The sequence below is a fragment of the Salvelinus fontinalis genome, chromosome 37, assembly GCF_029448725.1.
Source record: "Salvelinus fontinalis isolate EN_2023a chromosome 37, ASM2944872v1, whole genome shotgun sequence".
NCBI lineage: Eukaryota > Metazoa > Chordata > Actinopteri > Salmoniformes > Salmonidae > Salvelinus > Salvelinus fontinalis.
In genome coordinates this window covers 14,396,966-14,541,144 of record NC_074701.1, presented here as the reverse complement: position 1 = coordinate 14,541,144, position 144,179 = coordinate 14,396,966, and the positions used below count along the sequence as shown (strand labels likewise).

General features: G+C 42.8%; 2 protein-coding genes, 1 long non-coding RNA gene and 1 other non-coding gene across 4 annotated transcripts; 2 read left to right on the top strand and 2 right to left on the bottom strand.

Annotated features, from left to right (window-relative positions):
• Window positions 1-71,905: 71,905 nt before the first annotated feature.
• hcar1-3 (hydroxycarboxylic acid receptor 1-3) lies at window positions 71,906-77,825 on the bottom strand. The gene is made up of 2 exons (XM_055902053.1): window positions 77,683-77,825; window positions 71,906-77,129 (listed from the first exon to the last, which is right to left on the bottom strand). Exon 2 carries the CDS (start codon window positions 77,029-77,031, stop codon window positions 76,024-76,026), a length of 1,008 nt encoding a protein of 335 aa, XP_055758028.1. The 5' UTR covers window positions 77,032-77,129; window positions 77,683-77,825; the 3' UTR covers window positions 71,906-76,023.
• A 3,809-nt stretch (window positions 77,826-81,634) lies between these two features.
• LOC129836198 (transmembrane protein 229B-like) lies at window positions 81,635-91,925 on the top strand. The gene is made up of 2 exons (XM_055902052.1): window positions 81,635-81,893; window positions 90,649-91,925. The coding sequence occupies exons 1-2, from the start codon at window positions 81,842-81,844 to the stop codon at window positions 91,131-91,133; spliced, it is 537 nt and encodes a 178-aa protein (XP_055758027.1). The 5' UTR covers window positions 81,635-81,841; the 3' UTR covers window positions 91,134-91,925.
• An 11,102-nt stretch (window positions 91,926-103,027) lies between these two features.
• trnai-uau (transfer RNA isoleucine (anticodon UAU)) lies at window positions 103,028-103,121 on the top strand. The gene is made up of 2 exons: window positions 103,028-103,065; window positions 103,086-103,121. It is a non-coding gene; the product is annotated as a tRNA-Ile (tRNA).
• Window positions 103,122-103,993: 872 nt separating this feature from the next.
• LOC129836197 (uncharacterized) lies at window positions 103,994-106,556 on the bottom strand. Its single transcript, XR_008756624.1, has 2 exons — window positions 106,252-106,556; window positions 103,994-105,769 (listed from the first exon to the last, which is right to left on the bottom strand). It is a non-coding gene; the product is annotated as an uncharacterized LOC129836197 (long non-coding RNA).
• Window positions 106,557-144,179: the final 37,623 nt, after the last annotated feature.

Sequence of the window (144,179 nt, the reverse complement as noted above, 5' to 3'; positions counted from 1 at the left end):
GGTTTTTCTTTATTTGTACTATTTTGATTCCATATGTGTTATTTCATAGTTTTGATGTCTTCACTATTATTCTACAATGTAGAAAATAGTAAAAAAAATAAAGAAAAACCCTGGAATGAGTAGGAGTTTGCAAACTTTTGACTGTACTGTATGTATGTACATATGTATGTATAATGTGTTTGTATATGTATTCAGGACAAAAGGTTACTTGCTTTGCCACATTTTACAGTATTACTTTAGTGCCTTTTTGCAAACAGGATGCATGTTCTGGAATATTTGTATGCTGTACAGGCTTCCTTCTTTTCATTCTGTTAATTAGGTTAGTATTGTGGAATAACTACAATGTTGTTGATCTATCCTCAGCTTTCTCCTATCAAGCCATTAAACTCTATTACTGTTTTAAAGTCACATTTGGCCTCATGGTGAAATTCCTGAGCGGTTTCCTCTGACAACTGAGTTAGGAAGAGCACCTGTATCTTTGTAGTGACTGGGTGTATTGATACACCATCCAAAGTGTAATTATTAACTGCACCATGCTCAAAGGGATATTCAGTGTCTGCTTTTCTTATTTTGACCCATTTACCAATAGGTGCCCTTCTTTGCGTGGCATTGGAAAACCTCCCTGGTCTTTGTGGTTGAATCTGTGGTTGAAATTCACTGCTCGACTGAGGAACCTTACATATAATTGTACTGTATGTATGGGGTACAGAGATCATGTAGTCATTCAAAAATCATGTTAAACACTATTATTGCACACAGTCTGTCCTCGCAACTTATTATGTGACTTGTTAAGCACATTTTGACTTTAGTCAACGGGTGTGAATTCTTTCTGAATGCTGTGTACTGTAGTCAGGTGTTGCTGATGGGTTATTAACAGTTTCGGGCAGGTGCAGGTGAACAAACAGCTGGCCCGCTCACCATTAATGTGTACATTCAACTGGTAAAGGTTAATTTTGATACATAAACAATTAGAACGTTAGAGTGTGGTGGCAGGCCTCGTATACTATTCAGCCTACTTGTAATTATGCAATCCTAAAGTGCTATGCCTTCTTCTGACCTTTTAAAAACATTTCAAATTACAACAAATGTTACGATCGATTTTGATCATGAAATCTTTAAGATTTGAATGTCTATTTCAGATTCTGTAACATCCATAATGGTCATTTTCCTCTAAAGTAATGATGGAAATTACAATCTTTTACACATTTTCATTTTTGTGTTCAGCCAAGCCTTTCCTTCGAAATGGCTATCCATGATTTGAGTTAAGACTTACAAACACAGACTTTTGCTAATATGTTCAGTTTCTCAAAAAAAGCCTGTCCATTTCATGTAACATCCGTAATTCTTCTTATTTCCTTCATGTCTCCACTTTCTTGAGTTAACTTCCCCAAGGGGTACAATTGACACATACATGAAAAGTTTAATTTATATTGTGTGTGTCCATTCTGTGAGACATTCAAGTTGTGATTTTGTGTGCAAATGTCCGTAATGTCCATAATGCTGGAATTGCCCAATTACAGCGCTCATCATCATTGTAGATCATTGATTGGGCTCTGAAGCCTGGAAGTGTTCAACTCCTACACACTCTTAAGCTAGCAGACATATTGTAATTGGATATGGCACACGCTACTCATTGCTTCTCGCTCATACCACAGGCCTGTTTGAAAGGCCATTCTCCCAGGGACAGATCACGTTATGTTGCTGATAATCCCGGCTTCATGTTTTGACATGAAGCACAACTCTTCAGCGCATGTAGTTTTTATGTCTCGGATGAATAACTTGGGCTTAGGGGGAGATGGAGTTTGTTAGTATGGGAGTGTGAAGGTACAGTATATAGAGACTGACACACTGCTGAATTGTCTCTTAAACTTTAATGATGGCTTTGATTTGTGGCCGCTGGAGCATCTCACCATCCAAACTCGACACATTAGTAACCAGGCAAGGGGCAACCGGGCGTGAAATTACACCAGCATTCTATGGGGACTAAAGTAAACTGTGTGTGGGGCACTTCACCCAAACCCCCTTTGCTACTACCCACAGGTGCCATCTACCGATTTGACCCCCCTTTGACCTTGGTTAGCCCTGCAGCCGACAGTCAGCATTCCAATTCTTAAGTAGCCTATTATTTTGGCAATTCCACGCCAGTTTGGCCCGAAGATAACGGTGACGTTTTAGATCTTCCTCAAATGAAGTCCATAGAAACATCCTTTGGGGGAACATACATTTGAAATCTGTATCCAAAATAATTATTGAGAAATAATCAATTACATTTGGGCCATTCTTGACATTTCGTCCAACCTAGGCCTAGATGCTGCAAAGCCAGCCCTGGTGTCAACCCTTAAAGTGTGCTCTGTAATATGAGTAGGGTTGACTTTACTTTAATATTTATTTCCATACATTTATGTATCATTAAAAGTATAAACACACAGCCTTGGAGACATAGCTTTGTGCTGTGGAGACCTTCTCTTTTATTCTCCACCATGACCTTTCTCCGTCATTTTTTTTTTTTTTTTTTTTTACCGTTATTTTACCAGGTAAGTTGACTGAGAACACATTCTCATTTGCAGCAACGACCTGGGGAATAGTTACAGGGGAGAGGAGGGGGATGAATGAGCCAATTGTAAACTGGGGATTATTAGGTGACCATGATGGTTTGAGGGCCAGATTGGGAATTTAGCCAGGACACCGGGGTTAACACCCCTACTCTTACGATAAGTGCCATGGGATCTTTAATGACCTCAGAGAGTCAGGACACCCGTTTAACGTCCCATCCGAAAGACAGCACCCTACACAGGGCAGTGTCCCCAATCACTACCCTGGGGCATTGGGATATTTTTTAGACCAGAGGAAAGAGTGCCTCCTACTGGCCCTCCAACACCACTTCCAGCAGCATCTGGTCTCCCATCCAGGGACTGACCAGGACCAACCCTGCTTAGCTTCAGAAGCAAGCCTGCAGTGGTATGCAGGGTGGTATGCTGCTGGCTTTCAAGGACTTGTATTCTCTGTGTGTACTCATTAACTTTATACGGTCTGTAAGAAAAAAAAAACAGACATTCTAGTCTGTGCCTTTTCTCTCTCTCTTCTTCGGTGTCCCTCCGCTCTCATATGACAACTCAGGCACTTATCAAAGAAAAGTAAACCAGAGCGTGTAACCTGTTTGGACGAGATGTACAGTATAGAATATTCACCGTTCTTAATCACCTTGACCTCCGCCAGAGAAGCACATCATATAGATGGTATGAATATATAGCCTGTGAGTTGTCTACGTAAGCTAGCCTTGGAACAAAACCAGTGACCTTACAGGCCCTTTCAGGGTGAGCTCCAGTTCCCTGCCAGCTTTTACTCATTATTCACTGGGTAATGAGCACCACGGATGAGTAGGGGAGGGAGAACACACTGGGAAGTTATTAGGCTGTGATAATAATAACTCAGCTCCTTGTCATTAAAAAGGAGTCTGTAAGAGCCGGGCTCCCTGATCAACAGTGATGTAGGCCGACTCCTCAATCCAATGGCCTCATTGTTTTGCTTCACTATCATCCTCTCTGCTCGGCCTCAGCACCCCCGCTTTCTCTGTCCTCATTTGTAATTCAAATCGCTCTTGGGTTTTTGGAAATTGGACAGCGGTCACCCAAAAAAGTCCCCGTTCTCTTCTAACCGAAATGTAATGTTGTGATGCTAAAAGGTGACCATGTGGGCTGCCCCTTCTGTTTCATCGTTTCACTTTGCTTCAAAACGCTGTGACGGGGGTAGGCTGGTGTGGGAGGCTGTTGAATTGTAATGTCGTCTTCACATTTCAAGTATCAGATCTGCTGTGATAGAGTGACCGGTTTTGGGTTTAGCTGTGTCTGCTTGTTGTTTCATGGACATTTAGGAGGTGACTTGGTTGGGCTGTTTGAGGTGTGTACCTGTGACTTTTTTTCCTGTTGATCTTTTCATAATTTCCTGTGACCACTTTACTCCTTTCTCGTTTCATTTCAACACTTTCCCTGACACTCTAGTCCTGATGGCCCATTTAAATTAAAAGCCCATGATACTGAAACCTCACTATGTCATTCCTCGGTCCTTGCTACAGAGAGTGTGTAATTATACTGAACAAAAATACAAATGCAACATGCAGCATTCAAAGATTTTACTGAGTTACAGTTCATAGAAGGAAATCAGTCAATTTAAATAAGTTCATTAGGCCCTAATCTATGGATTTCATATGACTGGGCAGGGGGCTTAGGCCCACCCACTGGGAGCCCGTTCCACCCCCTGGGGAGCTAGGCCCAGCCAATCATAATTCGTTTTTCCCAGCTAAAGAGCTGTATTACAGACAGAAATACTTCTCAGCACCCACCCTCCCCTTCATCAGACAATCCCGCAGGTGAAGAAGCTGGATGTGGAGGTCCTGGGCTGGCATGGTTACACGTGGTCTGCGGTTGTGAGGCCCTTTGGATGTGCTGCCAGATTCTCTAAAATGATGTTGGAGGCGGCTTATGGTAGAGAAATAAACATAAAATTCTCTGGCAACAGCGCTGTTGGACATTCCTACATTCAGCACGCTAATTGCACGCTCCCTCAAAACTTGAGACGTGTGGCATTGTGTTGTGTGAAAAAACTGCACATTTTAAAGGGCCTTTTGTCCCCAGCACAAGGTGCACCTGTGTAATTATTATGCTGTTTAATCAACTTATTGATATGCCACACCTGTCAGGTGGATGGATTATCTTGGCAAAGGAGAAATTCTCACTAACTGGGATGTAAACGGGGGGACCAGGGTTCAATTCCCACGGGGGGACCAGGATGAACATGTATGAACTTTCCAATTTGTAAGTCGCTCTGGATAAGAGCGTCTGCTAAATGACTTAAATGTAAATGTAAATGTAAACTAATTTGTGCACAACATTTGTGAGAAATAAGCTTTTTGTGCGTATGGAACATTTCTGCGATCTTTTATTTTAGCTCATGAAACATGATACCAAAACTTTGCATGTTGTGTTTATATATTTTTGTTCAGAATATTATAGGGGAAGTGACATTTGACCTTTTGATTACCTTTCAAGCAATTGTATGATTGTGAGCATGCACACTGTGGCCTTTTCAACTATCCAGATATTTGACTATGCTTTTGTCAATGATAAGCATGACATCATGTTGTTTCGACCTGTTTGCAGTTTAGAGAAAAAATGCAATCAGTGTGAAGAAAAGATCCCATCTCCTTCCCTCTTCAGAAAAGCTCTGCTCTCTTTGTCTGTGTAAGAACCATAGAATGAGCCACGGCAGTGATAGGACAAAAGGAGTCTCAGTTGGAGAGATGATACTGTCAATGCCACATGGCAGGCAGACTTACAGCTCCAGGGATGCTTAGGTCAGAGGAGCATGTCTAGAGACCAGGCTCTACAGGCCTCCTCAGGACACCTGAATAACTATGAAAGACTTTCAGACCATATTGCCAAATCCACTTTGAGATAAGTGAAAGACAGATGATGATGAAATGGAGAAAAGGCAAAGCATGATGATGACCCCGAATGGTACGAAAGCCCTGAAGCCCAAGGCAAAAAACGAAGCAAACATATTTTTGGAATTATCGTGTTTGAATTACTTGGTAACTTGTTCAAACGACGTAATATCTAATTTGAACAACTTTTTGTTGTCGCCTTCGGCTTCAGGGCGTCCGTATAATGCATCAATCACACATCCTCTTCCTCCCCTCAATCAAAGAAGAGGGACGTGAGTGAGTAATTCTTAACACCATTAACAGAGCAGCAGAGTTCCCACTGACTATCGGCATTGAGGGTTGTACCTGCGTGTACTTTTACTCCTTCTTGATTGAATTAACGTTTGTGCGGACGAACCATTCGGCGCAAGCACACACACAGCCTCATGTACTTCAAGAAGAAATGTGCCAACGCAAAGAGGCACCCGCTGTTCAGTGTAAGATATTTTTCCCCCTCTTAGCTATACATCGAACTACACTCATAGCCTGAGGATGTTTTAAACTCTATGCTCCAGTCTGTTTGTGAGGCAGCAGGTTAGGAACACGCCTGGGAAGAGGAAGTGTCTTCAGTGCAATTGGCTTCATTAACTTTACCTCTGATAGATCATAACCCACAGTCTCTTAACATGTGGATGGAATAGACTGTGTGTGTGTGTGTACACACACACACACTACACATCAGGAAATTGATCTTTCCCATACACACGTGGGATATGGTAAATCCCGTACATATCTGTTGTGATTCAACACACAGTTGAATTCTTTGGATCTCTGCTGGAATCGTCACCCCCACTGAGTGCTTTACAGAAGTGTTGTTGAGCAGGGAGACAGATCTGGAGCCCTGTGGGGTGTGTATATGCACCTCTGTGCGAGAAGGCTTCCAGGAAGATGATGCTTTTTAATGGATCATAAACTTCCCACTAATTGAGAAACACCGAGTCAGAACAGAAGTTCAGTTTGGGAAAGGAACAGACAACAATGATGTGACCCACAGCATATTTGGTGCAACTTTGGTGATTGTTCAGTTTCGATTTGTTGTGAAAGCAGAGAGGAGCAAGTGGGTGATTAGCGATGGGCGAGACGCCATTCGCCGGTCCTCTCTGATTGCGTTTGAAGTGCAATCGCTTTACCAGGTGAACGCGAGGAAGAGGAAATGAAGGATCAAAGCGCCTTCAAGTGGTGTGGGGAGAGTTGATGTAGGTATAATGGGGGCAGAGCAACAGAGGTTGCGGTGTCAGACGTAGTCCCAGTAATGATGTGATCTTGGCATTAGTGTCCATATTCCTCTTTGGTATAAATGTTATTTTTGGCAGGAGGATTATGATTTTACATTATAACAGGTTACCTGTGTTTTATATACACATGTTTTATACACAGTTTATTAGGTACACCACCGTGTTCACAAAAATGGTTCACTCCTACAGACAGTGAGTCACTTGGCCGTGGCTTGCTATATAAAGCAGGCATCGAGGCATTCAGTTACTGTTCGATTGAACATTGAAATGGGCAAAACGAGTGACCTAAGTGGTTTTCAACATGGTATGATCGTCGGTGCCAGGCGCGCCTTTTCCAGTATCTCAGATACAGCCGGCCTCCTGGGCTTTTGAAGCACGACAGTGTCTAGGGTTTACCGAGAATGGTGCGAAAAACATCCAACCAGCGGCAGTCCTGTGGATGAAAACAACTCGTTGAAAACAACTCGATGAGAGGTCGAAGGAGAATGGCAAGAATCATGTAAGCTAACACGCAGACCACAAACAAAAAAGGCAAATAACGGCTCAGTACAACAGTGGTGAGCAGAACGGTATCTCGGAACGCACAACTCGTCAGTCCTTGTCACGGATGGGCTGTTGCAGCAGACGACCACACGGGGTTCCACTCCTATCAGATAAAAACAATAAGCGGCTCCAGTGGTCTCTCGATCGCCAACACTGGACAATTGAAGAGTGGAAAAACATTGCCTGGTCTGACAAATCTGGTTCCTTTTGTGTCATACTGATGACAGAGTCAGGGTTTGGCGTAAGCAGCATCAGTCCATGGCCCCGTCCTGCCTTGTGTCAACAGTACAGGCTGGTGGTGGTGGGTTAAGTGTATGGTTAATGTTTTCCTGGACCTTGATTCCAATTGAGCAACATGTCCTTTTTTATTTTGTATGTTTAACCTTTAATAAACTAGGCAAGACAGTTAAGAACACATTATTATTTACAATGATGGCCTACCCGGCAACACTGGGTCAATTGTGCGCCACCGTGTGGGACTCCCAATCACGGCCGGTTGTGATACAGCCTGGAATCTAACCAGGGTCTGTACTGACACCTCTAGCACTGAGATGCAGTGCCTTAGACCGCTGCGGCACTCGAGCCCATGCTTCCATGCCCCAAAGAATTCAGGCTGTTCCGGAGGCAAAGGGGGTCCGACCCGGTACTAAACTGGCCGCTGAGTATATAATTCCACACTGAGGTTAGATTAATACTGTGAAATTGTGAAAATTATGATATTGCCCATTTAGTGTAAGAGCTGTTTGAAAAGACTGCCTGAAATTTCTGCCTATTTTAATCTGCCTGGCAGTAAATTAGTTAATAGACCAATATGAAAGAGTTCCAAACCTCTCTGCCAATAACAGCTAGTTTTCCCCTCCAGACCACTCGACAGTCAAGCAAAATTCTTGCTTGATTAACTGATCTTTGCTAAGAAGCTATTTTTGACCATTTTAATTTAAAATAATCATAGTAAGGTACTTACAGTGCCTTGCAAAGGTATTCATCCCCCTTGGCGTTTTTCCTGTTTTGTTGCATTACAACCTGTAATTTAAATGGATTTTTATTTGGATTTCATGTAATGGACATACACAAAATAGTCCAAATTGTTGAAGGGAAATGAAAAAAAGTACTTGTTTAAATAATAATTTAACAAAAAAAAGGAAAAGTGGCACATGCATATGTTTTCAACCCCTTTACTATGAGGCCCCTAAATAAGATCTGGTGCAACCAATTACTTTCAGAAGTCACATAATTTGTTAAATAAAGTCCACCTGTGTGCAATGTAAGTGTCACATGATCTCATATATATATAACAGAAAAGCTTCCATCCCTCTCGCTCGAACCAGGGACCCTCTGCACACATCAACAACAGCCACCCTCGAAGCATCGTTACCCATCACGCCACAAAAGCCGCAGCCCTTGCAGAGCAAGGGGAACAACTACTTCAAGGTCTCAGAGCAAGTGACGTCACCGATTGAAACGCTATTAGCGCGCACCTCCGCTAACTAGCTAGCCATTTCACATCGGATATATATATATATATATATATATATATATATATACATACATACACACAGTGGGGAGAACAAGTATTTGAGACACTGCCGATTTTGCAGGTTTTCCTACTTACAAAGCATGTAGAGGTCTGTAATTTTTATCATAGGTACACTTCAACTGTGAGAGACGCAAACCTGGTCAAGAACTACAGGAAACGTATGATCTCTGTAATTGCAAACAACGGTTTCTGTACCAAATGTTAAGTTCTGCTTTTCTGGTGTATCAAATACTTATGTCATGCAATAAAATACAAATTAATTACTTAAAAATCATACAATGTGATTTTCTGGATTTTTGTTTTAGATTCTGTCTCTCACAGTGTACCTATGATAAAAAATTACAGACCTCTACATGCTTTGTAAGTAGGAAAACCTGCAAAATCGGCAGTGTCTCAAATACTTGTTCTCCCCACTGTACTAACAGTCATCACCATGCTCTGGACACTACGCTGACAGACACAGCAAACCTTTTTGCCACAGCTCCCATTGATGTGCCATCCTGGATGAACTGCACTACATGAGCCACTTGTGTGGGTTGTAGACTCCGTCTCATGCTACCACTAGAGTGAAAGCACCGCCAGCATTCAAAAGTGACCAAAACATCAGCCAGGAAGCATAGGAACTGAGAAGTGGTCACCACCTGCAGAACCATTCCTTTATTGGGGGTGTCTTGCTAATTGCCTATAATTTCCACATTTTGTCTATTCCATTTGCACAACAGCATGTGAAATTTATTGTCAATCAGTGTTGCTTCCTAAGTGGACAGTTTGATTTCACAGAAGTGTGATTGACTTGGAGTTACATTGTGTTGTTTAAGTGTTCCCTTTATTTCTTTGAGCAGTACACACACACACACACACACACACACACACACACACACACACACACACACCTGTTCTGAAAGGCCCTAGAGTCTGCAACACCATTAAGCAAGGGACACAACCAAGCAAGCGGCACCATGAAAACCAAGGAGCTCTCCAAGCAGGTCAGCGACAAAATTGTGGAGAAGTACAAATCAGGATTGGGCTATAAAAAAATATCTGATACTTTGAGCATCCCACGGAGCACCATTGAATCCATGATTAAAAAGTGGAAATAATATGGCACCACAACAAACCTGCCAAGAGAGGGCCGCCCACCAAAACTCATGGACCAGGCAAGGAGGGCAGTAATCAGAGAGGCAAGAAAGAGACCAAATATAACCCTGAAGGATCTGCAAAGCTCCACAGCGGAGATTGGAGTGTCCATAGGATCACTTTAAGCCGTACACTCCACAGAGCTGGGCGTTATGGAAGAGTGGCCAGAAAAAAGCCATTGTTAGAAAAATAAGCAAACACGTTTGGTGTTCGCCAAAAGGCATGTGGGAGACTCCCCATTCATATGGAAGAAGATACTCTGGTCAGATGAGACTAAAATGTAGCTTTTTGGCCATCAAGGAAAACACTATGTCTGGCGCAAACCCAACACCTCTCATCACCCTGAGAACACCATCCCCACAGTGAAGCATGTTGGTGGCAGCATCATGCTGTGGGGATGTTTTGAGGCGGCAGGGACTGGTTAACTGGTCAGAATTGAAGGAATGATGGATGGCGCAAAATACAGGGAAATTCTTGAGGAAAACCTGTTTGTCTTTGAGAGATTTGAGAATGGGACGGAAGTTCACCTTCCAGCAGGACAATGACCCTAAGCATATTGCTAAAGCAACACTCAAGTGGTTTAAGGGGAAACATTTAAATATCTTGGAATGACCTAGTCAAAGCCCAGACCTAAATCCAATTGAGAATCTGTGGTATGACTTAAAGATTGCTGTACACCAGCAGAACCCATCCAACTTGAAGGAGCTGGAGCAGTTTTGCCTTGAAGAATGGGCAAAAATCCCAGTGGCTAGATGTGACAAGTTTATAGAGACGTACCCCAAGAGACTTGCAGCTGTAATTGCTGCAAAAGGTGGCTCTACAAAGTATAGACTTTGGGAGGGGTGAATAGTTATGCACGCTCAAGTTCTGTTTTTTTGTCTTTGTTTGTTTCACAAGAAAATATATTTTGCATCTTCAAAGTGGTAGGCATGTTGTGTAAATCAAATGATACAACCCCCCCCCCCCCCCCCCCCCCCCCCCATTTTAATTTGAATTCCAGGTTGTAGGGCAACAAAATAGGAAAAATGCCAAGGGGGTGAATACTTTCACAAGCCACTGCAATTGTTACCCAGAAATGATTTGATATTGAGATGAAAACGGCTGCATACGACCATTAACCCCTAGATCAGACCTACAATTCAGACATGGCAATCTTTATGTGACTTGATCACGTGAACTGTAACTGTTTCTAATCAAGGTGAAAAGAGTGCCATAAACTGGTGGTGGTCTCGAAAGAGGTAACGTTTTACATATAGGTACAACTGTCCCAGCATCCTGGTTAGAAGACGGGAAATGCCAGCTGGAGACAGCTACACAGTTTACTGTATAACCAAACTTAAGACCGACACACACCGAACTGCAAAGAGGAAGTAGCTGGAAGTGAAAGTGGTTTTCTATAATATAACAGTAATGGGAATTTATGTGACCATGTGTATGTGACAAATAACATTTGATTTTATTTGATATATTACACAACAGTACTAACAGTGAAGGCTAAACATAATGTAGCACAGACTTACAGTAATAGCACTGCTATGTGACGGTAGTAGCAGTTATGTATCAATGTGATAATAGATTAGCACATAGTGGCTAGTAACACTGGGCTAATAAGTAGGATGTAGCACACAATAAACACACTATGTACATTAGCAGTGAGCTAGCATAGTATACAATATATACATTAGCAGTAGCATAACACAGTAAGCTTTACAGTATGAACAGGGCCTGCTAGCAGGCTACAGCATTAGTGGTTGGCTAGGCTAGTCCGTAGCAGTAGGCAATAGCATACATTAGAAGTCATAGACAATAACTGTAGAATAGCATGCTAGGCTATTATGTCAAGGGCTGTGGATTGTCATACAGTGTAAACATCATAGTTAGCGGCTAGCAAGGCTTATAGTTAGCGGTAGAATGCTAGGATGCAGGATAAACAAGCGGCCATATTAGCGTAGTGTTAGCTAGTTGTCTTTCCTGTCCTTGTATCCATGATAATTGTGTTGTTTAGAGAAATTTAGTGAAATTGTCGAGGTTACCTAGCCAGCTTCACTTTCAACAACGTAGCCACTGCTAGCCAGGCTACTTCACCAGCCAGCAGTACTATATCATTTTAGTCAATAAGATCTTGTATTTTATTCTTATTTTTTGCAACGTAAGCTTAACTTTCTGAACATTCGAGACGTGTAGCCCACTTGTCATTCTAATCTCCTTTGCATTAGCGTAGCCTCTTCTGTAGCCTGTCAACCATGTGTCTGTCTATCCCTGTTCTCTCCTCTCTGCACAGACCATACAAACGCTTCACACCGCGTGGCCGCGCCCACCCTAACCTGGTGGTCCCAGCCCGCACGACCCACGTGGAGTTCCAGGTCTCCGGTAGCCTCTGGAACTGCCGATCTGCGGCCAACAAGGCAGAGCTCATCTCAGCCTATGCGTCCCTCCAGTCCCTCGACTTCCTGGCACTGACGGAAACATGGCTCACCACAGATAACACTGCTACTCCTACTGCTCTCTCTTCGTCTGCCCACGTGTTCTCGCACACCCCGAGACCTTCTGGTCAGCGGGGTGGTGGCACCGGGATCCTCATCTCTCCCAAGTGGTCATTCTCTCTTTCTCCCCTTACCCATCTGTCTATCGCCTCCTTTGAATTCCATGCTGTCACAGTTACCAGCCCTTTCAAGCTTAACATCCTTATCATTTATCGCCCTCCAGGTTCCCTTGGAGAGTTCATCAATGAGCTTGATGCCTTGATAAGCTCCTTTCCTGAGGACGGCTCACCTCTCACAGTTCTGGGTGACTTTAACCTCCCCATGTCTACCTTTGACTCATTCCTCTCTGCCTCCTTCTTTCCACTCCTCTTTTGACCTCACCCTCTCACCTTCCCCCCCTACTCACAAGGCAGGCAATACGCTTGACCTCATCTTTACTAGATGCTGTTCTTCCACTAACCTCATTGCAACTCCCCTCCAAGTCTCCGACCACTACCTTGTATCCTTCTCCCTCTCGCTCTCATCCAACACTTCCCACACTGCCCCTACTCGGATGGTATCGCGCCGTCCCAACCTCCGCTCTCTCTCCCCCGCTACTCTCTCCTCTTCCATCCTATCATCTCTTCCCTCTGCCCAAACCTTCTCCAACCTATCTCCTGATTCTGCCTCCTCAACCCTCCTCTCCTCCCTTTCTGCATCCTTTGACTCTCTATGTCCCCTATCCTCCAGGCCGGCTCGGTCCTCCCCTCCCGCTCCGTGGCTCGACGACTCATTGCGAGCTCACAGAACAGGGCTCCGGGCAGCCGAGCGGAAATGGAGGAAAACTCGCCTCCCTGCGGACCTGGCATCCTTTCACTCCCTCCTCTCTACATTTTCCTCTTCTGTCTCTGCTGCTAAAGCCACTTTCTACCACTCTAAATTCCAAGCATCTGCCTCTAACCCTAGGAAGCTCTTTGCCACCTTCTCCTCCCTCCTGAATCCTCCTCCCCCTCCCCCCCCCCTCCTCCCTCTCTGCAGACGACTTCGTCAACCATTTTGAAAAGAAGGTCGACGACATCCGATCCTCGTTCGCTAAGTCAAACGACACCGCTGGTTCTGCTCACACTGCCCAACCCTGTGCTTTGACCTCTTTCTCCCCTCTCTCTCCAGATGAAATCTCGCGTCTTGTGACGGCCGGCCGCCCAACAACCTGCCCGCTTGACCCTATCCCCTCCTCTCTTCTCCAGACCATTTCCGGAGACCTTCTACCTTACCTCACCTCGCTCATCAACTCATCCTTGACCGCTGGCTACGTCCCTTCCGTCTTCAAGAGAGCGAGAGTTGCACCCCTTCTGAAAAAACCTACACTCGATCCCTCCGATGTCAACAACTACAGACCAGTATCCCTTCTTTCTTTTCTCTCCAAAACTCTTGAACGGGCCGTCCTTGGCCAGCTCTCCTGCTATCTCTCTCAGAATGACCTTCTTGATCCAAATCAGTCAGGTTTCAAGACTAGTCACTCAACTGAGACTGCTCTTCTCTGTATCACGGAGGCGCTCCGCACTGCTAAAGCTAACTCTCTCTCCTCTGCTCTCATCCTTCTAGACCTATCGGCTGCCTTCGATACTGTGAACCATCAGATCCTCCTCTCCACCCTCTCCGAGTTGGGCATCTCCGGCGCGGCCCACGCTTGGATTGCGTCCTACCTGACAGGTCGCTCCTACCAGGTGGCGTGGCGAGAATCTGTCTCCTCACCACGCGCTCTCACCACTGGTGTCCCCCAGGGCTCTGTTCTAGGCCCTCTCCTATTCTCGCTATACACCAAGTCACTTGGCTCTGTCATAACCTCACATGGTCTCTCCTATCATTGCTATGCAGACGACACACAATTAATCTTCTCCTTTCCCCCTTCTGATGACCAGGTGGCGAATCGCATCTCTGCATGTCTGGCAGACATATCAGTGTGGATGACGGATCACCACCTCAAGCTGAACCTCGGCAAGACGGAGCTGCTCTTCCTCCCGGGGAAGGACTGTCCGTTCCATGATCTCGCCATCACGGTTGACAACTCCATTGTGTCCTCCTCCCAGAGCGCTAAGAACCTTGGCGTGATCCTGGACAACACCCTGTCGTTCTCCACCAACATCAAGGCGGTGGCCCGTTCCTGTAGGTTCATGCTCTACAACATCCGCAGAGTACGACCCTGCCTCACACAGGAAGCGGCGCAGGTCCTAATCCAGGCACTTGTCATCTCCCGTCTGGATTACTGCAACTCGCTGCTGGCTGGGCTCCCTGCCTGTGCCATTAAACCCCTACAACTCATCCAGAACGCCGCAGCCCGTCTGGTGTTCAACCTTCCCAAGTTCTCTCACGTCACCCCGCTCCTCCGCTCTCTCCACTGGCTTCCAGTTGAAGCTCGCATCCGCTACAAGACCATGGTGCTTGCCTACGGAGCTGTGAGGGGAACGGCACCTCAGTACCTTCAGGCTCTGATCAGGCCCTACACCCAAACAAGGGCACTGCGTTCATCCACCTCTGGCCTGCTCGCCTCCCTACCACTGAGGAAGTACAGTTCCCGCTCAGCCCAGTCAAAACTGTTCGCTGCTCTGGCCCCCCAATGGTGGAACAAACTCCCTCACGACGCCAGGACAGCGGAGTCAATCACCACCTTCCGGAGACACCTGAAACCCCACCTCTTCAAGGAATACCTAGGATAAAGCAATCCTTCTGCCCCCCCCCCCCCCCCCCCCCCTTAAAAGATCTGATGCACTATTGTAAAGTGGCTGTTCCACTGGATGTCATAAGGTGAATGCACCAATTTGTAAGTCGCTCTGGATAAGAGCGTCTGCTAAATGACTTAAATGTAATGTAAATGTAATATTGGTAGAGGCCTAGATGGGATGACATCATAGGCCGGCCATATACTTTGAGTATACAGTACACAATGAGTAGGTGGCAGCCATCTTGGCCCATAGAAAGTAAAGCGATTTACCTCATGACCTGAACATCTAACGTATCCATGAACTATGCCAAAAGGACAGAATATATACTATGGAAACATTAAGGCTACCTGTGTAATATTAACACTACACATTGCCAACAGATACACATTGGATGTATACTACCGTTCAAAAGTTTGGGGTTACTTAGAAATGTCCTTGTTTTTTAAAGAAAAGCACATTTGACCATTAGAATAACATAAAATTGATCAGAAATACAGTGTAGACATTGTTAACCTGTTGAGGATGGGGGCGCTGTTGAGACTATTTATGCTAATTGGGTAATTTTTGAAACGGCTTCCCACAAAATCCTTGATCGTACAATATGCATATTATTATTATTATTGGATAGAAAACAGTCTATAGTTTCTATAGGAGTTGAAATTTTGTCTCTAAGTGGAACAGAGCCCATTCTACAGCAATTTCCCTGACATGGAGTCAGATTTCAGAAATGTTGGCCACTGTTCTGAAGTCAGTTAAAAGGGCACTGTTATTGCTATGACTATACGGACACTTCTTACGTCTTCCCCTGGATGCCTTTACGTGATGACGATTCCAATGGGGTCGATTGCGCGTTCACAGGCCCTATAAATTAAAAAACCCTGTAGCTAGCAAGTCTTTTCTTGGTGCGTAACGCGCGTGGAGGGCACCGACCCGCTCCTGTTCCAAGCGTTAGTTTAGCCTGTTATATTTCTCCGGTCATCTTTTCACTCGTTATAGGAGTTAAAAACATCATAAGGTAGTTAATTTAAAGTGTTTTATAGCAATTTATATCCGTTTAGTGCGATTTTGGGACATTTATTTTTGAAACGATGTGAATAGCTGGGCACGCTTTTCAGTTCATCCCGAACGCAGTTGGCATTTCCACATGGCAAGAGGACAGCTTTCCACCAAAAGACGATTACTCCCAAGAAAGGATCCTTTGCCCAAGATACTGATGGAAGAACAGCTCAAAGTAGGACATTTTTATTATGATAAATCGTGTTTCTGTCGAAACATTTTAGTGGCTTAGGACGCCATGTTTTTTGACGTAGCTTCGCTTGGCGCAAACTGTATTGAAAAGTAAGGATAAATTAAAAAATGTAATTCCGCAATTGTATTAAGAATTAAATTGTCTATCAATCCCTGTCCACCCTATATTTTTTAGTCACGTTTATGAGTATTTATGTATAAGAGTAGATCACTGTCTAAGTGGCGCAAGGACATTTTCTGACCAGCTGAGCTACATTTCACATTGTCTAACCATGATTTTGGTGGCTAAATATAAACATTTTCGATCAAACTCTATATGGATTGTGTAATATGATGTTACAGGAGTGTCATCGGAAGAATTCTGAGAAGGTTAGTGAAAAAATTAATATCTTTTGGCGATGTTGACTTTTATCGCTCACTTTGGCTAGAATCAATGCTGGGCTGCTATGTGCTATGTGCTATGCTAATATAACGATTTATTGTGTTTTCGCTGTAAGACACTTAGAAAATCTGAAATATTGTCTGTATTCACAGGATCTGTGTCTTTCGATTCGTGTATGCTGTGTATTTTTACGAAATGTTTGATGATTAGTAAGTAGGTAAACACGTTGCTCTAAGTAGTTTTTCTATTCCATTTGTGACGGTGGGTGCAATTGTAACCTATGCCATCTACCTGAAATATGCACTTTTTTCTAACAAAACCTATCCCATACCATAAATATGTTATCAGACTGTCATCTAATGAGTTTTTTTGTTGGTTAGGGGATATAAATATCTTAGTTTAGCCGAATTGGTGATGGCTACTGGTGTTGGTGGACAAATAAAAGATGGTGGATTATGCTAATGTGTTTTTAGGTAATAGATGTACATCTTTACATATTGTGTCTTCCCTGTAAAACATTTTAAAAATCGGACATGTTGACTGGATTCACAAGATCTGTGTCTTTCATTAGCTGTATTGGACTTTAATGTGTGAAAGTTAAATATTTAAAAAAAATATTTTTTTTGAATTTCGCGGCACTGGTTTTTCAGTGGGGGGGGGGGGGGGGTGTGCCGCTAGCGGCACGCTGATCCTAGACAGGTTTAATGTTGTAAATAACTATTGTAGCTGGAAACAGCTGCATTTTAATGGAATACCTATATAGGCGTACAGAGGCCCATTATCAGCAACCATCACTCCTGTGTTCCAATGGCACGTTATGTTAGCTGATCCAAGTATATAATTTTAAAAGGCTTTTGCAATTATGTTAGCACAGCTGAAAACTGTTGTTCTGATTAAAGAAGCAACAAAACTGGCCTTCTTTAGACTAGTTGAGTATCTGGAGCATCATCATTTGTGGGTTCGATTACAGGCTCAAAATGGCCAGAAACAAAGACTTTCTTCTGAAACTCAGTCTATTCTTGTTCTGAGAAATGTAGGCTATTCCATGCGAGAAATTGCCAAGAAACTGAAGATCTCATACAACGCTGTGTACTACACCCTTCACAGAACAGCGCAAACTGGCTCTAACCAGAATAGAAAGAGGAATGGGAGGCCCCAGGGCACAACTGAGCAAAATGACAAGTACATCAGAGTATGTAGTTTGAGAAACAGACGCCTCACAAGTCCTCAACTGGCCGCTTCATTAAATAGTACCCGCAAAACACCAGTCTCAACGTTAAGTGAATAGGCGACTCCGGGATGCTGGCCTTCTAGGCAGAGTTGCAAAGAAAAAGCCATATCTCAGACTGGCCAATAAAAATAAAAGATTAAGATTGTAACGGTCGTCGTAATCCTCCTCCTCGGGCGAGGAGGAGAGGCGAGAAGGATCAGACCAATATGCAGAGTGGAAAGTGGTCATCTTTTAATTCACGTAGACTGAACACTTAATATACAAAACAACAAACGTGACAAAACCGCAAACAGTCCCGTGTGGTACGAACACAGACACGAGATACAAACACCCACAAAACACACGTGAAACCCAGTAAGTAAGTAAGTATGATTCTCAATCAGGAACAACGATTGACAGCTGTCTCTGACTGAGAATCATACCCGGCCGAACACAAACATCCCAACATAGAAAATAACACATAGACAACCCACCCCAACTCACGACCTGACCAACTAAATAAATACAAGAAAAAGGAAAAACAGGTCAGGAACGTGACAAAGATAGTCAAAAGAACACAGACACTGGACAGAGAAACTCTACCAAGAAGGCTAGTATCCCAGAGTCACCTCTTCACTGTTGACGTTGAGTCTGGTGTTTTGCGGGTACTATTTAATGAAGCTGCCATTTGAGGACAGCATTGGAGGCAGCTTATGATAGAGAAAAGAACGTTCAATTCTCTAGCAACAGCTCTGGTGGACATTCCTGCAGTCAGCATGCCAATTGCACACTCCCTCTAAACTTGAGACAGCTCATGAAAACATGGAACCAACACTTTATATGTTGCATTTACAGTGTAGCATTCACCTGGTCAGTCTATGTCATGGAAAGCGCAGGTGTTCCTAATGTTTTGTACACTCAGTGTATAACAGCAATGCTGCAGCCAATCATTTTCTATATATTGAGATCCTTTGCTTTACCGTTACAATTTCTACATTTTTTTCTATTTTTATTAACCCCTCCACCACCACCCCTCTGAGGACAAATATCTTAGATTTTTTACAGCTTTTTTGCTACATATACATACATGTTACATATACATTGTACATATACATTTTACATACATGATACTTTTATATAAAGCAGTCACATAATAATACATTTACAAAACAAAGTCTTTAATCCCAACCCTCAGCCACTCTCAGCCCATCCCACCTATCACCATAGACCACCCTTGTTTGGTTTCCATGTGCCCTATATTTTTCAAATGTGCTGTGATGTTTTACAAAATGTTTGAATCTTTCTAATCGTATTTTATCCACAGATTGTGAGCTAAAGATGAAAACCTTTCCTATAAGTATTAATATATTATTTGACTGACTATGGCTTTCCAAAATCGCCCAAAACACTGCTATTTGTAAAGTTCATTTTAATTGCATGTTGTAATTTTTTAACCATTCCTGAACCTGTGACCAGAAACAAGCTACATAGGGGCAATACCAATAATACATTATATATTGATTCTATCTCTTTGCAGCAAAATCTACAGAGCTGAGATTGTTGTATGCTCCATATATATATAGCACTCTATTGGTGGCAAGAATTTTATATAATATTTTAAATTGAAAAACTAAGGGTTGAATCAAGTGTATTTCTGTGTTCCAGTTCATAAACCATATGCCATGGAATTGGTACATCAAAAAGCTCCTCCCATTTATTTTGCACCTTGTTTGGTGCAGCTGTCAACATTTTTGTCCTCAAATGAACTGGTATATTTTTCTATTTATGCCAGTTCCTTTCAGCCAATGTAATGGGTGCGTGTTGGTGGCAGGGAAGTCAGGAGCAGGAGAATGAACTTGGTATAAATGGAGTAGTTTAATAAGTGCTCATAAAAACTCCAAAAACCAAAATATACAAACAATTATACAAGTGGGTACAAAACCCGTCGCACACCGACACATGACTTGCACAAAACATACAATCAAACAATCTCCGACAAGGACATGAGGGGAAACAGAGAGTTAAATACACATAATGTAATTGATGGGATTGGAACCATGTGTGAAGGAAGACAAAACCAATGGATCAGTGATGGCTAGAAGGTCGGTGACGTCGACCGACGAACACCGCCCGAACAAGGAGAGGGACCGACTTTGGTGGAAGTCGTGACAGCCAATTTGTATCTTTAATATACAATTGAAGTTGGAAGTTTTACATATACCTTAGCCAAATACATTTAATCTCAGTTTCACAATTCCTGACATTTAATCCTTGTAAAAATTCCCTGTCTTAGGTCAGTTAGGATCACCACTTTATTTTAAGAATGTGAAATGTCAGAATAATCGTAGAGAGAATGATTTATTTCAGCTTTTATTTCTTTCATCACATTCCCAGTGGGTCAGAAGTTTACATACACTCAGTTAGCATTTGGTAGCATTGGCTTTAAATTGTTTAAATTGGGTCAAACATTTCGGGTAGCTTTCCACAATAAGTTGGGTGAATTTTGGCCCATTCCTCCTGACAGAGCTGGTGTAACTGAGTCAGGTTTGTAGGCCTCCTTGCTCGCACACGCTTTTTCAGTTCTGCCCACAAATGTTCCATAGGATTGAGGTCAGGGCTTTGTGATGACCACTCCAATACCTTGACTTTGTTGTCCTTCAGCCATTTTGCCACAACTTCGGAAGTATGCTTGGGTTCATTGTCCATTTGGAAGACCCATTTGCGACCAAGCTTTAACTTCCTAACTGGTGTCTTGAGATGTTGCTTCAATATATCCACATAATTTTCCTGCCTTATGATGCCATCTATTTTGTGAAGTGCACCAGCCCCTCCTGCAGCAAAGCACCCCCACAACATGATTCTGTCACACCCGTGCTTCACGGTTTGGATGGTATTCTTCGGCTTGCAAGCCTCCCCCTTTCCTCAAAACATAACGATGGTCATTATGGCCAAACAGTTCTATTTTTGTTTCATCAGACCAGAGGACATTTCTCCAAAAAGTATGATCTTTGTCCCCATGTGCAGTTGCAAACCGTAGTTTGGCTTTTCTAAGGTGGTTTTGGAGCAGTGTCTTCCTAGCTGAGCGGTCTTTCAGGTTATGTCGATATAGGATTCGTTTTACTGTGGATATAGATACCCTTTGTACCTTTTTCCTCCAGCATCTTCACAAGGTCCTTTGCTGCTGTTCTGGGATTGATTTGCACTTTTGCACCAAAGTACGTTTATCTCTAGGAGACAGAACGCGTATATTTGCTCCCCAACTAGCTCTCCCTGTCTCATGTCCAACTTAGATGTTTATCCATGTTGCTCAAACATCAAAGTCTTTAGGCTTCATTTTAGGGATTAACTCTGAAATCATAAGGCTAGACATTAACTCCAAATGATTAAGGTAAGTGTTAAGGATTGTCATAGGCTTAAAACAAAAATCTAAAATTGACTTTCTATTGCTGGATTCAAACTTGCAACCTTTGGAATCAGAGGCAGGTGCTTACGCCCATCTGCCATCCCCGTCCACAACACCTTAGTAAACAGAGACCTTCTTGAAGGTTAACAAGCTCACTGTTGCCGCTAGTGGCATGTTTCCACATCATCTCCCAACGTCCTCAGACATTGATTGATGTCGAATACTGACTTGTATCACGGGTGACCTGACTGTTGCTCACATATCAGCTAAAAATAGAATGTCATAATATTTGGAGGGGAAAAAGCACATGGCTATCTGTTTTAGCCCAGAATAACATTGTCACTTCTAAAAATATATATATTTTGGGGGGATTCTATAAGGCTACAATGTTTGATTTATTCTTTGAACAGTCGCTGAGATTATGTTTGGTTATCAAAGAAAAAATAGGCTGCTTATTTAATGCAAAACTAAACCAAGACAGCAATCTTGAAGTTGTAGTGATTTTGAAGTTGAAGTTGATTAGCTTGCCACATCGGTTGCACCTACGTTTCATCCCTGCTATGTTCCGCTGACGTGAACACAGCTACCTTGAATCATGTGGAGTTGCACAGCACTTGGTGTTACATGGCAATGAAACACTATCACATGTACGGCTTAAATACACACATGAACCCCAACAAAGTTCACTTTCATGGTCATTTGAAACTAACACACGGTTAGTCTGAGGAGGGGGTTGGTAGCCTCCACAGTAAAGGTCACCAAGTTTATGTCCCAGCCAGAGAGAGTGATCAGTGAGGGTTTAATTATTAAAGTTAGAGGGTTTTGTAAACAAGGCCTTATCGAATGTATAGTATCTTAGTTAGTTGTATAGTATAGTATCTTAGTTGGCCATATTCTCTCATTTGTCAAAGCTGAAACCATATCAAGTGCTGTCTATTACCACATAAAACAGTCTGATAAATGCACAATATACAATTTCAACCATTCATCACACTTTACCACAAAATGGTTCAATCTTACCACAAGTCAAACTCAAATGTCAGAATTGCCCCAGCAAATTCAAGCATTTTCACCTGAAATATAATAAATAAATATATATAATCAAATATATAGGCCTGTTTTGAACATCTCTGGCAATCACCAGTATCATTATTCTCCAACAGCTGTTGACTACACTAAATGGGCACATGAAGTGCATGGTGTTTGTCTGTTCATGCAACATGGCACGACTGATTGTTTGGCAAAGGCTAGAGGCAATCAAACACAGCTTGAAGTAAAACATCAGAGAAGAAGGAACCCACTTGTCAGAGAAGCTCCAGTGAGTGCATTTGCAGGGAGTGCCTATTCTCATACTGCTGAACACTTGAACTGGACTGACCACCTGCACCGACTCTTCACACACACGGCAGGTTGCCTAGCGGTTAGAGCGCTGGGCCAGTAACCAAAACGGCGCTGGTTCAAATACCCGAGCCGACACGGTGAAAAGTCTGTCGATGTGCCCTTGAGCAAGGCACTTAAAACTAATTTGCGCCAAGGGGGCCTTACTACTATGGCTGACCCATCTCCACAGAGGAACTCTAGAGCTCTGTCTGATTGACCATTGGGTTCTTAGTCACCTCCCTGACCAAGACCCTTCTCCTCTAATTGTTCAGTTTGGACGGGCAGCCAGCTCTAGGAAGAGTCTTGGTGTCACACCCTGATCTGTTTCACCTGTCTTTGTGATTGTCTCCACCCCACTCAAACTGTCATCCATTATCCCCTGTGTTCTCTGTTTGTCGTTTGTCTTGTTTGTCAAGTCACCCAGCGTTTTTTGTATCAGTGCCTGCTTTACCTCCAGTCTCTTTTCTCATCCTCCTGGTTTTGAGCCTTGCCTGTCCTTCCCCTGAGCCTGCCTGCCGTCCTGTACCTTTGCCCCACCTCTGGATTACCGAACTCTGCCTGACCTGACCCTGAGCCTGCCTGCCGTCCTGTACCTTTGCCCCTGTTGCTCTAATAAACATTGCTACTTCGACAAGGTCTGCATCTGGGTCTTACCTTGATTCCTGATACTTGGTGGTTCCAAACTTCTTCCATTTAAGAATGATGGATGCCACTGTGTTCTTGGGGACCTTCAATGCTGTAGACATTTTTTGGTACCCATCCCCAGAACTGTGCCTCAACACAATCCTGTCTTGGAGCTCTACAGGGAATTCCTTAGACTTCATGGTTTGGTTTTTGCTCTGACATGCACTGTCAATTGTGGGACCTTATATAGACAGGTGCCTTTACAAGTCATGTCCAATCAATTGAATTTACCACAGGTGGACTCCAATCAAGTTGTACAAACATCTCAAGAATGATCAATGGAAACAGGATGCACCTGAGCTGAATTTCGAGTCTCATAGCAAAGGGTAAGTTATTTCTGTTCTTCTACAAACCTGTTTCACTTCCTCATTATTGGGTATTGTTTGTAGATTGCTGAAGATTTTTTATTTTTTTATCCATTTTAGAATAAGGCTGTAACGTAACAAAATGTTGAAAGGGGGAAGGGGTCTTCCCTACTTTCCGAATACACTGTACTGTACTATCATAAGAGACAGAGATAGCATCCTGGATATGTTTACAAATGTCCCTGTGTCCTCTCTCTTTCTTTGTGTATCTTTGCTCCAGATAACACACAGACCGTCATGTGTTATACTTTTCTTTTATGTAGTTCTTCCTCCCGCCAGGTAGACATTAGCTCTCCTTTTAGTGTTCAAGTGTGGAATGTCTGTGACTCCATGACTAAGATAAATGGAGATTGGCAGCCTTATCGCTCCTGAAAAACGTTGATGAAAACATGTCTGGATGTCTGCCTGGTTCTGACGCCACCTGTGCAAAAGGAGAAATAGGGAGCAGGTGGGGAGCATATTTTGAAGAGGACACAACAGAATTGTCATGTATGGTGAAGACTGGAGCACAGTATCTCCTCTTGTGCTCTAGCCAATTATACACATCGCAGCAGGTATGACAATCGATTGGAGATATTTTTAAACCGCGATCAAAAAGGTTGACTTATAAAGGATGCCTTGATCTTTCTGTCTGCACTGAGCCTCATCCTGTGGCTTTTCTCAGGTCGTGTCAGCCAGGTTCGTTGTTGTTGGTTATTGTTAGAGAGCAGGTGCAATCTGATGCTGGTCTTATCTCCATGGCCATGCCTGAGGGATAACCGTAACTAAACACAAAACCTGTCTCCATGCCCGATCTCAACACATCAGGTAATGTGTGTATAGGCTCCAAGGCTGGCCCATGGCCTGAATTTGCCCCTTGTCAGTGTGTGTGTGTGCATGTGCCTCACCCACACTGTGTGGTAAATACCAGTAAGACAGTCTGACCATGCCAACGCGGCCAAGCTAAGAGGACAGTGATTATCTTTTGTACTACTGGCTCAGATGGTTCTGAGGAATAGCTGGAGAGATTGCATCTCATTCACCACCTGTCCCCGTATAACTCCCATATGCCACATCAACAAAGAATCATCTGTTTGTTATACAAAAGTAGAGAGATGTCTCTCTCTCCCCATGCAAACCCTCCATTGACAATAAGTGTCACAAAGTGCAGTAGCTACATAATTGTAATCGTTAATATCAATGGGTAACTGAAGTATCTGCCAGTATGGAGGGTGTGAGAGAGGAGACTTGGCATCCAGACACTGCTGAGTCCCGTCCTCTCTGTGTACTCTGTCTCTGTCTGCCAGTGCGTGCTGGGTAATAGAGTTAAACAGCCTGTTTACAGCCAGAGTGTAGACAAACATGCTGGGTTTGCTCAGCAATTACTGACATTTAGGAACCATTCTCCCACTGGTCATCAGTTTACAGCTGAAGGCTGTGCTGCTGTTGTGGAAGTTTATTATTCTGCTGTTCAATGTCCATTCAACCCCATCAACTGTATCTCTTAGCCTAGGCAGATCTAACGTCCACTATTGTCTAGGCTTAATGTGCATTCCCTGTAATATACTCGTGTGCCCCATGTACCATGGACCAGGGAAAATATGCTTACTTTCTTGATGAAACACAATTTTCCACCACCATTTTCAAATTTTGGAACAACTTAAAATGTTGCACATCGCATTCAGCCAAGGGTTGGATCAGCTACCTACGGAGGAGCGGCTACTATGGAGGAACTGAGAAAGTCGAAGAAAGCAAGGGTCCCTGATGAATAGCTCCTGGCCTGTCTGACAGACTGACTTTCTCCCTGGCTATAGGCTACTGTACCATCAAGCCATACTGACTTTTCCAAACTGCCTCAACTCCTTTTCCTGGCAAATATCCGAAGCTGACTAGAGACACCATTTGTTTTCTATCTTTAAATTATTGATCATTGATAATGAGGTATTTTATTTACAAGAGGACCCCACTGGAAATATGTTTTAAAATGTTTTTGTGTTATCCACAATGATTTTTAAATGCATTGGGCCAATTGCAACCACTGATGGCCACAATATTATCGCCGGCTGATCTCTCGTTAAACCATCAATCAGAACATTTTAATCTTGCTAGTTGAGCAGACTAAGGGCGATTTGTCTATTTCACAATCATTCTGTACAACTGAAATAAAGTATTTCCTAGGTTACCACGGAAAATCTGTACTCTGGTCATTTATCCAACAAGTTTTATGAATGGAAAACGAATGTTGATGGTGTACCATACTGTTATCATGCATGCTGACTGCAGGAATGTCCATCAGAGCTGTTGACAGAGAATTTAATGTTCATTTTTCTACCATAAACCGCCTCCAACGTCATAAAAAAAAAAAATGGATCTTACTTTTACTCCTCAATTTCATGATAACGATCTTGTCTCATTGCTGCAACTCAGGTGAGGCGACGGTTGAGTCATGCGTCCTCCAAAACATGACCCGCCAAACTGCGCTTCTTAACACCCGCTCCGCTTAACCCAGATGCCAGCTGCACCAATGTGTCGGAGGAAACACCGTTCAACTGACGACCGAAGTCAGCCTGCCGGCACCCGGCCCGCCACAATGAGCGCAATGAGCCAAGTAAAGCCCCCCCCCGGGATCGAACCCCAGGCTGTAGTGACGCCGCAACACTGCGATGCAGCGCCATTCGGGAGGCTCCAAGTTTGTTTTAGAGAATTTGCCAGTACGTCCAACCGGGCCTCACAACCGTAGACCATGTGTATGTCATTGTGTGTTGCTAATGTCGACATAGTGAACAGAGTGCCCCATGGTGGCAGTAGGGTTATGGTATGGGCAGGAATGAGCTATGGACAACAAACACAATTGCATGTTATCGACGGCAATTAGAATGCACAGAAATACCGTGACGAATCCTGAGGACCATTGTGAAGCGCATTTCTTTTTAAAGGTATCTGTTACCAACACGTACATATCTGTATTCTCAGTCATGTGAAATCCATAGATTAGGGCCTAATTAATTTATTTAAATTGACTGATTTCCTTATATTAACTGTAACTCAGTAAAATCTTTGAAATTGTTACATGTTTTTATATTTTTGTTCAGCATATAATCTATATATTTTTTTTCAAATGACATTTGAGGTTAATATTTTGACATTTAAGGTGAAATGTTTGAATAAAATATATGCCTACTTCAATATTCGTATACCCAAATAAGTATTTTTCATTGATCAGCCTTGGTTTCCAATATTCCTGATAGGTCGATATTTCATAGTAGAGAATCTAGACCAGCTGTCTGGTATCATAATTACTTGACATGGCAACAAAGAGAGATCAAGTGATTTTCTGTTTTATCCTTGAGGGTTTTTCGTTGCAATCAAGCCATAGCCCCCAGGTGTATGTAATCTCCCATTAGTAGCGTTTTAAGAAATAACCTTTTTTTACAAGATCTAATGTGTTATATTCTCCTACATTAATTTCACATTTCCACAAACTTCAAAGTGTTTCCTTTCAAATGGTATCAAGAGTATGCATATCCTTGTTTCAGGTCCTGAACTACAGACAGTTAGATTTGGGAATGTCATTTTAGGCAAAAAATTTAAAAAAAAGGGTCAGATCCTTAAGAGTTTCTGCCTGTTGGTTGCAATCAAGCCATTATATACACATGTGTGGTTAAATTGTGTTTTTATTTATTTATTGTCAAATTATATCATATAATGTGAAGAAAGGAAAATAGTGCATTCTGTTGGAGGAATATAGAACTTGATCAAATGCTGCTGTCATAGAATTTAGAATACTAGAATGAACAGGAACCTTCTTATGATGGGATGAAGGTCAGCCATTTTGTTCAGGGAGCTGGTCAACCATGGTTTGCCAGTGCTGTGACAAGATATTGTGCAAAACAATTCATTTGGAAAAAGGTATGTGCATGTTTCTTAGCTACCTAGCCAAACAGTTTTAGAGGAATGACTCAATCGAACTGCCAATATGCCAAAATTCCATTCAAACAATGCAGTCAATCCCCAGCCATACACTAGCTGAAATCAGTTGATGATAGGACTTAGACAAGTTGTAAATGCAGCAAGTACTGATATTGTATCATATAATAGCACTCACAGCTTCACAAAAAAATAAAAATATAGACATTTGTGGCCTATTTACATATATTTGAGGCTATTTGTACAGAAAAAGTTCTATAAAACCTGTATGAATTGTATTTATAATTGACTACATAAGGTTGACAGTTTTATGACAACATTTTTGATATCACATGCTTTACTTTTTATTTTCCTATGTAAATCAAATTAGGATTATGACTCTACTGCCATTAATTCCAATTAAACTGGTTTGGATTTCTCCCTGACCAATATAGATGTGATGATGAGGTAAATGGAACGCAGACCGTGGGGAACAGAAGAAGGATCCCGGATTGGCTCACATTCAACAAATCTGATCTAACAAAGTTGATATTCCTCAAATTCTTCATGATTGATGTGTTGTAACAGGACCACAATGTAATAAAGTCCGATTTCGATATATTTGACTGTTTTCGCTGCATAACATTTAAAAGTAGTCATTTTTCAGGTTTAAAAGAAGTGACAGCTAAATGCTAACTCCCGTTTGTATAAGCTGGTAGCATAGCTAGCATACAGAAATTGGTGGTAGTCAGTCATTTTTAATTAATGCAGTTGATTGGTAATGACGACATGAACATACACTGAGTGTTCAAAACATTAGGAACACCTTCCCAATCTTGAGTTGCACCCCCTTTTGCCCTCAGAACAGCCTCATTTTGTCAGGGCATGGACTCTACAAGGTGTCGAAAGCGTTCCATAGGGATGCTGGACCATGTTGACTCCAATGCTTCCCACAGTTGCGTCAAGTTGGCTGGATTTTTTGGCGTTTGCGGACCATTCTTGATACACACAGGAAACTGTTGAGCATGAAAAACCTAGCAGTGTTGCAGTTCTCGACACACTCGAACCGATTTGCCTGGCAGCTACTAAATTGCACACATACACAATCCATGTCTCAATGCTTAAAAATCTTTCTTTAACCTGTCTCCTCCCTTTCATCTACACTGATTGAAGTGGATTTAACAAGTGACATCAATAAGGGATCATAGCTTTCACCTGGATTCACCTGGTCAGTCTAATAATAATAATCACAGTGGTTGTAGAGGGTGCAACAAGTCAGCACCTCAGGAGTAAATGTCAGTTGCTTTTCATAGCCTATCATTCAGAGTTAGAGACAGCAGGTGCGGTAGAGAGAGAGTCGAAAACAGCAGGACCGGGACAAGGTAGCATGTCCGGTGAACAGGTCAGGGTTCCATAGCCGCAGGCAGAACAGTTGAAACTGGAGCAGCAGCATGACCAGGTGGACTAGGGACAGCAAGGAGTCATCAGTCCAGGTAGTCCTGAGGCAAGGTCCCAGGGCTCAGGTCCTCTGGGAGGGGAGGGAGATGGAGAGAGAGAATTAGAGGGAGCTTTCCTAAATTCACACAGGACACTGGATAAGACAGGAGAAATACTCCAGATATAACAGACTGACCCTATCCCAGACACAAACTATTGCAGCATAAATACTGGAGGCTGAGACATTAGAGATTCGGGAGACACCATGGCCCCGTCCGACAGTACCCCCGGACAGGGCTAACCAAGCAGAATATACACGGGAAACTGTTGAGTGTGAAAAACCCAGACGGGTTGCAGCTTTTGACATACTCAAACCGGTGCACCTGGCATCTACTACCATACCGCGTTCAAAGGCAATACAGAATTTTGTCTTGGCACTACATCCTCTGAATGGCGCACATACACAATCCATGTCTCAATTTTCTTCAGGCTTAAAAAATCCTTCTTTAACCTGTCTCCTTCCCTTCATCTACTGATTGAAGTGGATTTAACAAGTGGCATCAATAAGGGATCATAGCTTTCACCTGGATTCACCCAGTCAGCCTATGTCATGGAAAGAGCAAGTGTTCTTAATGTTTTGTACAGTCACAGTATAAAAGGTGAATGCAGACAAGAAAAAGGTAAACATGGGGCTGCTGGAAAGGGGATCATATTAACATTGCCCCAATTGTTTTTACAGGCAACATACAGTGAATCCTATGTGAAAGGTGCACTAGATACATCTGTCTACCTCCATCTACCTCTGATCTTATCGACAGTGCCATTTAGACGTGGACACGTTCAATTACTCCTCCTCAACTAGAAGATAACGAACGCGATTGAACAAGACAACATGGCTAATTGATCGACGGCTTTATAACTTCCTGTCTATATTGGTTGTCTTCATGTCCAGATGGCTTCCTCTTCACATGCACCAGTGTGGACACAGTGCTATTGACTTTAGTTCCAGTGTGGATAATGCATACGGAGCCACAACCAGCCCTTCTTTCCCAATACAGTCCCAAGACCTCTTATAGGTCTCCCCTCATAATGCGATGCCATCTGTGTGTCTCCTGCTTCCTGTGGTACTGGTTGTAATGTTGAGTATGATATTAGGATGAAAGACAATAAACGGTGGAGCTGAGGAGTCCTGTTGTGTGTCATGGCCTCTTAGTTCTTGTAAATATGTAATTTAGCCCTCCCCTACTTCATTTGGCTTTAGGACTTTAGCCACGAACCATACAGGTACCACAGACTAGTTGTGAACGGCAAGGCCCCAGCCTTCTCAGAGCAGTGACCAAGGCAGACTGTCAGTGGCTATGTACAGTACCAGTCAAAAGTTTGGAAACAGCTACTACTCATTCAAGGATTTTTCTTTATTTTTACTAGTTTATACATTGTAGAATAATACTGAAGACATCTAAACAATGAAATAATACATATGGAATAATGTAGTAACCAAAAAAGTGTTAAACAAATTAAAAATATTTTAGATTTTAGAATGTTCAAAGTTGCCACCCTTTGCCTTAATGACAGCTTTGCACACTTGGAATTTTCACAATCAGCTTCACCTGGAATGCTTTTCCAACAGTCTTGAAAGAGTTCCCACATGCTGAGCACTTATTGGCTGCTTTTCCTTCACTCTGCGGTCCAACTCATCCCAATGTCAGCGTGTGCGCTACTGGTGATGAAGTCAGGTGTCAGAAGAGTCAGGAGAGCAGAGAGTTGTGATCAGGCGCACACTTTATTCGGCAAAAGCAAACAGTGTCCAACAAACCTCCAGCCAAAATCAAAAGTGCAAAGCGCGGCAAAGTCACAAATAAGCAAAAATGTTCAACAATTAAACATACTCCGGGTTGGCACATAGAACCCGGGGAAAAACCAGCTAGGCGCGTCAATACAAAACACGCAACAAAACAATCCCACACAAAGACATGGGGGGGAACAGAGGAATATATATATATATGCAGTTGATTAGGGAATGTAAACCAGGTGTGCGGGGAACAAGACAAAACAAATGGAACAATGACAAATGGAGCGGCGATGGCTAGGCCGGAACGTCGACCGCCGAACAAGGAGGGGAGCAGACTTCGGCGGAAGTCGTGACACCCAAACCATTTCAATTGGGTTGAGGCCGGGTGATTGTGGAGGCCAGGTTATATGATTAGGCACTCCATCAGTCTCCTTCATGGTCAAATAGCCCTTACACAGCCTGGAGGTGTGTTGGGTCATTGTCCTGTTGAAAAACAAATGATAGTCCCACTAAGCGCAAACCAGATGGGATGGCATATCGCTGTAGAATGCTGTGGTAGTCATGCTGGTTAAGTGTGCCTTGAATTCTAAATGAATCAATGAATCAAATTTATTTGGAAAGCCTTTTTTACATCAACCGATAACAGAAACTGCTATACAGAAACCCAGCCTAATACCCCAAACAGCAATAAATGCAGATTTAGATGCACGGTGGCTAGGAAAAACTCCCTGGAAAGGCAGGAACTTAGGAAGAAACCTAGAAAGGAACCAGGCTTTGAGGGGTGTCTAGTCCTCTTCTGGCTGTGCCGGGTTGAGATTATAACAGTACATGGCCAAGATGTTCAAACGTTCATAGATGACCAGCTGGGTCAAATAATAATAATAATAATAATAATAACAGTAGTTGTAGAGGGTGCAACAGATCAACACCTCAGGAGTAAATGTCAGTTGGCTTTTCATAGCCGATCATTCAGAGTTAGAGACAGCAGGTGCGGTAGAGAGAGAGTCGAAAACAAGCAGGTCTGGGACAAGGTAGCACATCCGGTGAACAGGTCAGGGTTCCAAAGCCGTAGACAGAACAGTTGAAACTGGAGCAGCAGCATGACCTGGTGGATTGGGGCCAGCAAGGAGTCATCAGGACAGGTAGTCCTGAGATATGGTCCCAGGGCTCAGGTCCTCTGATAGGGGAGGGAGAGGGAGGGAGAGAGAATTAGAGGGAGCATACTTAAATTCACACAGGACACCAGATAAGACAGGAGAAATACTCCAGACATAACAGACTGACCCTAGCCCCCCAACACATAAACTATTGCAGGGGTGGCAGGTAGCCCAGTGGTTAGAGCGTTGGGCCAGTAACCGAAATGTTGCTGGATTGAATCCCCGAGCTGATAAGGTAAAAATCTGTTGTTTTTGTCTTGTCAGCTCACTGTTTCCCGGTAGGTTGTCATTGTAAATAAGAAATGGCTCTTAACCAACTTGCCTAGTTAAATAAAGGTTAAATAAACAATTGCAGCATAAATACTGGAGGCTGAGACAGGAGGGGACAGTGTCACCAGCAAAGGACCATCACTCCTCCTCCATGCTTCACGGTGTGAACCACACATGTGCGGATCATCTGTTCACCTAATCTGCGTCTTACAAAGACATGGCGGTTGGAACCAAACATCTCAAATTTGGACTCATCAGACCAAAGGACAGATTTCCACCGGTCTAATATCCATTGCTTGTGTTTCTTGGCCCAAACAACTTTCTTCTTATTATTGGTGTCCTTTAGTAGTGGTTTCTTTGCAGCAATTCAACCAGGACCAAAATAATAATAGGCGGTGTCAGAGGAAAGCCCAAAAAATTGTCAGAGACCCCAGTCACCCAAGTCATAGACTGTTCTCTCTTCTTCCACACGGCAAGCGGTACCGGAGCGCCAAGTCTAGGACCAAAAGGCTCCTTAACAGCTTCTACCCCCAAGCCATATAGCTGCTGAACAATTAATCAATGGCCACCCGGACTATTTACGTTGACCCACCACCCCCATCTGTTTTATACACTGCTGCTACTTGCTGTTTATTAAATGTGCATGGTCACTTCACCCCTACCTACATGTACAAATTACCTCAACTAAACTGTACAACTGCACATTGACTCGGTACCAGTACCCCCTGTATATATCCTCGTTATTGTTATTTTATTGTGTTACTTTTAATAATTTTTTACTTTACTTTATTTGGTAAATATTTTATTACCTCTTCTTGAACTGCACTGTTGGTTAAGGGCTTGTAAGTAAACATTTCACGGTAAGGTCTACACTTGTTGTATTAGGCGCACGTGACTAATAAAGTTTGATTTGATGAAGGCCTGATTCACGCATTCTCCAGTTGATGTTGAGATGTGACTGTTACTTGAACTCCGTGAAGCAATTATTTGGGCTGCAATCTGAGATGCAGTTAACTCTAATGAACTGACTCTGGGTCTTCCTTTCCTGTGGTGGTCCTCAAAGTTCTCGACATTTTTCGTATTGACTGACCTTCATGTCTTAAAATAATTATGGACTGTCGTTTATCTTTGCTTATTTGAGCTGTTCGTGCCATAAAATGGACTTGGTCTTTTACCAAATAGGGCTATCTTCCGTGTACCACCCCTACCTTGTCACAACACAACTGATTGGCTCAAAAGCATAAAGAAGGAAAGAAATTCCACAAACTAACTTTCAACAAGGCACACCTGTTAATAGAAATGCATTCCAGGTGACTACCTCATGAAGCTAGTTGAGAGAATACCAAGAGTGTGCAAAGCTGTCATCAAGGCAAAGGGTTGCTACATTGAAGAATCTCAAATATAAAACTTTCTTGGTTACTACATGATTCCATGTGTTATTTCATAGTTTTGATGTCTTCATTATTATTCTACAATGTGGAAAATCGTGTTTTTTTTATTTTTTTTTAAATGGAATGAGTGGGTGTGTCCAAACTTTTCACTGGTACTGTATGTCCCTGCTCTCCCCACTCAGCGTTCTTATCACACAATTAATGAAAGAAGCTAGCAGCATATTATTCACTTTCATCAGGATACAATGTTCTCATCCATAGAGATGATTTCATGAACTTGATTGATATTGTGGATCAGCATGGCAACATCCAGATAGTGCAGCTCAGGGAATAGCACAACAGCGGAAATCAGCCAGAAATAGAAGTATTGTCATTGAATGAAAGATAATTGATAGATCCTTGAACATGTTCGGGGGAGATTACGTTCTGTTTACTTTCTTTGAATATTTCTCTGTTTTTATCTGTCTTTCTCTTCTCCGCCCTGCCCTCATCATCATTATCGTCTTCCTCTCTCCCTAAGCCTCACTTTATGTGAATTTCCTAGTCTATCAGTTTGAAGTATTTGTTAAATGACACAGAAAATAGCTGTCAGGGTCAATAATGAATGAGTAAATGGCTTTCAAGGATGAATACACACACACAATCCCCAGGCCTCTCTTCTCCTCCCATTGAGAGGATGAGACTGTTGATGTTTGAGTTCTTGCTCTCACACAAGTTTGTTGTCATTCTGCCACCCGGTCTCTGACTCACACTTAGTGTTTTAATACCTTCCAGTGTGAGTGGTTGAATACTTTGCACGGGGCCTTTACTGTCGCCCCACAAGGCTGTTGTCATCACAGATATGCCTCACGTTGCAGATAGGAAAGCCTCTTCCACAGCTCCCATTGGTTAGCATTTAGATCTAGGATAGACTAATGTGTAAGGTAACATTGTAGCTACTGCCATCCAGTTAATACATTCTATTCGTCATTCATCTTTTGCCCTGCAAAGAAGAAAATATAATATTCAGATGGTTTTGTCTGGTTTGGTTCGGTTCAGAAAAAGCATTCATACTTCATGCCTAGAAGGCCAGCATCCCAGAGTCACCTCTTCACTGTTGACATTGAGACTGGTGTTTTGCAGGCACTATTTAATGAAGCTGCCAGTTGAGGACTTGTGAGGCGTCTGTTTCTCAAACTAGACACTCTAATGTACTTGTCCTCTTGCTCAGTTGTGCACCGGGGCCTCCCACTACTCTTTCTATTCTGGTTAGGGCCAGTTTGTGCTGTTCTGTGAAGGGAGTAGCACACTGTTCTGTGAAGGGAGTAGTACACAGCGATGTACGAGATCTTCAGTTTCTTAGCAATTTCTCGCATGGAACAAGAATAGAATTCTTTCGTTTCAGAAGAAGGTTCTTTGTTTCTGGCCATTTTGAGCCTGTAATCGAACCGTCAAATGCTGATGCTCCAGATACTCTGGAGAAAGGCCCGTTTTATTGCTTCTTTAATCAGAACAACCGTTTTCAGCTGTGCTAACATAATTGCAAAAGGGTTTTCTAATGATCAATTAGCCTTTTAAAATGATCAACTTTGATTAGCTAACACAACGTGCCATTGGAACACCGGAGTGATGGATGCTGATAATGGGCCTCTGTACGCCTATGTAGATATTCCATTAAAAGTCTGCCGTTTCCAGCTACAATAGTCATTTACAACATTAACAATGTCTACACTATATTTCTGATAAATTTGATGTTATTTTAATGGACAAGAAAAATAGTTTTTCTTTCAAAAACAAGGACATTTCTAAGTGACCCCAACCTTTTGAACGGCAGTGTATATACACATATACAGTTGAAGTCGGAAGTTTACATACACTTCGGTTGGAGTCATTAAAACTTGTTTTTCAAGCACCCCACAAATTCCTTGTTAACAAACTATAGTTTTGGCAAGTCGGTTAGGACATCTACTTTGTGCATGACAAAATCTGAAAGAAATAATTCTCTCTACTGCTATTCTGACATTTCACATTCTTAAAATAAAGTGGTGATCCTAACTGACCTAAGACAGGGATTTTTTACTAGGATTAAATGTCAGAAATGGTGAAACTGAGTTTAAATGTATTTGGCTAATGTATTTGGCTAAGGTGTATGCAAACTTCCGACGTCAACTGTACATATACATACATACATACACGCATATACATACACACACAAATACATACATATACACATACCTACATAAATACATATATCTTTTTACAAATATATATTTTCCTTTATTGCCTTCCAATCCTACCCCTCCTTCCCCGATTGGAGCAAACTAGTGAACAACAATGCTTATGCCTGTTTTTCCAACTCATACATACTATATACATTTTATGGACACAGTCTATTTTACAATAGTTCTGTTTTGTTTTTACTCATGTCCTTCTCACAGCATGTTTTACATGAGTTTTCTTGTTGTTATTAGTTGTTATTAGTCCCAACCTTCAGCTCCATTCAACCCATCCCATCTATCTCTTAAAACCTCTACCGCTTCTCTCTTCCGGATCCGGGATCCTCCTCATCAAAAAAGCTGACTAGCATAGCCTAGCCTAACGCGACAGGGATATCATATAATATCATTTCATGAAATCACAATTCCAATACAGCAAATGAAAGATAAACATCTTGTGAATCCAGCCATCATTTCCGATTTTTAAAATGTTTTACAGCGAAAACACAATATGTATTTATATTAGCTCACCACAATTGCCAAACACACAGCGCCATGTTTTCACCATGTTTCCACCGCATAGGTAGCTTTCACAAAACCCACAAATAGAGATAAAATTAATCACTAACCTTGAACAACTTCATCAGAAGACAGTCTTATAACATCATGTTATACAATACATTTATGTTTTGTTCGAAAATGTGCATATTTAGAGCTGCAAATCGTGTTTTTACATTGTGAATACGTAGCCACAATGCACCAAAATGTCCGGAGATATTTTGAACAGTCACCTAATCTAACCAAAGAACTCATCATAAACTTTACTAAAAAATACATGTTGTACAGCAAATGAAAGATACACTGGTTCTTAATGCAACCGCTGTGTTATTTAAAATAAAATAAACTTTAGTACAACATACAGCATGCAATATTGTGAGACAGTGCTCACCTATTCTCCGCCTTGTTGGAGCCAACATATTCCACAAAAATACGAAATAACATCATAAATATTCTCTTACCTTTGTTGATCTTCCATCAGAATGTTGTGCCATGAGTCCTAGTTCCAGAATAAATCGTTGTTTGGTTTTAGAATGTCCATTTATTTTGTCGAATTAGCAACTTTGGCTAGCCATGTGGAGCTCACGTGTCCAAGAAATGTTTGCGCCTGGAACGAAAAATTCCAAAAGTCCCAATAAACGTTGAATAAACTGGTCAAACTCGGTTGAAAAATCCTACTTTATGATGTTTTTCTCATATGTATCCAATAAAATCAGAGCCGGAGCATTTTGTCGTGTAAACCGAACGCATTTCAGAAGACAATGTTAGGTTCCCTTGTGCGCAGCTGACTACTGACAAAAGAGCGGACCTGTCACTCCAAAAGCTCTCATTCGGCCTCACATCAAGCTAGACACCCCATTCAACCTTCTACTGCCTGCTGACATCTAGTGGAAGGCGTATGAAGTGCATACAGATCCATAAATATAAGCCAGTTGAATAGGCAGGCCCTGACACAGAGCCCTATTTTCAGAATTTTCACTTCCTGTCTGGAAGTTTGCTGCCAAATTAGTTCTGTTTTACTCACAGATATAATTCAAACAGTTTTAGAAACTTCAGAGTGTTTTCTATCCAATAGTAATAATAATATGCATATTGTATGATCTAGAACAGAGTACGAGGCCGTTTAATTTGGGCACGATTTTTTCCCAAAGTGAAAACAGCACCCCCTATTTAGAAGAAGTTTTAACACCATCCATATTGGATTTCTATTTGCCATGTATTTTTCCAGTGTGCTGTGATGTTTCACAAAAATTCAGAACCTTTCTATTCTCATAGTTTCTACAGATAGTAAATTGAAAATAAACATTTTTGCTAAAAGTATTATTACATTATTGATCGATTGACTATGACATTTCAGATCACCCAGTAGTGCTATCTCCAGGTAATATTGCAATTCTTCAGCCATTCCTGGACCTTTGACCAAAAACAAGCTACATATGGACAGTACCAAAACAAACGATCTAATGAACAATTTTTCTAACTCAAAGTGTTACGTATAGTCCTGAATAATTAGTGAGAAAGTTACACAGGCATGCAGATCATACTCCCCCAGAAATGCTAACCTCCACTCTTATTGTAATGGTGAGAGGTTAGCATGTCTTGGGGGTATGATATAAAATGCTAACCTCCACTCTTATTGTAATGGTGAGAGGTTAACATGTCTTGGGGGTATGATATAAAATGCTAACCTCCACTCTTATTGTAATGGTGAGAGGTTTGCATGTCTTGGGGGTATGATATAAAATGCTAACCTCCACTCTTATTGTAATGGTGAGAGGTTAGCATGTCTTGGGGGTATGATATAAAATGCTAACCTCCACTCTTATTGTAATGGTGAGAGGTTTGCATGTCTTGGGGGTATGATATAAAATGCTAACCTCCACTCTTATTGTAATGGTGAGAGGTTAGCATGTCTTGGGGGTATGATATAAAATGCTAACCTCCACTCTTATTGTAATGGTGAGAGGTTTGCATGTCTTGGGGGTATGATATAAAATGCTAACCTCCACTCTTATTGTAATGGTGAGAGATTAGCATGTTTTGGGGGTATGATATAAAATGCTAACCTCCACTCTTATTGTAATGGTGAGAGGTTAGCATGTCTTGGGGGTATGATATAAAATGCTAACCTCCACTCTTATTGTAATGGTGAGAGGTTAACATGTCTTGGGGGTATGATATAAAATGCTAACCTCCACTCTTATTGTAATGGTGAGAGGTTTGCATGTCTTGGGGGTATGATATAAAATGCTAACCTCCACTCTTATTGTAATGGTGAGAGGTTAGCATGTCTTGGGGGTATGATATAAAATGCTAACCTCCACTCTTATTGTAATGGTGAGAGGTTTGCATGTCTTGGGGGTATGATATAAAATGCTAACCTCCACTCTTATTGTAATGGTGAGAGGTTAGCATGTCTTGGGGGTATGATATAAAATGCTAACCTCCACTCTTATTGTAATGGTGAGAGGTTTGCATGTCTTGGGGGTATGATATAAAATGCTAACCTCCACTCTTATTGTAATGGTGAGAGATTAGCATGTTTTGGGGGTATGATATAAAATGCTAACCTCCACTCTTATTGTAATGGTGAGAGGTTTGCATGTCTTGGGGGTATGATATAAAATGCTAACCTCCACTCTTATTGTAATGGTGAGAGGTTAGCATGTCTTGGGGGTATGATATTTGTGCATCTGTGACGCTCTCATTCAACATTATTCACGATTCATTCAGGACTATCTGTAATCATGGTAGCAACCACGTTAATGTAGAAGTGTTTAGAAACATGTTCTATTCTTATCTACCAAAAAAGGACTCCAAAATGACACAATACGTTATTTACAATTAATTTAGTTTGGACACAAAATAATCCGAAACTCAACCAAAACAAACAGCATTTTAGTGGACTAAGTACAAAAAGAGCTGTAATTTCTAACCGGGTTCACCCAATATAGATGAAAATACCCAAAGTGCTGGAGTACAGAGCCAAAACAACCAAAAATGTGTTAGTCCCAATACCTTTGGAGCCAACTACAATGCCTTTGGAAAGTATTCAGACCCCTTGACTTTTTCCACATTTTGTTAGGTTACAGCCTTATTCTAAAAATGATTACATTTGTTTTTTCTCATCCATCTACACACAATTCCCCATAATGACAAAGCAAAAACATTTTTTTCAAACTGTTGCTAATTTATTAAAAGCAAAATACAGATGTTACATTTACATAAGTATTCAGACCCTTTACTCTGTACTTTGTTGAAGAACCTTTGGCAGCAATTACAGCCTTGAGTCTTCTAGGGTATGATGCTACAAGCATGGCACACCTGTATTTGGGAGTTTCTCCCATTCTTCTCTCCAGATCCTCTCAAGGTCTGTCAGGTTGGATGGGGAGTGTTGCTGCACAGCTATTTTCAGGTCTCTCCAGAGATGTTTGAAGTCTGGGCTCAGGCTGGGCCACTCAAGGACATTCAGAGACTTGACCAGTAGCCACTCCTGTGTTGTCTTGGCTGTGTGCTTAGGGTCTTTGTCCTGTTGGAAGGTGAAGCCTCGCCCCAGTCTGAGGTCCTGAGCACTCTGGAGCAGATTTTCATCAAGGATCTCTCTGTACTTTGCTCCGTTCATCTTTCCCTCGATCCTGACTTCCTGCCACTGACAAACATGCAAACAGGATGCGGGGCGTTGGCACCGGAGACACTGTGCATAGAGCCGGCACAGGATATACTGGACCGAAGAGACACACTGGAGGCCAGATGCGCTGAGCCGGCACCATCCGTCCTGGCTGGATGCCCACTCTAGCCCGGCCGATGCGGGGAGCTGGAATATAGCGCACCGGGCTATGAGTGCGCACTGGAGACCCACTGCGCAGAGCCGCATAACATGGGGCCTGACTAGTCACACTCTCCCCACGGTAAGCACGAGGAGTTGGCTCAGGTCTCCAACCTGACTCAGCCAATCTCCTCGTGTGCCACCCCCCCCCCCCCCCCCCCCCCCCCCCAACATTTTTTGGAGGAGTGGCTTCTCGGGCTTCCGTGCTAGCCGTGTCCCCTCGTAACGCTGGGCCCCCTTTCTAGCTGCCTCCGCCTTCCTAGCTGCTTCCACCTGTTCCCATGGGAGGCGATCCTTCCCCGCCAGGATCTCCTCCCACGTCCAGGATGTCCTCCCATGTCCAGTCCTCCTTACCACGCTGCTTGGTCCGTTTGTGGTGGGATGTTCTGTAACGCTCATCGGAAGAAGACCAAGGTGCAGCGTGGTACGTGTTCATGCTTCTTTATTTTAAAAAACGAACACCAAACAAAACAACAAAAGAACAACGAACGTAACGTCTTGAAGGCTCACCAGAGCTAACAAAAACAAAATCCCACAACCTAAAGTGGCAAAACAGGCTGCCTAAGTATGATTCCCAATCAGAGACAACGATAGACAGCTGTCCCTGATTGAGAACCATACCCGGCCAAAACATAGAATCACAAATCAAGAACATAGAATGCCCACCCCAAATCACACCCTGACCAAACCAGATAGAGACATAAAAAGGCTCTCAGAGGTCAGGGCGTGACAATTATCATTTGAATATTATAGACCCATAATCATATCCAGTGGATATAGCCAAGGTAGCAAGGCTTGAGTCACCACTCGGGATATATGATGCAAGTATCTACGTTTTACCGTTCTGCAATTATTAAGAGGCTGAGGAACAAGTAGCTAATATCTTGCAATCGATGTCCTAGCATTAAATAAATGCGTTAACCTTAGCTCAGAGATGCATAGTTAGAGACCAAGCATATACGCAATGTGTGTCGTAAATAACATTTACCATTAGACATTTCACCAAATAATAATTCAAGGAATATTTGATACGGTTCGTATCCATTTAAAAGTAATTTGATGTTTTACAGTTAAGCAATAAGAATACAATAAACAAATGGTACATACCAGAAATCTTCACAATAAAAAATAATACAATATATCCTAAATCTTAACCGCATCGAAAATCCACCATTATGATATGCTTGGTTTAGATCGGTTTACCAATGACTCCATGATCAAAGTTTAAAACCAGCTTTTATTCTTCCAAGAGCGCCAAATACCAATATCTCCCATTGTCTAATTAACATCCCGTTGCATGGCCCAAAACATTCAAACAAAAGGCATAAAACTTCACACGCATTCTCTAATCTAATCACCGCAACTCAAAACTGTTATCACGTTTCAGGTAAGACCCAGATGCAGACAACGTCGAAGTAAATACAGTTTATTAATCCAACAGGGGCTGGCAAAAGACAGGTCAAGGGCAGGCAGGGGTCAGTAATCCAGATAGACGGGGCAAAGGTACAGGACGACAGGCTGGCTCAGGGTAGGCAGAGGTCAGTAATCCAGATAGGTGGGGCAAAGGTACAGGGCGGCAGGCAGGCTCAGGGTAGGCAGAGGTCAGTAATCCAGATAGGTGGGGCAAAGGTGCAGGCAGGCTCAGGGTCAGGGCATGTCAGAAATGGTCAAAACCAGGTAAACTAGAAAACAGGAACAATCGAGAACCAGGAACAGAGGGAAAACCGCTGGTAGGCTTGACGAAACAAAATGAACTGGCAACAGACAAACAGAGAACACAGGTATAAATACACATGGGATAATGGGGAAGATGGGCGACACCTGAAGGGGGGTGGAGACAGTCACAGAGACATGTGAAACAGATCAGGGTGTGACAAATTTATGATAAGAGCACACCCCTGTGTTGCTCCTCTTTGAACTATCGCCGTCCGATGAACAGAATAAGACAATTTCTCTGTAACAATAAATCCATAACACGTACAGTACAATGAAACATATCAAAATCCATAGCTCTTTATGAACTCTTGAAACAATCCAAACATGACAATCTAATTCACACAGTAGCAATCATTTTGTTGATTCAAGTTTCATTAGTCTTCTCAACTCTCCTGGTGACAGTGACCCCAGGACTTTCATGAGAATGTCTCATCCTGGAGATTGCCACTGCAAAGGTGTGGCTCTCTCCTGTGAGACAAAAAATATATACTTTTTAATTTAACTAGGCAAGTCAGTTAAGAACAAAATCCGTCTTACAATGACAGCCTACCCTGGCCAAACCCGGACGACGCTGGGCCAATTGTGCTCCGCCCTGTAGGACTCCCAATCACGGCCAGAGGGGATACAGCCTGGAATCAAACCAGGGTCTGTAGTGACACCTCTAGCACTGAGATGCAGTGCCTTAGACCGCTGCGCCATCCATCCAGACAACGCCAAATTGAATCAACACGTCAGGCTGGTGTCAGCAAGTCACTAGACGCATCTTCAGACCTGGCCTTCATCGTTGTGCTCTAGTTTTCCACTACAGTGACTGCTTTGACTCATGAACGGTATATTTTCTGTAACACACCTGATTGTCACTATATGTTTTTTGTTCTTCCATCCCATCAGCCCCCTACATTGAGTCTGAGAACTCCCAGCACACAGCTCACATGAAGGAATGTTGTCCACAAAAGGAGCTGTGATGTGTATAGAATTTGTAATTTACCCCTCAAATTAAACATATCTTTTTTTGCCGTTTCATTGTGTGTGTTGTTGTCTTACAGTTGATATAGCTTGTGTCATTGGGGCTAATCATGATGATTAGGTGGGTGGGGGGTTATTATTTCACTCTCCATCGCCTTTAGTCTTTCCACTATCATCAAGCTGTAATGATGGACCTTCTAGAAAATGTAACATCTACTCTGTCTGCACAGCTTCCCAGGCAACCACCGCAGCAGGAATACTGTAATAGAAAAATCAGCTTTCCCAAGGCAAAGAAGTAGAATAGGCTGTGAAGCCTGTGAAGACAGACCCAAGTCATAGTTTTCATTTTAAATCAATTGAGCATTTCAGGAAATCACATTCCAAATACAAACACTGAAAAGTTTCATCAAAAAGTGTACAACTAAATATTGCATATTGCAAATTCAGTACTTAAATCATTATATGAAACACACTGTAGAATGAGTAGATTACTGCATAAATGAATTGAGAGCATCTTAACTAAGAACAGAAAAATCTAATGAAATGAAATTCACTACTCATTTAACAAACATTTCCCTTTTCATACACATGACATACATGCTCCTGGATCTCCTCACCCTTGATCCAGCGCTGTATGTGGGGAAGCTGTGTGAGCTGTTCATCCCAGGGCCCCTGTCTGCCCAGAGTGAGAGGGCCCCTGTCTGCCCAGTGTGAGAGGGCCCCTGTCTGCCCAGTGTGAGAGGGCCCCTGTCTGCCCAGTGTGAGAGGGCCCCTGTTTGCCCAGTGTGAGAGGTCCCCTGTCTGCCCAGTGTGAGAGGGCCCCTGTCTGCCCAGTGTGAGAGGGCCCCTGTCTGCCCAGTGTGAGAGGGCCCCTGTCTGCCCAGTGTGAGAGGGCCCCTGTCTGCCCAGTGTGAGAGGCCTGACAAGGAGGCGGCCATAGCTTGATTTGTCTCCCGCTTCAATCTTGGGGATGACTGAAGCCAAGTGGGTGACTGAAGCCTGCTTGAATGAAGCGGCGTACATCGGTCCCCCTCCTCTCCCACTTCCCTTTCCATCAATCTCTTTAGTTGGTTCCTAAAGCCTAAATACTTCAACTTTTACATGATATATCACAATTTCTTACTTTGTGTTGTTTTTTTGAAGCATTCGGACGGGAGATGAGTGTTACAAATTGTACAAATCAATGGCGTCCTGCACACTTTAGGGCGGCCATGGCTCTAATATTTTTTTCTGTCAAATGTCACTATTTTTTCCCGCCTTTATTCTCATGAGTGTTCATGTTGATCAATATTTTGGCTATGCTGGTCTATTGTAAATGATCAAATAAATGTCTGATCAATACATACAATTCTGAACATATTGTCATTGATAATGCTAATGCAGAAGCACCAAAAAATTGTCCAGTACACTTATTGTATGCTGTTATCATGTACATTCCCTTATCTAAGCTTCTAAAGTGACTCGGGCTTTACTAATTCTTGTGAAGTCACTGAACTGTATTCTGTAATTATACTGAACAAAAATAGAAACACAACATGTAAAGTGTTGGTCCTATATTTCATGAGGTGAAATAAAACATCGCAGAAATGTTCCTTACGCACAATAATCTTATTTCTCTGAAATTTGGTGCAGACATTTTTTTACATCCCTGTTAGTGAGCATTTCTCCTTTGCCAAAATAATCCATCCACCTGACAGGTGTGGCATATCAAGAAGCTGATTAAACAGCATGATCATTACAGAGGTGCACCTCTGGGACAATAAAAGGCCACGCTAAAATGTGCGGTTTTGTCACACAACACAATGCCAAAAATGTCTGAAGTTTTGAGGGAGCGTGCAATTAACATGCTGACTGCAGGAATGTCTACCAGAGCTGTTGCCAGAGAATTTAATGTTAAGTTCTCTACCTTAAACTGCCTCCAATGTCGTTTTAGAGAATTTGGCAGTACGTCCAACCGGCCTCACAACCGCAGACCACGTGTAACCACGCCAGCCCAGGACCTCCACAGCATACCTTCTACACCTGCGGGATCGTCTCAGACCAGACACCCAGGCAGCTGATGGAAGTGAGGAGTATTTCTGTCTGTAGTAAAGCCCTTTTGTGGGGAAAAAATAATTCTGATTGACTGGGCCTGGCTCCCCAGTGGGTGAGCCTTGCTCCTAAATGGGTGGGCCTACCCATGTCTTCACCCCTGCACAGTCATGTGAAATCCATAGATTAGGGCCTAATTCATTTATTTCAATTGACTTATTTCTTTATATGAACTGTAACTCAGTAAAATCTTTGAAATTGTTGCATGTTGCGTTTCTATTTTTGTTCAGAACAGTTACAAAACAAAGGAAATGTAACTGTGTATTGCTGCAGTTTGTCTGATACCCAATAGTCTCTGATCAGCTCTGTTGACCATGAGAGCATTTTGCTGAGAAAATGGGGTGAGGTATACTATTTAGGCTCGGAATGATATGTGGCCCATTGCTTACCTTGTTACCTGGCAACGACCACAAGGGTGTTTCAAAGAGCTGTCAGTCAAGGTGAGCTCATGACTGTAACCTCCCCGCCAACTCAGCCTGTTCTTTCAGACTTCCTGATAGTTAGAGATTTGATAAAAGGCACAATTTCTTTAATTCAGAGTATTTGAACAGTGTAAAAATGGGAGGCCATATACAGGGGGTACCGGTACAGAGTTAATGTGCGGGGGCACGGGTTAGTCGAAGTAATTGAGGTAATATGTACATGTAGGAAGAGTGACTATGCATAGATAATACACAGAGAGTAACAGCAGAGTTTAAGAGGGGCCTGGGTAGCCATTTGATTAGCTGTTCAGGAGTCTTATGGCTTGGGGGTAGAAGCTGTTAAGAAGCCTTTAGGAGCTAGACTTGGTGCTCTGGTACCGCTTGCCCGTGTGGTAGCAGAGAGAACAGTCCATGACTAGGGTGGCTGGAGTCTTTGACATTTTTAGGGCCTTCCTCTGACACCGCATGGTATAGAGGTCCCAGTGATGTACTGGGCTGTACGCACTACCCTCTGTAATGCCTTGCAGTCGGAGGCCGAGTAGTTGCCATACTAGACGGTGATGCAACCAGACAGGATGCTCTCGAAGGTGCAGCTGTAGAACCTTTTGAGGATCTGAGGACCCATGCCAAATCTTTTCAGTCTCCTGAGGGGGAATAGGATTAGTCGTGCCCTATTCACGACTGTCTTAGTGTGTTTGGACCATGATATTTTGTTGGTGTAGAGTCACACGCTTGATGTAGTCATTGGCATATGGCACCAAATACTGAACTTTTGACTACCATAAATACTTCATGTGATATCAAATCAAATCAAATTAAATGTATTTATATATCCCTTCTTACATCAGCTGATATCTCAAAGTGCTGTACCGAAAACCAGCCTACAATGTAATAACCCAGGCGTTTATTTTCTTCAATCACTGAACACAACTGCCGCTTATTAGACACAGGCTTATATTTGAGCCAGGTGTCTATTTCCTTAATGCACACAGATACTCAATAAAATGTTGAGAATAAGTGTTTAATATGCCGAAGTAAGTAGACCATATCGACCATAAAAGCTGCAGATCAGGAGCAGTGCACGGAGGTCTCTGACTGTGTTTGTGTGTGTAGCGTAGGCCTACTCAAATCTTGCAGCGAGCAGACGTTCATTCTTCTCTTTCTTTTCCCCTACCTTAGCTCGGCTTGTTATGCACATTGATAGGTTGCTAGCCATGTGATGTATCATAGTAGCAGGCAATCAGAGGGCAGCAACAATCTAAATTGCCAGCCAGACCGAAACACGCAAAGGGATAAGTGATCTCTTGAAATGAGAAATACATCATTGCTCTATCCAATCAGAGCAACAGGATCAACGTAGGCTACAGCCCGCCCCTTCTCTTTACAGACTAGCCAGCGGAGTTATTTTTTAGAGCATGGCGCACTTGATTGAGTGACATGAGAAAGATGGGTGCTGTCACCCGAAAAATACTTTCATAACAAATCCATTGCAGATCAGACTTGCAGAGACATAGCTTGGTGACAAAGGATTTCACACTTCAGAACCATGAACCTTATAAACAATTCAATTTTAGACCTGTCGTTTATTTGAAACAGGCGTTTATTTGCTGAATTGTGTGAGGTTCTAAAACCCTTCAATGGATTATATGTCTCTGTTCTATATTTGGCCCAAATTGTCTCCTTCTCGACTTTAGGCATACACGTAACTGCCCAAAAAAAGGAAACACTTGAGTAAATTAGGGATACAAAGTATACGTTATGGTGTGTGGGGTGCATTTTCCTGGAATGGTTTAGGTCCACTTGTAGAATCTATGCCAAGGCGTATTGAAGCTGTTCTGGCAGCTTGTGGTGGTCCAACACCCTATTAATTAAGACACTTTATGTTAGTGTTTCCTTTATTTTGTCAGTTACCTGTATGTGCTTGTGTTAAAACTTAATCCACATTTATTTTTTTGTAGAAACTATTGCTCCTCTGTTGTTAAATAATGCTCTCTGGCGCATTTTGAACATTGAGAGCTTAACTTTATTGACATTTTTTTGTGAGCTTCTGCACTAACCCGGCCCTGTTGACGTTCCTCTCTTCCACTGACGTTCCAAATGGTGCATTACGTTATTCCAACTTTGTGCAATACTGTCCATTTGTCAGGTAACAGGTTGTTTTTGCTAGCTTTGTTCAGTTCAAGGGGGGGATGTGAGCACCAAATTAGGCAGAAATGCCTAAATGTGCACAGTACCACAGGCCAATACCTACAAAACATAATTAGACAATACGCATGCGCAAAATAGGAAATTGGCTCGAATGAAGCTACTTAAAGCTGGGCAAAGCAGCGACACATTTGCTGACTCTGTCCATTAAAAATGACTGGAGTCAGAAAAGGCTTTGTGTCAAGGATTTTAATGACTTTGAATGGATGAAATGAAAGGCATGAATACCCGAACACCTTTCCTGTGGTTTTGAGGCAGATTTGGCACATTTTACATTTTGAGAATAAAAACCGCAAGAATAATTCAGGAAAAACATAGGATGAATGACAAAAAAACATATCATTGTATTTTTCCCGAGCTTGGAAGGACTTGATGCAATGCACTCCTGGTCAACATCAACAGACAAGCACTTGCTAGCCTGCCTACCCTGACTGCACGTCACACACAAGCACACACGCGCAAGAACACGCACACACACAGACACACCTCATGGCCATGGTATAGGAGAGGTGTTTTCACACAAACACACACACACATTTGCACATACACACACTATTCACTCTCATCTGCCCAATTATCACTCCTCAAACCATACCTGTCCAAAGCCTGAGCAATTACCAGGATGCTCTATGTTTATCAGACAGTCTGGCACTCATATTGTTACACACACCCACTCCACCGTCCACAAACGCACACTTTGCAAGACTTTTGAGCAGGACACTCAAGAAATCTCATGGATGTTGACACACAAACACACCCATCCCCATCAAACTCAATGTTAAATGCCACAGTGGCAATGTTAAGGGTGTGTAAGGTACCCAGAGTTCTGCCCTCATTAAACTGTCCCTGTCTGAGCTGTGTCTGGAAACCCAGACAAATCCCTGTGGACGAAACACTAAGCACACCTCAGGGACTCTGTTTGATTGAATGTCACCAATTATAATCAAAACTACAACTATAGACACAATACCCAAACCTCATTACCCGCCAAATAATGGCCTTTACCAAGGACGTTCAAACTGTCTGAACGTAAGCCCTCAATAAGAACCTGTATGCTACTAATTTCATCTGACAACGGAAACTTTGTTGAGCATAGTTAGAGCAGTTTGAATAAGGCATGCCCGTCCACGATGGCGCAACACTCCTCTGCCTTACTAGATAGAGCATAGAGGTGTAGGGATGTGCCTCTTACCTCTGAACTGTATTTTCATAGGCTACCTTATCCTTAGGTACAGGAGTGTCCCTGACCACATGACCTGACCAGGAAAAACTCTCTACTACTAAGTCAATTTAATCCACACCAGCGATTTGATTATGAGTACAGTTGATCTGCCAAACCAAAAACCACTCATAGAGTCCACACACTACACAAGAGTAACAAGAGTGTGCTTTCTCTAGCCTCACCTTGGGGGGGGGGGGGGGGGGGTCAAGTCGTCAGCTGCACTCTGATTGGAGGGGTGGGAGCCATATTGGAGTGGTTATTTTTATTTATTTTTACCTTTATTTAACTAGGAAAGTCAGTTAAGAACAAATTCTTATTTTCAATGACGGCCTAGGAACAGTGGGTTAACTGCCTGTTCAGGGGCAGAACGACAGATTTGTACCTTGTCAGCTCGGGGATTTGAACTTGCAACCTTCCGGTTACTAGTCCAACGCTCTAACCACTAGGCTACCCTGCCGCCCCTATTGAAGTAGGTGTTGTTTCTAGGCAAAGTGTTAGGGCTCAGGCCTGGGGCTCTTTCTCAATTAATCTTCTCACATCCTCTCTCCTCGCCTCATTTTCAAAACAAATTGGATAAGAAGGAGGGACCTTGGACTTTTTCTTCCTATAAGGTTGAGAAGGAGGGAGGGAGTCTCGTTAGCGGCAGCTTTCCTGCTCTAGACTCTCCTCCAGGTCAGAGGCAACAGAAATGACCTCGTTAAAACCACTCAGCTCTAAAAATGTTAATTAGCATTCTACAGAGATGGCTTCTAGCGTGAGATTACACAGTATGGCCTTTTGTTGTGTTTTCTAACAGAAAAACGTCCCCTTGCATACCGATTGGGTCTTGATGTTGATTGTCAGTGAATCAAATAAAATCAAATTTTATTTGTCACATGCGCCGATTACAACAGGTGTAGTAGACCTTACAGTGAAATGCTTACTTACAAGCCCTTAACCAACAATGCAGTTTTAAGAAAATACCCCCCAAAAAGTAAGAGATAAGAATAACAAATATTTAAAGAGCAGCAGTAAATAACAATAGCTGGGCTATATACAGTGGGTACTGGTGCAGAGTCAATGTGCGTTGAGATGAGTGAAGTGGTGTAGATGTAGCGTGAGGATCTCCTGAGACATACAGTATTTAATTACCATTTCTGGTTAAGTTCCTAAGTTCTCTATCGAAAAATCAATCCATGTGAGAGGTGATTTTATCATCTCAGAACATGGATAGTTCTAAAGTACAAGGGAAATGTTGTGTGACTGAGGGGACATAACTGCTGTTCAGGGGACATAACCTTGAAATGTGCCATAGTGCAGGTAATAAAATCAAAATTGTGTTTTGGATCATTAACAGTATGTGGTTTCCTTACACTCTTAAAGAAATTAATTAAACAAATAGAGCTGTCTACATAGGATGACCCATTTTGGTTCCAGGTAGAACCCGTTTGGGTTCCATGTAGAAATAGTTCTACATGGAACCCAAAAGGGCTCTTAAAATGGTTCAGCCGAAGAACTCATTTAGGTTCTAGATCAAGCCTTTTTTCTAAGAGTGTAGCCTTGAGCTCCAGCTCCAGAGTTTTTTCATAATCCGTGAAGAACGGATTATGAAAACTCCAAGAATATGGATTCCAAGAACATCGCTTCTGTATTGCGAGACTTCGTTTTCCCAAACTGTGCTGGTCTACCACCAGTGCCTCATGGTCATGGATCATTCTGGGAAGAGAGCTGTTACCTTGCCCCAGGTAGACTGCTATTATCACTGGTCAGTCTTGTCTTCCTCTCTGTAGCGGAGGTGGTGTAGTGAACTGTGCTCAGTTGATGATGAGTAACTTTGCTGACTTGCAGACTCTTGTTTACTCCCAGAACTAATATGGAGGCTTAAGCTCAGTGGGCTAGAATGGTCTTTGAGCTCATATTTGACTTGAGTTCAATACCAGGTCAGTTACAAATCCATACTCAAACCTTTACCGAGTGAGACAGCCTCTGGTTGTTTTGTTGTACTCTCAAAGTTATAGTACTGCAACCTCTACTGCAACCTTTATATATCATACTACCATAAGAAAAAGTTTGGTGGGCAAAACACTCTTTAGATGTGGCACAAATCACAGTCCTGGCATACTTTTCCAAGTCCATGCGGGCACTCTGACATCCAGGTCCCCAGGCAGACAGGCAGTGAGTCAGGCTAAATTTAGCACTGGGGCCTGATGAACGAGGCTGAAGCTGGGGTGAAAAGGGGGAGTGTTACGAGAATTATGTTCTCAAGGTTCATAAACTGAACTTCAATTAAGATACTCAGTCTGTAACCCAGAGTTTGTAAGGTTCTGGTTGAAATGAAACAGACAGAGGCCAATCTACAATAGTCAGAATGTTTATTCTCGAGAGCTCTAACAATCATACCATGCACATAGGTTTATATACCTCATATTTCGTCATAAATGCCCCTCCTCCTCTCTAACAATGACAATGCAGTTTCCAAGTTTCCAAGCCATTTTAAGGGCAACATACAAGCTGCTTTTTGTTTTCAGTCCATTTGGTTTCTTTTAAAACCAGATCTCAGCCACCTGAAATCAGAGAAAGTTCATTCCATTGTCTCAGAGAGTGATGCCATATTTGCTATTTGTAATACCATTCTAACGTCAAGTTAGAGTTAAAAAACTATGTTTTCTAATGTATAAAACTGGTATATCAGATATTTTCTACTGTATAATGTTATGACCTTGTAACTTTGATCCTCTTTAATAAAAGGCGTTGATGTTATTCACGGAAGTCTTTCTTAGTAAAGGAAGTAAAGTCAAAGCTGGAATCCTTAATTGGTGAAACTGCCACGTCTGTTTGGAATATTTCAACAACAAAGAAGTTACTGCGAGCAATGAACACACTTTTCACTCTGACATCACTGCGTGTACGTTCGAACAGCAGTGTTCAAAACTTGCTGTCGTAACTTTCATGTCCGTTACATGAACTAAGCACTAACTAACAACTATGTTGTTTGTGAAAAAAAGAGATAAGAAGAATAACATGCTTAGAGATCTGCATAATGTACATCCAGAAGTGTCTGCATGTGATTACTTCATGCGTATGTGTGTTTGAGCGAGTGTGTGTGTGTGTGTGTGGTTGGGTGGATTTTTGTGAGTTCACAAAGAGGGTTATTCTGTCATGTATTTCACATTCAAACTTCCGAGCTTGGAAGGACTTGATGCAATGTGCTCCTGGTCAACATTAACAGACAGATAGTTACACAAGATAAAACAAGATCAAAGACTTGAATAAATGATTGAACTCAAGAAGATCTTGGAACCAGAGACATGTAGGATTCTCATCTCTACACGCAGCAAATCAGGGAATATTTTATGCCTCCCATGCTGGGCAGACAGATCAACACACACATGCACACAGACACACCAACACGCTCACGCACACACACACATGCACACCAACTACCCATCTTCTCACCCACTCACAGACAGCTTTGCCTTGGCCTCTCTCTCCTTCAGCCAGAGCTACAGCAGACCACCGACAGGTCGAGATCACTTTCACACTGTGTCTAATCAGTGAGTAATGCTTGGCCAGGTACAGCGTCATCAAACATAGGCCTGCTCTGCTCTCCTCTCCCCTGACCATAACTCATCTGTCTCCCTGTTATGGATTTTATGTATAATGACTAAATGATGTATACGTTTAAAGTAATGATAGGACTCTAACTAACAGAATTCTACCCTGTCTCTGTATAATGATTTGAATGTTTGTGCAGAGGAAAAGAGGAACTGTGGACAGACAACTTGTGACAGACAACTTGTGTCCACTGTGAAACTGGTAACAGGAAGAAAGTCTCCCCACTCAGGGAGGGGAGAAACTGTTAGGCTTGCAGTAGATTATGTAACATGATGCAGAAAATGATAAGCAATGTATGTGTTGGTCACTACAAAGGCTAGCTGAAAGATGCTCCCTAGTTATTCGTATGCCATTATATGATTTTCTATATGATTTCTATAGTAGACAATCAACTACAAATACAGCAACATCAGATGTTAACATGGCATACTGTCACGTTCCTGACCTGTTTTCTGTTGTTTTGTATGTGTTTAGTTGGTCAGGACGTGAGCTGGGTGGGAATTCTATGTTGTGTGTTTAGTTTGTCTGTTTCTATGTCAGCCTAGTGTGGGTTCTCAATCAGAGGCAGATGGTAGTTGTTGTCTCTGATTGAGACTCATATATAGGAGGCTTGTTTTGTGTTGGGATTTTGTGGGTGTTTGTTACCTGTCTCTGTGTTTGTGTTCTGCACCAGATAGGTCTGTATCGGTTTTGCACATTTGTTATTTTGTATGCTGTTTGTAGTGTTTCACTTGTTCTTAATTAAACATGTTTAACACTAGCCACGCTGCACTTTGGTCCTCTCCTTTACCCCTGGAAGAAAACCTTTACACATACCTTGTTAAGTAATACTTACTATGTGGTATGAGGAATGTATTTAGTGTTATTTGACTCCCTGTCAATCATACATGTATATTCACACAAACATGTGGAAACTATTTGATAAATGGTATCTCATTGTGAGATAGTAGAGAAGGACATTTTTTCACAGAGTATTTGTTATTTTTACATTGTTATGGAATTGAAATGAAACCACAAAACTTTTGAAATATTCCAAATGTAAAAATGTTATGGAATCAGAAAAAAGTGAGGGTGACATTTTGGTACTGCAAAAGCCACTGACAAAACGCTGTTTCTCTGGACCTCCTTAAGGTCTGAGTTTTTTTGGGGTGGAATGTGTCAGCCAGACACTGGCAAAGTAGGCCTATTGAATACCGATCGCTGTCCATGGTGCTGAAATTGTGAGATGTCTATGCGGCTGCTTGCCTATCGATTCGATCATAGGCTTTCTGTGGTGCCAGGGTATGTATAGCTTTGCTTTCGCTAAGGGATAAATGTTTATTTTCTCATGTTAAGCCTTACATTTCATGACGCTATACACGGTGTCACAATGCTGCCATTTTTCGACTGCTTCTCTCCCAGCTTGGATAGAAAGTTGTTCTGAGTAAAACCCAACTCTCTCAGTCTCACTTCAGAATTAGATGTTGATCAATGGTTCTCAAACGTCAAATTTCATAGTTGTTGCAAACGTCACATTTCGAAGTGTTTAAGGTTAAGTTTAGCATTCATTTTGAATTGTTAAGATTAGGGTTAGGTTTAGGCATTAAGTCCAAATGGTTAAGGTAGAGGTCAAGGTTAGGGATAGGCTTAAAACAAAAAACGCAAAAGAATCTTTCTATTTCTGGATTCAAACTTGCAACCTTTGGAATCAGAGGCAGATGCTTCCCATCCCATCCCCATCCACAATTCCCTACCAAAACTGAAACCTACTTGAAGGTAACAGCACTCACTGTTGCCCCTAGTGGCCGGTTTCCACGTCATCTCCAGACGTCCTCAGATAAGGATGGACATCGAATACTGACTTGTATCATGGGTGACCTGGCTGGTAAAACCAGTCTATTAGTGCTAAATAATACAGTCAGTCAACCCTAAAAAAAACTAGCTTACTAGGAATTGTTGCATTATGCAGTGTATTAGCTATAGCTATATACTGTATTTAGCTGCTTTTATAAATGAAAAAGGATTTCATTTTCTAAACTCATAAAGAACACCCTAAAAAGCATTAGGCTCTCGGACTGATGTGCACTTTTTAACACCTGAGTAAGATCCACACATTGCACTGGCTCCGTCGCAGCATTGATCATGACATTTGTTCACCGATATCCCCTTATGCTTTCATTCAGTTAAAAAGGCCCGAGACACTTTTTTCCAGTCACATTCCTGAATCCCAAGAAGCAAACACTTAGCTTCCTAGTAAATATGGAACTTAAAAAAGTTCAGGAATTACTTTTTGAAGGGTTACTGTCAAAATTATTTATAATTTTATTTTATTTTAAATTACATTGATATCAGGCGCATGGGCCCCCAGAGCTCTTGGGCCCCACCGCCTTGTGGGAGCTACAGGAGTGTCCAGTATACCAGTGGCAAAAGCATTGTGCAAAGTGGGAAAATGTACAATTAAAACCTCATCACAATCTGGCAGCATAATTTAATTTGAAACTTTTCTACACCAACGGGTGCTATAAAGAGTCAACTATTTATGTATTGCTCAGTTTGCAAAATTCTAGATAAATAATTGCCTCCTTATAAAACATATTGTTAAAGAAAAATTTCAAATTAAATCACACTGCCAGGTTCTAATGAGGTTTAAGATATTTTTTGCACTTTGGACTGCTGAAATATTGCTATGACATATGAATGAATCCCTTCTTGGATACCTACACTACATAACCAAAATTATGTGGACACCTGCTCATCGAACGTCTCATTCCAAAATCATTGCGATTATTTTGGAGTTGGGCCCCCCCACTCTTCTGGGAAGACTTTCCACTAGATGTTAGAACTTTGCTGAGAGAACGTGCTTCCATTCAGCCACAAGAGCATTAATGAGGTCGGCCACTGATGTTAGGCGATTAGGCCTGGCACGCAGTCGGAATTCCAATTCATCCCAAGGGTGTTCGATGGGGTTGAGGTCAGGGATCTGTGCAGGCCAGTCAAGTTCTTCCACACCAATCTTGACAAACCATTTCTGTATGAACCTCGCTTTGTGCACGGGGGCATTGTCATGCTGAAACAGGAAAGGGCCTTCCCCAAACTGTTGGCACAAAGTTGGAAGCACAGAAAAGTGTAGAATGTCATTGTATGCTGTAGCATTAAGATTTCCCTTCATTGGAAATAAGAGGCCGAAATAAGAGGCTTTGTGCAGCTGCTCAGCCATGGAAACACATTTTATGAAGCTCCTGATGAACAGTTCTTGTGCTGATTTTGCTTCCAGAGGCAGTTTAAACTCGGCAGTGAGTGTTGCAACCAAATACAGACATATCTTTTTTCTACGCGGTCCCGTTCTGTGAACTTGTGTGGCCTACCACTTCTCGGCTGAGCCATTGTCACTCCTAGATGTTTCCACTTCACAATAACAGCACTTACAGTTGACCAGGGAAGCTGTAGCAGGGCAGACATTTGGCAAACTGACTTGTTGGAAAGCTGGCACCCTATGACAGTGCCACATTGAAAGTTGCTGAGCTCTTCAGTAAGCCAACTCTACTGCCAATGTTTGTCTATGGAGATTGCATGGCTGTGTCCTCGATTTTATACACCTGTCAGCAACGGGTGTGGCTGAAATAGCCGAATCCACTCATTTGAAAGGGTGTCCACATACTTTGTATATCTGGTATCTAGAGCTTTGGAACAGTGAACCTCGAAATTGCACAAAATTTGTTAGGGTCCCAAGTTGTTCATTCATTCCCAAAGCCTGTGCATAGACAGGGGTGAAGAGGATCAAAGTAAATTAAATTAAATTACGATTTTTAAATCCTGCTATAGATCATAAGGAAATACGTAGGAGTGAAATTATATCTAAATAATTTGTATTTCATGTGTCACATGTTTGCAAAAGGGGGTTACTGTGATTTGTAAACGACGTGTCAATCTCATGCTATTAACTCACCCCTTTGTGTGTAAGTGAGCCCAAATCATGTTAGGTTGCCTCTGATTACCTGAACGGGCGCACATGTTTCGCTGCTCTTATAATGAGATATGGACGGACACGCCTTCCTCTGACCAAGCGCGTGAAGCAAGACGGTGGGTGGTGGTTGGAAGAGCGTGCCTGTTTGAAATGGAAAAGTGTTGCGGTAGCTTTTGATAAAGAAGAACATCAAGACGAAACAGCTGCTTTATAAGTGGGATCCACTGTTGAGCGCTATATCTTGAAGGGTTCGTGCTGACTGTACGGAGATTGTGACAGCCGGTTAAATGGCGACCCTTGAGAAGGCAAGAACAAGATTTATGTCAGGAGAAGTGCAGTATTATCATAAGGAGGCGTATACTTGGAATACGGAGGAGGAATGGAGGGAAAAAGAGAGGCAGAGGAGGTCTAAGAGAGAGAATGGCGGGAAAACGGGAGATGGTTTGTTAAAGAGGAATGGTAGAAAGTGTAAGCAGAATGAGCTGAAGACAGGAGGAGAAATGGAAGTGAATGAGGTCGAAGTATCGGAGGTGGTAGGTGTGGTGAAGTTCTCGGAGCAAGAGGCTTGCACCGAGGGTCAGGATAAAGATGCGTCTGTGACAGTAGGAGTGAAGTTTTTGGAAAAAGTGGACTCTTGCCTTTTGGCTGATCTATTTGTGGTTTCAGGGTGATTGAAAAAAGAGTTGGGTGCTGTGGAATCAGTGAGGGTAACCAGAAGTGGTCTTGTAATAATGGTTTGTGTTTCTGCTGGTCTGACAGAGAAGGCTCTCCGCGTTTAACAAATTGTTTTGCTTTCAAGAAAAGGGCGCCATTGAAAGGAGTGATTACTGGGGTAGCGGTAAATGTAGAAGTTGACCAGCTGGAGGGGAAGATTCCTGGGGTGTGTGATGCTCGTTGTTCGGTGCAACGCAGACAGGGTGAGTTTTGATGCTCTTTTGAGCTCTTTTGAGTTTTGATGTTTGGGCAGAACAGAACCAGGGCCGAAACAAACACAGATGAGAAGTAGACGAATAGAAACAGACGGAAAGAAGCAGATTGTACCACGTATACTCCACAAGTCGCAACACCACACTCACTGGGAGTTTGACAGGGCCCATCGATTCCTGGGCCTCTGGTGAGCTTGTCCAGACCTTGAGTGTTTGCTGAAGTGTGGAGGAGATACGTAATTAATGAAGAGGCCAAGAATTGCTGTGGTAGCCTACTTGTAGCGGGTGGTAGAATTTGTGTGTGTGTGTTCATTGACTAGCGGAGTGAGTGAGCACTGGAGTAAGTGTGGGTTTTAGACATAGTTATTAGTTTAATTGTTGCCACCTTTTGTGGTTTTACTGTTTTTGATTTGGTTAAGTCCTTGGGCATATTGTAAATCTTTTTTTCTTTTCTTTTTTTTCTGTCAATTTAATAGACTGAATTATTCAGGATTCAGACATTATACTGTCACCAGTTTTCTGTCTTTCATTTCTTATGTGAATGTTGTGAGCGGCCCTGAAGCGAGCCCAGGAACTCTGAACGATCGCCACGCCAATTCCTCAAATGCACTACTGCTAATCTGTTTGATATCAGTTTTTTTGGTTGAAGTGTGATTAAATTACTGACCAGTTATCTAAATGCTACTTAATTAATAGAAAGAAATCTATATAAACACGTGCATAGTGTTTGTGGGCCGTGCACCCATTGCATACAAAACATATGAACCATTACAACTATTAATATTGGAGTAATGGTCTTTTTCAGCAGGGTTTGCATGATTCAGTTTAGCACACTTGGCAAACAGCTGGCAGAGCTCACCAAAGCAGGGTCAGGGTCTTGTGGCATTTTGTACCCAGTCAATACACTGGGCTCAGGCCTATTCCGTTTGAGACCCTGGGGATTTGGCCTGGACTGTGACTCAGGGTGGGCTTCATGCAGGCCGAGCTCTTCCCGAATCCGGCAGAATCATATTACTCTGGGCTCCGGGTAATGGTACTCGGGCCGAGTCCACTTCAGCTTATCCGGTCCTATTAACTTTTTCAGGAGTAGAGACATTTTGAGGTTTTCATTTGGCAGGTGATGAAATGCCAATTTTTTAAGAAATATGATATATTTCACCTCCAAGTCATCGAATTTGCTAGTTCATTAAAAGCTCAAATTTGTAATAGCTATAGGACTGCAGAGACTATCAGAGATGGTCCCTAATTTAGAGAATCTCCGACGCTACAAATTCTTTTGCTTTTACTACAGGCTATGGCAGTGTGTTTTTCGTAGTTGCAGTCCACCCAATTGAAAGTGCACATTCACTTTCATTCAAGGCTACCAGCATGTGAGATAAACATGCACAATAATACAGGATACCCTTACAAAATGCAGTAAAACTGCAGTATAATGGATTAATTAATGATATCTGGATTGCTTGCTCTTTTGGCTTCTAATGGCAATCCTTTGTCTGTTAGCGAATTGCAATGTTAATTGTGCTGCACATTTCCTTCTGTTCCACTAAATACTGTTCTATTATCACTAAATGTATCAAATAACATAGGCCTGTCATTTATTTCAATATCCTACTACAATCCACCAGGGTTTACAAATCCTATTTTTGTCGCATTTATTTGCATAAATAATTACTCAAATTATTGCACCTCAATTTGACCCTGAAAATATGACGCTTGTTCCTTAAAGCCTTCAAGCAATTAACATAATGCATGCAGTAATTATATTTTAATTTCAGTAGCTAAATAAGAAGGTAGGCACATCAGTTCCAGCTAAAGCGATTAAATATGTTTGGTTTCACGACCCCGTACAGTAGGTGGCTGCAGTAAACCAAAGGATGTAGTCTGCCATAAAACCTTAAAGAAGCAGAGGTTCCTTCTAAAACTTGGATTGGAATCTGTGCCTCATGCACAGCTATAGATCCCCCCGCTCAGGCAGCTGTAACGGTCCTGACCTGTTTTATGTTGTTTTTGTATGTGTTTATGGTCAGGGCGTGTGTTTTGGGTGGGCAGTCTATGTTTTCTGTTTCTATGTTGGTTTTGGGTTGCCTGGTATGGCTCTTAATTAGAGGCAGGTGGTTTGCGTTTTCCTCTAATTAAGAGTCATATTTAGGTAGGGTGTTCTCACTGTTTGTTTGTGGGTGATTGTCTTCCGTATCTGTGTTATGTCTTGCACCATACGGGACTGTTCGGTTGTTCGTTTCGTTTCGATGTAGTCTGTTCCTGTCCGTGAGTTTTACGTTTTAGTTAAGTAAGTTCATGTTCAGGTTTTTTCGTCTACGTCGTTTTCTTGTTTTGTAATTTTGAAAGTGTTTTGTTTTTCGTGTTGCCATCGTCGTGTTTAAATAAAAGATGGCTTATTTCCCGAATGCTGCATTTTGGTCTGATGATCCTTCTCTCCTCTCCTCGTCCGAGGATGAGGAGAACGACAGTCCTTACAGCAGCCTGCTCAAGCGCATCTGTCAACATTCTGTATGGCAGTTGTTTGGGATTATAATGATACCCAGCAGTTTCACTCAGCTCCAGGGAGTTTTTCCTAGCCACCGTGCTTCTACACCTGCATTACTAGCTGTTTGGGGTTTTAGGCTGGGTTTCTGTACAGCACTTCGAGATATTAGCTGATGTACGAAGGGCTATATAAAATAAACTTGATTGATTGATTGATTTCAATTTAGCTAGCTATCTAGCTAACGTTAATGGCATTCATATAAATTATCAATCAGATTGTTAACTAGCAAATATATTGTCCCCTCCTATCTAAAGCTGCCTGATAAATCTAGCCAGTTGATGGTAAAGCTAAGATGAATGTCAGAGGCCAGTAACTGTAACTCAGTAAAATCTTTGAAATTGTTGCATGTTGCGTTTATATTTTTCTTCAGTATAGAACCCTTTTCAAAGAGGGTTCTACCTGGAACCCAAAAAGGTTCTACCTGGAACCAAAAAGGGTCCTCCTATTGGGACAGCCGGAGAACCTATTTTGGAACCCTTTTTTCTAAGAGTGTAGTGTAAGTAGATCCAATTGAAATAGCACCCCTTCTAATAATATAAGATTGTAAAGCAAATCCAATTTTAACTCGCCTTTTTTTTTAAGTGCAAAAGGTGATTAAACAGACACTTCCCTTGGTGAGAACTGTAAAGTTTCTCCCATTTCTCTCTTGCTCATTCTCCATGTCGCTCACTCAAACTTAAACGTGTGGAGTTACAGAGAAGAGGAAGAGATTAACCATGTACACCCATTTCTAACACTGTTTGTTGCAGGAATGTTTAAGTAGATTTGTAGAATGGCACCGAAGAGGATGACGTTTTACTTGTTCCTAACCAACTGTATTATTATTATTAATTTTTGCGGTTTTTGTAACATATTTTTTTACTTATTTTGTACATAATGTTGCTGCTACCGTCTTTTATGACTGAAAATAAATTCTGGACATCAGAACAGCGATTACTCACCACGAAATGGAAGAAGTTTTTTCGTTTAACGAGTCCGACGAGAAGGACATACTGCTTTCCCTGGAACAGACCGAAATCCCCGAAATTTGCATTAAGAGAAGATGGAGGAAAAGGGGGCGGAAGTCGGGCTGCCTTTTGAGAATTCGTAGGCGATCGAAAGACCAAAAAAAAACATTGCCATCCGTTTTATTGGTCAATGTGCAATCATTAGGAAATCAAATCGATGACCTACGAGCAAGATTAAACTACCAACGGGACATTAAAAACTGTAATATCTTACAGTGGCTGAGCGACGACATGAATAACATACAGCTGGCTGGTTTTAACAGCAGCCTCTGGAAAGGCAAGGGGTGGTGGTCCATGTATATTTGTAAACAACAGCTGGTGCACGATATCTAAGGCAGTCTCAAGGTTTTTCTCGCCTGAGGTAGAGTATCTCATGATAAGCTGTAGACCACACTATCTACCTAGAGAGTTTTCATCTGTATTTTTCGTAGCTGTCTACATACCACCACAGACCGATGCTGGCACTAAGACCGCACTTAATGAGCTGTATACCGCCATAAGCAAACAGGAAAAAGCTCACCCGGAGGCGGCGCTCCTAGTGGCTGGGGACTTTAATGCAGGGAACCTAAAATCCTTTTTACCAAATTTCTACCAGTGTGTTAAATGTGCAACCAGAGGGAAAACAAATCTAGACCACCTTTACTCCACACACAGAGTGCATACAAATCTCTCCCTCACCCTCCATTTGGCAAATCTGACCATAATTCTATCCACCTGATTCATGCTTACAAGGAAAAATTAAAGCAGGAAGCACCAGCGACTCTGTCAATAAAAAAGTGGTCAGATGAAGCAAATGCTAAGCTTTAGGACTGTTTTGCTAGCACACTGGAAAATGTTCCAGGGTTCTTCCGATGGCATTGAGGAGTACACCACATCAGTCACTGGCTTCATCAATAAATGCATCGAGGGGGGACAAAATGGCGCCGTAGAGAGAACACTGTGTTTCAGCGAGCTCCCGTGGCAATCGTAAATTTATATTTTTTCATTCATCTCCAAGCTTGAAAAAGTGGTATAATTGGCTAAATAAGTTATCCTACAATGAGTCTTGACGGCTATTTCTCAAAAATCTCAGACAACATGCCCAACAGAACTACTAAGAACTCGACCAAAACCACCATCCCTGTAGATGTGCAGGAGGAGCTAGCTTACGTTAGCGAAGCTAACACCATTGCGGATCGAGGCACAATGGACCTGGTGATTCAAAAGATGACGGATAACATAACTAAAGGGATCAATATTAAGATAAGAACGGTCTTGGAAGCAATAGCAGGCCATTCAGCTGAACTACAGAGGGTTGTCAAACGTGTTGACGAGGCGGAAGGAAGAATTGCTACAGTGGAAGCTTCAACTACATCTATGGACACTAAGATAAAAGCACTTGAGAAACAGGTGCGCAAAATGGCGGAATACATTGACGACTTGGATAATCGAGGACGCAGATGCAATATCCGTGTTGTGGGACTCCCGGAAAATTCTGAAGGGACACGTTCAGTAATTCTTTTTGAGGAATGGATCCCTGACTACCTACAAATGGACACTAAGGCTGGTCGTGTGAAGCTGGACAGAGCCCATCGCTCTCAAGCACCAATACCCGGTCCCAACCAGCGCCCACGACCAGTGGTTATAAAGTTTCACAACTTCACCGACAAGCAGCGCGTTATGGATGCGGCTAGAAACATCGGCTCTGACGGTAGTCAACGTAAAGGTCCAAAGGTCTCATTCTTCAATGATTATTCCACAGCGGTTGTACGAAGACGCAAATGGTTTGATGAGGCGAAGGCTCGACTCAAGAGAATGAAGATGGACTACGCACTGCTGTACCCGGCCACATTGAAGATTATGGTCAACGGATCGCCTAAAAACTCTACACACCTGAAGAGGCTGCTGCGTTTATTGACTCTCTCGGGTAAATAACTTTAAGCTGCACCTCCACAGCATTGGATAACTTAAATTTTTTTTTTAATCTGATCGTGGTGTGAGTTCTCACGTGCTCCGATTCAGTAATATTCGTATCTTTATTATTTTTCTTGCTAAAGTAACTGCCGCTATAGCTCAGGCTGAGAAATGGGTGAATATATATAGGTGCCCAGGCTTGGTTTCTTGGTGGAAGAGCCTCAATCTTCTTCTATTGATTTGAATTTCCGTATATATAAAGGATAAGGCTATTGAGTGGCAATGCAGACTTAAGAGTCTACATTGGAAAGTTGAAATCCCCTGCATGTTAGCTAGTGGGAAAACCCCCTTTTGGATCTTTACATGTTTCATTTTTGGGTTTAGTATAGTTCGAGTTCAGGGTTCATATCGTTTGTTTATGCTCGGTGAGATAGAAGAGAGTTCAACACATGGAAAAAGGTACCACCCCACTTTTACAGTAGGATTCAGTCTAGATATTGAATGGTCAAAGTGCAATGGCAGGTAACAGACTGCGTGTATGTATATGGAACATTAGAGGGAGCCATAACCCCATTAAAAGGAAGAAGGTACTGTCTTTTTTGAAAAAAATAAAATATTGATATTTCCCTGTTGCAAGAAACTCATTTGGATGATAAGGAGCATCTAAAATTACAACAAGGGGGGGTTTGGTCAAGTGTTTTTGTCATCATTTACATCCAGAAGTAGAGGTGTAGCAATTCTTGTGAAAAAGAACTTACCACTTAAAGTCCTCGGCTACTAGGAGCACTGCCTCTGGGTGAGCATTTTCTTGTTTGCTTTTGGCAGAATACAGCTCATTCAATGCTGTCTTAGTGCCAGCCTCTGATTGTGGTGGTATGTAAACAGCTACGAGGTATACAGATGAAAACTCTCTCGGTAGGTAGTGTGGTCTTCAGCTTATCATGAGATACTCTACCTCAGGCGAGCAATAGCTCGAGACTTCCTTAGATATATTGCACCAACTGTTATTTACAAAAATACATAGCCCGCCTGTAACGTCCTGACCAGAGTTCTTATGTGTTTTGCTTGTTTAGTGTTGGTCAGGACGTGAGCTGGGTGGGAATTCTATGTTGTGTGTCTAGTTCGTCTGTTTCTATGTTCAGCCTGATATGGTTCTCAATCAGAGACAGCTGTCAATCGTTGTCCCTGATTGAGAATCATATATTGGTGGCTTGTTTTGTGTTGGGGATTGTGGGTGGTTGTTTCCTGTCTCTGTGTTTGTGTTCTGCACCAGATAGGACTGTCTCGGCTTTCACGTTTGTTGTTTTGTAATGTTTGTTAATGTTCATCGTTTATTGTTTAATTAAACATGTTGAACACTAACTGCGCTGCATTTTGGTCCTCTCCTTCATCCCAGGAAGAAAGCTGTTACAGAACCACCCACCAAACCCGGATCAAGCAGCGGGTTAACGGGCAGCAGCGACAGCAGCAGTGGTTGAAGGAGGAATGGACATGGGAGGAGATTCTGGACGGAGAAGGACCCTGGGCAGAGCCAGAGGAGTGTCGCCGCCCAAAAGCGGAGCTGGAGGCATCTAAAGCGGAGAGGCGGCATTATGAGGCGCTAGCAAGGCAGAGCGGCTGGAAGCCCGAGAGGCTTACCCAAAAATGTATTGGGGGGTGGCTAAAGGGGAGTGTGGCGAAGTCAGGTAGGAGACCTGCGCCAACTTCCCGGGCTTACCGTGGCGAGCGAGAGTACGGGCAGACACCGTGTTACGCAGTAGAGCGCATGGTGCCTCCTGTACGTGTTCATAGCCCGGTGCGGGTTATTCCACCTCCCTGCACTAGCCGGGCTAGAGTGAGCATTGAGCCAAGTGCCATGAAGCCGGTTCTACATATCTGGCCTCCAGTACGTCTCCTCTGGCCGGTGTACATGGCACCAGCCTTACGCATGGTGTCCCCGGTTCGCCAACACAGCCCAGTGCAGGTTATTCCACCTCCCCGCACTGGACGGGCTACGGGGAGCATGCAACCAGGTAAGGTTGGGCAGGCTCAGTGCTCAAGGGAGCCAGTACGCCTGCACGGTCCGGTATATCCGGCGCCACCTTCCCGCCCCAGCCCAGTACCACCAGTGCCTACACCACGCACCAGGCTTCCAGTGCGTCTCCAGAGCCCTGTTCCTCCTCCACGCACTCTCCCTGTGGTGCGTGTCTCCAGCCCAGTGCCTCCAGTTCCGGCACCACGCATCAAGCCTCCTGTGCGTCTCCAGAGCCCTGTACGCACTGTTCCTTCTCCCCGCACTCGCCTTGAGGTGCGTGTCTCCAGTCCGGTACCATCAGTTCCGGCACCACGCACCAAGCCTACTGTGCGCCTCAGCAGGTCAGAGTCGGCCGTCTGCCCAACGCCGCCTGCACTGCTCGTCTGTCCAGCGCCGTCTGAGCTGCCTGCCTGCCCAGCGCCGTCTGAACTGCCTGCACTGCTCGTCTGCTCAACGCCGCCTGCACTGCTCGTCTGTCCAGCACCGTCTGAGCTGCCTGCCTGCCCAGCGCCGTCTGAACTGCCTGCACTGCTCGTCTGCTCAACGCCGCCTGCACTGCTCGTCTGCCCAGCGCCGTCTGAGCCATCCGTCTGCCCAGCGCCGTCTGAGCCATCCGTCTGCCCAGCGCCGTCTGAGCCATCCGTCTGCCCAGCTCCGTCTGAGCCATCCGTCTGCCCAGCGCCGTCTGAGCCATCTGTCTGCCCAGCGCCGTCTGAGCCATCTGTCTGCCTAGTGCCATCCCAGCCAGTCAGGAGCTGCCAGAGCCGCCAGCCATTCAGGAGCTGCCAGAGCCGCCAGCCAGTCAGGAGCTGCCAGAGCCGCCAGCCAGTCAGGAGCTGCCAGAGCCGCCAGCCAGTCAGGAGCTGCCAGAGCCACCAGCCAGTCAGGAGCTGCCAGAGCCGCCAGCCAGTCAGGAGCTGCCAGAGCCGCCAGCCAGTCAGGAGCTGCCACTCAGTCCGGAGCTGCCACTCCTGATGAGGACAGGGGGTGCTGTTTTCACTTTTGGGGAAAAACGTATCCAATTTAAACGGCCTCGTACTCAATTCTTGCTCGTACAATATGCATATTATTATTACTATTGGATAGAAAACACTCTCTAGTTTCTAAAACCGTTTGAATTTTGTCTGTGGGTAAAATAGAACTCATTTGGCAGCACACTTTGTGACCAGGAAGTGGAAAGTCTGAAATCTATGTTCTGTTCAAGTGACTGCCTATAAATGGGCATGATAGGTATGGCTATACGTGCACGTTATACACCTTCACCCGGATGTTTGGATTGGGTAAAGTAGTCCAGGTAAAATGTTCATTTTCAAGAGACAGCTGTCAATCGTTGTCCCTGATTGAGAATCATATATAGGTGGCTTGTTTTGTGTTGGGGATTGTGGGTGGTTGTTTCCTGTCTCTGTGTTTGTGTTCTGCACCAGATAGGACTGTCTCGGCTTTCACGTTTGTTATTTTGTTATTTGTTAATGTTCATCGTTTATCGTTATATTAAACATGTTGAACACTAACTGCGCTGCATTTTGGTCCTCTCCTTCATCCCAGGAAGAAAGCCGTTACAGTCATACTGATGTCTTTTGTCGTGGTAATGTCCTGTATTACTCAATAAAGAGAGAGAGAGAGCCAACCACACACAAGTCAGAGTTATATTATAAAGCACATTTTTAATATACATACAAGCTTCACCAAAGCCATTTTTTTACTCTCAGATCAATTCAATGTCTATAAATGAATTCTCTGAGAGTGCTTACAAAACAATTCTTAGTTTCATTTATAGCCAAGATACACCCCTCTCAACTTACAAAGAATCCTTTAACCGAAAAAGGAGTATCATATCGCTAGACCGCATCAGCTATAAATCATTGTTCAGTTTGATCTCCCAAGACAAGGTTTCAATCTCATGCTTGGTACTTCACTGTCTACCAACCATTACCTCATCCAATGGCATATATCAATTGTCATTTGAGATACTCCCATCTCAAATACACCCCCTCCTGGATAAGCTCAGAAAAGACATTGAGCCTCTTAGGTCATATACTAGATCAAGATAATGGCAACCTCAGAGGGGAAATACAATGGTTCCAAACACGGCCAAACTCCTTCCCCCTATGAGAAAAGTAGGGAGTGACTGGCGTACAGACATTGTATGAGATAACTAACTGGTTCCCCAATTAATAACTCCATCCCGTCATATGGTTTAGGAATAGTTACAGACATGTTCTTATAAGAAAACAACGTTAAATTCTGTCCTCCTCCCCTTCTGATATTCTACGTAGCACCACATGGTTTAACAGATACATTGACATATGAAGACAAGCCTGACTTCTCCCCTCTCTGGCCCCAAGTCACTAATCCCCAGCTCAGAAGATTCTAATGACAAGTATCTCACAAGCATATGATGAAAATAACATCTTATCTATCTATGTTACTGAGCTAAATCTGATTCTGCCACGACACTTTTCAACCAGGTTTTGCCCACTGGGATAATCCATATTAATTCATGAGAATGTTATTTCGGTCTCTGCCTCTTCCCTGGGTAAACAGTTTGACCTCCCACTAGCTATATGAACATGTATTATTTGTATGGTTAGGCTTAGCCCCTTGCTCTGGTTAAAGTTAACCAGTGGGTGGTGTAGAATCGGCTACTTTTTTATTAACCTTTACTGAGAACAAGTTCTCATTTACAACTGCGACCTGGCCAAGATAAAGCAAAGCAGTGCGACAAAAACAACAACACAGAGTTACACATAAAAAAATGTACAGTCAATAACACAATATAAAAATCTATGTACAGTGTGTGCAAATGTAGAAGAGTAGGGAGGTAAGGCAACAAAGGCCATAGAGGGAAAATAATTAAAATTTAGCATTAACACTGGAGTGATAGATTTGCAGATAATGTGCAAGTAGAGATACAGGTGTGCAAAAGAAGAAGAAGATAATTTACAATTTGGGGATGAGGTAGTTGGGTGTGCTATTTACAGATTGGCTGTGTACAGGTACAGTGATCGGTAAGCTGCTCTGACAGCTGATGCTTAAAGTTAGAGAGGGAGATATGTCACCAGCTTCAGTGATCTTTGCAATTCGTTCCAGTCATTGGCAGCAGAGAACTGGAAGGAAAGGCGGCCAAGGGAAGTGTTGGCTTTGGGGATGACCAGTGAAATATACCTGCTGGAGTGTGTGCTACGGTGGGTGTTGCTATGGTGACCAGTGAGCTGAGATAAGGCAGGGCTACACTTATTTCCTCTATCACCTCGCAGTTAGATCATGGTATTGCTGGTGAAAGTTGAGGACTTCTCATTCTGCAGACAGACATATTCATGTTGGTGTGTTAGTAAACACAATGTTAGTAACTACTAACAGAAATCAACTCGTACATAACAAACTGCTGACAATGAAATAACCACATAAAGCTATGAACAATTCTATAATACTTTTTATTTAGGGGGTAAAAAAATAAAAATAATGTAGACCTCTACAAGTCTGGTTCATCCTTGGGAGCAATTTCCAAACACCGGAAAGTACCACGTTCATCTGTACAAACAATAGTACGCAAGTATAAACACCATGGGACCACGCAGCCATCATACCGCTCAGGAAGGTGACGCATTCTGTCTCCCAGAGATGAACGTACTTTGGTGTGAAAAGTGCAAATCAATCCCAGAACAACAACAAAGGACCTTGTGAAGATGCTGGAGGAAACAGGTACAAAAGTATCTATATCCACATTAAAACGAGTCCTATATCGACATAACCTGAAAGGCCGCTCAGCAAGGAAGAAGCCACTGCTCCTAAACCACCATAAAAAAGCCAGACTACGGTTTGCAACTGCACATGGGGACAAAAATCGTACTGTTTGGAGAAATGTCCTCTGGTCTGATGAAACAAAAATAGAACTGTTTGGCCATAATGACCATCGTTATGTTTGGTGGAAAAAGGGGGAGGCTTGCAAGCCGAAGAACACCATCCCAATCGTGAAGCACGAGGGTGGCAGCATCATGTTGTGGGGGTGCTTTGCTGCAGGAGGGACTGGCGCACTTCACAAAATAGATGGCATCACGTGAAAGGAAAATGATGTGGATATATTGAAGCAACATCTCAAGACATCAGTCAGGAAGTTAAAGCTTGGTCATAAATGGGTCTTCCAAATGGACAATGACCCCAAGCATACTTCCAAATGGCATAAGGACATCAAAATCAAGGTCTTGGAGTGGCCATCACAAAGCCCTGACCTCAATCCTGTAGAAAATTTATGGGCAGAACTGAAAAAGCGTGTGCAAGCTAGGAGTATTTTCATTCTTTTTTTTAACCTTTAACTAGGCAAGTCAGTTAAGAACAAATACTTATTTGCAATGACGCCTACCCCGCCCAAACCTGGACGACGCTGGGCCAATTGTGCGCCACCCTACGGGACTCCCAATCACGGCCGGATGTGATGCAGCCTGGATTCGACCCAGCTACTGCAGTGTGTTAGACCACTGCGCCAGGCGGGAGCCCAAAGTGTATTGTATGTTGACTTTGACATGTTGTGGCTTTCGAGTGCCTTGTTTGCTATTCATACAGATATTTCATTAGGGATTATAAACTCAGCAAAAAAAGAAACGTCCCTTTTTCATGACCCTGTTTTTCAAAGACAATTCGTAAAAATCCAAATAACTTCACAGATCTTCGTTGTAAAAGGTGTAAACACTGTTTCCCATGCTTATTAAATGAACCGTAAACAATTCATGAACACGCATCTGTGGAACGGTCGTTAAGACACTAACAGTTTGCAGACGGTAGGCAATTAAGGTCACAGTTATGAACATTTAGGACACTGACGAGGCCTTTCTACTTCTTTCTAACACCAAAAGAAAGAAGCCCAGGGTGCTTTCTCATCTGTGCGAACGTGCCTTAGGCATGCTGCAAAAAGAATAAGAACTGCAGATGTGGCCAGGGCAATAAATTGCAATGTCCGTACTGTGAGACGCCTAAGACAGCGCTACAGGGAGACAGGACAGACTTTCCAGTGGATATACTGAATGCAGAATGATATTGCAAAGGCTAGTTACTTTTTAGAGTAACTAAAGATAGAGGAATAAATACAAAAGTAATTTTACTGATTGAAACAGCGTTTAGCGTTTGAAGTTGAACTTGTGGAAATACAAAAATCGTGCATACTAAATGGACGTTTTTAGGATATGAAAAGGGATTTTATCAAACTACCCTACATTTTATCTCTGGGTCCCTTAGGATGACAAATCAGAGCAAGATTTCAGAATGTAATTCAATTATTTACCTTCAGATGTGAATGTATCAAACCTGTCGCTGTGATACAAGTGTTTTGTTGTTGTGCACTTAAACAATAGCATGGTATTTTTGTGATGTAATAGCTACTATAAATTGGACAATGCAGTTATTGAAGCATTATGCCCACATAAGACACTTCTATGTACCAAATTTTAGTTTTTGTTTAAAACAATATTTTAGTCACATTATGCATATTGAGCAACAACTGTCCCGTTGACGGGACACCGATCCATAGCAACATTATACTTCTGAATTTATTTAGGCTTGCCATAACAAAGGGGTTGAATACTTATTGTGTCATGCCCTGACCTGAGAGCTTTTTATGTCTCTATTTTGGTTTGGTCAGGGTGTGATTTAGGTGGGCATTCTATGTTCTATTTTCTATGTTTTTGTATTTCTTTGTATTGGCCGGGTATGGTTCTCAATCAGGGACAGCTGTCTATCGTTGTCTCTGATTGGGAACCATACTTAGGTAGCCTCAGGTAGCCTCCTTTCAGTGTCGGTAGTTGTCTTTGTTTGTGGCACTATAGCCCTTAAGCTTCACGGTCGGTTTTGTATCGTTTATTGTTTTTGTTGGCGTCATTCCACAATAAAAGTCATGTACGCCTACCACGCTGCACCTCGGTCTGCTTCTTCCAGCATCGGCCGTGACAGAACTACCCACCACCAAGGGACCAAGCAGTGTGCGCCAACCTGGAGGATGAGCTGGACCGGGGAGGAGAGAATGGCAGGGGACAAGACCCGGTCACGGAGCCCGAGAGGCAGACGGGGAGATTGGCGGAGTCGGAGTTTAGACCTGAGCCAACTCCCCGTGCTTACCGCGGGGAGCATGTGACTGGTCAGGCACCGTGTTATGGGGTGATGCGCACGGTGTCTCGAGTGAGCATTCACAGGCCAGTGTGCTCTGTGCCAGCGTCCCGCATTTGCCGGGTGGAAGTGGGCATCCAGCCAGAACGGGTTGTGCCAGCTCTGCGCTCGAGACCTCCAGTGCGCCTCCAAGGCCCAGTGTATCCGGTGCCAGCACCAGGAACCAAGCCTCCTGTATGTCTCCCCAGCCTGGTGAGCCCTGATGGCAGCTCCACGTACCAGACTGCCCATACGTCTCCTCACTCCAGTGATGATCAATGTCACGAAGCCTCCAGTGATGATCTATGGCACGAAGCCTCCAGTGATGATCCATGGCAAGAAGCCTCCAGTCATGATTCATGGCACGAAGCCGCAACGAGGGTGCCCAGTCCGGGGCCCGCAACGAGGGTGCCCAGTACGGGGCCCGCAACGAGGGTGCCAAGTCCGGGGCCCACAATGAGGGTCCCCGCACCAGAGGTGCCACCAAAGTGGGGTGAGCCAGTGGTGGAGCGGGGTCTGCGTCCTGCACCTGAGCCGCCACCGCATATAGATGCCCGCCCAGACCCTCCCCTATAGGTTCAGGTTTTGCAGCCGGAGTCCGCACCTTTGGGGGGGGGGGGGTTACTGTCACGTCCTGACCTTAGAGAGCCTTTTTATGTCTCTATTTGGTTTGGTCAGGGTGTGATTTGGGGTGTGGGCATTCTATGTTTTGTTTTCTATAATTTTGTGTTTCTATGTTTTGGCCGGGTATGGTTCTCAATCAGGGACAGCTGCCTATCGTTGTCTCTGATTGGGAACCATACTTAGGTATCCCTTTTTCCCTCCTTTCAGTGTGGGTAGTTGTCTTTGTTTGTGGCACTATAGACCTTAAGCTTCACGGTCGGTTTTGTATTGTTTATTGTTTTTGTTGTCGTCATTTTTAATAAAAGGAAAAAGTACGCTAACCACGCTGCGCTTTGGTCTTCTTCCAGCATCGGCCGTGACATATTGACTCAAGACATTTCAGATTTGCGTTTTTTATTAATTTGTAAAAATGTAAAAAACAATCCCAGTTACATAATTTAAAATAAATTGCTTTAACACAACACAATTTGGAAAAAGTCAAGTGGTGGGAATACTTTCTGAAGGTATTGTATAGCATAATAAGCAACTAATTCTAAAACACTGATAAATATTCAAATGTAATCAATTACAAATTGCATGACCCTCCCCTGGACTTGATTTAGAAAATACTAACCCTGACTGAAATAGAAAGCATGTCCCTTCCCCATTCTCCTTCTGGTCCCCGTTCTGTACATTGTGAAACATCCCTAAACACTGCATCTGGTAAAAATGGTGTATTTGATAGACATTACCAAATCAAGACAAAAACATAATGGCACTCTACATCATTCAGTTATAAAAAATAACCATTCAGTAGAATGAAGGCTTTCTTTTTCCTGTCTTTGTTTCACATACAGTTCTTCCATTTTCTAATAATTGCGCCAACAGTTGTTGCCTTCTCACCAAGCTGCTTGCCTATTGTCCTGTAGCCCATCCCAGCCTTGTGCAGGTCTACAATTTTATCCCTGATGTCCTTACACAGCTCTCTGGTCTTGGCCATTATGGAGAGGTTGGAGTCTGTTTGATTGAGTGTGTGGACAGGTGTCTTTTATACAGGTAACGAGTTCAAACAGGTGCAGTTAATACAGGTAATGAGTGGAGAACAGGAGGGCTTCTTAAAACCTTTTCTCAATAGGGGGGCGCTGTTTTCACTTTGTAAAAATCGTTCCCAAATTAAACTGCCTCGTACTCAATTCTTGCTCGTACAATATGCATATTATTATTACTATTGGAAAGAAAACACTCTCTAGTTTCTAAAACCGTTTGAAGTATATCTGTGAGTAAAACAGAACTCATTTTGCAGCAAACTTCCTGTCAGGAACTAAAAAATCTGAAATTGGGGGCTCTGTTCCAGGGCCATCCTATTAATTTGCATGAAATCTATGGGTCTACATGCACTGCATACGCCTTCCACTAGATGTCAATAGACAGTGAGAGGTGGAATGGGGTGTATAGCTTTATCTGAGGCCGAATAAGACCTCATGGAATGACGAGACCAGTCTTTTCACCGTTCAGCTTGGCGCGAGAAGGACCTCTGGATTGCGCTCTGAAAAGCTTTCGTTATAGACGTTAGATATCTCCGGCTCTGATTTTATTTGATATATGTGTTAAAAATATCATAAACTAGTTATTTTAAACCGACTTATATCAGTTTATATCAATTTATTGCGATTTTCGGTATTTTCTTTGTTTTGCGTCATGGTGAGTTGGACACTCCTGTGCCACATGGCTAGCTTTGTTAGCTATTTCTACAGATGAAGACAACATTCTACAACCGAACAACGATTATTCTGGACAAAGGACACCTTGTACAAGATTCTGATGGAAGCTCATCAAATAGTAGGAACCATTTATGATGTTATTTCGTATTTCTGTCGAAAATGTTTAGACGTATATTCCGCCCTGATTTTGGGCGCTGTCTCGCTATAACGTAAGTTGTATGTCGTACCAAAGTTATTTTAAAAAATCTAACACAGCGGTTGCATGAAGAACTTGTGTATCTTTCATTTGCTGTCCAACATGTATTTTTTAGTAAAGTTTATGATTAGTTATTTGATTAGATTACGTGCCTCTCCAAGATTTCTCCGGACAATATTTCTGCAATTTGACTACGTATTCACATTGTAAAACCACGATTTGTGCCGCTAAATATGCACATTTTCAAACAAACCATATATGTATTGTGTAAAATGATGTTATAGGACTGTCATCTGATGAAGTTTGTGAAGGTTAGTGAAAAAATGTATATCTTTTGCTGGTTTATTCGCTATTGCTAACGTTGCAATGAATGAATGCGGGTGTGTGGTAGGCTATTGTAGTAAGCTAATGCTATATTGTGTTTTCGCTGTAAAACACTTAAAAAATCGGAAATATTGGCTGGATTCACAAGATGTTTGTCTTTCATTTGCTGTACACCATGTATTTTTCATAAATGTTTTATGATGAGTATTTAGGTATTTCATGTTGGTCTCTGTAGTTATTCTAGCTGCTTTGGTGAGATTTGTGATGGTGGCTGCAATGTAAAACTATGATTTATACCTGAAATATGCACAATTTTCAAACAAAACATATGCTATACAATAAATCTGTTATAAGACTGTCATCTGATGAAGTTGTTTCTTGGTTAGTGACTATTTATATCTTTATTTGGTCGAATTTGAGATAGCTACCTATGCGTTAATTTTTTTTTGAAAATATGCGGTTGAGTCTTTTGCTATCGTGGTTAGCTAACAGAAATACATATTGTGTTTTCGCTGTAAAACATTTTAAAAATCGGAAATGATGGCTGGATTCACAAGATGTGTATCTTTCATCTGGTGTCTTGGACTTGTGATTTCATGATATTTAGATGTTACTTGTGGCGCTATGCTAGGCTATGCTAGTCATCTTTTTTACTGATGAGGGTGCTCCCGGATCCGGGATTGTGACCAAGTAGAAGTTTTAAAGAAAAACTAACAGGTCTGTGAGAGCCGGAATTCTTACTGGTTGGTAGGTTGGTAGGACAATATTTCTGCAATTTGACTACGTATTCACATTGTAAAACCACGATTTGTGCCGCTAAATATGCACATTTTCAAACAAACCATATATGTATTGTGTAATATGATGTTATAGGACTGTCATCTGATGAAGTTTGTGAAGGTTAGTGAAAAAATGTATATCTTTTGCTGGTTTATTCGCTATTGCTAACGTTGCAATGAATGAATGCGGGTGTGTGGTAGGCTATTGTAGTAAGCTAATGCTATATTGTGTTTTCGCTGTAAAACACTTAAAAAATCGGAAATATTGGCTGGATTCACAAGATGTTTGTCTTTCATTTGCTGTACACCATGTATTTTTCATAAATGTTTTATGATGAGTATTTAGGTATTTCATGTTGGTCTCTGTAGTTATTCTAGCTGCTTTGGTGAGATTTGTGATGGTGGCTGCAATGTAAAACTATGATTTATACCTGAAATATGCACAATTTTCAAACAAAACATATGCTATACAATAAATCTGTTATAAGACTGTCATCTGATGAAGTTGTTTCTTGGTTAGTGACTATTTATATCTTTATTTGGTCGAATTTGTGATAGCTACCTATGCGCTAATTTTTTTTTGAAAATATGCGGTTGAGTCTTTTGCTATCGTGGTTAGCTAACAGAAATACATATTGTGTTTTCGCTGTAAAACATTTTAAAAATCGGAAATGATGGCTGGATTCACAAGATGTGTATCTTTCATCTGGTGTCTTGGACTTGTGATTTCATGATATTTAGATGCTACTTGTGGCGCTATGCTAGGCTATGCTAGTCATCTTTTTTACTGATGAGGGTGCTCCCGGATCCGGGATTGTGACCAAGTAGAAGTTTTAAAGAAAAACTAACAGGTCTGTGAGAGCCGGAATTCTTACTGGTTGGTAGGTGATCAAATACTTCTGTCATGCAATAAAATGCAAATTAATTACTTAAAAATCATACAATGTGATTTTCTGGATTTTTGTTTTAGATTCCGTCTCTCACAGTTGAAGTGCACCTATGATAAAAATTACAGACCTCTACATGCTTTGTAAGTAGGAAAACCTGCAAAATCGGCAGTGTAACAAAAACTTGTTCTCCCCACTGTACATATACACACATACACACATACTCAGTCCTTTCAAGTATGTATCCCACATAGCTACAGAATCGGAGCGAATACCCGAGCTGACAAGGTAAAAATGTGTCGTTCTGCCCCTGAAAAAGGCTGTTAACCCACTCTTCCTAGAACGTCATTGAAAATAAGAATTTGTTCTTAACTGACTTGCCTAGTTAAATGAAGGTAAAATAAAAATATTAAAATAATATGGCTTGTTAATTGTAGCTGTAAAATTTCAATGTCTAGTCTCCATTCGATTCACAGCCATGAAATCTGCTCCTGTTCTCCTTTTTATAGGGCCTTCTAGAAGGTGGGTGCTTCGCTCTTCATCCATCGCTGGCCATGCTTCCCCGTCGACTCAGCCTCATCTCCACCAGGCCCAGCTTATTGATGGAGCTCTTGAGGGAGTTTCGGAACATGGAACTGGAAAAACAGTAGATGACTGGGTCCAAGGCACTGTTAAGGTAGGTAAATCCAATGGACAGGCTGAAGAGCTGCGCAGCCATGTTGTAAGACACACAGTCCCTGGGTCTGACCTGCTTGATATAGACCGTACTCAGGCCTGTGGCGATGCCGGGAAGGAAACACAGCACAAACACAGCCACGATCAGCCCAACCACCCGGATGGCCCGCCGCACCTTCTGCTCCTTGTCCAGTTGCCGTTCGCGCAAGATGCAGGCAATCCTGGCTGAGCAGAAGAGCAAGAGCAGCAGGGGCAGGAAGAACTCTCCGACGAACACCATGTTGTGTATCTTGATTGCCAGGGGAGTAACAGTGTAGGAGCTGAAGCTGCGACACAGGGACATGTTGCCATTCTGCTTGAGGAGGTCAGTGGTCAGCAGGGGGAGCCGCAGGGAGATCACCACCGCCCAGATGCCCCCCGCCACCCATCCTGCCTGGGTAGATGTCATGTGGTTGACTAGGTGGTGTGGGTGGACCACCTTGAAGTAGCGGTCGAAGGCCACGGTAGTCATGAAGGCGATGCTGGCCGAGCGGTTGACAGCGAGCATGAAGAGGTTGATCCGGCACCAGGCTTCGCCAAACACCCAGTGTTCCCCACGGAACAGGTTGTCAATGCGGAATGGCAGGCAGATGAGCAGTAGGAAGTCAGCCAGGACCAAGTTAAAGAGGAACAGGGTGTTGGCCCTCCAAGTCTTCAGACGGCAGGTGAAGATCCACAGGGCTATTACGTTGCCTGGCAAGCCCACTAGGAGCTCTATAATCAGGACAGGAGGCAGTATGTTGGCCACCAGATCCTGAGAGGCCAGGCAGTGGAAGGGCTGGTTCAGTCTTCCTGTAGAGTTACTGTGCACTACTGTTGTTTCTTCAACCATCGTTAGATTGAGTATGTTTTTGCTTCCAGGAAACCTCAGAGTTGGTATTTTTCACACAGTCTGCCTCTTCCTCTTTTCAGAGCATCTCAGGGGGATATCTGCACAATCAAGGCAAATGTGAGAAAATATCATCAAATTTGCCAGGGTAATGCATTCAAGACAGACAAAGAGCTGTTTTCTACAAATAGTTTGTTTATATGCCTACCTCTTTGTAAAAAAAAAAAGGAAGCTAATTGGAGGTTCCTCTATTACAGGGCTTGGGTAAAACCGTTTTCAGTCAGGCTGTGGTTCCTTCGACCTCATGGCTTGGTTGTTGCTCAGACATGCACTGTCAACAGTGGGACCTTATGTAGAAAGGTGTGTGCCTTTCTAAATCATGTCCAATCTAGTTGCAAAAAAACTGAAACTGGATGCACCTGAGCTCAATTTCAAGTCTCATAGCAATACTTATGAATACTTCTAGAAAATTTGGGAATGAACTGTAATAAAACTATATATTTTCTATGCTCAAAATTGACTCCTCCCTCAGTGCATGTTCAATGAAAATGCTTGCCATGTTCGCCTTACACAATTGATGAGAAACATTAAACAAATATGACAAAATGTCAAAACAACATACACAAGATAACTTTTCGCATATTCACTACTCACCAGTTGAGCGTTTGGGGTCAATGACTGCATTTGGGGTTGAAGAGCAGTTTGGAATCCTGCAGGTGACTTAGAATGTCCTCAACAGAGTTGATCTCCTCTCTTGTGTGTTTCCACTGTTCAGACTTTTCTGTTGTTTTTCTAGAGGAGCGTCTTGACAGACACTTTAAGACTGACTTCCTCTGAGGGCTGGCCAGAGCCAACATGACGTCACAAGTGTGATCTCTGAGCTAATTCAGGGAGTTTGCAATCACAACCAAACCCTAATTTTATTGTCTTCTAGTTCAGCCACATCTGCATATACAGTGCCTTCAGAAAGTATCCACACCCCTTGACTTATTCCACATTTTGTTGTTTTACAGACTGAATTCAAAATAAATTCAATCAATTTGTTTTCTCACCCATCTACACTCAATACCCCATAATGACAAAGGGAAAACAGCTTTGTCAAAATGTTTGCTAATTTATAAAAATTAAACATAAATACCTTATTTACATAATTATTCAAACAATTTGGCTATGACACTCCAAATTGAGCTCCTTTGATCATCCTTGAGATGTCACTCCAACTTGATTGGAGTCCACCTGTGGCCAATTCAATTGTTTGGACATTAACCCAATTACCACTCTGACAGAACTACAGAGTTCCTTGGCTGAGATGGGAGAACCTGCCAGAAGGACAGCAGTCTCCACAGCACCTCACCAATCTGAGCTTTATGGCAGAGTGGCCAGACTGAAGCCACTCCTGAGAAAAAGGCACATGACAGCATGCCTGGAGTTTGCAAAAAGACTGAGAGCATAAGGTAAATGAGTCTGTGGTCTGAGACAACAATTGAACTCTTTGGCCTGAAAGCAAAGCATTATGTCTGAAGAAAACCAGGCATCACCTGTCTAATACCATCCCTACCGTAAAGCATGGTGTTTGCAGCATCATGCTAAGGGGATGCTTTTCAGCGGCAGGGACTGGGAGACTGGGAAGGATAGTGGGAACAATGAATGCAGACAAATAAAGGCAAATCATTGATGAGAACCTGCATCAGAGTGCAAATGACCTCAGACTGGGGTGAAGATTTACAATGACCCCAAGCAGACAGCCAAATCAACGCTGGAATGGCTTCAGTACAAGATTGTGAAAGTCCTTGAGTGGCCCAGCCAAAGCCCAGACTTGAATCCCATTGAAAGTCTGTGAAAACACTTGAAGATTGCTGTTCACCGCCGCTCCCCATCTAACTTAACAACACGTGAAAAAATCTGCAAGGAAGAATGGGAGAAAATCCCCAAATCCAGATATGCAAAGCTGATACTGACACACCCAAGACAACTCAAAGCTGTAATCGGCACCTAAGGTGCTTCTACAAAGTATTGACTTAGCACCTATTTTTCTAAGTGTGTATCTAGAAGAATCCTTTCTTTAGATGTCACCATAGGGGAACCGTTTTTGATTCCAAGTAGAACCTTTTTGGTTCTAGGTAGAACCGTTTTGAGTTCCATGTGCAACCCTTTACACAGAGGGTTTTATATGAAAGCCAAAATAGTTCTACCTGGAACCAAAAAGGGTTCTACATGAAACCAAAAAGGTTTCTCCTATGGGTACAGCTGAATAACACTTTGGAACCCTTTTTTCTACAAGTGCGGTGGTGTGACTACTTTTGTCAATGAGATTTCTGTATTTACTTTTCAATACATTTGCAAACATTTCTAAAAACATGTTTTGACTTTGTCATTATTGTGTGTAGATGGGTGAGTAGAAAATATTTAATCAATTTCGAATTCAGGCTGTAACACAAAATGTGTAATAAGTCAAGGGGGTATGAATACTTTCTGAAGGCTCTGTACTTCTGTATGACAGGGGGACTTTGCTTTATCTGAGGTATCATTGTGGTTATTTTAACATGCAACTGCTTGTTCGCAGTGATAGGGGATGTTTGTGAAAATACCAGTAAGTCAAGAAATAGACGTATTATGAGGAATAAGAGAAGGTGAAATGTGCTGTCCTCATAAGAACAAAAACCAGGCATACAAATGAGGGAAGACTTTTTCCTGAAGCATACAGTTGCACTATTACCCATGAGTCATGACATTTGAGCAACATATACTGTATCAACCCAGAAGCTCCTTTTCAACCTAATTCCCCCTGGATCCCTCTATACTGTGGTCTATGAATCAGTCCATGGATTGCACCTGGCTGAGAACAGTGATTAAGCTCATAGCAGCGATTAGGGGACTCAATTTTTCAAGCATGAGTTTGGGTGTCTTAAAGGGGCATTCTGGGATTGCTACATCCGTTTAAAGACTTGTAAATGAATGATATATAGCCATTGATTCTTGAAAAGAAAAAAAGAAAAATAGTCTGATCTATGAATGTCATAATATAACCATATACATCTCAAGGTAAAAATCCCCTAGCATGTGACAACAGACGGTGTTACTCTGAACAAAGTTCAGTACTCTGATCAAAGTCCATAGGAAATGATTTAGAAATGTTCAGATGACAGCACTATCTGTCAGCGATGTCTCAAGTCCTCTGTCGTCAGTCATTTTGAGGTTGCCGGTCTCACTAACTCTATTTCACAGAGCACAGAAGTAGCACATATTGTGAAAAATAAATAGGGACCGACACGACCGCACCCACCGACTTTCACACTTTCAAAACGACTTCCCTGCATGCACAAATACTCTGCAATACATTAGTGTATTTGTGTTGATAGGCAGATGTTAACCCTATGGTGGTGGTGCCTCTTTTACGGCCTCTGTTTTGTGTGCGGTGTAATAAAGTTTGAAAATAAGAGACCTGAGTCCAGCATGCACACACACACACACACACACACACACACACACACACACACACACACACACACACACACACACACACACACACACACACACACACACACACACACACACACACACACACACACAAAAAAAAAAAAACACGCAGCAGCAGGCAGCAAACACTGTGGGAGGCCTAGGAGGTGGACCATACTCACAGTATGGGAGTCAATTACCACTAAGTCATTCCCCTCTGTCTGTCTGTAAATTACTGTAAAAGTAGATGAATTGCAACGTTTTGAGAGCCTTTTGAGGGGAAGCAATGTAGTTTGTGAAAAGGACCTGTGCTAGATAACCTATGACATTTCTGGCACAGAACTGAAAGATATTATGCAAACTGTCTCAAAAGCGTACTTCCATTAGCTTTTCACAAAATTCACGAATGTAAATTGTTAGATATTGGACAGATCAGCTTTGTACCAATATCTTGGTCACTGTGTAAACAGGGTACAGTGTACTACACTCTTAGAAAAAAGGGTTCCAAAAGGGTTCTTCAGCCGTCCCCATAGGAGAACCCTTTTTGGTTCCAGGTAGAACCCTCTGTGGAAAGGGGTTCTACATGGAACCAAAAAGGGTTCTTCAAAGGCTTATCCTATGGGGACAGCCAACAAACACTTTTAGGTTCTAGAAGATAGCACCTTTTTTTGCTAAGAGTGTAGGCCCTACTTGCATGTTAGACATCCCACATTAACACATACCCACAATTCTCCCATCCCATGTAAATGTACACATCACACATTAAACCAGCCTGGGAGGCAGACAATGGTGATCCTCTCTGTAACTCCAGAGGACCTAGATGTAATGTCAGGGCTAGCCCGTCATTATCAGTCTCCCATAAGGTCATGTCCCTCACTCCCTTCGCCTGTCCTCAACTGATAAGCCTCACGCAGCCTGCTCTGAAACAGTAGAGAAAGGACCCCCAAAGCCTTAGTAAAGTTTACTTTGGCGACAGTGACACGCAGGCACGCATACACACACACACACACACACACACACACACACACACACACACACACACACACACACACACACACACACACACACACACACACACACACACACACACACACACACACACACACACACACACACACACACTGTTTGTCACCGATGGCCCAGGTGAGTGGTAAACCTGGTTGGCTGTCCTCCCCACCGCCTCCGCACTCCACCCTGACCTTAGACTGGAGAAGAGATGTCGCTCTGTACCTCTGATAGCATGGACTGGCTTAATGTTTAGCCTAGGGTCTAAACACACACACACATAGACACAAAGAGGCAGACCGGGAAGCAGTATAAAAGGCAAAGTAACCACAGAGACATACACGGCTCAGGGATGGAGTCAGGAACACTACACGTAAGGAGGGTACTAGGCGGTAAAACTTTGGGTGAGTAATTGAGTCATTTTTTGGGGAGTTGATTTTATAGGATTGCATTTGTATCACAAATAATTTCAAATAACAACCATGACTATCAGCTAATCAATTTGTTACAGTGGACCTACAGCCATAAATGTTTCTATGCTGAAATAAAACTTGTTCAGTTCTTTCCTAAGCTGAGTCTTTTACAGTAACAGCCTGATCCATAACAATCACAGACAAAGTCAATTGTTTGTCTGTTAAATGAAGACCAATAGGCTCTATAGACCATAACAATGCTGACATAGTATAAGCACATTTCTTAAACTTTGCATGGAATATCATAGAGACTTTTTAATAGGAAAGCATGTAGTGAAATCGTCTGTGTTTCCCCCGTGAGTCAATAGAAGACAAAGGTTATTGACTTGCACCCACCTCCCCAACGTCAAAAATATTTTCACATGACACTCCCCTTGTACTGTAAAAAAAAAAAAAAAAAAATGCAACCAAGGTAAAGACAGTTTCAAGTTGGATATTCAACGGATATTAACGCTTTCAAACCTCAATAGCTTTCAAACCACTTGAGCCACAGACTCCAAATACTTGTCATGATGTTGGAAAAATTGCTCACAACATTGCACAGGTCTTATTTTCACGATTTGGACATTAATTTGCTTTCCAAAGCTAATAAACATGTGGAAATGTGAGCAGCATTTTGAATTCATAATTGAATTACTTAGGGAGCGTAAACAAAGTACACACTTTTTTTACATTCGAATTTCAATAGCTCCTTGGTCATGTGACCAAGGTGCTATAGTTTGTCCATTTTCATCTCACATGATTTTACATTCATTTTTCTAAATTTAAAATGTCAATAGCTCCTTGGTCATGTGACCTACTGACTTCAAACAAGGTCGAGAATGTCCACTCAGTGGGCCTACATATTGTACACCCTTTAGTTTGTCCATTTTAATTTCACAAGATTTTACAGGAATTGTTCTAAATTTAAAATTTCAATAGCTCCTTGGTCATGTGACCTACTGACTTCAAAAAAGGTTCAGAATGTCCACTGACTACCCTTTTATATTGCACACCCTTGACTTTGTCCATTTTAATCTCACATGATTTTACATGAATTTTGAAACTTTCAAATTTCAATAGCTCCTAGGTCATGTGACCTACTGACTTCAAACAAGGTGCAGAATTTCCACTGACTACCCTTCTATATTGCACACTTCTTGCTTGTGTACTGTAAAATCATGTGGTGTAACGTACATTTGTCATAGTTTTAAATTGCAATAGCTCCTTGGTCATGTCAATTACACACATAAGAAGCGTGCAGTGGATATACACCCATATTGCATAACCTCTAGTCATGTATCTTCTATATTGTTGTACATTATTATTAGTTTGACAATTAGTTCAGTCCAGTTCTTTAATATTTTTTATCTATAATAATTGGTAGTTCTAATGACTTATTTTCCCTGTTTTTTATTTTGCCACAGTATTTAACAGCGGTACACAATAGGAGAGAGGCAGATAATATATCCTTTCATCGTTAATATCAACCATAAAGGAAAAGGGCAAAGTACGAGAGTCATGTTATTACTTGTCCAAAGCAGGGATGGAGAGTGAACTGGTGAGGTAGGCTGCGGTGGGTTTGCTGGTCAATACATATACTGAACATGTAACCACAGTAATGGCTGCCAGTAAATCAATGAATAAAAAATGCATATTGACAAATTAAACAGAAATTGTAGACCTTTAATCTTTTCCAACATGTCAACAGATACATTACTTCAAATAAGTACGAAACATTTCACCATGTTAACTTTCTCTTTAACCCTGGTTGATGTACATTTCAGAGCCTCTTCAGTGTGGATGGGGTATAGCATACATTTTCAACAACACTGCACTTCCAGTTTGTGTTTTTTACTCTGTTGAACTCTTTTGTCTTCATTCCTAGGCACAGCACATGGAACCACCGTGGGCATGCAAAACATTCTATCAAAACAAAACAAAGCCTAACGCGTTATAAATAATATCAAATATCAATGCAGAATGACAAATTAGCCATCCATTGTGTTACATCATAAATTGTCTTACACGTTACTAACCCAGGCAGTCTTTGGGCCACATCCAGGTTCTTTATCAGTGGCACACACGAAGCAGTTGTTGAACTCTGAAATCATAGGCATGACCTGAACATATGGCTGTCCCACACAACTACATACAAATATACATAACATAATTTACTTTGAATTAAATGTCATTACATACCAGACATTTTTAGTAGAACCTCAAGCCATTTCTTTTCGCAGTTGCTCCATGTGTTATTGAAGGTTCTATATCAATTTGGGAGGGGATGTTGGGGAAGTTCTGTGCAACTTCCTTGGCCATCTACACCAAAAATAAAATAGAGTTTTTGACCTAATTGTCACATAACAGCTAACCATTCATTATTGAAAATATAACTGTCAAACCTGCATTACAAAGACCCCACAGCTGAAGGTGTCCTGCTGCATGGTGTGAGTTATTTTCTCTCCTTTACACTTTGTCTGCCCAGTCATCTTTTCCATGGCAGGATCTTCTCATTTTTAATTTTTAAGTATTCTCTTTTTTATTTAAACATAACGGAATTCTGATTAATATAGGCAAATTAATACACAGGCCAAAAATGTATGCTGTTTTCATTATCACTGTAATTTAGTAGAGGTATATTCCTTTATGCCCCATTCTACACACAGCCTAAATTATAGGCACTGAACCATTTACAGGACAATAATAAAAGTAGCATATAGGATCCAACCCTATCACAGAGTGAATAAATGTAGAGCGTTTGTAGACTTTAAGAAAAAAATATTAAGGGACAGTTTCATCAGTACGTGCTTAAAGAAAGTCATATCACAAAGATCACAAATGACAGTGCCCACCAAATCAATGACAATAGAGAATGAATTGTAAGCACCAAAGTGTGTTAAAGTGTGTTTGTCAAAATAATATCTGGAAATGTCAGTTGGTGAACACAATACTTCTATTTGCAATAGAAATGTATGATATATGCAGTTGAGGAATATTCCATGTACCAATACTACATGTAGATCGGACATTCCCACATACAGTAGACACGTACATAAAGGCATTTTTCAGCTATGATTTTACCACTCAGAATCCAGAATGGATATGACAATGGGGTCAGCACAGGATGTAATACACCCTTACAACAATCTACTTTTTGTTCTTCTTGACTTGTTATCTGGTAAACTGCTAATATGTGTCAAGAAAAGAGCCCCAGTTAGGGGTTAGTGTACTCCAGTAAAAAAGGGGCTGGTTTAGATTAAAAACTATTGCCCTGTGTCCCCGTTCATAGGGGCATGAGAGACTAGTCAGTGGTAGAATTGAGTTGGCACTTTATTGGCCCAAACACCCACAGACCCACAAGGTTGAGGTTATTCATTGCCAGTAATTAGTATATATATATTTTTTTGCATTGATGCAGTGTGTCTTCTAACTGTCCAAGAATAGGATCCAAAGCGATAGAAAATATTTGTTCCCATAAATACAATGGAGGATGTCTCTCCTCATATCTCTGGCACTTTAGTCAGACTGCTAGACTGTGTAAAACCTTTATGATGGGGCCGGCAACGGAGTTCCTATTGACTAAGCACCACAGAGCCAATCAGGAGAGAATACACAGGTCAAGGGTGCCAATTGAATGTCAAGGGGTGTGTCTGTGCCTTTTGGATTACTCTCTCTTTACAGAGAACCCCTGAGGTTCAAGTCTGCTCTGCACATGTCTGAAAGTGACAGAGCCAGCAGCCAAGAGAGTTTCACAGTATGTCATAAAAAATTAGGGCCATAAATATTAAAGTGTACGTCATCAGAAACATTCAGCTCCAATTCCAGTTAACTACATAATGATATTACATGTCCTTACACTTGGTTAGGTGCACATCTAATGTACTTCTATGTTCATCCTTCATACTGTATGATTTTGTTTTTACACAATATGTTTAGAATTGTGATTGAAAAAAAAAATGCTTATTGCCATGTTATGACTAGTATTTATTACCTCACCCACAAGCCATTTGTAGGGCTGCAGAGTTTTAAACTCTGAATGATGGAGAAGGAAAGAGGACTTTTTGTCTGTAGACCTCACAACAGCAACCGTCACCTCGCAATTGTTTCTTCGCCACAGAGCTGTGACCTGCAATATGGAAAGGAAACACATTTAGAAGAGATATTGTCCTCTTAAACATGAACTGAAAATCACAATCCTTTGACATTTGAAAAAACAAAAAACATTGTCACTTCGTGATAGTTTGTCATCTTTCCTGTCCTCTAGAGTCTCTCTGCCCTCACCTTCTGTCCCTCTGTCTCTGGAGTAAGGATCTAGATGGTGTTGACTGAATTTCTGGACATCATCTATATTTCCCTTTCCATTGTCATCTTTATTTGCCAGTTTCATGACTCGCTCTGTGTCTAATGTGTTGTTAACTCGGTCATTTTGTTGTTGTTGTATGTTTTCTGTAATGACATTAAAATGTATTTCATCACTATGTCGATACCTTTACGTCACTCAGAAATACAAAAAGCTATCAAAATGTAAGTTGATCACTTCACAGGAAAAAACTGTAGTTTCAATGTGTAGTTGTGGTATGAATGTTATACATTTTGGTGTTACACTAAAGACATAGGAATCTATTTTCCCAGTTAGAAATAGTAGGCCATGCATCAAATAACTATTTTCATCAGAAAAACAAACCCTCAAATGCACTTTAGCATTTTGTAAGTTGTCTGCAGATGGCTTGTTGTGAATGCACTCAAATATCAAGCCATTATCAGGTTATGTAAACTGGGTTCTAATTCTCAATGTAGAAGGATTTGTCTTAATGTACAGTATATGAAAGTGATGCTGTGAAAATTATTCTTTCACGTTATCAAGCTCACTGTGACTGACAAATCCCTGCCTATTACTGTGATTAAAAAGAGCATATGAAACACTGTTTTTCATGAGGCCTACCTGTGCGCCCTCCTTTAAGCACCTCTGTTCCATCACCTCTCCTGTCCTTTATCCATTCCACATACAGCCATTTGCGGATCTTTTCAGTGTCCATGTGAAAGATAGTTATTGCGAGGATGGAACATTTGTTAACTTCCCCCAAAAATGTTGAACCCCCATGTAAAATGAAGGTCTGCAAAGCTTAGAGATTTAAGTCTAATAGCATGAGATGAAAGTAGACAAACATCAGGGTATGCAATGTGTAGGCCCACTGAGTGGACATTCTGAACCTTGTTTGAAGTCAGTAGGTGACCAATGACCAATGAGCTATTGAAATTCAAAAATCAAATAAATAATTTAAAATAGTGCGAGATGTAAATCAAAAAAAGAAAGTGTGTGCAATGTGAGTCTATGCCATCGGGTTAGCTACAACTAGTTTTGAAAGTTTTAGGAGCAATGGTTAAAGAGCTATTGAAATTTGAAAAATGTGATTTGTCACTATGTTGACGGTCCCTAACGGCTGTTGGTGGATGTAAGGAAAACTACAGGCGAATATCCGTTGAATATCCAACCTGAAACTGTCTTTACCTCGGTAAGGTCTAGGGGAAGGACTAGCTAACATGTCTTTACCTCAGTAAAAATGCACACCCTCCCCCTCATACTTATAGAATTACCCCAAAACAATGTTTACGACCACAAATAACAATATCTGCAGCGACCCTGTGTTTTAAAACGTGGATATCGTCTTCGCCACTTCAGCACGCTTTTGTGGCACGGTCGATACCATGCAGGGCTACGGGCCAGAAGGTTGAGGGTTCGCAGACCACCACGGACAAGTTAACTCTCCCTACCTGTTTCACTACACTACGATCTGCAGACAATGATCAGCTAGGTAGGAATCCGATTTACAAAATGTTGATGCAATATTTATAATTAAATAAAACATATGCAATTATTTTCAACCAACAGGTTTCTGTGCCAATGCACCACAGAACCAATAAGCCAAGCATATCGACTTAGGGCGCCTCAACATCATGGTTTGCGTTTTCAACACCACAATCAAATAGACATGTAAATCTCGACAAACAGAATATATAGGTCTATATCCCTCCCTAACTTGTAGGCCTACCCAGTATCGAAGGCTTGGCTTGACAATCTCTGAATGTCATTACACTTTTTGGTGTTTTGTAACAGTCTTCTCTGTTTCCATTGAACTAGCCTAATCAGATGAATACATTGTGACTGTTTGTGTTCATGCCACACATGAAAGGTAATACATTTAAAAAGTCAAATTACAAATACAGATTATATTAAAGCGTAAGTTTGTAGAGAGGAAGCAGAGCAGTTTAAGCTTTCCTTTCTTAGCTGGGCCTGCTGGGAGCATACAGTACTAGTCAAAAGTTTGGACACACCTACTGATTAAAGGGTTTTTCTTTATTTTTACTATTTTCTACATTGTAGAATAGCAGTGAAGACATCCAAACTATGAAATAACACATATGTAACCAAAAAAAGTGTGAAATAAATTAAAATATATTTTATATTTGAGATTCTTCAAAGTAGCCACCCTTTGCCTTGATGACAGCTTTGCACACTCTTGGCATTCTCTCAACCAGCTTCACCTGGAATGCTTTTCCAACAGTCTTGAAGGAGATTCCACATATGCTGAGCAATTGTTGGCTGCTTTTCCTTCACTCTGCGGTCCAACTCATCCCAAAACATCTGAATTGAGTTGAGGTCAGGTGATTGTGGAGGCCAGGTAATCTGATGCAGCACTCCATCACTCTCCTTCTTGGTCAAATAGCCTTTACACAGCCTGGAGGTGTGTTGGGTCATTGTCCTGTTGAAAAACAAATGATAGTCCCACTGAGCGCAAACCAGATGGGATGGCGTATTGCTGCAGAATGCTGTGGTAGCCATGCTGGTTAAGTGTGCCTTGAATTCTAAATAAATCACAGACCGTGTCACCAGCAAGCACCCCCACACCATAACACCTCCTCCTCCATGCTTCACGTGTGAACCACACATGCGGAGATCATCCGTTCACCTACTCTGCGTCTCACAATGACATGGCTGTTGGAACCAAAAATCACAAATTTGGACTGATCAGACCAAAGGACAGATTTCCACCGATTTCAACCATTTCTCGTGTTTCTTGGACCAATCAAGTCTCTTCTTATTGGTGTCCTTTAGTAGTGGTTTCTTTGCAACAATTTGACCATCAGGCCTGATTCAAACATACTCCTCTGAACAGTTGATTTTAAGATGTGTCTGTTGCTTGAACTCTGTGAAGCATTTATTTGGGCTGCAATTTCTGAGGCTGGTAACTTTAATGAACTTATCCTCGCAGCAGAGGTAACTGGGTCTTCCTTTCCAGTGGAGGTCCTCATGAGAGCCAGTTTCATCAAAGCGCTTGATGGTTTTTGCGACTGCACTTGAAGAAACTTTCCAAGTTCCTGAAATTTTCCGGATTGACTGACCTTCATGTCTTAAAGTAATGATGGACTGTCATTTCTCTTTGCTTATTTGAGCTGTTCTTGGTTTTTTACCAAATATATACCACCCCTACCTTGTCACAACACAACTGATTGGCTCAAATGCATTAAGAAGGAAAGAAATTCCACTAATTAACTTTTAACAAGGCACACCTGTTTATTGAAATGCATTCCAGGTGACTACCTCATGGAGCTGGTTGAGAGAATGACAAGAGTGTGCAAAGCTGTCATCAAGGGTGGCTACTTTGAAGAATCTCAAATCCCCAATATATTTTCATTTGTTTTACGCTTTTTTTACTACATGTTTCCATGTGTTATTTCATAGTTTTCGCTACTCATAGTCTTCGCTATTATTATACAATGTAGAAAATAGTTCAAATAAAGAATGAGTAGGTGTGTCCAACCTTTTGACTGGTACTGTATGTGGTCACATTATTATAGGACGACTTGGGAGAATGAGGATCCACAAAATACAGCAGACTGGCCTGCTACTGTGCCTTTTCAGACCTTATAAACTGTCGAGAGCAGACCCACAACTGATCCAAATGGAATGAAACATTCAAATCACAGGGCCGTTGTTCAAATGACATTTTCACTGCAGTTTACAGCCTTGGTGCAGCTTTGAATGATTTTACAGTTAGCCTATTGCAGATCTGGACAAACGATCCACCTACCACTATTGTCACTATGAATGGTGGATAGAGGGCAGAATAGACAGACTTGTAGACTATATTGACCTGTGGTGTAGTTAGCTAACGGAAAAGCATAGTGCATAGGGGAAGTAACAAAACATTTTGACATAGCGCATGAAAGCAGATGAGAAAATGTGTCTAAGATGGACTCAATGATATAGCAAAACCTGCAAAAGGGCGAATGCAAACCAAGGAAGAAACATTCTCTTAAACATTCACACTTATCATAGCATCTTCAGTGGTGGTTTTCTTCTTCTTTGGCTGACAGTACCAAGTGAGAAAGTTAATCAAAATAGCTTCCCTTATCTCAGTAGCACTTGGCTGGGTTTGCAGGATAATTCATGGGTCACTCACCCCTTACACCCAGTAAAGTTTGCTCTTTACTAAATGGTTTTAAGAATACACTCTACAAATATTCTACCACTAAAATGATATAGTTATACATAATAGATATATGCTTACTACTGTATTTGTAGCTCCACCCATGAATTATCCTGCAAACCCAGCCAAGTGCTACTGAGATAAGGGAAGCTACTTGTGAGGTGAGAAATACTTAATGGCATGCGACAAGTCTTGATCTTCTCTTCCTGTGACAGAGGCTGGTGATGACGAGGAGGCCCCACCAGAGCCACCAGAGCGGGTGACCCATCATCCCCTGTCCCCTCTGGCCCGCCTCTATGTCTACGCCCTGCACGGCTGCCTGTGTGAGGTGGGCTTCACCGCTGTATGGGACTGGTGGGAGACCAAGGACAGGAGGCTGGCAGGACACACCAGCCTTTGGGCCCTCCCCATGTATGCCTTGGCCATTTTCCTCATGGAGGGCCTGCGTGGCAGGCTTTTGGCCCAGCGCTGCCCCCTGCTGCTGCGCATGCTGGTCTACACCCTGTTCATCTACTTGTGGGAGTTTAGCTGGGGTGTGGTGCTGAGGTTTCTAGGAGCCTGTCCATGGGACTACTCTGGGTTTAGCTATAACCTGGCAGGGCTGGTGACTCTTGAGTACGCCCTGCCCTGGGCCCTGGCCTCACTAATAGCAGAGCAGCATGTCATCAGAAAAACTCTGAGAGTACGACTGGCTAACTGATGACTCTCTGTAGAGGATTACCAAGTCATAGAGTCTCACCTACATCCTATTATATACACAGCATACTTAAGCAATAAGTCCCGAGGGGGTGTGGTATATGGCCGTTCTTGTGCATGACGCAACGTGGAGTGCCTGGAAACAGCCCTTAGCGGTGGTATGTATATTGGCCATATATCACAAACCCCCGAGGTGCCTTATTGCTATTATAAACTGGTTAACAATGTAATTAGAGCATTACAAATAAATGTTTTGTCATACCCGTGGTACACAGTCTGAAATACCACAGCTGTCGGCCAATCAGCATTCAGGACCTGAACCACCCAGTTTCTAAATAGAAACACACCATGTCATTGACAGTGTCCTCGCAAACCCTTAATTCCATCGTTTTAAGTAAGCGTGGTAATAAACTGTCAACATGCAAGCATTTTTACTGAGAGATCGCTAGTCGGTTGCCATGGCAGCGAATAACAAGTGCACTATCAAGCGTCAAATGAGGCAAGCTGGAACATGACAGAATGTATCAGTCATCTGCTCTGTGGGCAGTACACTGTGCTGGAAAGAGAATCTACTGTAGGGCCACTGTCACAAACCCACACACCACATTCAGTTGAACAACCTAAGTACTGTTCAAACATCCTAAGGATCAAAGGCTTCATATTAAAAAAATATTTTAATTAGTAGGTACATCAAATATCTAGACACATTTTTTGTGAATTGCTGATTTCTATTTTGTTCTGCTATCTTACATACGTCAGGTTTGGACTACAGAGAAATAAAAGGAGTTATTCTGAACTCTGGGTTTAAGTTGGTTAAATGTATGTTGTTAAACGAATCTAATGCAGCATTGCATCAATGGAAGATAAAAGTTATGCTTCAGTGTGTGGTTTACATGAAGGGAAGTATTACAGGAAGTACATGTGAACTTCCTCATTCAACCATCCTGACTGCTGGGAAGTGCTAACGAAACCATTTGGTGTGTTAACAAATAAGAGATCACATACCATATTTGTATTTATTTATGAACACTTGTACAAATTGTACAAATGTACAATTCGGTTTGGATACATATCAACACTGATTCAGGTGTTCATGAAATGGTTTAATTCCGAAAGCATATTGTTGCGTTAATCATATTGTTGCGTTTATTTGTCAAGATGTTCTATTACAGTTTGCTTGACTTCCTCTTTTACTCAACACCTACCCAAATCTTTTCTTTGAGTTCCTTACAGAGTGTTAATCTTTAACGTCATTTATGACTCAGGGTTACAATCACGCTCTCTGTAGCAAAAGAACATGCAATCTCTTTCGCTGACCCTCCTTTTTCCTTGTGCGTCGCAGCAGAGAGTGGGCTCGTCAGAGGTCATGCACGTTTCCTCCCTGGGTTTTGAGTGACAAACAGGGAAATTCTCCCCTCCACTGGTACCGGCAGCATCAGAATCATACAAACAGAAATTCAAACGTATCCCTCTAGCAAACCACAAAATAATAGCATCTACTGTATGATTGACAACCTCTTTCTTCTTGTGTTACTTGAATACAACATTCTTTCTCTAAAGCCATTATTTATTGGGGCAATTCACAAACATGCACATATCCACTCTATCTTCCGTTTCCTTTTCTTATTACCACACTCATCATCCCACTCACTGGCTATGTCCCGGAATGAGTAGACTGTCTCCTGTGGACTGAGGGAACTCTTGGCCATCCAGAGTCACATGGGGGGGATCCCTCCTGAGAGAGGAAAAGAGGGTGAGAGAGAAAGTGCAAATAGACAGAAGGAAGCAGAGCAGAGTAAATAAGCAGAGTAAGCAGAGTAAATACATAGTGAAGGCATGATGACGTGACAGAAATGCAAATTCTCGAATAGATTAGTGATACTGTACCTGCTGCCATAACCAGACATCAGTTTCTCGTTTACAAACCTCTGTCTGCCCGGGCCCATACAGCATGGTCTGTCACAGAGTAGTAGAAGTAACATCAGCACCACCATCATCATCTTTACACTCACTAGTCTGATAAACCAGACCTATAGCTCACTTCCCTCCTACTACACTAGTGATTAACTTACTGTAACTTTCAATATTAGCAAGTCATGAATTTGAATCAGTGGGGAGCTCAGTCTAGACTGGGCCCCGAACATGTAGATGGGGTGTCAGCTGGCCAGGGAGGGACGCTGTTTTCCACTCTCTGAAGTGGAAGGGGGTCATCACATGCAAGGTGTTCTGAGGCTGTCTGAAGTCTAAACAGACAGAGAATGATAGCACATTGGCCAACAGGGTTCTCGTGTAGTGGGATACACTTGCACAGCAAAATATCCACAAACCCGATGTAAAACCACACAAAAAATAAAAGTAGTGTGCAACACCTATTGAAGCCCACCTTTCCCATTGTCACTTTGTGAGAGGGGGAGTCACCCGGGTTTAACTTGCCTGTTCTGTGCTGCCCCGCCGCAAAAAAAAACAGAGGACCACAGCATCCGCTCAGTATTCCCTGCCGAGCACTAATGTTCACAAAAAAAGTGTTCTATTTAATGCCGGACTAAAATCAAGGACATGCGTCTCACTTTTGAATCACTGGCACCAGCTGGGTCCTCAGGTTTTCACAGTAAAACCCTCTCAAAATGTCTGTAGTGTCATTCACACAGTACCTGAAACCACGAAGAGGCATGATTTACCACCCACCCACCCCACCCACGCATTCTCCGAGCTGGGAGCAGAAATGTCTGAGGACCAGATATGGACACAGGAGGACATGGGGTGTGTGTGACACAAACACAAACCTAAAAAATCTGCATTGTTTTTATGGCACTATCACTTATGTTAAACAGTGGACTTGGCGAGAGATGCTTGGAATAAATGTTGTTTCTCTCACCGGTGCCTTATGGATATGCACAAGCTCCCGAGTGGTGCAGGGGTCTAAGGCACTGCATCTAAGTGCAAGAGGTGCAAGAGGTGTCACTACAGTCCCTGGTTTGAATCCCGGCTGTATCACATCCGGCCGTGATTGGGAGTCCCCTAGGGTGGCGCACAATTGGCCCAGCGTCGTCTGGATTTGGCTGGAGTAGGCCGTCATTGTAAATAAGACTTTTTTCTTAACTGACTTGCCAAGTTAAATGTATGTTTACCATTCTCTACCACCTTCAGACATATGTCCCCTTCCACCTAGTAGAGCTGCACAAAACAAGACAGGAAGAGGACATGACAGTGAAAAGCAATAACTACAGACTAGAAAAAACACAGATACATCATATGGAGGATATCTTAGGCCTCATATCACATTTGAGTGCTCACTAAGCTATGAATGTGCTTATGCTGACCTCCAGTGGCTAGATTATATTCTTGAAAATGCAAGTACAATCCTCTGCTTTGTAAATACACTGAGTACACAAAACATTAGGAACACCTGCTCTTTCCATGATGTAGACTGACTAGGTGAATCCAGGTGAAAGATATGATCCCTTATTGGTGTCACCTGTTAAATCCACTTCAATCAGTGTAGATGAAGGGGAGGAGACAGGTTAAAGAAGGATGTTTAAGCATTGAAACAGTTGAGACATGGATTGTGTATGTGTGCCATTCAGAGGGTGAATGGGCAAGACAAAATATTTAAGTGCCTTTGAATGGGGAATGGTAGTAGGTGCCAGGCGCATCGCTTTGAGTGTGTCAAGAACTGCAACACTGCTGGGTTTTACACACTCAATAGTTTCCCGTGTGTATCAAGAATGGTCCACCACCCAAAGGACATCCAGCCAACTTGACACAACTATAGGAAGCATTAGGGTCAACAGCCAGCATCCCCGTGGAACACTTTTGACGCCTTGTAGTCCATACCCTGACGAATTGAGACTAAGTCAATATTATGAAGATGTTCCTAATGTTTTGTACACTCATTGTATAAAGTCTTTACACAGCGCAAATAAGTCTTATAAGTCTTATATCCCATACTTAATATCTCTTAGTCGTTTGAATGCCCATTGTCTGCAAGTGCTTGAGATTTCATTCCTATGCAATGTCCCTATCTGAAAGTAAGCAACTGATGCAAGGACATTACCACGCTAGTTAGTTAGCAATCAGTCAGCCACAGTAGTAACTTTCCTGACCCACGTGCCTAACCTTCTCACATAAACTCAGTCAGAAGCTTAGCCAATGGGCACACAAAAATCAAGAACTTCACTCAATCCTTCCACAGTATTTGGTCAATGTCATAGGTGAATGCTGGCCTTTTCTCTTACCTCCTCCCCTTCCTCTATGTCTTAATCATTTGTTGGGACCTCTGACAAACACGATGTTCAGCTGACAAAAATGCCTAACGGAGAAAGAAAATATGAAAGCATGCACTTGCTCACATTCATTACCTTTGTCAATCTTTGCCAACATATCGTGAATCATTACTCTTTGACTACTAAAGATAGTCAGGGGGTAAACAGTACTTTTTTTTTTTTTTACAGCTCAACATGATAATAGCATGGTCCCGTTTTAAAATAACAACAGATGCTTTATATAAATCTTATAGACGATTTGTGAAGCACCTATGCTTATGAACACATTATATGAAGACTTTATCAGTTATAGTTTGTTTAATCTAGTGACACCAGAGTGTGCAACTAAAACTGAAACTATAACTACGTCTATAAACGAAACTAGCCTAGGCTGCTACTCACATGAGTTTGTTGCACACTGGTGGTAAAAAGGCCTTTTCGTTCTCTGCAATCCATTCGTCCACGTTCACAAGTACTGGTTTCCCACTCATTATTGCAAAGTGATGTGAAAATTATAACTGAAATAATAACTCTTTAAAATAATAACTCTAATAACTCTTTGTGTATTGAATCACTTAGTTCTGTGTGTTTTTGGGGGGGGGGGGGTTTCAGAGAGACTGAGAGTCCAAAATACAGAAGTGGGATAACTAGGGTAGGAGTCCGGTGTGATCGGTGAAAGGTTGCTTACATTCCCACAATAAGAAAACTAGTGACAGTGGTGTGGGCGGTCATATAAAACCAAAGCGGAAACACTTGTCAGTAAAGTGATGGAGTGAAGTGATGAGGGGAAGAGGGGTGCACATGTTAATGAGTAGGAGGGAAGCAGGAATCACATTACAATTAGCACTGCGGTCTCTGCAGTCTCACAGAATGTACATGAATAAGCAATGTATATTATAAAAGGTACAATTAAATGAGTTGTATGTTTTTTTATGTTTTAAAAAAACATTTTAAATTGACTGTACTCTATGTTTGAACCAATAGCCTACTGTTTCATTGGCTGAGTTCATCACCTTAAAATCCCCTTCTTTTACCATTTACCGCAACATCAGCAAGACAAAGGAGCTGATCGTGGACTACAGGAAACAGAGGGCTGAGCACTTCCCCATTCACATCGACAGGGCTTTAGTGGACCGGGTCGAGAGTTCCTCTGTGTCTACATAACTTAGGAATTATCATGGTCCACACACACCAAAACAGTTGTGAAAAAGGCACGACAACGCCTCTTCCCTCTCAGGAGGCAGAAAAGATTTGGCATGGGCCCTCAGGTACTCGAAAAGTTCTTCAGCTGCACCATTGAGAGCATCTTGACTGGCTGCATCACAAATCACAAAAAGCATGTGACAAATACAATTTGATTTGATTTTGATTTGATCTAAAAGGTGCATAGGACTTACTATTCTACTATCAGCTCTTACTGTCTGGGTCCAGATTGACGACACACAACCAGGGTGATGACATCAGAGGTCAGGGCTGTGTAAGATGAATAGGGCAACCCCCTCAGCCCACCTCCACTGTTAACTAAGAAATAGACAATTTACTTGATTATTTCTCTTTTACTTTCTCATACACTAGCTAATTCCTGTATTCTAAAGAAAACTGACTCACTGGCTGTGTCCACGAATTATCAGACTCCTGTAGACAGAGGGAATCTTGGCTAGAGTCATAGAAGACCTCTCCTGAGGGGGGAGGAAAGGGTGAGAGGTAGAAAGAGAGAGAAAAATGTGAGCAAAGTAGCATTAACAGCTAAGTAGCTGAAAAGTGGTGATCAAATCAAAGTTAATTTGTCACGTGCGCTGAATACAACAGGTCTAGTAGACCTGTAACAGTCCTGACCTGTTTTATGTTGTTTTTATGTGTTTATGGTCAGGGCATGTGTTTTGGGTGGGCAGTCTATGTTATTCGTTTCTATGTTGGTTTTGGTTTGCCTGGTATGGCTCTTGATTAGAGGCAGGTGGTTTGCATTTTCCTCTAATCAAGAGTCATATTTAGGTAGGGCATTCACACTGTTTGTTTGTGGGTGGTTGTCTCCTGTGTCTGTGTCTATGTTTGCACCATACGGGACTGTATACGGTTTGTTCATTTCATGTAGTCTGTTCCTGTTCATTTCGTTCTTCACGTTGTATGTAAGTTCGTAGTTCAGGTCTGTCTACTTTCGTTTTGTTATTTTGTATCATTTTCAAGTATAGTTCGTTTTGTCTTGTTAAATAAATTCATCATGTCATTTCAACGCGCTGCACCTTGGTTCAATCCCTGCTCCTCCTCTTCGGATGAAGAGGAGGAGGACCGTCATTACAGAACCACCCACCAAATTACCAGAACCAAGCAGCGGGGAAGAGGACAGCAACCGCAGAAATCCCAGGACTTGTGGACTTGGGAGGAAGAGTTGAACGGAGAAGGACCCTGGGCACAGGCTGGGGAGTATCGCCGCCCCAAAGCTGAGCTGGAGGAAGCGAAAGCTGAGCGGCGGCGATATGAGGAGGCAGCACGGCAGCGGGACAGGTACGAGAGGCAACCCCAGAATTTTTTTGGGGGGGGGCTAGAGAGGAGTGTGGCTAAGCCAGGTAGCAGACCTGAGCGCACTCCTCGTGCTTATTATAAGCAACGCGTCACTGGTCAGGCACCGTGTTATGCGGTTAAGCGCACGGTGTCGCCAGTGCGTGCCCATAGCCTGGTGCGCTATAGGGCAGCCCCCCGAAAGTGTCAAGTGAGTGTGGGCATCCAGCCGGGGCGTATTGTGCCTGCTCAGCGCGTCTGGTCTCCTGTACGCAGTTTCGGTCCAGGGTATCCTGCGCCGGCTCTGCGTGCTGTGTCTCCGGGGCGCTGGGAGGGTGCAGTGCGTCCTATGCCTACGCTCCGCTCGTACCGGGCTAATGTGGGAGTGGAGCCTAAGGGAGAAGTGCGCGTAGTAGGCACTAGATCTCCAGTGCTCATCCACAGCCCGGTTCAACCTGTGCCTGCACTCTGGAGGGTACGGGCTGGAGTAGTATGCCAGCCTGGGGGAGTGGTGCCAAGGCTGCGCACCAGAGCTCCAGTACTCCCCCACAGCCCGGTCCTTCAGGTGCCTTTTAACATCAAGCCTCCTGTAGGTCTCTCCAGCCTGGTGGGTCCTGTGGCAGCCCCACGCACCAGGCTGTCTCTCCGTCTCCTCCCTACAGGTGTGCCCGTCTGCCCAGCGGTGCCTGAGCTGCCCGTCTGCCCAGCGGCGCCTGAGCTGCCCGTCTGCCCAGCGGCGCCTGAACTGCCCGTCTGCCCAGCGGCGCCTGAACTGCCCGTCTGCCCAGCGGCGCCTGAACTGCCCGTCTGCCCAGCGGCGCCTGAACTGCCCGTCTGCCATGAGCCTGCAAAGCTGCCCGTCTGCCATGAGCCTGCAAAGCTGCCCGTCTGCCATGAGCCTGCAAAGCCGCCCGTCTGCCAAGAGCCTACAGAGCCGTCAGCCAGACCGGAGCCGCCAGAGCCTTCCGCCAGACCGGATCCGCCAGAGCCTTCCGCCAGACCGGATCCGCCAGAGCCTTCCGCCAGACCGGATCAGCCAGAGCCTTCCGCCAGACCGGATCAGCCAGAGCCTTCCGCCAGACCGGATCAGCCAGAGCCTTCCGCCAGACCGGATCAGCCAGAGCCTTCCGCCAGACCGGATCAGCCAGAGCCTTCCGCCAGACCGGATCAGCCAGAGCCTTCCGCCAGACCGGATCAGCCAGAGCCTTCCGCCAGACCGGATCAGCCAGAGCCTTCCGTCAGACCGGATCAGCCTTCAGAGCCGTCCAGCCAGGATCCGCCAGAGCCAGCCAGCCGGGACCTGCCCCTTGTCCCAGTGTTGCCCCTTGTCCCGGTGTTGTCCCTCAGTCCGGAGCTGCCGTCCCTCAGTCCGGGGCGGCCCCTAAATCCAGCGGGACCCATGTCTAGGGTTCCCAGTCCAAGGTCGGTGGCGAGGGTCGCCACCTTGAGGAAGACACAGAAGCGGGGATTTATTATGGTGGGATTGGGACAGCGTCCTGAGCCGGAACCACCACCGTGGTCAACTGCCCACCCGGACCCTCCCCTGGACTTTGTGCTTGTGCGCCCGGCGTGCGCATCTTGAGGGGGGGGTACTGTAACAGTCCTGACCTGTTTTATGTTGTTTTTATGTGTTTATGGTCAGGGCATGTGTTTTGGGTGGGCAGTCTATGTTATTCGTTTCTATGTTGGTTTTGGTTTGCCTGGTATGGCTCTTGATTAGAGGCAGGTGGTTTGCATTTTCCTCTAATCAAGAGTCATATTTAGGTAGGGCATTCACACTGTTTGTTTGTGGGTGGTTGTCTCCTGTGTCTATGTTTGCACCATACGGGACTGTATACGGTTTGTTCATTTCATGTAGTCTGTTCCTGTTCATTTCGTTCTTCACGTTGTATGTAAGTTCGTAGTTCAGGTCTGTCTACTTTCGTTTTGTTATTTTGTATCATTTTCAAGTATAGTTCGTTTTGTCTTGTTAAATAAATTCATCATGTCATTTCAACGCGCTGCACCTTGGTTCAATCCCTGCTCCTCCTCTTCGGATGAAGAGGAGGAGGACCGTCATTACAAGACCTTACAGTGAAATGCTTACTTACAGGCTCTAACCAATAGCGCAAAAAAGGTATTAGGTGAACAATATGTAGGTAAAGAAATAAAACATCAGTAAAAAGACAGGCTATATACAGTAGCGAGGCTATAAAAGTAGCGAGACTACATTCAGACACCGGTTAGTCAGGCTCATTGAGGTAGTATGTACATGTAGATATGGTTAAAGTGACTATGCATATATGATGAACAGAGAGTAGCAGTAGCGTAAAAGAGGGGTTGGCGGGTGGTGGGTGGGACACAATGCAGATCGGGTCATTCATGCTTGGGGAAGACACATACCAGTTGCAGATCCACAAATTAGTTTCTCTTCTCATCCCCTCAGTCTCTCGTGGCCAATAGAGAATGGTATGTCATGGGAAGAGCAGGGCAATATGACATCATCATCATCATCATCACACTCTCTAATCAAGCCCCAGGTGGACTAAAGAGCAGTTTCTCACATTTTCCTTTCCCATCAATTTGTTAAGGATCGGCCCCTTTCCCTCTTAAGGATTGGACCCTTTTTTTAAAATTTGGCCTAAAATGACATACCCGAATCTAACTGCCTGTAGCTCAGGCCCTGAAGTAAGGATATCCATTTTCTTGGTACCATTTGAAAGGAAACACTTTGAAGTTTGTGGAAATGTGGAAGGAATGTAGGAGAATATAACACATTAGATCTGGTAAAAGATAATACAAAGAAAAAAACTAGTTTTTTTTTGTTTTTTGTACCATCATCTTTGAAATGCAAGAGAAAGGCCATTATGTATTATTCCAGCCCGGATGCAATTTAGATATTGGCCACTAGATGGCAGCATTGCATGTGCAAAGTTTTAGACTGATCCAATGAACCATTGGATTTCTATTCACAATGTTGTATCAAAACTGCCCAAATTTGCCTCATATGTTTATTAATAACTTTTCATGTTCAAAACTGTGCACTCTCCTCAAACAATAGCATGGTATTCTTTCACTGTAATAGCTACTGTAAATTGGACAGTGCAGTTAGAATAACAAGAATTTAATATTTCTGCAAATATCAGATATGTCTATGTTCTGGGAAATGTTCTTGTTACTTACAGCCTCATGCTAATCGCATTAGCCTATGTTAGCTCAACCGTCCCACCAATCCTGAAGAAGTTAATGAGCTCCATCTCTCTACACTACATCCCCTCTCCGTCGATATCCTGGTGCTTGGCAGGAGCCACAGTCTGCTGAGAGCTCAGTCTAGACATGTATTTGTGAAATCAGATTAGTTCTTGCTAATCTGCCTCCTTGGAGAGGAAGGTCATGTGACAGATTTATCTCCCAAGCATATGTTAAAGAAGGCTGCTACATATGTCACATTTTCATCCCTCCCTCCCTCTCTCCCTCCATCTATCCGTCCATCCAGATACAAGACAGATGATTGCTTAAGTTAGTGGATAGATGATAATGATCTGAATTCATGTTGTCAAGTATGGTTGTTGACATGTTGAATTGTGATCCTCCAATAAACTATCCCTACCATACATGTCTAGACTAGCAGTGTTTTTCATTCAGTTTACAATGTTAACATAACCATACTACAATAAAACAATGGACTCTTTTTCGAAAATAGATTATTATACACAAGCAAAACTGCATCATGTTATAGAGGGTAGCCTGAAGAAAAAGAACATGTTTAGTCAACATAGCCGTGGGAAGTAGTTTTGGGGTGGGGGTGCTGCAGGACTAACACAGGACTAGTGCACTACTTTTGTGAAAAAAAGTTCAACTAAATGTATTTGAGTGTTTACCAGCATGTGTAACTTCAGTCTGATAAATATCTGTGCAAAACAGTTAATCTGTTAATACTTGTGGAATTCTTGCTTGATATTTATTTTCCAGTTTCTTGAAATACTTTGCAAATACAAATATTTCGAAAACTGAAGGTGTCTACTCAGTTGTTTTACAATTTAGTAGACACCCTTATCCGAAGCAACTTACAGTAGTGAGTGCATGTATTGCATACTAATCCCCCATGGGAATTGAACCCCCAACCCTAGAGTTGAAAGCATCATTCTCTACTACCAACTGATCCACAACATCACATCACAAACCAGTTGATGTGTCAATCAATTACTGTATTGTGCATTGTCTTTATGGTGATCGAAAGTCCACAGGTATAAATCTAAATGACCAGCCTATGTACAATACAGTAATGTACATTTACATTAAGTGGTTTGTAAGGATGGCAAATTAATACTGCACAAAAAAATGCTTGTTTTATTTGATCAAGATAAATATTTAATTTGATGTGGATCTTTGGGTATTTGCCCATAACTTTGCACATTTTGATGTAAATATTTAATGAAAGGGTTTTGTTCTTTCTGGATTCAAGTAGAATAACGACCACAGAGAAAGGGAAAGGGCAACAACTCTTACAATTCCAACTGTTGAATCCTGCAAGATACTGTTTTATACAGCTACCTTTTTTGCCAAACCAGCAATGCTGACAATGTTCCTTAATTTAAGGTTAGGGCTAGAATTAATGTTAGCAGTGTTGTTAAGGTTAGGGTTACGGTTAGGAACATAAACTGTAGAACTATGTGGGGTTTAGCCATAACTTTGTGGCTGTGGTAACTAGTAACGACCCTGTAGCAGCCAGGATTTCACAGAAAGCATTAGCAACTTGTTATGAAATTAATATTCATACTACAACCACACAGTATAATATCACTTTCCAGATTAACTGTCAAATACACACGGCCAATATAGGAAAATACAATTTAGTCACAATAGACTCGACAACGGACAGATCTCTATCCATCCAGTGATCAGTTCAGGCGAACTAACGTTAGCAAGCTAAGTTAGTTAGCTATGTTCAAACAACGCAAACGACTGATTCGGCAAATCAGAAATTTGTTAAAGCTTAGTCGGGTCTTGGTCGGTTTCTATGGGTGATGCTGTATGGTTCTGTTTGTGTTGTAAAACATAACAGAAAATATAATTACCGATAAATAAATCATTAAAAAAAGAGATGATAGCATCCGGTTTAGACTGTTCATAATCTCTATTGCTGAGCCATAGTAGTGGAGCTCCAGTGGCGCAATCGGTTAGCGCGCGGTACTTATATGACAGTACATTGTAGAGCTATGCCGAGGTTGTGAGTTCGAGCCTCACCTGGAGCAGTATTTTTACTGCTGCAGAAAAGTGGATTTAGGTATCTGTTGAATTTGAGATAATATTGAATACGTGAACCAGCCTCTCTGTACCTACCTAAACTGTCAGTGACTGACAATTAAGCAGTGTAGACAAAGATGATATCAGGTAGGGACTTTCTTCTCCAACTTATTTTTTTTGCCTAAACCTAGTAGATACAAACATGTAGGTAGAGTAGCCTACACATTACTGCACTGTGGGAACTAGAAGCACCTGCATTTCGCTACACTCGCAATAACATCTGCTAACCACGTGTATGTTACCAATACAATTTGATTAGATTTAATCACGATTTGTCATGTCTTAGCTACATGCTATTTCTTAGCTACATGTTATCATTAACATATATTCCTGTTGTTTTATGTTGCGCTGATCAAGGCACGTGCACAGGGGTATTTAGGTGAGTGATGATCACATTCACATCCATGCGTGCTTCGAAATGAAGACATACAACAAAATAGCTATTATCCACACTCCCATCGTGGGGGAAAGTCGTGTATATCCGTAACGGACATTTTGGTGACCTTATTTGACTTTTTCTGCTGCTTTTGAGACCTGGTTCGATCCCCCCTTGGGACACTACTTGATTGAGTAAATAAAACACAAAACAATCACAGTACAGTAACTATTGGTCACTATTATGCATTATTATTGTAATATGTATTCATCATAGAATTGTGTCAGTTATTAATGATAAACCTTTAAACTGCACTCTTCCTCTCCTCTCTATTTTTCAGCTCCAGATGACAAAACCTACACAGTCCAAGGATTGCAGGTCTGCCGACTTCCTTCTGGTCACACATTGTATTCAGAGAAATATCCAATAAACCAAAGACATTGCTTTAACTGTGATTGTAGTTTATTGAAGATATTTTCCTCAAATAAAATGTAGCATACATAAAATAAACAAGTTAGTACATTTTTTTTTACATTGTGTCTAATGTGGGTGTGTGAGAGGGAGACATGTTTTTCAACTCAGAAAAAAGCACACAGAATTTCCTCAAACTGTAAACATTAAGCCATAGTCTTTTACAATATTATCAATCACACTTTGATTTAATAGATATTTAGAGTAATTATGTAGATATTGAGAATGGATATGAAGGAGTAGATATCTCCAATACTAAAATAAAATGGACCAAACATTAAATAAACAAGTAATTACAACTTATTTACATTGTGGATAATGTGTGTGAGCGCATGTTGTTTTATTTTTCCTTGTCAGCCACCCATCTCTGCTTGTCAGTCTTAATAGGCCCAGTGTACGCACTTCTGGGTGAGTCTGTCAGGCAGTGGTGGAGTGCATGGCAGATCTGAAAGAGAGATGCACAAAGTGACAGTAAGTACAGTGGGGAGAACAAGTATTTGATACACTGCCGATTTTCCTACTTACAAAGCATGTAGAGGTCTGTAATTTTTACAATTCAACTGTGAGAGACAGAATCTAAAACAAAAATCCAGAAAATCACATTGTATGATTTTTAAGTAATTCATTTGCATTTTATTGTATGACATAAGTATTTGATACACCAGAAAAGCAGAACTTAATATTTGGTACAGAAACCTTTGTTTGCAATTACAGAGATCATACGTTTCCTGTAGTTCTTGACCAGGTTTGCACACACTGCAGCAGGGATTTTGGCCCACTCCTCCATACAGACCTTCTCCAGATCCTTCAGGTTTCGGGGCTGTCGCTGATGTTATTGCGACCACACCCTGACCACACCCTTGTAGTAGGCCATTCGGTGATTAGCCTGGGAAAAATTACTTTCAACCATGTACAGTAAAGAGGATCTGGATTGACAAGTAGGCTAAATCATGTGAAGTTACAAACCTCTAGGGCTTAGTCTACGCTCAATTTAAATAAAGGATGCAGGACATGAGCTCTAAGACCATGCCTCAGGACTACCTGGCCTGACGACTCCTGGCTGTCCCTGTCTCCAGTCCACCTAGTCGTGCTGCTCATCCAGTCTCTGCTGTTTATGTCTGCAGCTATGGAACCCTGACCTGCTAAAGGCTCATCGGAGATACTAACTTGTCCCAGACCCGCTGTTTGACACTGTCTCCCTCTACCGGACCTACTGTCTCAACATCTAAATGCTCAGCTATGAAGAGCCAACTGGCATTTACTCCTGAGTTGCTGAACTATTGCACCCTCTATAACCCTCTTATTTGACACTGCTGGTCATCTATGAACATTTAAACGTCTTGAAGAATAATCTGGCTAAATAGCTGTACTCTTTTATAATCTCCACCTGCACAGCCAGAAGAGGACTGGCCAACCCTCAGAGCCTGGTTCCTCTCTAGGTTTCTTCCTAGGTTCCTGCCTTTCTGGGGAGTTTTTCCTAGCCACTGTGCTTCTACGTCTGCATTGCTTGCTCTTTGGGGTTTTAGGCTGGGTATCTGTATAAGCACTACTGCTGATGTAAAATGGGTTTTTATAAAATACATTTGATAGATTGCTTGTATATGCTTCTATTCATGTCAGTAACTCTAAATCTAAATGTGACATTGAGTTGTCTTATATTTCCTCAATAGGAAGTTGTACCTTAAACTAACACTTTTCCCTGGTCTTTCCTACTGGGTACAGGGGGCTTCAGGTTTGGGAATGTAGGGCCTAGAGAATTGGAATATTAACAATAATTAGTGTCCACAATTATGAATGAACTTCATCATGGGTTCGCTGTGTATCTCAACTGATTGAGAATTGCTGATCATATACTGTATATGTCTATTTTCTTTAGAAAATCTGACACCAAACCACACAATTGTATCCAGTGAGAGTGCACACAACCATTATGTTATTTTTGACTTGGTAAAATAAGCTAACATCGACGCTAGCCTACTACACCCCATATCAACCAACTAGCCAACTAGGTGTAACAAGGCTATAGTATACTGTAACGTTACTGTAGACAACTGTACATTACATTATTATCCACCTAGCTAGCTAGTGATAGCTTAGCTAGCTCCAAAGAAACAACCAATGAATGACATCAGGTTTTTTAACAAAAGATCTATCTATCTATCTAGCTTGTATGATTGCATGTAAAACAACTTTACAAATGATTACAACGTTTGAAAGCAAAGTTGACTTACCAGTATGCTGCTCTCTCGGGAACTAGAGTGCATCCAGATATGAGTTTAGCTAGCGCCGTTAGCATTAGCTAGCTAGCAGCGCCAGCATGTTAGGTATGAAAGTATCTATCCAGCAACAATGTCGAGGTCAAAGACGAAAGAAACTATGTTAAGCCATGCTGACTTCATAAGATAAATACTTAAAGGCTAAATACTTAAAGGCTGAACGTACATTTATGTGACTAACTAGCTAACTTTAGCTTGCCAGCTCAGTGACCGGTGATGCACCTATTTCTGTTTACAGAGTGTGCGTCCCTCCCCCTCCCATGTCCCGTATGGAGAAGCGCCACTGAGTCAACATGTGGCCTTAATTATATTACATCCGGGTTGGTTTACAAAGCCCATTGACAATTCATGGGAAACTGTTTAGGGCTAATGTGTAGGCCTAGCAATTTTCTAGTTATTCTGTTTTTGTGACACTATTTGGTGGGAAGACTTTGCCAAGGCCTAATATAAAGTGCAAATATATTATTCGTTTTTAGCTGTATGTGTAAGAAGTGTGTTTCTAACTCACACACTATTTAATCAACTGAGCTGAAGTAGTTCCCTCTCATTATCTATATATAGGAGGCAGCATGACTGAATTTCTACACAAATCTATTGGGCTGTAATAAGACTTGCTGTTTAACTTCACTAGAGGGGATGGTATTTGATAATTAACTGCATTTGAACTTGGACAAGGTGAGAGTGACTGTAGTTGAGGTAATTTACCAGTATTACATTAGAATGGTGTATTTAGTATACTTCTCTGGCTAGCCTGTAATGTCCTGTATCAAGTTCCACTCGGGGGCGCTGTTGTCCATGCTATGAGTGGGGTGTGCCATCTCTAGTTAAGTACATCAATGAGGCTTGGTGGCTGGTAGTGACTGGCAACGCCTCTCTTTAGTTGAATGATTTAGACACATTTGATTGATGCATCATTCGCAACCTTTCTGTTGACATGAATGCCGTTTCTTTTAAATGTCAGAATGTTGTCCTATACTGATTTGTCTGTGTGCGCATGTTTGAGAATGCTCCCTGAACTTTATCAGAATGTTCTCCTATACTGATTCAATGTTGAATACATCCTACTGTATACATTACACTATAGAAAACATGGTCAAATGTAAATGTTGCGGGGAAGAACATGTAAAACAAATAGACGTTAGGGGAATGTGAAAAAGCTGATGAGAAAACTCTTTAGAAATAGGCTATAAGCTGTTATTTAGGTAACACCTAATTAATTTAGACAACCGTGTGTGAGTGGATGGATCCATTATGAAGAAAAGTAACACATGATAGAGGAGAGAGATTTTACGGTAGAAAAAACTGAGCCCTGAGAGCTTTGGCAGCTGCCCCCCCCCCCCCCCCCCCCCCCTCCGCTCAACTCCCCTCCCCTCTCTCCCTCCTCCTCTTCCCGACCCCAATACACACACACAGGATTTGACATCATCTCAAATTAAATGACTCCAAGATTCATATAATTGACTCTTACACGGAAAGAACACAGCTGATTTAAAAAACATTCGGTGTCGAGGGATTTAACCTTTTGTCCATTTAGTGCCCTCCCAGGAACACTTGAACGCTAAATGCAATTAGCATGAGATCAGTGGAAACAAGGTCACAACAGGTGATGAACTTGTCCCTCTTGTACTGCAAAAATGAAAAGTCTTCTCCCCACCAGTACTTCCAAGACTCTCACAAGCTCTGTAGCTGTATGGAGGAGTTTTTCAATTTAACATCAGGCCCGAGGACCCCAGCAAAAATCTGCATTTTTTTCACTGCTTATATTTAGCATCCCATTGAAGTATTTTACTTTCAGGAAAACCAGGCCTACAAGTACAACACAAAACATGACATAAACACTTGCATTCATGAGTTTTATTGACAAATGTCAACAACAAAAATAAATAAATAAGGTACACCAAGCAAAAACCTGATAAGAATTAATTTAGGAGAATAGAAATGGTTAGGTAGGAAACTAATATCCAACTAGTCAGTGACAACTGTGTGGAGTTTGGAGTTTGTGACAGCAACTATGTGAGTTTATTACAGTATTATAGGCACTATGTCCTGGGATTTCCAATCACCTTCTATGTAGAAGAATCTCTTTACCTTTTAACTACTCTGAGCATCATAGAGCAAGACAGATCACATGTACGTGTTTGTGAGAGTTTCAGCTTTTCATAGCTGGGTCATAATATAGCACAAACCATCCGGGACTCTACAGACGTTTTTGTGAGAAGACACACACTCATCCCAAATTGAATGACTAAGAACTATATAATTGACTGCCCTTGTCTCACAAAAACCACTCTAGCTCAGCCCCCGTTTATCACACAGACTAATGGCTGGTATCTATGGATGCAAAATAACTAGACAAATTCAACGGTACAACCCCAAAGTCTGTAGCGCAAATGTTTAAAAGGGGTTAGAAGTCCAAAACGTGCCGGCGATACGGTGGGACTCAAGGAGTTTAAAATATTAGCCTAAACAATATATGCTGACAAAAGCACATATCACAGCATACTACAGGTGACAGATGGATCTACAATTTTGGGGGGGGGGGGGGCGTATGACTGTGAGATGGTCTAAAATATAATTTCCCCCTCCAGAATTGAGCCCAATAACATTTTGGTCCATGTTATCAGGGAGGTGTGCTATTCAACAATAAACATTATCACCTGCTGTAGCCCAACTGATGAGGAATATTGGCTATAAATAAATAGGCTGAGGGTTGCCCATCTGCATTTAGCTAGATCAAACTCTAAGCATTATCTTGTTGCTAGTTAGCAACATATTGAAGGCTTGAATGTACCCCCAAAAAGCTTCACTGGCACTCAGCCAGGATCATGTACTGTGAATATAATGTAGGCCTCCATGTTACACCTGACCCGTGTTACATTTAGTAACACGCTACGTGCGCATAAACGATGCCGCTGCTAAAAACTCAGGTTCTAAAATGGTTCCTAAATTTGGGGGATTTGAGAAATAAGTGTACACTAGAAAGCTCTGTGATCCTCCTCTTTTAACAGTGGCCATCAAAACTGCTTTCAAATGTGTTTTCCCGCGACTGCATTAAGAACGTTGTAGGCTACAATGCATGCATGTTTCTCTTCCTGTGCGCCACTCAAAATGAATATAATGTTCTTGCATACAGTAGAATGCGAAAGTCTGACCAATTGAATAGTTAAACGATTCTACTATGGGGTTGTCTAATTTTGCTGTTGCTTTACTTGTGTTGTTGGGTGAGGAAAATGAACAACAAATTTTCATGAGAAAATTCAAATTTTTGTATTACCAAAGGAAATGGGTGTCAACTCCGCCTGGCTCTCATTTGGATCATAGGTGCCAGGTCCCGGACCCAGCAGGACCCGGCCCAATTTAATACCTGGTTATCGAGGTAATTTCCTTCGTAGGCGACTTTAGAGGTCAGCATGTGGGAGAAGTTGGAGGTCAGGGATGATGGACAGGTTTCCTACTAGTAGGCTAATTACCAGTTGGAGGGTGTTGAAGTGGATTTTTCCCAGTCATATGTAGTAAATACTACCTTCCCACTTGATTATGAATGCAGAGTAACCCCATTAAGACACATGTTCTTGTACTGTACTCTGGGAGTCGTAGGCCGATCTGCTGCTCTCTGCCCATATAGGCCTTCTCCTAAGTCACACACACACACATCACCATATCTCCATTTGTGGAGACAGTGTATTGTATGAAAGCTTGTCGGTTCAGGATAGACAGGTTTTGATGGAGACATGCCAAACACACCATCATCACCACAACACACGTGTTTGTCTCTCCAATCATTTCCAGGAATGTTTTTTCTTTTTTTTTCTCCGATTGTTCTTTTTTCTCTCTCCTCACTTCACACTCAACTCAAATGTGCCCTTGGGTAAATTAGGCCTGAGTTTCTTCTCTGACATATTTTGTGTGGATTGTGTTGGCTAAATGATGAACAGGACTGTAGTGAAACACTGAATGTGTGTTTGCGTTGTTCATGTAGTTGCTTGTGTGCACATCTTTTGTGACACAGGTATGTGTTCCAGTGAAATGGCACGCATAGTTGTCCCTTTCTAGTTTGATCATGTTTGAACAGTACTTGTTGGATGGTGATCTGTCGCATTGATTTCACAAGGTCTCCATATATCAAAGCTAAAATCCTCCCAAAATCTCCTTCCTCAGTCTTATGACTAAATGGGGCATGATGTAGGCCTAGCAGCGTATGTACCTGTTTGGTTCGTCATCATATTGGTATAGATTTTTTTTAAACGACGTTATTCTCATTGAGATTAAAAATCTATTTTTAAGAGCAACCTGGCCAAAATAGCAGCATATAACATTTTATACAAATACACACTTACAAAGCACAGTTGGAAAACAGACATTTACCACTTGATGAGGCATGATGCTCTGGAGAGGTGTGGTGCATCTAGGGGGTCAAACAGAAGCTCTATCTTTTTCGGTGAAAAAAGCCCTGTGAAAGGGTGAGATAGTGGTGAGACTTGGGAATGAACAGCAGGTGAAGGGTTTTTGAGCGTGGTGGTGGGGCCCGTTCCTTTATCTCCTCCTTCATCTGCCCTGGGGTGACCGAACTGTCATTCATTGGAAAATAAATCACTTTCTCTGCTCTGACTCATGTTTAACCCTAACAACACTGAGAATGCTATAGTGAAGTAACATAGTCATGGGCAGGGCTCTAAAGTGCGACCAGTTTTATCACATATGCTCATTTTTATTTTGCTGTGCGACTTGGAATTTGAATTTGGGAGCACCAGTGACGCGTAGTAAAATAATCTGCCAGAATAATTAGGCTTCGCTGTAGGGGAGAGTGGGGTAAATTGAGACATTTGTTTACATTCAGCTTTTTTTACATACACTCTGTCAAGGGAAATACAATATTCTTTCTAACAAAGTTATATACATACAGTACCTTCAGAAAGTATTCATACCCCTTGACTTATTCCACATTTTGTGTTAAAGCTTAAATTCTACACACAATACCCCATAATGACAGTGTTTTTAGAAATTCTTGCAAACTTATTGAAAATGAAAAACAGAAATATCAAATTTACATGAGTATTCAATACTTTGTAGAACTACCTTTGGTGACGATTACAGCTTTGTCATATGTCTGTATCAGCTTTGCACATCTGGATTCGGGGATTTTCTCCCATTCTTCCTTGGAGATTTTCTCAAGCACTGTAAAGTTAGATGGTAGGGGCAGTGAACAACAATCTTCAAGTTTTTCCCCAGATGTTCAATGGGATTCAAGTTTGGGCTTCGGCTGGGCCACTCAAGGACTTTCACATTCTCGTTCTAAAGCCACTAAAGCATTGCTTTGGATGTATGCTTGGGTTCATTGTCCTGTTGGAATGTAAATCTTCGCCCCAGTCTAAGGTCGTTTGCACTCTGAAGCAGGTTCTCATCAAGGATTTTTCTGTATTTGGCTCCATGTCTCCATTCATTGTTCCATCTATTCTTTCCAGTCTCCCAGTCACTGCCACTGAAAAGCATCCCCATAGCATGATGCTGCCACCACAATGCTTCACAGTAGGGATGGTGTTAGATGGATGGTGAGCTGTGCCTGATTTTCTCCAGACATAGCGCTTTGCATTCAGGCCAAATAGTAAAATATTTGTCTCATCAGACCATAGAATCTTTTGCCTATGATCTCAGAGTCTTTCACGTGCCTTTTTGCAAACTCCAGGCATGCTGTCATGTGCTTTTTTTTTCTCAGGAATGGCTTCCGTCTTGCCACTCTCCTATAAAGCCCAGATTGGTGAAATGCTGTAGAGGCTGTTGTCCTTCTGGCAGGTTCTCACATCTCAGCCATGGAACTATGTCATTCTGTCAGAGCAGTCATTGGCCTCTTGGTTACCTCCCTGACCAAGGTCCTTCTTGCCCAGTTGCTCAGTTTGGTCGGACAGCCAGCTCTGGTCTGGTCTGGGTAGTTCCATATTTTGAGAGCACTGTGCTCTTGGAAACTTTCAATACTCTAGAAATTGTTTTATACCCTTCCCCAGATATATGCCTCATCACAATTCTATCTTGGAGATCTATGGACAGTTCCTTGTACTTCATGGTATAGTTTCTGCTCTGACACGTACTGTCAACTGTCGGACCTTAAATAGACAGGTGTGTTTCTTTTTAAATCATGTCCAAACAATTGAATTGGTCACAGGTGGACTCCAATCAAGTTTTAGTGACATCTCAAGGATGATCAAAAGTAAATTGGATGCACATGAGCTCAATTTGGAGTGTCATAGCAAAAGAGGTGTTAATACTTAAATAAATGAGATATTTATGCATTTCATTTTCAATACATCTGCAAAAATCTGTAAAAACACATTTTCACTTTGTCATTATAGCGTATTGTGTGTAGATGGGTGAGAAAAAGGCTACATTTGTGTAGCAAACTGCTTTTTGGGGGGGACAGGTCAAAAAGTTTGAGAACCACTGAGCTAGCAAACAGATTGCTGATGTGCTGTACATCTATAGGACCAGTCATGTTACCTAATTAACTAGTTAAAGAGCTTCTCCAGTACTTTTATATACTTTTTAGACAGTAGTTCTGAAAGGAGGGCTCATGAGCCAAAAGTTGTCCCTGAAAAATTGCATACTACGTCACATATGTGCAGATATGTGCACGAGATCATTGCTTTCGCTCTCGCTCTGCTGAGTGTGAATCTTGCTAGCTGTCACTCAAATGGCGAGGGGCTGAAGCTCATTGGCTCAAACTCGAATTGCTAGGGGGGCTGACCCACGTGGGGGAAAATGTAGGTAAAATGGCACAGCACAGCTTCCAGAGAAAATAGTCACTTTCAAACTAGGGATTTCGTGGCAAAACAGTAATTCTGCTCATAGATTATGCATGTATGAACTACACATTGACACATCCAGCCCCAAAATACTTACTAGTCGCCAAAGTTCTGTAGCATGTCTCTACCAACCTGGTAACTTTACTAGTATCCTAACATTTTGAGGCACAGAAAGAATGGAAGGGATAACTTCTTCAGAAGGGATAACTTCTTCAGGAGATCAGTGATAATAGCAATGAATGAATGACAGATTTGCACATCATCGTTCTTAAAGAGACAGTGTACAATTTTCAATGTAATGCATCTCAATGGACGGGTTAGCTGACAACGTCACAAACTATGCGCACTCTTCAATGGCGCACAAGTCCATGTGTTGTTGTGATTCTAGATGGCCAGATAGCAAGCAACAATGTCAAGAAGCTGCCATGTTGGGAATTGTAGATGGCTCATTTCAACTATAATGAACAAAAATAGAAACACAGCATGCAACAATTTCAACAATTTTACGGAGTTACAGTTCATATAAGGAAATCAGTGAATTGAAATAAATTCATTAGGCCCTAATCTATAGATTTCACATGACTGGGCAGGGGCTCAGCCATGGGTGGGCCTGGGGAGCCAATCAGAATGAGTTTCCCCCCACAAACGGCTTTATTACAGACAGAAATACTCCTCAATTCATCAGCTGTCCGGGTGGCTGGTCTCAGAAGATCCCGCAGGTGGAGAAGCCGGATGTGGAGGTGCTGGGCTGGCATGGTTACACGTGGTCTGCGGTTCATTGCCCCCAGCACAAGGTGCACCTGTGTAATGTTCATGCTATTTAATCAGCTTCTTGATATGCCACACCTGTCAGGTGGATGGATTATCTTGGCAAAGGAGAAATGCTCACTAACAAGGATGTAAACAAATTTGTGCACAACATTCGAGAGAAATAAGCATTTGTGAGTATTGATCATTACTGGGATATTTTATTCCAGAAGAAAAGTTTGTGTTCATACGCACATCCTTAGAAACATAGGTGCTGGGCTAATAAAGAATACTAGTATAAACAAGAAGGCCCGCACCCTGTTTAAAGCTCCCAATTCATTGCTTTATTCAGAACGTGTCAACAAGGTGCATGTTGCGTTTATATTTTTGTTCAGTATAGTTATATCCTGTTTTTGATGCCATGTCTTGAGGTGTTTTGACTGATGTCACGTCTTTGCTAATATGGCAAAATTTTGCTAGCTAGCTTACCAACAACTATAACAATTCTATTTGAGAGACAAAACGTGCTCATTGTGCAAATGTATTTATGTTTTCAATAAACACCGGAAACAAACTATAATTTACAGTTTGTCAACAATCTACGTCAACCTTGTCTGTTTTGCCCCATAGTTGCACACACGTCGGTTTTGTTGCTAAACAACCAACCTGTCTATTGGAAACCTAATATTCCACAAATTACTGTGTAATTTCAATGACAGGTGTTTGTATCAACATTTTAGCTTTTTTTAAATGACAAATGTCTTTACAGGGTTACATATTAGTTTCTAGGGCACAACAAGTAGGCCCAATAAAGGCTGTATCTCATTCAATTAAAACATATATTCTGGTGCTCCTAAAGTTTATGTGGTGCTCCTAATTCTTTTAGGAACATTTTAATTTAGAGCCGTGGTCATGGGGAAGTCTGTATGCTGTATGACGGAACAGTCAATATGAGTAGCAATGTGAGTAGCTTTGCACACAGAGGAAATCCTATAAGGATTTAGTTGTAGATAAAGTTGCTGGAAAAACTTCAGTTGTAGTTGTTTAGTTGTCACAATCACTCATTTATTAAAAGAACAGATGGATAAAATATTAATTTCCCAATTGGATCAGAGCCCACACTGGATTCAAAACAGCTATTTTCACCATGCACAGTATTTTTTCTAAGAGCAGTGAACTAGCTGTAGAAAATGGATGTGGGAAATACATCCACTGTAGAAAACAGAACCATTATCACATCTTTTACAGTCAAATGAAACAAAACCCTTCACCATACAATGTCTGTCAGTTCCCCTAATTGTCGAGAGATGTCCCGCAACTCCGTGGGACATAATCCAGGCGTTTCAATGTTTCGAAAGGCCTCCTGCAACTGTACTCCAAAAATCTTTAGATCTCAGTCCCTTCGTGATTAATGACAGAACTATGTGTCATGAGATATAATTCACGTGTCTTTGGATAGCGCTGAGTGCTAGCCGTCTGGGAGCAGTGACAGCTCATATAGCCCTGCTGTTATGTATAGTGGCCCGTGGGGCTGTACTCATTGTGTCAAGGTATAATTATAGTGATTTCTTTCCCACAGAGCCCTGTCAGGTTGGTGATGAGGGTTCTGTCAGAGCACCAAGGGGAAGTTGTCACACCCTGATCTGTTTTACCTGTCTTTGTGATTGTCTCCGCCTCCTTCCAGGTGTCGCCCATCTTCACCATTATCCCCTGTGTATTTATACCTGTGTTCTCTGTTTGTCTGTTGCCAGTTCATTTTGTTTCTTCAAGCCTACCAGCGTTTTTGTTCTCAGCGCCTGCTTTTCCCAGTCTCTCTTTTCTCGCCCTCATGGTTTTGACCCTTGCCTGTCTTGACTCTGAGCTTGCCTTCCTGACCACTCTGTCTGCCCCTGAGCCTGCCTGCCAACTTGTACCTTTGCCCCACCTCTGGATTGTTGCTCTCTGCCTACCCTGACCCTGAGCCTGCCTGCCGACCTGTACCTTTGCCTCACCTCTGGTTTACTGACCCCTGCCTGCCTTGACCTGTCTATTGCCTGCCCCGGTTGGAATATTAAACCAGTAAATTTGACGTGTCTGCATCTGGGCCTTACCTTGATTCCTGATACAAATGTATTATTTCTACTCAAGTTGTAACCAAAAAAGTGTTACTCAAATCAAAATATTTTTTATATTTAAGATTCTTCAAAGTAGCCACCCTTTGCCTTGATGACAGCTTTGCACACTCTTGGCATTCTCTCAACCAGCTTCATGAGGTAGTCACCTGGAATGCATTTCTATTATTAACAGGTGTGCCTTGTTGAAAGTTAATTTGTGGAATTTCTTTCCTTCTTCATGCATTTGAACCAATCAGTTGTGTTGTGACAAGGTAGGGGTGGTATACAGAAGATAGCCCTATTTGGTAAAAGACCAAGTCCATAATATGTCAAGAACAGCTCAAATAAGCAAAGAGAAACAACAGTCCATCATTACTTCAAGACATGAAGGTCAATCAAAACGGAACATTTCAAGATCATTAAAAGTTTCTTCAAGCGCACTCGCAAAAACCATCAAGCGCTATGATGAAACTGGCTCTCATGAGGACCGCCACAGGAAGACCCAGAGTTACGTCTGCTACAGAGAATAAGTTCATTAAAGTTAACTGCACCTCAGATTAAAGCCAAAATAAATGCTTCACAGAGTTCAAGTAACAGACACATCTCAACATCAACTGTTCAGAGGAGACTGAGTGAATCAGGCCTTCATGGTTGAATTGCTCCAAAGAAACCACTACTAAAGGAGACCAATAATAAGAAGAGACTTGCTTGGGCCAAGAAACATGAGCAATGGACATTAGACCGGTGGAAATCTGTCCTGTGGTCTGATGAATCCAAATTTGAGATTTTTGGTTCCAACCGCCATGTCATTGTGAGACGCAGAGTATGTGAACAGGTTATCTCCGCATGTGTGGTTCCCACCTGAAGCATGGAGGAGGAGGTGTGATGGTGTGGGGGTGCTTTGCTTAGAATTCAAGGCACACTTAAACAGCATTGCTACCACAGCATTCTGCAGCGAGATGCCATCCCACCTGGTTTGCGCTCAGAGGGACTATCATTTGTTTTTCAACAGGACAATGACCCAAAATACACCTCCAGGCTGTGTAAAGGCTATTTGACCAAGAAGGAGAGTGATGGAGTGCTGCATCAGTTGACCTGGCCTCCACAATCACCCAACCTCAACCCAATTGAGATGGTCAGGGATGAGTTGGACCGCAGAGTGAAGGAAAAGCAGCCAACAAGTGCTCAGCATATGTGGGAACTCCTTCAAGACTGTTGGAAAATCATTCCTCATGAAGCTGGTTGAGAGAATGCAAAGAATATGCATAGCTGTCATCAAGGCAAAGGGTGGCTACTTTGAAGAATCTCAAAAAGCAATTTTTTGGTTACAACATTATTCCATTTGTGTTTTTTCATAGTTTTGATGTCTTCACCATTATTCTACAATGTATAAAATAGTAAAAAATTAAGAAAAACACTTGAATGAGTTGGTATGTCCAAACTTTTGACTGGTACTGTATATGTTTATTTTCTTTTGAAAATCTGCCACTAAACCACACAATTAAAAAAAGAATCAAGGGAGACCTGGCAAACAGGGCAGAGCATTCAAGTAAAAGGAAAATCCATAACATCAACTATGGTAGGGATAAAGACAATGTGACACCACCACAGCTGCATGAATGTGTTGTTTCTCTATAATGTTGGCTAATTCAACCATTTCCAGACCCAATGAATAACAGAACAGTATGAAGGATACTGTTGCTGTATTGTAGCCTACTCTACTGTATTGTAGCCTACTCTACATTTAGTAATGTTGTACTGTAGCCTACTGTACCCCATATCAACCAACTTGCCGACTAGTAGTGACAAGGCTATATAGTTGTCATTTACTAATGCTGTAACGGGACTGTAGCCTACTGTACACCACTGGAACGAACTGCAAAATCTCTGAAGCTGGAGACTCTTACCTCCCTCACTAGCTTTAAGCACCAGCTATCAGAGCAGCTCACAGATTACTGCACCTGTACATAGCTCATCTGTAAATAGCCCATCCAATCTACCTCCTCCCCATACTGTATTTATTTATTTATTTATTTATTTATCTTGCTCCTTTGCACCCCAGTATCTCAACTTGCACATTCATCTTCTGCACATCCTACCATTCCAGTGTTTAATTGCTGTCACGTTCCTGACCTTATTTCCCTTGTTTTGTATTTATTTAGTATGGTCAGGGCGTGAGTTGGGGTGGGTTGTCTATGTGTGTTTTTCTATGTTGGGTTTTTGTTTTCGGCCTGGTATGATTCTCAATCAGAGGCAGCTGTCAATCGTTGTCCCTGATTGAGAATCATACTTAGGCAGCCTGGGTTTCATGTTTGGTTTGTGGGTGTTTGTTTCCTGTGTCAGTGTTTGTGCCACACGGGACTGTTACGGTTAGTTCTTTTGTTATTTTGTATTGTGTCTTGTTTTCATGGATATTAAAATCATGGAAACTTACCACTCTGCACATTGGTCCTCCGATCCTTCTTGCCTCTCCTCGTCCGAGGAGGAGGAAGAAATAGACTGCCGTTACAATTGCTATATTGTAATTTCTTTGCCACCATGGCCTATTTATTGCCTTACTCTCTTATCCTACCTCATTTGCACATGCTGTATATAGATTTTTCTACTGTATTATTGATTGTATGTTTGTTTATTCCATGTGTAACTCTGTGTTGTTGTATGTATCGAACTGCTTTGCTTAATCTTGGCCAGGTCGCAGTTGCAAATGAGAACTTGTTCTCAACTAGCCTACCTGGTTAAATAAAGGTGAAATATGTATTTTGTTTTTAATTAACCACCTAACGTAAACTCACCCCATTCCGTACAAATGTGCGCAAACACAATATTCAAACGAGGCTACAAAGAAAACTAATGGAACTGTAGCGACTGTGTTGACTTCAAAATCGGGGGGGGTGAACTACGTTTCTATACAAGCGTTGGTCAACATGGTAATGGCTCTATAGTATTGGAGAAAAGTTGAAAAAACTGACCCTCCGTTACATCGTGACGTGTCATGCCGTAACATACAGCACGCATAAAGCAACTATTTCTGTCTTACAATCTCTCCCCACCAGGTGTAGCACTTCTCTCATCGTTTAAAAACAAGAAATGGACAGCGACGGGGGTAAGGGGGGATACCTAGTCATTTTTTGCGTCATAACTGCAAGTGATCATCATTCTCAAAGCCGCTGTTTACTTCTGAAGATCACTTTAGCACTGCCCTAAAAACCCGATTCAAATTCGACACAAACCTTCAAATAGGTATTTAAATGACACATTATATAAACTCTTTATAGTGTTTTATTTACATTTTAGAGGCGATAAGGTGATAAGTTGGACAGATCGAGTGGAAAAAAAGCAATTTTCCCACACAACATCTCTCCTTCTCACTATCACGCATTAGTTTCGCTTCCCCACCCGCCATTTTTAAAAAGATCAGACGGGGCTCATTGCCTTCTTGAATCATGCAGAAACTGGCAGCGTGGGGGTCATGTAATTGATTCTGTTGGAAAGGGGAGAAATTGTGCTTTACAATTGTATTGACATTACAGTTGATCTGGAAGTATTATGTTTTTGGGGCGCTAAAATAATCAATCAATCAATTTTATTTTATATAGCCCTTCGTACATCAGATAATATCTCGAAGTGCTGTACAGAAACCCAGCCTAAAACCCCAAACAGCTAGAATGCAGGTGTAGAAGCACGGTGGCTAGGAAAAACTCCCTAGAAAGGCCAAAACCTAGGAAGAAACCTAGAGAGGAACCAGGCTATGAGGGGTGGCCAGTCCTCTTCTGGCTGTGCCGGGTGGAGATTATAACAGAACTATGCCAAGATGTTCAAAAATGTTCATAAGTGACAAGCATGGTCAAATAATAATCATGAATAATTTTCAGTTGGCTTTTCATAGCTGATCATTAAGAGTTGAAAAACAACAGGTCTGGGACAGGTGGCGGTTCCATAACCGCAGGCAGAACAGCTGAAACTGGAATAGCAGCAAGGCCAGGCGGACTGGGGACAGCAAGGAGTCACCACGGGCGGCAGTCCCGACGCATGGTCCTAGGGCCCAGGTCCTCCGAGAGAAAGAAAGAGAGAAGGAGAAAATTAGAGAGAGCCAAGATTTTCAAAATGTTCATAAATGACAAGCATGGTCAAATAATAATCAGGAATAAATCTCAGTTGGCTTTTCATAGCCGATCATTAAGAGTTGAAAACAGCAGGTCTGGGACAGGTAGGGGTTTCGTAACCGCAGGCAGAAACAGTTGAAACTGGAATAGCAGCAAGGCCGGGCGGACTGGGGACAGCAAGGTGTCAGCATGCCCGGTAGTCCTGACGTATGGTCCGAGGGCTCAGGTTCTCAGAGAGAAAGAGAGAACGAGAGAATTAGAGAGAGCATACTTAAATTCACACAGGACACTGGATAAGACAGGAGAAGTACTCCAGGTATAACCAACTGACCCTAGCCCCCCGACACATAAACTACTGCAGCATAAATACTGGAGGCTGAGACAGGAGCGGTCAGGAGACACTGTGGCCCCATCCGAAGAAACCCCCGGACAGGGCCAAACAGGAAGGATATAACCCCACCCACTCTGCCAAAGCACAGCTCCCACACCACTAGAGGGAAATCCTCAACCACCAACTTACAATCCTGAGACAAGGCCGAGTATAGCCCACAAAGGTCTCCACCACAGCACAACCAAGGGGGGGCGCCAACCCAGACAGGAAGTTCACGTCAGTAACTCAACCCACTCAAGTGACGCACCCCTCCTAGGGACGGCATGAAAGAGCACCAGCAAGCCAGTGACTCAGCCCCAGTAACAGGGTTAGAGGCAGAGAATCCCAGTGGAGAGAGGGGAACCGGCCCTGGAGAGACAGCAAGGGCGGTTCGTTGCTCCAGAGCCTTTCCGTTCACCTTCACACTCCTGGGCCAGACTACACTCAATCATATGACCTACTGAAGAGATAAGTCTTCAGTAAAGACTTAAAGGTTGAGACCGAGTCTGCGTCTCTCACATGGGTAGGCAGACTGTTCCATAAAAATGGAGATCTATAGGAGAAAGCCCTGCCTCCAGCTGTTTGCTTAGAAATTTTAGGGACAATTAGGAGGCCTGCGCCTTGTGACCGTAGCGTACGTGTAGGTATGTACGGCAGGACCAACTCGGAAAGATAGGTAGGAGCAAGCCCATGTAACGCTTTATAGGTTAACAGTAAAACCTTGAAATCAGCCCTTGCCTTAACGGGAAGCCAGTGTAGGGAAGCTAGCACTGGAGTAATATGATCAAATTTCTTGGTTCTAGTCAGGATTCTAGCAGCCGTATTTAGCACGAACTGAGCCGGAAAGTAGAGCATTGCAGTAGTCTAACCTAGAAGTAACAAATGCATGGATTAATTTTTCTGCATCATTTTTGGACAGAAAATTTCTGATTTTTGCAATGTTACGTAGATGGAAAAAAGCTGTCCTTGAAACAGTCTTGATATGTTCGTCAAAAGAGAGATCAGGGTCAAGAGTAACGCCGAGGTCCTTCACAGTTTTATTTGAGACGACTTTACAACCATCAAGATGAATTGTCAGATTTAACAGAAGATCTCTTTGTTTCTTGGGACCTAGAACAAGCATCTCTGTTTTGTCCGAGTTTAAAAGTAGAAAGTTTTCAGCCATCCACTTCCTTATGTCTGAAACACAGGCTTCTAGCGTGGGCAATTTTGGGGCTTCACCATGTTTCATTGAAATGTACAGCTGTGTGTCATCCGCATAGCAGTGAAAGTTAACATTATGTTTTCGAATAACATCCCCAAGAGGTAAAATATATAGTGAAAACAATAGTGGTCCTAAAACGGAACCTTGAGGAACACCGAAATGTACAGTTGATTTGTCAGAGGACAGACCATTCACAGAGACAAACTGATATCTTTCCGACAGGTAAGATCTAAACCAGGCCAGAACTTGTCCGTGTAGACCAATTTGGGTTTCCAGTCTCTCCAAAAGAATGTGGTGATCGATGGTGTCAAAGGCAGCACTAAGATCTAGTAGCACGAGGACAGATGCAGAGCCTCGGTCTGACGCCATTAAAAGGTCATTTACCACCTTCACAAGTGCAGTCTCAGTGCTATGATGGGGTCTAAAACCAGACTGAAGCATTTCGTATACATTGTTTGTCTTCAGAAAGGCAGTGAGTTGCTGCGCAACAGCTTTTTCTAAAATTTTTGAGAGGAATGGAAGATTCGATATAGGCCGATAGTTTTTTATATTTTCCGGGTCAAGGTTTGGCTTTTTCAAGAGAGGCTTTATCACTGCCACTTTTAGTGAGTTTGGTACACATCCGGTGGATAGAGAGCTGTTTATTATGTTCAACATAGGAGGGCCAAGCACAGGAAGCAGCTCCTTCAGCAGTTTAGTAGGAATAGGATCCAGTATGCAGCTTGAAGGTTTAGAGGCCATGATTATTTTCATCATTGTGTCAAGAGATATAGTACTAAAACACTTAAGTGTCTCTCCCGATCCCAGGCCCTCGCAGAGCTGTGCAGATCCAGGACAGCTAAGCCCTGGAGGAATACGCAGATTCAAAGAGGAGTCCGTAATTTGCTTTCTAATGGTCATGATCTTTTCCTCAAAGAAGTTCATGAATTTATTACTGCTGAAGTGAAAGCCATCCTCTCTTGGGGAATGCTGCTTTTTAGTTAGCTTTGCAACAGTATCAAAAAGAAATTTTGGATTGTTCTTATTTTCCTCGATTAAGTTGGAAAAGTAGGATGATCGAGCAGCAGTGAGGGCTCTTCGGTACTGCACGGTACTGTCTTTCCAAGCTAGTCGGAAGACTTCCAGTTTTGTGTGGCGCCATTTCCGTTCCAATTTCCTGGAAGCTTGCTTCAAAGCTCGGGTATTTTCTGTATACCAGGGAGCTAGTTTCTTATGACAAATGTTTTTCGTTTTTAGGGGTGCAACTGCATCTAGGGTATTGCGCAAGGTTAAATTGAGTTCCTCAGTTAAGTGGTTAACTGATTTTTGTCCTCTGACGTCCTTGGGTAGGCAGAAGGAGTCTGGAAGGGCATCAATGAATTTTTGTGTTGTCTGAGAATTTATAGCACGACTTTTGATGCTCCTTGGTTGGGGTCTGAGCAGATTATTTGTTGCGATTGCAAACGTAATAAAATGGTGGTCCGATAGTCCAGGATTATGTGGAAAAACATTAAGATCTACAACATTTATTCCATGGGACAAAACTAGGTCCAGAGTATGACTGTGGCAGTGAGTAGGTCCAGAGACATGCTGGACAAAACCCACTGAGTCGATGATGGCTCCGAAAGACTTTTGGAGTGGGTCTGTGGACTTCTCCATGTGAATATTAAAATCACCAAAAATTAGAATATGATCTGCTATGACTACAAGGTCTGATAGGAATTCAGGAAACTCAGAGAGGAACGCTGTATATGGCCCAGGAGGCCTGTAAACAGTAGCTATAAAAAGTGATTGAGTAGGCTGCATAGATTTCATGACTAGAAGCTCAAAAGATGAAAACGCCATTTTTTTTTTTGTAAATTGAAATTTGCTATCGTAGATGTTAGCAACACCTCCGCCTTTGCGGGATGCACGGGGGATATGGTCACTAGTGTAACCAGGTGGTGAGGCCTCATTTAACACAGTAAATTCATCAGGCTTAAGCCATGTTTCAGTCAGGCCAATCACATCAAGATTATGATCAGTGATTAGTTCATTGACTATGACTGCCTTTGAAGTGAGGGATCTAACATTAAGTAACCCTATTTTGAGATGTGAGGTATCACGATCTCTTTCAATAATGGCAGGAATGGAGGAGGTCTTTATCCTAATAAGATTGCTAAGGCGAACACCGCCATGTTTAGTTTTGCCCAACCTAGGTCGAGGCACAGACACAGTCTCAATGGGTATGGCTGAGCTGACTACACTGACTGTGCTATTGGCAGACTCCACTAAGCTGGCAGGTTGGCTAACAGCCTGCTGCCTGGCCTGCACCCTATTTCATTGTGGGGCTAAAGGAGTTAGAGCCCTATCTATGTTGGTAGATAAGATGAGAGCACCCCTCCAGGTAGGATGGAGTCCGTCACTCCTTAGCAGGTCAGGCTTGGTCCTGTTTGTGGGTGAGTCCCAGAAAGAGGGCCAATTATCTACAAATTCTATCTTTTGGGAGGGGCAGAAAACAGTTTTCAACCAGCGATTGAGTTGTGAGACTCTGCTGTAGAGCTCGTCACTCCCCCTAACTGGGAGGGGGCCAGAGACAATTACTCGATGCCGACACATCTTTCTAGCTGATTTACACGCTGAAGCTATGTTGCACTTGGTGACCTCTGACTGTTTCATCCTAACATCGTTGGTGCCGACGTGGATAACAATATCTCTATACTCTCTACACTCGCCAGATTTAGCTTTAGCCAGCACCATCTTAAGATTAGCCTTAACGTCGGTAGCCCTGCCCCCTGGTAAACAGTGTATGATCGCTGGGTGATTCGTTTTAAGTCTAATACTGCGGGTAATGGAGTCGCCAATGACTAGGGTTTTCAATTTGTCAGAGCTAACGGTGGGAGCCTTCGGCGTCTCAGACCCCGTAACGGGAGGAGTAGAGACAAGAGAAGACTCAGACTCCGACTCGCTACATAATGGGGAAAACCGGTTGAAAGTTTCTGTCGGCTGAATGAGCGACACCGGTTGAGCATTCCAACAGCATTTCCCTCCAGAAGCCATGAGAAAGTTGTCCGGCTGCGGGGACTGTGCGGGGGGATTTATACTATTGTTACTATCTGTACTTACTGGTGGCACAGACGCTGTTTCTTCCTTTCCTACACTGAAATTACCCTTGCCTAACGATTGCGTCTGAAGCTGGGCTTGCAGCACAGCTATTTTCGCCGTAAGGCGATCGTTCTCCTGTATATTATGAGTACAGCGACTGCAATTAGAAGACATCATGTTAATGTTACTACTTAGCTTCCGCTGTTGAAGGTGTTGACGAACCATGTCCAGATAAAGCGTCCGGAGTGAAAAAGTTGAATGAGGGAAAAAAGTTGCGATGGAAAAACTAAAAATATAAACGGTAATTAAAAACAGAAACAAAACAAAAAACGTAAAGTTGTCAGCTAGCAAAGTAAAGTAAAGTTGGCAGCAAAACGCACAGCAACAAAACGCACAGCAACACGTCTGCAGATTCAACAGGAAATAAGGTCAATTGTACGGACCAAGGCGATGCACAAAAGTGAGTGAGTTTACATTAGATAGCTAGTGATAGCTAGCTAGCTACAAAGAAACAATCAATGACAAACAGGCTTTTTAACTAAACATCTAGCTAGTATGAGTGCATGTAAAACAACTTTAAAATTATTACAAAGTTTGAAAACAAAGTTGACTTATTGGTCTGCTGTTCTTGGGAACTACTAGATGGAGGCATCCACATAAGAGGTTAGCTAGCTAGCACCTTGGCTTAGGAAGCTAACAGCGCTAACGTTAGCTTGTTAGCAATAAAACTATCCATCAAAAATGTTGAGGTCAAAAACAAAAGAAACTATGTTAAGCCATAATGATATAGTAAGATAAGTCCAACCGGTCTGAAACAATTAACAGGCTGAACGTACATTTATGTGACTCACTAGGTATCTTCAGCTTGCTAGCAAAGTGACTGCTGCTGGTGGAAGAAATATCACGTCTTCCTTTTAATTATTTTTTTGGCAGTTAATATCCCCTCTTCCTGTTTACAGTGTTATAGGCAGAGTTGCAAAGAAAAAGCCATATCTCAGACTGGCCAATGCAAAGAAAAGATTAAGATGGGCAAAAGAACACAGACACTGGACAGAGGAACTCTGCTAAGAAGGCCAGCAACCCAGAGTCGCCTCTTCACTGTTGACGTTGAGACTGGTGTTTTGCGGGTACTACACTGCTCAAAAAAATAAAGGCAACACTTAAACAACACAATGTAACTCCAAGTCAATCATACTTCTGTGAAATCAAACTGTCCACTTAGGAAGCAACACTGATTGACAATAAATTTCACATGCTGTTGTGCAAATGGAATAGACAAAAGGTGGAAATTATAGGCAATTAGCAAGACACTCCCAATAAAGGAGTGGTTCTGCAAGTGGTGACCACAGACCACTTCTCAGTTCCTATGCTTCCTGGCTGATGTTTTGGTCACTTTTGAATGCTGGCGGTGCTTTCACTCTAGTGGTAGCATGAGACGGAGTCTACAACCCACACAAGTGACTCAGGTAGTGCAGCTCATCCAGGATGGCACATCAATGCGAGCTGTGGCAAGAAGGTTTGCTGTGTCTATCAGCGTAGTGTCCAGAGCATGGAGGCGCTACCAGGAGACAGGCCAGTACTTCAGGAGACGTGGAGGAGGCCGTAGGAGGGCAACAACCCAGCAGCAGGACCGCTACCTCCGCCTTTCTGCAAGGAGGAGCACTGCCAGAGCCCTGCAAAATGACCTCCAGCAGGCCACAAACCTTCCTGTTATTTTAATGGACAAAAAATATGTTTTTGTTTCAAAAACAAGGACATTTCTAAGTGACTCCAACTTGTGAACGGTAGTGTATATATACATTTTTATGAATAATGAAATTATGAAAAATATTAACATTCCACCCTTGAGGTCACTAGAGGGCGATTTGACCATTTGATTGTAGGAAAGGGCTACAACAACATAATAATATTACCATCAAGTATAATCATCAGGAATTCTCACAGCTTGATAAAGCATTGTGAACTGAGCTGGCAGAGAGTTCTGAGTAGCGTAGTTTGGCTACGAGCATCACGAGTTTGCGCCCAGTGCTGAGCAATCGTTTTTTTGTGAGCTACAATGAAGGCCTATATTGATGTTCCCTGGACCTTTTCAAATGTCCAAAATCAAAGTCTATTTCTAGTGATTAGTCTGAGCTAGATACCTAAACTTTTTCAGCGAAACTTTCGCTCCCCCGTAACCCACCAATTGCAGCTCTATACATAACTCTCTGCGGCAGTGGTGTTGCTATGCTTACTACTGGCTTTTAGTGGCCCAAATTTCCAGGACATTTATCAATAAAAGATTGTTTTGGAATGCTGTCTGGCCAGTGAGTTTGAACTGGACTGCAGACCACATCCTCTGGCCGCGGCTGCCCATCCAGATACATGTCATGAATAATGGGTTGCTCATTGGAAGTAGCTGCTTGTGATTTATGTGCTTGCGGGGTCTCTGGCAGAGGATGTGTGTGTCCTGATGCAAGTCCAGGATCCCCCAGAGCATTTTTTTTCCTGCTTTCCCGGAGTGTGTCGCTGCCAGCGCCCCTAGACGGACCTGAGCTCATCTGAGCGAGGCCCCTGTTAAATCGTGTTAATACCTGGATGGCAGGGTGACAGTCAGAGCTACTTCACACACACACACACACACACACACACACACACACACACACACACACACACACACACACACACACACACACACACACACACACACACACACACACACACACACACACACACACACACACACACACACACACACACACACACACACACACAAATGCACACATACACACACACAAATGCACACACACACACATAAGTATACTCACACCACACACACGCACACAGATGAGTTTGTATAAACACACACACTCACAGACATTTGCGCATGCACACACAAACACAAACAACACACACATACACACACTTGAGTTTGATATTGAACATCTGTTTTGACCACATCTGAGAGAGATAAACAGACTCCCCTCTGGTCAGTATGAGTTGTGGGCTTGTGGCTTTAGTCTTTGTGTTTGGTGTTTGTAACTTTGTTACTATGACAAACTTCAACATCATTATGACTTGTGCAGGTGTATTTCGTAAATGTGTCAAATGGTTAAAGGGATAGTGCGATATTTTTGCAAGTAAGCCATGCATACCATTTTTATGTCTCTGCGTGCAGTTTGAAGGAAGTTGAAGGCAGCGCTATTGGAAGTTACCAGAACAGCTTGCGCTGTCCCTTTAATATGGTATCAATTTATCATAATGTATGCACTGTGTGTCCACAATGAAGTGAACCAGATTGGGATGGTCTCATAGAATAGGCTACAGTGGTTGATGGCCTTGGCGATGAATCGGAGAATATACAGTATCCAGTGTGTGTGTGTGTGTGTGTTGGGGGGGGGGGGGGGTCGTAGAAAGCAAACAGACTGGTACGGGTAGAAGGTAGACAGATCTTTCGGCGCCCAGGCTGTCGCTCCCCATGGGCACATCAAGGCCGGTATGGCGGCTAGGCCAGGAGCTGCTGACACTGCCGCCAGATTCAAAGAGATCCTCCAGTAAGATCCTGGCAGAGCAGGACCGGCCTAGCACAGGGAACAACGCTTCCCATTCAGAGCTGGGCCTGGGAAAACACAGGGTTAAAGCCCTGCACGGATTCCCCCTGCTCTCTGGGCTCTCAGGCAAGTGGACTTACAGGTGCTGCACACCCATCTCCTGCTCTCCTCTCCCTCCTCCTCAGGGATTCATTTAGAGTTAGCAGGGCTGGTGGCTTAGCGCTGTTGCTTTTTCAATTGACTGCGTCCTGTAATAGCCAGAGCATTGCTGTAACATTGTTATTCCATTGGCTGGTCTAGTGGAACTCTGCTGCGCCCGACTAGACCTGTCCCCCCCCCCCCCCGCCCCGCAGTGGTGCGATGTTCCATGTTATTAGTGTGAACTTGCAATTTTTAAAAGTTTCAATTTGCTAGTCAGAAAAGTCCATAGGCCTATAACCTTCTGCTAGAATGAACAATATGCATCTTCTATTGATTGGACACAAAGTGATCAATGAGAAGGTAACAGTGCTGGTTTGTCAATCTGGTGTCTGTCCCGCCTCTCGGTACCTGTGTTACTTTTGTGTGCTCTGATTGGCTACAATCATAATGTAAGTGGTAACTTTGAGTTGAAAGCCACTTAATTGTTATTTTGTGGCACATTAATTTATTTTCTTTGGCGTGTTTCATTGGCCTAATAGCCAGCTACGGAGTCGGGCGCATAGGCTATTTAAGCCACTGTGCTTTGATTATCAACCGAACAGCAAGTGTTGACTGGTTTATAAAAGGTGCCAAACTGACTGAATAAAATCAATCTCCTATATCCTTTTGCTATTCCTAAATCCTACAACGTAGTTACAGTTTCTTCAGAAACTATTCAGACCCTTTTACTTTTTACACGTTTTGTTACGTTGCAGCCTTATACTAAAATGGATTAAATAAAAAAAATCCTCCGCAATCTACACACCCCATAATGACAAAATGAAAACAGGTTTTTAGAATTGTTAGCAAATATATTTAAAAAATGAGTTATTTAAATACCTTATTTACGTAATTATTCAGACCCTTTGCTAAGCGACTCGAAATTGAGCTCAGCTGCATCCTGTTTCCATTGATCATTCTTGAAATGTTTCTACATGATTGCAGTCCACCTGTATTAAATTCAATTCATTTGACATGATTTGGAAAGGCACACACCTGTCTATATATGGTCCCACAGTTGACAGGGCATGTCAGAACAAACACCAAGCAGTGAGGTTGCAGGAAATGTCGTAGAGCTCTGAGACAGGATTGTGTCGAGGGAAATCTGGGGAAGGGTACCAACATTTTTTTGGCAGCATTGAAGGGCCCTAAGAATACACTGGCCTCCATCATTCTTGAATGGAAGACATTTGGAACCATCAAGACTCTTCCTAGAGCTGGCCGCCCGGCCAAACTGAGCAATCGGGGGAGGTGACCAAGAACCCGATGGTCCCTGACAGAGCTCTAGAGTCTCCTCTGTGGAGAACCTTCCAGAAGGACAACCAGCTCTGCAGCTCTCCACCAATCAGGCCTTTATGATAGACTGGCCAGACGGAAGCCACTCATCAGTAAAAGGCACATGACAGCCCGCTTGGAGTTTGCCAAAAGGCACACAAAGACTCAGACCATGAGAAACAAGATTCTCTGGTCTGATGAAACGAAGATTGAACTCTTTGGCCTGAATGCCAAATGTCACGTCTGGAGGAAATATGGCACCATCCCTACAGTGAAGCTTGGCGGTGGAAGCATAATGCTGTGGGAATGTTTTTCAGTGGCAGGGACTGGGAGACTAGTCAGGATCGAGGCAAAGATGAACGGAGCAAAGTACAGAGAGATCTTTGATGAAAAGCTGCTCCAGAGCGCTCAGGACCTCAGACTTGGGCGAATGTTCACCTTCCAAAAAGACAACGACCCTAAGCACACAGCCTAGACAACGCAGGAGTGGCTTCGGGACAAGTCCGGACTTGAACCCAATTGAACATCTCAGTAGAGACCTGAAAATAGTTGTGTAACAATGCTCCCCATCCAACCTGACAGGGCTTTAGAGGATCTACCCAAATACAGGTGTGCCAAGCTTGTATCGTCATACCCAAGAAGATTCAAGTCTGTAATCTATGCCAAAGGTGTTCCAAAAAGTACTGAGTAAAGGGTCTAAAAACTTACAGTATGTCATATGTCAGGTTATTATTTTTAATAAATTTGCAAAAATGTCTAAACCAGTTTTTGCTTTGTCATTATGGGTTATTGTGTTTAGGTTGAGGGAAAAAACTATTTAATCAATTTTAGAATAAGGCTGTCACGTAGCAAAATGTGAAAAAAAGTCAAGGAATGCACTGTATATGTCCATGGTATCGCATCAAGAAAAGTAATCCAAAGATCTTGTTTTTATTTTCTTAGGATTCGGAACCAATGTCTAGACAAGCCAGTGACCACTAAAGGGACGCGGCAGTGTTGCCTAAATGTCATGATAGGCCTACTGATTTGATTAAAGTGTTGACAATTCTGTGTAACAAAGTCCATGTTTAACACCTGCAAAATTCTTCAATCATACCTGGTCTATTCACAATCTGGCGAGGGGTTTGACATTTGTGGCATTTTTTTAAAGACATTTTCCTGCAATTCAATATTGTTTCTCAACAGGAAATCCATGTTTTACTTGACAGGACAAAACCTTTATGTTACAATGATGCTTGTACAAACTCGAACCCAGTCACAGAGAAACACAGCAAGCAGAGGTAAGGGTAAATCCAGATCTTTACTTAAAGTCTTGACAGAAACAAGGTAACCACACAAGAGTGCACTAAACAAAAACAAGATCTAAGCAAGGATCCAGGCCAACAGAGGAACCTAAATAGTCAGGCAACCAGCTGAACAGAGAGGGCAATCAAACAAAACTAATAAATCAGGGTAACCTGTAAACTAGAAACAAGATAAGGGTGTCCTCCAGCAGTAACCTAAGGAAACACACTCAAAATAAAACAGAAATTGTGACAGGACACCCTCCCAAGGAACGGCTCCTGGGGTAACTGAATGGTGATGGAAGTCCCGAATGAGTCCTCAGGACCATAACCCTCCCAGTCCATGAGATGCTGAGTCCACGCTAGAACTAATGACTGGAGAGGATGCGTCACACCGTGTAGGCTGGCTGTCTCGCTATCATGCGAGGCGCAGGTGGAGGCCGAGTGGCCGAAACCAGAGGAATGAACACCACAGGCTTGAGTCTGGAGATGTGGAAGGTGGGATAAATCCTCATGGACCAGGGATGACAAAGACGATAGGCCACTGGATTGATGCGCCATAGAAACTTGAATGGCCCAACGTACAAGGATGCCAACCTCCTAAATTCCATGCGAAGAGGCAGATCCCTAGTAGACAACCAGACCATCTGGCCTGGACGCAGGGGGGGACTCGAGCGGCGATGACGTGTTGTTGAACCCGAGCTGAGGACCTCAGGAGCGCTGACCGAGCCCTCTTCCAGGTCAACGAGAGATGAGATGGAAGATCCGTGATGAAATCTGTAGAGAGATGAGACCAGGGTCAAGAAGGTGTTGGCAGAGGATGAAGAAGCCCCAGAGGCTGCTGATGAGGAGTCTTATTTTGGGCGCATGTCGGACAGGCATCAACGAAGTTCCGAGGGCCCGCCATCGCCGAGGGCCACCAAATCCTCCGCCTCAAAAACTCTAGCGTTCACTGCCCTTCCAGATGAGAGGTGAGATGCAACGAGTGAGCCCACTGAAGTGCCTTGGACCGTGCCCCAAGAGGAACAAAAAGTCTGTTAGAAGGGCAGCCGTTAGGAACTGCCTCCCTACCTTGCGTCTCCCTCACTACAGTCTCTATACCCCAGGACACCAGCGCGAGGACGAGTGAGCTGGGGATGATGGATCCAAGTGGCCGATCCTCACTGGAGCTGGGGAACTGGCGAGACAGAGCATCCGGCTTTACATTCTTAGACCCCGGATGGTAAGATAACGTGAATCTGAATCGAGCAAAGAAAAGAGCCTAATGAGCCTGTCGGGGACTGAGGCATTTAGCCTCCTGGATGTTGGCCAGGTTCTTGTGGTCCGTCCAAACCATGAAAGGATGTTCCGAACCCTTCAACCAGTGCCGCCACTCCTCCAAAGCCAGTTTGACCGCAATAAGCTCCCGGTGGCCGACATCATAGTTCCTCTCCGCTGGAGTGAGACGCCTGGAGTTGAAGGCACAGGGATGAAGCTTTTGGTCTTTAGCTGAGCACTGAGACAGAACCGCACCCACGCCAACGTCAGAGGCATCCACCTCTACCACGAAGATAGAGAAGGATCCGCATGAACGAGAATGGGTGCAGAAGAAAACTGACGTTTCAGGTCTTGGAACGCCTTCTCAGCAGTAGAGGTCCAGCTTACATGCCCATCCGAGCCCTTGGTGAGCACTGTCAGTGGCGCAGCCACAGAACTAATGTATCTCACAAATCTGTGGTAGAAGATAGCAAAACCCCAAAAACGCTGGACTTGCTTGACAGTGCTGGGTCGTGGCCAGTTGACCACCGCTTCTACCTTTTGGGAGTCCATCCGTACACAGCCTTGAGACACGATGTACCCCAGGAAGGAGATCTGAGGAACGTGAAAGCCACACTTTTTGGCCTTCATGAACAAGTGGTGAGAAAGGAGTCTTTGAAGGACCTGGTGAACATGTTGGATTTGTTCAACCATGAACCTGGAGAAGATGAGGATGTCATCCAGGTATACAAACACGAACTGGTGAATGAAGTCGCGCAGCACATCATTAACCAGGGCCTGGAAAATGGCTGGAGCATTAGTAAGTCCAAACAGCATGACATGGTACTCATAATGTCCATTTGGGGTGTTGAACGCTGTCTTCCACTCATCTTCCTGTCTGATGCGCACCAGATTGTACGCGTTCCGTAAATCCAATTTTGAGAAAACCGTAGCTCCCTGGAGTCTCTCAAAAGCGAATGACGTCAGAGGTAATGGTTATTGGTGGTAATGTTATTTAAACCCCTGGTATTCGATACAGGGACGTAATCCCCCATCCCTCTTTCCAACAAAGAAGAAACCCGCTCCTGCAGGTGACGTGAACGGCCAAATGAAATCAGCCACCAGCGCCTCCTTAATATAACTGTTCATGGCTGCAGTCTCTGGACCTGAGAGAGAATACAGCTCTCCTCTCGGAGGAGTAGTCCCGGGCAGGAGGTCGATGGCACAATCGTAGGACCTGTGAGGAGGCAGTTCGCTGGCCCTTAATTTGCTGAAGACCTGACCGAGATCCCAGTAATCCCGAGATCAGGCTTGTCATCCCCAGCCGACGAAACAGGAGCATCGGAAGCCTCCAGATGAGCAGGACCAGAAAGATGGGGAGAGACTTGCTGGAAGGTGAGCTGGCATGAAGGATTTCATCCCAGGACCCTTCCTGAGGGCAAGTCAATTTGAGGATTATGGATAGAAAGCCACAGCTGTCCAAGAGCCAGGGGAAGCTTAGGAGAGTCCACCAGATGTAACTGGATAAGCTCCACATGGTCATCCAGAACTCGTATCTGAATAGGCATGGTGAGTTGCTTCACCTTCCCAGACCCTAGGGGTTGACCATCCAGCGCAGTGACCATCAACGAAATGTCCAGCTTAGTGAGAGGCAGCCCCTGTAGGCGAGCTAATGTGCGATCCAGAAAACAGCCGGTAGCCAACTGCCCATTGTCCCACCGCAGGTTGGCCAGAAGCAAGGTGCGTACCGTATTCTCCCGTCTACTGACGAGTCATCCTGTTTCCCGTCAGCTCGGGACAGGAGGATTGGAAGTTTCCAGACTGTCCACAGTAAAGACAATGTTGCTCGTTAATCCTGCGCCTTCTCTCCAGAGCGGAAAGTCTGGTGCGTCCCAATTGCATCGGCTCTTCTGAAGGATGTGAAGGGGAACCAGAGCCGAATTGAGAACTCTGACGGGGTACAGAACCAGCAGACGCAGCATAAGGCAGTGGAACAACTGAAGGAGTGACTCCCTCAGTGGGACCTGAAACACTGGAGACCACTCGGAACCACTCCGTCCTCTCACGACGACGTTCCTGGAGCCGGTTGTCAATCCGGATGGCCAGAACGATGAGCTCATCCAGAGTGTCAGGGTTGTCCCGGGAAGCTAGTTCATGAGAACCTTGCTGAGTCAGTTGAGAAAGGCTGAGTGAGGCCCAGACCTAGACGATATCCAAAACAACTAACACACTGAACTCATACATTTCCTATCATTTGAATTATTAAGTCATGTCTTTCTGCTCAATACGACATATAATTTTACCAATCTGGGCGGTAAACTAGATGAAGTATTCAATCATTTAGCTGTGTATTTCTGATGGATCAAGGCATTAGAATGTACCAGAGACGACCAAGGGGCATGCACCGCCAGTCCCCCCAAGCCTGAATCTCCCTGGCTGGCTACTTTTTCTATTTGGCATGTACTTTTGGAAAACACTGGTCATCGCAAACAGTTGATCACTTCTCATGTCTTTCACATGATTATTTATCTAACACCTTGCGACCATGATAACACTTGTTACTGGACGTGTATACAATATCTATTCACAGCACTGGCAGCACATTCATCCCCCTGCTGTTTTATTCATACTGTTTTATTTGTACATGAATGGCCTATTCAGAATACCCGCTTGTGCCCAACTCGGTCAGGCCCTAGAGCAAAGTGAAGGAAGAGCACGTGTTTTTAGTTTCTGCTAAGGTAGCCCTCTCTCCCCACGGTCAGCGTGCCAGCGTCTGATCTGATCCACCCTGGCTAGTGGGGGTGTAAAGGGGGAAGGAGAGGGCTGACATGACATCACTTCTTCCACTGCTGTCGGGGTTGTTGTCCCTGCCATAGTAGGTCCAGGTGCTGGAGCTAATGCAAACATTCTGGGGACTTCACAGGGGCTCTGTCATTATGCCACCCACGGATGGCATTCACACACAAACGCACGTGCATGCTAGCACACATACAAACATACACACGTGCATGTGCGCACACTAACACACACGTCGTGGGTCCTACATGGACATTAATTACAGACCACAGGGACCTGTTGCATTATCACTCCCAGAAGAACTGCCAATTACGGCAGAGGATGAACTGCAAATCTGCTTGTCTTAATAAGCCACTGCTGCTGTTGCTATGCTGCTGGTGCCAACTGCCTGGGCAAAACATGCCTGTATGCGTTAATTAATCACACACACAGACACAAATAAGCACTTGCACACACTGTACCCAGGCACATGTGCAAGGAGAGCCAAACGTTTTTTAAGCTGTCAGGTTGTTATGGATATGCTTTCAGGATAACTAAGTGTACCAAGGCCTTGCTCTCCTGGTACAGAGTGTGTCGTCAAAGCTGCTAATCACCCACCATGGATTTGAATAAAGGTTCAATTTAAGCACTCTACATGAAAGATGACAGTTAAGATGAGAGCTATAGAGCAGGTGCCTGTTTAGCTGGGCTGAAATAGGAGATGTGTCCTGCAATGGAGGGAGACTAACTTTCTAACTGGGTCATGCGAGGCATGCACATCACTCAGTGATGCATGAGAGCTGTTCCACTGTGATCAGCTCCCCTCCTTTGACATTGGCCCTCCGTCTCTCTCTCCCTCTGTGTTCTCAGCGATCACGGCTGGAGATTACCCTGGCTTTAATGGAATGAATCAAACCCCTTCTCACCACCACACACACAGTCCTTGCCTCTACCCTCGGGCATCAGAGTGGGCCCCACCAACGTATCCCTCAGACCTGTTAAACCAACAAGCGCCCAGGCCCATTGTGCTCTGCTACAGGCCAGAGGTTGGCTGTTGGTTTGGTCCCGCCGTTTGGTTAGGACAACGTTTGGACAGCGTTTGATCCGACTTAATCCCAGAGAGCGAGAGCCATGCTGGAGTGCTGTGTCCCCAGGCAGGAGTTCTGGCCCCTGGCCCCTGCGACATGGCCCTACACCTGCACAGCCTCCATCACACAATTCCATTCAGTTCAACAGGACTTTAGTCTAGACCAGGTTTTCCCAAACTGGGGAACACGCAATACCGTTGGGGGGTACTACAAATAAAAATGTGATTCACATATTTTTTAAATCACATTTTCAAACAGTACATTTATATTTTCCAACGGGACTATACAGTTGGGTAAGGTTTTTTTCTCGCCTGAGTAGCCTCATTTCACTGCCAAAAATAAAATGAAATCATCTAGTGTTCAGCGAAATAACAACACAATGTGAAATACAGGTAGCCTAGTCAAATAATGAACATCCAATCACATTAACCGTTACTCTCTCGTGGGAATTACACTAACAGTCTATATGTAGCCAAACGTAGCTGCTGCTCATTCCGTTTGCTCTAAAATTGATAAATGGTTAAAAAAAGTAAGGCTCGCATCCATGGAGACACATACCAGCTCTACTGGTTGTGCTGCTACTACCAGCTGTCACGCCCTGACCGTAGAGAGCTTTTTATGTCTCTATTTTGGTTTGGTCAGGGTGCGATATGGGTGGGCATTCTATGTTCATTTTCTATGTTTTGTATTTCTTTGTTGTTTGGCCGGGTGTGGTTCTCAATCAGAGGCAGCTGTCTATCGTTGTCTCTGATTGAGAACCATACTCAGGTAGCTTTTTCCCACATGGTTTTTGTGGGTAGTTGTTTTCTGTTTTTGTGTCTTCACCAGACAGAACGGTTTCGTGTTGTTACATTTTGTTATTTTGTGTCAGTGTTCAGTTTTTTTATAAATAATCATGAACACTTCCCACGCTGCGCTTTGGTCCACACCTTCTTCATACGACGACCATTACACCAGCAGTACTACACCTGCACCTGTCGACGACACAAGTTGTTCTGCTTCCACAAGCACATCCAATGCTAGCATCAGTAATTCTACATTTGTTGTTAGCCCAGCTAGCATGGACACTGACAGTTGTGAATCTGATGCAGCCGAAGAGCTACTGCCCCCTTACCCGGGAAAGCACCGAACAACAGACAGGGATGTTGGACCACTGAAGAGGCACAAAATATGATGAGAACTACATTGATTTTGGGGTTCACTTATATTGGGAGTAGTGCCTTTCCTCAGCCCCAGTGTGTTGTATGTGCAAAAGTACTATCTCACAACTCGATGAAACCTTCAGTCTTGCGCAGACATTTAGAAACAAAACATGCCAATTTGAAAAAAAGCCACTGTCAAGCTCGTCTGAATGAATGGACCAAGGTGCAGCGTACTTACAGTTCAACATTATTAAATAAATATGAAACTCACCAAAATAAAACAAAAGAAAACGAAACGTGACGTTCTGGGCTGCTCACAGGCAGCTACACAAAAACAACAGGTGGGAAATTGCTGCCTAAATATGATCCCCAATCAGAGACAACGATAGACAGCTGCCTCTGATTGGGAACCATTCCAGGCCAACAAAGAAATAGAAACATAGATTGCCCACCCTAGTCATACCCTGACATAACCAAATAGAGAATTAAAAGGATCTCTAAGATCAGGTCGTGACAGCCACAGGAGATTTTTGAGCGAGAATTAAGATGACTTTCGAGTAGAAAAACATGTATAAAAGCAACAGATACCATTAATAAGAAGGGGCTAGAAGCGTCTTATATGGTGAAATCTTGTGTATTTTCTGCACTATGCAATGATAAGGGCAGCGACCATGTACCGCTTTTACAACATACAGAAGTGCGCTGGCCATCAAGAGGCAAAGTATTGACACATTTTTTTAAATTGAGAGACGAGCTTAAAGTTTTCTTTACTGACCATAATTTTCACTTGTCTGACTGCTTGCATGACATCACCCTATCTGAGTGATATTTTTTCTCACCTGAATGATCTGAATCTAGGATTACAGGGACTCTCCGCAACTATATTCAATGTGCGGGACAAAATTGAGGCTAAAATTAAGAAGTTGGAGCTCTTGCATTTACAAGGACAACACACAGGTCTTTCCATCGTTGTGTGATTTTTTGTGTGCAAATGAACTCAAGGTTATGGACAACGTCAAATGTAGCAAAGTACCTAAGAAAGATGGGTGCGCAATTACACAGGTACTTTTCCGAAACGGATGACACAAACAACTGAATTCGTTATCCCTTTCATGCCCTGTCTCCAGTCCACTTACCAATATCTGAACAAGAGAGCCTCATCAAAATTGCAGCAAGCGGTTCTATGAAAATTGAATTTAATCAGAAGCCACTGACAGATTTCTGGATTGGGCTGCAATCAGATTATCTTGCCTTGGAAAATGGCACTGTTAAGACACTGATGCCCTTTGCAAACATTATGTGAGAGTGGATTCTCGACCCCTTCAAGCACACTCTTCTAATTAACCTGTGGTGAGTTATTCCACATTTTAAATTTTTACATTTACATTTAAGTCATTTAGCAGACGCTCTTATCCAGAGCGACTTACAAATTGGAAAGTTCATACATATTCATCCTGGTCCCCCCGTGGGAATTGAACCCTGGTCCCCCCGTGGGAATTGAACCCACAACCCTGGCGTTGCAAGCGCCATGCTCTACCAACTGAGCCACACGGGACCACGTGCCCAGCTATGAACAAATTCAAATTTCAATGAACAAATAAGGTTTTATATGTAAGATGGTTAAATAAAGAGCAAAATTATTGATTATTATTGTATTATTATTTGTGCCCTGGTCCTATAAGAGCTCATTGTCACTTCCCACGCGTGACAAAAAGTGTGGCTGTGTGTGGCAGGCTTACAATGATGGCAAGAAACAACATTTGCGAGTGCACTGACCCTGGTGCTAGAGGGGGTACGTAGCTGGACGTTGAGCGCTTGAAGGGGTAGGGGAATATAACAAGTTTGGCAACCACTGTTCTAAACCATGTTCCCGTTTTCTCTATAATCTGCCGAAGTCTAATTCCTATGACCAGGATATGTTATAACCAGGGCCCAGAGTTGATTCTGGTAGGTCACATGTTCAAGAAAACTCCTGTGTACTTCTGAGTATATTGTTCTGTTACATTAGTGTTCATTTACCATTTGGGTGTGTTTGTCTCCCCCTGCTGGCAGTTTCCAATAAGCAGTATTCTACTTTTTCTGACCTTGACCTTACCTGTCATGTGACCATAGTAAACAGGAAGTTTGCAAGCGTATGCCCTTGATAGCATTGTTGGTACTTAACACATTTAACTTCTTACCTGATGTTGTTTTTGGTTCGAATGATGGCGTGACTTAAAGATGCTAGTTTATTTTGTCTCTATTGGTTTACATGTTAACTACACATAATTACTTGGTTCCTCATGTCAGACCATGCTCGCTTTGTATGAATCCATTGGGCTCCTTTGGTTGTATTAGTCTATTTAACTGCCGTTCTGTTATATCTGTTCTGCTGTACTGTTTTATGTTACTCCAGAACAGTTTTATGTTACTCCTGAACAAGGCAATTTGAGTGATTATTGTCTTCTTGTCTCAGTTTCACCCTTTTCAAGTCAATAAACCTGAGGACAAATTAATATCCTGTGTCCAGAGTCTTAATGTTGAGAAGGTGTTTAGCTGCTTGTCAAGTTATACTTACGTATAAGGAGGACAGAACAGTGATTCTGATATAGTCCATCTCATATGTCGGAACTGGCATGGTTGAGAGGTCTTATGCACAGACATTTCTTTGAGCATGACTCAGAGATACAGTACAAGCCAGAGGTGGAGTCTGGGTGTTCACAGAGAGGGTCTGCATGGTGTACCACTCTGGGCAGTTGGTGGAATGGATGGAGTACTCCGTGTGTCATGATATGAGGAGCACTACTGATTTATGCTACACTGTGTTGCACACTCCCTCACAATAGTTATTTTTTATTATTGCACATACTCTGTAAATCCTGGCTAGATTACTGTAATTGTAAGGTATATGAATAGATGATTAATAGATAGAGTTGCAGCAACTTTTCCCTTTCTCATATTATTTGCATGACCTAATGATTTGAGTTGGGCATTTTCTGATGTGGTGCGTCTCTCTATCTCACACCCATCTCTCTCGCCTGTCTCACCTGACCTGTACATTTATCTTCACTCCTGGTCCAACATGTATACAGTCTATAATCAAGATATTCAACTCATTCTCTTCTCACCCTAACCTCGGGTCCTATACACACCGTTGAAAAGAGGTCTAAGGAAAGAGTTAAGATGACTTTGGTCCTAGTAATGCACGCTATCCTGTGAATTCTGTTTTAACAGAGGAAAGAGACCCAGAACAGTGAACGGTTTTGAATTATGAGAGCAGAACCACATTCGATATTAATTTCCGCAGCTGTGGCCAGCTAAAAAAACAGCCTGCAAATAGGCCGGTACCGACAATGGAACAGTGTAACTCTGTGTGTGAGTCACTCCTATTTTAGGAATGTTTTGGTCTTTTTCTATAAATTTACAGCAGATGTTCCTGATTTGACAGATGTATATATCTATAATTATTAAAAACACCTTTTGGTGACTCAGTATTTCGAGGCTTGTCTTGTGTAATCGAAGCTGCGGTTAGAAAAAGGGGTGGGATTCAGGAATTTATTGAAAGGCAGCAAAACAGCCCAGCAGTCAGTTTCCAGACCTCCTGCTCGCTAGACCTGGCGATAGAGGGAGATCAGGAGGGAGGTCTAGAAGTATGGAGGGAGAGATGGAGAGATGGAACAGAAGTGATGATACCCAGTCAGATGGAGAGATTTGGTTGCCCTGAGATTGGAGGAAAGCCTTGCATGATTGCTCACTGTCTTTCCCACGTTTTTGTGCTATACTGTGTGTGTGTGTGTGTGTGTGTGTGTGTGTGTGTGTGTGTGTGTGTGTGTGTGTGTGTGTGTGTGTGTGTGTGTGTGTGTGTGTGTGTGTGTGTGTGTGTGTGTGTGTGTGTGTGTGTGTGTGTGTGTGTGTGTGTGTGTGTGGAGAGAGAGTATGTGTGTGTGAGAGAGTATGTGTGTATGTGTGTGTGTGTGTGTGTGTGTGTGTGTGTGTGTGTGAGAGAGAGAGTATGTGTGTGTGTGTGTGTGTGTGTGTGTGTGTGTGTGTGTGTGTGTGTGTGTGTGTGTGTGTGTGTGTGAGAGAGAGTATGTGTGTGTGAGAGAGTATGTGTGTGTGTGTGTGTGTGTGCCCGTGTGTGGCGGTGTCATTTTAAAGATAAAACAATATGGTGTATCATGAACCCATCATGGACAGACAACCCACTCTATTGACTTTTAATCAGCACAAGGACATCTCATACAGCCTACCCCATAAGTCCGCATGGCTTCATCTGGAAGCTTTGATCCTAGTGTGCATCTCTGTGATGTTGTGCGATGTGTTTGTCATCCTGTCCAGTTATTAAGCTGCATGATGTAAAGTTTCTTCTAGTTGGCCTACTTGACGGAGTTGTTGCATTTGTGTATGGATATTCATTTACTTATATAATGTTTGTGTCCGTGTGTGTTTATGTGAGAGTGTGTGTGTGCTTGTTTCTGCACATCTGTGTGGTGTGTGTGTGTGCGTGCGTGCGTGTGTGTGTGTGTGTGTGCGTGTGTGTTTGAGAGCGAGATTGGAGACGGGATGGGGGTTAGCAGACTGGATATGATTACGGGGTGGAATGGCTGGGAGGGTTTGTGGTGAAGCGCTTTCTCAATAGTACATTCCAGTGTCGAAACAAAGCGCAACTGCTCTGCAAGCTGAGGCCTATGCCAGAGGGATTGTGCAAAAGGCCCACGAAGGGCCACTAAGTCAGAAATGTGCTTCAGATGAGTAATTCATACTTATGTTATGTGACTATGTCCTCTGTTACAGATGGTTAAAATATACACTGAATATACAAAACATTAAGAACACCTGCTCTTTCCATGACATAGACTGACCAGATGAATCCAGGTGAAAGCTATGATCCCTTATTGATGTCACTTGTGTAGATGAAGGGGAGGAGACAGGTTAAAGAAGGATTTTTAAGCCTTGAGACAATTGAGACATGGATTGTGTATGTGTGCCATTCAGAGGGTGAATGGGCAAGACAAACGATTTAAGTGCCTTTGAACAGGGTATGGTAGTAGGTGCCAGGTGTACCGGTTTGTGTCAAGAACTGCAGCGCTGCTGGGTTTTTCACGCTCAACAGTTTCCTGTGTGTATCAAGTTATGGTCTACCACCCAAAGGACATCCAGCCAACTTGACACAATTGTGGGAAGCATTGGAGTCAACATGGGCCAGGATAGCCAGCATAGTGGCTCAGTTGGTAGAGCATGGCACTTGCAACTCCAGGGTTGTGGATTCAATTTCCACGGGGGGCCAGTATGACAAAGAATGAAAATGTCTTCTAAATGACTAAATTGTAAATGTAAAATGAATGCTTTTGACACCTTGTAGAGTCCATGCCCAGACAAAGGGGGGACCTTTCCTTCTCATCACTACACTACTGCTGTCTGTCTGTCTCCTGTTCCTACTTGCTGTCAGTTAACAGATCAACTGGCTGTTTAACTCTTCTTACTCCCCCCCTCTGTTTTCTCTCCCACTCTCTCGCTCTCTCTCGCGCTCTCTGTCTCTCTCTCTCTCTCACTCTCTCTCTCTCTCTCTGTCTCTCTCTCTCTGTCTCTCTGTCTGTCTCTCTGTCTCTCTCTCTGTCTCTCTCTGTCTGTCTCTCTCTCTGTCTCTCTCTGTCTCTCTCTCTGTCTCTCTCTGTCTCTCTCTCTGTCTCTCTCTCTCTCTCTGTCTCTCTCTCTCTCTCTCTCTGTCTCTCTCTCTGTCTCTCTCTGTCTCTTCTCAAGTTCAGACTCTGTCTCTCTCTCTCTCTCTGTCTCTTCTCAAGTTCAGGCCCAGATTTTGTCAGTGAACAATATAGAGTTCCCCCATGCTGAAATCTAATAAGGAGGCCTTCCTCTTCTAGCAGTGCCTTCATCTGTTCCCCTGCCACTCCTGCTGGTAAATAGCTCTCTGAACTCACAAAATAAAAATCCCTGTGCTAAAGTTTGATTTACTACGCCAAAGGAAATAACATTAACGTGTTATTTTTTAGGTTCTTTGTTCGCTAGAGTTTGTTTACTATAGGCTGTATGGAAATCCTTCAGGAATGTGTAGGAAGTGGGTGTTTCCTCCTGGTGCTGGCTCTTAATGGGGCTGGGTGGGGATAAGGACTAGAAGGGAGTTTTCTTTTGGGGGGGTGGGGGGTTGAATCCCAGAATGCCTCAGGTGTTTAGGGTTTTGGGCGGGCCAGCAGTGTGGAGGGGCTTTGGGGACCAAGCATATTTTTTAAAGATTCCTTTGGCTGCATCAATTACAGAATCGTGTTTAATAACAGAGTTTAATGAAAGCCCATAGAGACTCAAGGAAAATCTCTCACGTCGCTTTTCCTTTTGTGGCCGGATCTCTGACTCCTTCCTCTGTACTTCTGTACTTCTCATTCTCTCCCTCTACATTCATTCCAGGGCTAACAATACAGCCAGTTATTAAAGAAGTTGCAATGTATTATGGTACACTTTCTTGTGAATTTTCACCCCTACCTGTAAAACACACTTTTATGGTGATTTCACACCTGTGGTTACCTGCAGCTCCCCGACATGACCCCTGGCATGGAGGCCAAAAGGTCATAACCATGGTCATAGTGCTCTCACACCAACAATGACTACGCTGCTACAGGTGTGTGATCTTAATTTGATCACTTTTGTTGCTGAGAATTTTCCTGTCAGACTTGACTCGTATCAACCCCTACGAAAATGAAACTTTTTCATTAATTATAATCCACATTTCCACATGCTGCAGGATTATTTTCCTGCTGTAGCAAACTGGCTCAAATTAAGATCATACATCTCTCTCTCTCTCTCTCTCTCTCTCTCTCTCTCTCTCTCTCTCTCTCTCTCTCTCTCTCTCTCTCTCTCTCTCTCTCTCTCTCTCTCTCTCTCTCTCTCTCTCTCTCTCTCTCTCTCTCTCTCTCTCTCTCTCTCTCTCTCTCTCTCTCTCTCTCTCTCTCAGCTCACCAACAGTCTTAATGAAGGGACTGAATCATCTGTGCCAACTAATGAGGGCCTGAGA

Coding starts and splice junctions, on each gene's coding strand:
- hcar1-3 (XM_055902053.1), bottom strand. CDS start 77,031: ATGGTTGAAGAAACAACAGTAGTGCACAGTAACTCTACAGGAAGACTG.
- LOC129836198 (XM_055902052.1), top strand. CDS start 81,842: ATGGAGTCAGGAACACTACACGTAAGGAGGGTACTAGGCGGTAAAACT. Junction 81,894..90,648: donor ACTAGGCGGTAAAACTTTGG/GTGAGTAATTGA, acceptor TTCCTGTGACAG/AGGCTGGTGATGACGAGGAG.